Source organism: Schistocerca piceifrons, chromosome 1 (genome assembly GCF_021461385.2).
Source record: "Schistocerca piceifrons isolate TAMUIC-IGC-003096 chromosome 1, iqSchPice1.1, whole genome shotgun sequence".
In the NCBI taxonomy this organism is placed as follows: Eukaryota; Metazoa; Arthropoda; class Insecta; order Orthoptera; family Acrididae; genus Schistocerca; species Schistocerca piceifrons.
Genome location: NC_060138.1, coordinates 245,048,153 through 245,161,709, shown reverse-complemented (window position 1 = coordinate 245,161,709; position 113,557 = coordinate 245,048,153). Strand labels below are relative to the sequence as shown.

The window sequence follows — 113,557 nt, the reverse complement described above, 5'->3', positions numbered from 1 at the left end:
GCATACAATTTGTCCATAAGTGCCGTATAGATTTGGAATGAAATTAAGGTAATATTCAAGAATAATTGCCTATCGAAGTCGCAGGGTCCAAATGATACATATAGAACGTGCGATTGTAAATCAGTTATGCGATTCTAGTGGCGCGCGTTATGTTTACGGTCGTCACTACAGCAACGACAAAAGAAGAGCGTTACGAAAGCACTTGTAATTACAAAGGAGACGACTTACCTTACTCGTCATCGGTATTGTCTTCATGTGAAAGTCCATTAGGGTGGTCTGGATGGATAATTTGGAAGAGTAGAACCATATATTCCTGCTACTCGTTCGTTTTCCGCACTGTCCGCAATGAAATTGTAACGGTATTTCAGCATCGAAACTGTCCTTACGAAATTTTACACAGTTCGCAGCACTAAAGTCTACACAGTCCCGTTTTTCCTCGTCCGGTAGTACTCCATAAATGCGACAAAACGTCGAACAATTTTCTACGGTGGGAAAACATGGAATTAGATTTTTCCATTTGAGGGAATCCGCCGAACAAACGTCAAGAACACCAGACATCCCGCTCAATAACGACATAAATCGTCTGTGTTTCCCTAGAAACTCACAAATAATTCGCGTAGGTATCTAATTTAGAGCAACTAAGGGAACGACAGAAAACAGATAAAAGTGACGATCACAAATAACTGATCAAAACGCCCGCCACCGGAGTCGATTGATCGATTTACGATGCACGTTCGATATGTATCGTTTACACCCTGCAACTTCGATAGGCAATCATTCTCGGAAATTAATATGAAGCCTATAGACAAAAAAATGGTTCAAATGGCTCTGAGCACTATGGGACTCAACTGCTGAGGTCATTAGTCCCCTATAACTTAGAACTAGTTAAACCTAACTAACCTAAGGACATCACAAACATCCATGCCCGAGGCAGGATTCGAACCTGCGACCGTAGCGGTCTTGCGGGTTCAGACTGCAGCGCCTTTAACCGCACGGCCACTTCGGCCGGCGCCTATAGACAGATCTCACTCAAATGTTTCATGTATTTTTACACGTGTTACATACGTATCTTAATAAATTTGATTCGATATCAGGAATGGACTTGGATTAAAAGCTGTTAAACACTATTGCATTGCTTTTCTTTGCAAGAAATGTTTCTTCTCAGATGTCGGTTTTTTTCGGTGTAGTGAAAAAGGCGTGGTCACAGCTATTTTTAGATTTTTTACTACGTATTATGCTACTGGTGCGCCTCGGCTTTTCTAAATTATGCTGTGGCGGTATTGCCAAATCGCTTCTATTACGCCAAAGAGAAAATGGCCCAACAAACATCGAGTCTAATGTTATGACCTTCAGCATACTCTTACGATTTTGCTTCATTTACGTTTTTTATCTGTTTAATTTTCTTTCACTCTTATGGAAACTAAAATTTTAATCGTACTTGTTCACTCAGTATGTCAGCTGCACTGGTAGTCCGGCTGAGTAGGCGAATACTCAGTGGTCAGCATGAATGAGTGCAATGCGAGGATCTCAGGTACGATTCCCGGACTGGTCGAAAATTTTATCTGTTCTAGGATTAGGTGTTGTATTATCATCAACCACGCTCATGTCGCCTTAGTGGCATCAGTAGAAATGCTTGCACTAGCAGCAAACATGTGATACAACCATTTGGTTTCATATGTACTAGTACTACAGTTCCCTATTGTGACCAACTCTAAAATAAGCACAGTGGTTTGGCAGTCTCTATAATACAGAGGTAATGACTAACTGTCATATAAATATTTCATCGTCAGATAAAATTGCTCGAAAGAGTATACATTCATCATATAATTCATCATATAACAGCTGGGTCGGTCAAGCGAAATCCATTCTATAGCCTTACTGATCGCCAGCTTTGATTCAAATGGATTTTTTTTTTCTTTGGGAACATTTAAAATTCTTGATGTATTCGTCTCTCATACCTAATGTTGCTGCTCTAAGGGTGTGTATACAAAGAGGATTGACGAAATACAGAACTCAACAGGAGTTGTCAATAGCATACAGCAAAGTATAGAACACAAGCATACAGCAAAATTTAGAAGGAAGCTCAGGGGGTGCATGGAAGCAGGAGGAGCTCACTTCGAAAATTTTTGTAGATGAAAACTTGTTTGGTAAATGTATTATTTTTTACCATGGATAATAAACCGTTTCATACACATAAATGTGTTTGGTAAATGTGTCATCTTTGTGCCATGAATAATAAACCCTTTCATACCTCCCTAATCAAGGATTTTCTGATATATGCTGCTACGAGCATTTAGTAACGTTTCGATGTCAAGCATTAATCACTAAGGTTTCTGACATATGTTTTTATAAACTCTTGGCATCCATGTCCACTGAGTTTGGGTTAGCTCTGCGTAGATCCATCATAGTGTAGGTGTTTTGACAGAACTCACCTGCAAGAGGTTAGTGGAGTCTGCAGATGTCCACAGTCACACAAAGTCTGTTTTTCCAAGAGGACCCATCTCCAAGCGTATTCTTCCGACTTTGCAACTTAGGAAGCACTGTCGGTTGAGGGGCTTCCAGGTCGCCGACTCCTCCAGAAGGAGCTCTTCTGTGAATGGTAGTCAATCACTGAGGTGTACGATTTATTATAACTGTGGGTGCAGTCTTGTGTGCTGTGATGTATAAATAAGGCTGTGTGGGTACATAGAAAACGTTTCCTAGATTTAAGCCAAGCCACTGATGGACTGTCAGGTGGCCATATAGCTCATAGCTTTCTTATCGCCGAGGTTCGTGGCTTTTTTGTCTCATTTCTGGTCACCACTCCTCAGTTGATGTCCGGTAGCTACATTATGATACTTCTGTATCCAGAAGTTACATATCAGTGTCACGTGTGTGTCATGACAGCGACATTTCTAAGTTTAGCTAAAATGGCTATGCCTGTTCGAAAAGATGAGAGTGAAATTTCTTTACCGAATTAAACTGTGTACCAGCTCGTTACTCACAGCTGGAATTTTGCATTTCGTGATAGTGCTCTTACTGACATGGCTATGCAGCCACACTGCATGGCCCGTCCCCCTAGCTTCAGTCCTGACAGACCTCTCTTCTACTTCCTAAATTTCAGAGAGACATTACTACATAACTTGCTGGACTAGAAACTTACTATGAGGGGGTAGTGAGTCTTTTCTGGATGTTTGCGTCGCTAAGAGCATTTCACATGGAAGACCTGGTGTCAGTTCAATTTCCAGTCCATGATACAGTTTCAAACTCTCATACATTTTCACAACAGCGTGCAATTCGCTCCAGAATAAAATTTCATTAAAGATGGGAGTGACAACTGCGGAAGCACGAAAACAGAAGATACCTGTAACAGTTGAAACTGGTCATGATTGCGTGAAGCTTCCCATAGCTATAATTAAAACAAATAACTTGTTATAATTCATCAAAAGTTGGTGTGCCTATTTTAAGACATATCCTTAGAAAAGGTGTTCCAAAAAGGTCCATCCGATCTCATAACACTGTATCTTCTACAAGAACGAAGATAGAAATGTGTGATACATTTTTACCTAACCATGGAAACTGAAAATTTGCCATGGCCCCAGTTGTAAGCAGGCACTTCATGTGGTTGCCGTTAGGGGTCTCTGTGGTGCAGTTATCTCTGTCATTTATTATCCATACTGTGTTGCATCGATAGGGAGATACTCATCAACAACAGGCAGAGTTCAGTAACAACTGCGCAGCGAAATCTCCATCCTGAGTGGAAACGGTAGGTCTCCTCCTTATGCTCGTTCAAGATGTAGATCGCTTTCAACGGAATTTGCGTGTTGTCTGCAGAAATCTACTCGTCACGCCAGCTGTGAGTTAGGCATTGGCTCAATTGGCGTGTTTCAGGCGATATTAATGCTTCAAACCATACAAGATTCACTTACAAGCCCTGCATAATGGTAAAAAATAACAATATATAGAGTTTTGTGAATTCATCTGGGCAATGAGATGAGTAGCATGGCTATAGTGACTCCAAAGTACTTTGTTTTATTTGTGACGTCTCTTGCGCAAGTTAGTACCGTTTCCATGATGTCATAATCTACACCCCCTTCCTACGATCGACTGAGATGGCGGAATGATTATTGCACTGAATTAGCATTCAGGAGGATTGTGGTTCTGTTGGAGTAGCCAGAAGAACATCTGTGAATGCACAGTGAAACGCAGCATTATTCTGTGGCGACGATCCCTCGGACAATTTACTTTATTCTTTGATCTTTGTTAGCATTCTTTTTATTGGCTTAGATTTTTCAGTTGATTGGTTGCCGAGCTTAAGTAAATAAAAAGTTATTGCCGACTACTTGGTTGTATCTCTCTAACAGATGGAGATAAGCTATAGTTGTCTGAAGCTCAAATCTATGCCGGATCATCAGATTTAGGTTTTCTGTGATGCCCCTAAATAAGGTCCAGGCAGATTACTGGGACGATAACTCTCAAGGTGCACAACCAATTTCCTGTCCCATTCTTGAACATTCTGAGCTTGTGCTCAAATTCTAATGAGTTTGATATCTACAAGATGTTAAACCCTAATTTTTCTTCTTATTTCTCTTTCTATGACGTCATCATGCATGCGAGGGGGAGAGATGGTATGTCAGCAGCAACTTGATCACAGTATCATCAGCAAAAATTTATGCTCATAAGTTTCATCTCTCTTTCACACATACATACACATATTTTGCTCTCACAGTCACAGCCCAGCATTTTAGCAGACATTATAATGAAACAGCCAATCACAGTCCAATGTTGCACTAGCCATTGAAACGAATTAGCCACCCCATATCTCCAATGTCAGTAAGCATAGTTCGATCACTGAACCACAGTTTGTACAAGGCACAATGGCTATTTAAAACGAATGTGTTATTTATCAAAATACACTTAGCTCACCCATTGGTACCTGTCAACAAATATATTTCAATCATTGTACCACACTTGGTGTAATGCACAATGGAAATACAAATTAAATATTTCCAAATTAAATTGTCTGCATTCTACAACTGTATACAACTTACAGTATTTCCACTTCTAAAATTCCTGTCATAAATACGAAAACACACGAACACACACACAAGTTTTATGAGAAAGTTATTTCCACATCTGAAATATGTAAAGGTATTGGCAATAGTGTTGTAACTTACAGTATTTTTTGTCTAAAGCGTCTGTATTACTTATCAAACGTACATAAGCACACCCACAATGATTGTGTCAGTATCATTACAATGCCTGAATTGCTTCTGTTACTGTTCTTTATAAAACATGTTATCTAAAATAATTTGTCAGCCACTGGATGAGCTCAGTTACTGTGTACCTTACTTGATGCCTAAAACATGACTGTGGACTCTCAAATTGAGTGCCACAATGCTGTTTCCATGCCTAAACTCTCCTGTAACAGCAAAAAAACACATTTCGATAAAATATCATACTGCAGTAATAATGCACATGGGTAGCCATGCATGTTAAAATGCTGCTTCCAGGATGTAGAAATGAGCTGGCCCAGGATCGAATTTGCCTGGTACATTAATGACAAGTATCATGTGTCCATCAATCTGAATGTGGTTTATAGGTGATTCTCCACATACCACAAGGTAAGTGCTGGGCCCTTCCACTTCAGCTACGTCAGTAACAAGCGTTGATAAAACTTCTGCTCAATTTCACATTGTAACATATATGCAATCAATATGTAACGTAGTTACAGCCAATATTACCTATGTTCTATAGTCAATAATGTCTATGTTTATCTTTGAAAATGGACTCGATAAGCAACCTGAGCTACCAGCAAACTGAATCTAACCTGTGTAACACTGTGTGGATGTTGTATGAGTGTAAGTTTCACTGTCATTTAAGCCCTCAACAGACCGTTACATGAAAACTTAAAACTAACATGACTGCGTATTTGAATATGAAAAACTACAGCAACAAATGAACTTGTAACAATGAGTACCTAAGCTATATAACTGCGTTTTTTAATATGAATTTACAAGTGATACAGAATCTGACTTATGCAACGGAATTTACTGGATTAGAGTACATCACATATTGTGGTATGTGAGTGCCTCTGTTCTGGCCCTATGTTTTGCGCTCACATCTTTAGATGACTTCCTTTTTCCATGTTGTTTACAGCAATTTGCAGCAGCTGAAGCTTACTGCTGCTAACAATGAATTTAATAAGAAACAGTTCGCCAGACTCCTGTTAACTACTAAATAACTTGTGAGAAGGGATTTCATCGATTAAGTCTGTTTAAAACTTCAGATTCATCATAACCCAAAAACAATAAAAGACGATGACAATTACAATGACACAGGTATCAACAACAGTTGACTGCCAGATTAACACATTATTTCAATTTCAAAATTACATTAACAGTCAATAACTACAGCATTTACTTATTAATGGATGTGAAGATTTCTGCAACTGACAAGTAAAATATGGGATTAGTGCAAACTCGATCTAACATTCACAAGCGTAACTCTGCAATTGTTTTTGCGCTATGCTTTGCTTCGACTTCCATATTCAAGCATAGTTATGCCATCTAAATGTCTCTTGGCTATATAAATGAAATCAGTTCTTGAGTGTGGTAAGACCTGCCATCACCGATATGAGGAGAGAAGTCTTCCGAAGTAACAGTGATTTCAGGTGTGCCTCAGGGGAGTGTCGAAGGACTGTTGCTATTCACAATATACATAAATGACCTTGTGGATGACATCGGAAGTTCACTGAGGCTTTTTGCAGATGGTGCTGTGGTGTATCGAGAGGTTGTAACAATGTAAAATTGTACTGAAATGCAGGAGGATCTGCAGCGAATTGACGCATGGTGCAGGGAATGGCAATTGAATCTCAATGTAGACAAGTGTAATGTGCTGCGAATACATAGAAAGATAGATCCCTTATCATTTAGCTACAAAATAGCAAGTCAGCAACTGGAAGCAGTTAATTCCACAAATTATCTGGGAGTACGCATTAGGAGTGATTTAAAATGCAATGATCATATAAAACTGATCGTCGGTAAAGCAGATGCCACACTGAGATTCATTGGAAGAATCCTAAGGAAATGCAATCCGAAAACAAAGGAAGTAGGTTACAGTACGCTTGTTCGCCCACTGCTTGAATACTGCTCAGCAGTGTGGGATCCGTACTAGATAGGGTTGATAGAAGAGATAGAGAAGATCCAACGGGGAGCAGCACGCTTCGTTACAGGATCATTTAGTAATCGCGAAAGCGTTACGGAGATGATAGATAAACTCCAGTGAAAGACTGTGCAGGAGAGATGCTCAGTAGCTTGGTACGGGCTTTTTTTAAAGTTTCGAGAACATTCCTTCACTGAAGAGTCAAGCAGTATATTGCTCCCTCCTATGTAGATCTCACGAAGAGACCATGAGGATAAAATCAGAGAGATTAGAGCCCACACAGAAGCATACCGACAATCCTTCTTTCCACGAACAATACGAGACTGGAATAGAAGGGAAAACCGATAGAGGTACTCAAGGTACCGTCCGCCACACACCGTCAGGTGGCTTGCGGAGTATGGATGTAGATGTAGAGGGCAGAGTGACACATCACAGCCAGACCTCATCTCACAACAATGCTTAGAATCGCGCTCCCATGTTCGCCCTCAGATTGCCATTATCCACATCTCAGTGCTTACACAATGCAAAGAATAACATTAAGTTGGATATATTGTTTTCAATGCAATGGAGAGTTCTGACACACTCCTTACAACATGAATAACAGTACACACACACACACACACACACACACACACACACACACACACACACACACACACACACATACACATATACGCACACATGCAGCTGCGGAACACATATTCGGTCCTGGAGGGTAACAAGGTGGTAACAGGAAGAACATCTGACCAGCCATTCAGTTAACCATTTGAAGTGCAATCATAACCATGCCATATGTGGCAAAGGTATACTTTTATTACTTTTAATCTTGAACTTTCTCGTGGTAGCATGTTTGGCAACCGATGACACATTTTCAGACATGCTGTCACAACAAACAACATTAAAATTTTTATGTTTTGGCCAGGTCTATAATGTTCTGTATCACGTAGATTGCAAATTTTTTAATATGCCAGCATAATGCTGGAATACACAAAATAAGATTTGTAAACAAAATGTAATCAAAGACAATGTTGAACCAGCTTCCACCAGAACAGTATTCGATCTCTCGAAAAATCGATTCTTGTACCAAAATAAAATGTTTTTCAAAATACATAAAGACCAAGTACAAAATACATTAACATCCTTATCATAATATACAAGATAACAACATATCTCAGATCACAAATGAAAATAGAATCTTTGCAGCTACACAAAACTGTCTGTATTGTTTATCAAAATATGTAAACATTTCTACTATAACTGTACAGAAGACACATGGTGCTAGTGTCGTAGCTTAATTATTGTGTATCAGTAAAAAGAAATACACGTGAGTTGCATATTGGCAGTGCTGCTCTAATTTATAGGGTAAGCCACATTTGTCAACAAGAATAGAGCAAAGTTTGTATCACACCTTAAAGGAAACAAAAATTTTCAGTATTATTTATGAGAATCCTTAAAATTTGTTTTATAACATCACAAAAACACAAGGAACTACTGCTGATCTAACTTACACTTTGAAGTACACTTGTCAATGAGAATAATTTGATCTCTGTACCACCTTTAACGAATTCAAAAACACACATGGATTCCTTATTGATACTACTGATATAACGTACAGGCTCAAGAACGTTTGTTGCTTACTGACTTCTGCTGACATACAGTGGAAACCACATGATACCTCACTTGAATACTCTACTGAATAGCAGTAATAAATAAGTACGAAACGTTCACCCTCTATCAGTAAGGCCAACTTACACTATCACACAGTGCAGACTACATGACACTTCACTCTATGCATCGACCTGTGCAGCAAAATTGAAACAAATAGCCCTGTACATTCTACAGAAAAATTTTAACAAATAGCCCCATTTTATATTCAGTTAACAGATAAGCATCAAATGAAATTGTAGCAAACTGCTCCATATAGTAGCATGTTACAGCGAAATCGTAACAAATTGTCCTGTACATCACCATGTTACAGCGAAATTGTAAGAATTTGCCCTATACAATAACAGTTAGAGATAATCATCACACAGAATTGTAAGAAATTGCCCCATATATAATTATTTTATATTCGAATAGTTATTTTTCTGCATCTTCAACTTCAGTTTTTCTTAGCTTTGTTATTGTGACGCTATACAAATCTTCGATAATTTAAAAATGGATTGTATTTTGGTGATGATGGCCAGCTGATGTGGCGATTGCCATTATCTCCTCTTATGGTGAATCATATTACCCTAAGTGCATGATTCATCATGCACATGCAGCTCCCCTTCTACACCTCCCTCATCCTTCTTTACTGCATCTCCAAGCTTGCCATATTTTCTTAAGCTGACATAAATGCATGTGCACCATCTCAAACAAGCTGAGACTTCTTGACATCAGCACATGTACATTCAAAGTGATACAATTCGGTTGTGGAAGATTTTGAAAAATAATGCAGACAGTTATTGGTTTCTTTAAATCTGCCTACACACTTGCCAGCTTCTAGTGATAAAATACAGTTTTAAGATCCAGTAGTTTACACCTACTGTCAGGTTAGGACATGAACATTCTCAGTTTCTGGTGTTACAACATTATGTGGACTCTTACTGCTGACACCAACCGTCAGTAAATAATTTTTTAATTATTGTGTAAAATCATGCATTAAGGATGTCAATATTCATTATGATCAAGATAATAGCAGTCACCATGTCAGCTGATCATCATTGTTCCAGAAGTAGCAATTTTTTATCACTGAAGATTTTCTATTGTATTACAGCAACTAAGTTAAGAGAAATCGCGTTTTAACTGCAGAAAAAGGTAATTTTAATATAAAATGGCAAGGAATAGGAGAATTTGCTACAATTTTATTTCATAATTATCTGTAGCTGGCTATGTGCAATGCAGTTTTTTACGATTTTGCTGTAACATTATGATGTATGGAGGACTTTGTTACAATTTTGTTTGATGCTTATGTGTAACAAAATATAAAGTGGGTACATTTGCAACAATTTTGCTGCAACATTGTGATGTATGGGGCATTTCTTTACAGTTTTGTATTGAAATATCAATAGATGGGGGAAGTATCACATGGTAACCTCTGTGTGTTATTGCAACCTAGCATTATCAGCAGTAGATGACAAACATTTTGTACTGCAAGACAAAGTTAGTATCCTAGTGTAGAGTGACTATTTGGCGTTTGGGTGGCTTCGAAAAGTAATCTAAATAGCTTAGATGCAAGCACAGAAAGCCTCATTTCTTACCTATGTATATTACCACTCTTCAGTATGCTATTTTATCTAAGTTTCATATAGTCCCCAGTGTCTGTCAGCAGAAGTCAGTAGCTGGCAAATGCACTGTAATTTGTAAATCAGATCAGTAGTAGAAATAAACAACAATGTTTATTTCTTTTTTACTGTTGTAGTGTCATTTCCTCTCGGTTACGTACTTCTCAAATAGCCAAGAGATCTAGACAGATTATCTGGCTGCCAATTTTGTTGCCTTCTTAGCACCACCCAGGGGTCACATGTGGGGCAAATTTCAGGTTTACACCCATGGACATGAAGCTACATTGACCCCCCAGGACTAGACATTTGTCTGTGAATGTATGTAATGTTATGTAATGTAGAATAATGTGACCTAATACTGAAATGTACTTAAATACTATGCGCTAAATAAACTGTTGTAGAACAGTTAAACAACATCAGTAGTGCCACATGCGTTTTTTACTATTGTAAAAGAAACCTTGAAGTATTTTGATAAATGAGATAGTCACATCTTTTCTAGTAAAAACTGATTTTTCGAGAGATCGAACTTTCCTCTGTGTAGAAGCTTGTCCATCATGGTCTTTGAACATATTGTGTCTACATATCGTATTTTGGTGCATTTAGAAGTTACACTTGATATTATGGAAATTTGCTGTTTAAGTGAGACAACACATTAAATATCTCATCAAAACTCACCGTTTTTGACACAGTTTGTTATGCTAAAGTATCTGAAAATGTGATCTCCATGGCTAAACTTTCCACCAAAGGTAATTTCAAGATAAAAAGAAATAAAAAAGTATATTAGTCAGTCAATAATATTAATTCTATGTTTCTTGATGCATTGTCTTTTACTCCTCAGCTTAAATGATGCTTTGTCAGTTCATTTTTGTAACAAAGCCTAATTTAGGCTTAAAAGATGAAGTGTCGATTATTAAAGCAGAAAAATAATTAGCCACATATGCTTTGTAGTGATAAGCAACAATTTATACATGGTAATAGTATTGTGGCACTTATTTTGAGAGTCCACAGTCATTGCCGTGTGGGGTAGCTGAGCGGTCTGAGGCCATGTCATGGTCCACATGGCTCCCCCTGCTAGGTGTTCGAGTCCTCCCTTGGGCATGGGTGTGTGTGTTTTGTCCATAGCATAAGTTAGTTTAAGTTAGATTAAATAGTGTATAAGCCAAGGGACCGATGACCACAGCAGTTTGGTCCCGTAAGATCTTACCAAAAATTTCCAATTTTTCCAGTCTTTTTTAGGCACAAAGTGTAAGTTGCACAATAACTGCACTCTCCCACTATATGACAAATTATTGTAGTTAATATGTGTTTTATAGAGCCAAAAACCGATTTAAATGTGGAAATATCATGTAGTAGTTAATTTGTTATTCCACAATCGGGTTTAGGTATCAAGTATAAGTTACACATTAATTCTCTCTTGTAGTAGTTGACAAATTATTTTAGCTAACATGTGTTTTATAGAACAATAATACTGACAATTTAGATGTGCTAATTACAAGAGCAGTTCAATAAGTAATGCAACACATTTTTTTTTCTCGGCCAATTTTGGTTGAAAAAACCGGAAATTTCTTGTGGAATATTTTCAAACATTCCCGCTTCGTCTCGTATAGTTTCATTGACTTCCGAAAGGTGGCAGCGCTGTACAGAGCTGTTAAAATGGCGTCTGTAACGCATGTGCATTGCAAACAACGGGCAGTGATCGAGTTTCTTTTGGCGGAAAACCAGGGCATCTCAGATATTCATAGGCGCTTGCAGAATGTCTACGGTGATCTGGCAGTGGACAAAAGCACGGTGAGTCGTTGGGCAAAGCGTGTGTCATCATCGCCGCAAGGTCAAGCAAGACTGTCTGATCTCCCGCGTGCGGGCTGGCCGTGCACAGCTGTGACTCCTGCAATGGCGGAGCGTGCGAACACACTCGTTCGAGATGATCGACGGATCACCATCAAACAACTCAGTGCTCAACTTGACATCTCTGTTGGTAGTGCTGTCACAATTGTTCACCAGTTGGGATATTCAAAGGTTTGTTCCCGCTGGGTCCCTCGTTGTCTAACCGAACACCATAAAGAGCAAAGGAGAACCATCTGTGCGGAATTGCTTGCTCGTCATGTAGCTGAGGGTGACAATTTCTTGTCAAAGTTTGTTACAGGCGATGAAACATGGGTTCATCACTTCGAACCTGAAACAAAACGGCAATCAATGGAGTGGCGCCACACCCACTCCCCTACCAAGAAAAAGTTTAAAGCCATACCCTCAGCCGGTAAAGTCATGGTTACAGTCTTCTGGGACGCTGAAGGGGTTATTCTGTTCGATGTCCTTCCCCATGGTCAAACGATCAGCTCTGAAGTGTATTGTGCTACTCTTCAGAAATTGAAGAAGCGACTTCAGCGTGTTCGTAGGCACAAAAATCTGAACGAACTTCTCCTTCTTCATGACAACACAAGACCTCACACAAGTCTTCGCACCCGAGAGGAGCTCACAAAACTTCAGTGGACTGTTCTTCCTCATGCACCCTACAGCCCCGATCTCGCACCGTCGGATTCCCATATGTTTGGCCCAATGAAGGACGCAATCCGTGGTAGGCACTACGCGGATGATGAAGAAGTTATTGATGCAGTACGACGTTGGCTCCGACATCGACCAGTGGAATGGTACCGTGCAGGCACACAGGCCCTCATTTCAAGGTGGCATAAGGCCGTAGCATTGAATGGAGATTACGTTGAAAAATAGTGTTGTGTAGCTAAAAGATTGGGGAATAACCTGGTGTATTTCAATGCTGAATAAAACAACCCCTGTTTCAGAAAAAAATGTGTTGCATTACTTATTGAACTGCCCTCGTAAATTGACATATCACTGTATCTACACTTACATATTTTTGATAAATAATTCCAACATCCTACTGTTAATATCTGTACATGTTTCAAATGGGGAAATAACATTGTTTGTGCTTTCGTATTGTTGGTAAATAATACAAATGTGGGAATATCACTGTATCTACACTTACATATTTTTGATAAATAATTCCAACATCCTACTGTTAATATCTGTACATGTTTCAAAGGGGGAAATAACATTGTTTGTGCTTTCGTATTGTTGGTAAATAATACAAATGTGGGAGTACTGTAATTTACCACAGGATTGTCAAAATTGTTATGTATTTTTGACAGATATTTTAGATGTAGTAATAACTTCATGACGTTTGACAGGCATATTAATTTAGCTAACATGTATTTTGTAGTGTTACCAAACAGTAATACAGTGAATTTATATTTAGAAATTTTTAATTTGGGGTAGCATGATGCCTTATAGAAAGTGTGGCACAACGATCGAATTATGCTTCTTGACAAGTGCACTTTCACCTGTAATTTAGATCATTACTCACAGGCTACGTCACTGTTGTCAACATCTTTCTGTACTTACTGTCAATGATGGAGTATTTTAGAACATGACACCAATTTATAAAATAGTACAGATTGTTCAGATTCGTTTTTGCAGGACCAAGACAGACACTACATACTGATGGCCTATTTCATTTTTATAGCCAGTAAAATACTGGGCTGTAATTGGATGTCTCGCTTTAATGGCCAGTATAAGGCCACCATAACCTCATGGATTGCACCCTCTTTGACTCTTACAGCTTTCTCCTCCGTGAATTATACAACATAAGCATGTATACTGATGAGCCAAAACGTTATAAACCTTGTTTAATATTGTATTGTTCCATTTCTCAATCACAGTACGGAACAGGTTCTGCTTGGCATGGATTCTACAAATCCTTGATAGGATTCCAGAAGTATGTGGCACCAGATGTCTACAGATGAGTCAAGAATTTTCCTGCAGGTTATGGAATGGTAGTTTATGGGCCTGCAGCTGGCGACTGATATGCGTCACAGTGGGTAAAGACAGGCACATTTGCTGCCCCAGACATCGATGTATGTTCACTACAATGCCCCTCAAACCATTGTAGCACTAATCCAACTGTGCAACATGAACAGTTAGCCTACTGGAAGACGTCATAGCTGGAGGGGGAGACTTTAAGCATGAAGCAATGCAGACAGTCAGCTATAACGTTCATGTAGTTCACTGCTGTCATGATGACTTCGATTACCATCACAGATCCCATGGAAGCTCAGCTTACTGTACCCACAGCATAATTCTGCCCTCACCATCTTGCAACTGTGGCATGGTGCATGTTTCGTGCAACCTTTCACCTGGATGACCACATGTAAGGTCCCAGCCATCGACCTGGTGTCACAAGAAGTGCAATTCATTCGACAGGTGATACATTTCTATAGATACACAGTGAAAACTTGGTGAATCTGTGCCCACAGCAATCACACTGACGATGTCACTGGGTCAACACAGGACTGCATAGTTGTTGATTGATAGGGAGCCCCAGGTTTAACATTGGCCTTTGATCAGTGTGCTGCAAAACACTTGTGCATGCACCAGCACTGGACTCTGTTGTCATATCTGTCACAGATCACTGCCTATCCTGGATTACACAGTGGGGAATTCTCCAACCTCTACGTTTTGTGATGAGATGTGGACATCCAGTACCATACAGTCTACTCGTTATTTTAGCATACTTTGACCACTTTCCACAGGTGATCTCGACAGTATATCTCCAACAGCCGACCAGCTTCGCTGATTCAGAGATTCTCGTTTCCAGTTGTAGCACCACAACGATGTGTCCTTTGGGAAAACCGCTTAATCAGTCGATTCCGTACTTGCGGTCCATGCCTTCGCTATAATGACTGTCCATTCGTCTCTCTTCCACTTATATTCTTTCCTTCCTGCATCAAGTGCATGCAACAGCATCAGGGGGCATTCAGCCTCGCAGTGGGCAATGGTCATAATGTTTTGGTTCATGAGTGTATATGGTAGGAAGCTGCACAAGTGACGTCATAAATGTTGACAAAGTGGGTCAGAAACTTCATAGTTATACTACTCAAATCGAACATAACAATTTTGCTTCATATTTAGGTGACGTCTGGTTTGTGGGGAGCTCAACTGCATGGTCACCAGTGCCCCTACAAATTTTTACACAGTCCAGTTTTTTTACACAGTCCAATCTAGCCACTGTCACAAATGATGATGATGATTAAATGACGAGGACAACATCAACACCCAGTCCCTGGGCAAAGAAAATCCCCGACCCGGCCGGGAATCGAACCCGGGACCCCATGATCCAGAGGCAGCAACACTAGCCACTAGGACACGGGCTGCGGACTTCATGTTTAGTGTTCAGTCATGAGGTTCCACTCCACTTACACAGGGAGTCAACAGCCATGACATAAGCAAATGAGGGACGCAGCAGCCATGTCTGCTACTCGAGTACCTGAGAAGTTTTTCAAAGCTCCTTAAGATTTTCATCAAGCTCGGTGGCATCTGGCCTTAAGCTGGCAGCGACTTCTTGTCAACAGCAGGCATCAGTGGTTGTTCTGGATGAGTGGATGGTGACTGGCGCTTTGACTCCAAAGAAAGTAATTCTCATGTGACCCAAGCAGATATTAGCTGTGGTTTGTGGTGTTGTACAGCAGTGTATGGGAAAAGAGTGGGGCCAGTTTTGCTTGGTAGAAAACTTTGGTTGGGCAGAGGGCTGTGTCTGGCTATGTTTCCGCTTAAAGTGTGTTAGATATTATATTGCCAGAATTGTGGGGCTGCTCCAAATCCTACTGTTGTTTTCTGAAATAAATTTTCGTTGGGGAAGATTCAGTGTGAATTAGATCCTAGAGGTTCATCTTATTTTATTTTCTATTTGCTTAAATGATTTACCTTTCTCTCTTCCAATTTTCTAGCATTGTTTTAATTTCTGGTCTGTTTTATTTTGTCCTTTCACCAGCATTGTCTCGCTTGGTCCTGTGGGCTTTAATTATCTAATCACTATTATCTCTTGTTGTTTAACTGTAACTGTATTAGTTTTGGGGCTCCGGTCTGTCAGCTGACATACCAGAGCTCCAAAACTGTGAGCTTTCTGTCCTGAGTTAGAATCTTGTTGTTTTATGTTTCTTGTCATTTCTTCCAGTTGTATAATTATTAGTGGTTTGCCTAGATATCATTTTGTGTCTTCCTTGTTGTGGTAACGTTATAATTATTTTGAAGGGCAGGAATTTCACCATCTGCTATATACGCTAAATATTGAGTTCATGCATATTTTTGGGTTAAGTGCTGGTCATTTTCCTTGTGTTTTACCTTGCTCGTGCACTCTGATTTATTGAATTCTGTAGTTATTAAATGTGTTTATGAGTTGTTAAGTATTTGTGCTCTCACAACCCCTATTTATATTTCCACTCCCACTATATCCTGCACCACATCATTTTCAATAAACCTCTCTCCCAAAATTAGCAAGAGTCCTATTACATCCCTCATGTTTGTATTCCATCTAAATCCAAATTGCTCCTCTCTACCACTTTACCATATTTAAAAAAAACGTTTTTGAGTATGGAACATTTAATCACTCAATCCTATTTGTGCAATGATAGAATCTGATGATATAGATTTTTATTATGTCCATACCAACAACCAATCAGGTGTTTAGTGAAAGGTATGTGTTGCCAACGTATGATAAAGGAAGATTTCATCTAGATGCGACAAAACCATCCCACCAACACATATGGAAGTGCAACAGTTGAGACAGAGCAAAGCTGTATGTTTCGTCTTACAGCCTCCTCCATGAGGAGTTTGTAGATGAGATCATCATGCCACACAAAGTCAAACATACTGGAGACATCTTGGAGTGCTGGTCCAATGTACGAAGTGTGTTACAGAAATAATGATATCTCTGTAACTGAACTGTATTCATTTTAGACGTTAATGTAATCCCCTTCAAAATACGTCCTTTCAGTGACTACACAGTGACAGAGACGTTTCCAATTTTTGTCACAGTTCTGGAAGGCTTCGGCTGTAATACCCTTCACTTTATCTGATACACTGTCTGTCCCTGGTAGCTGAGTGGTCAGACCAACAGACTGTCAATCCGAAAGGCCCGAGTTCGATTCCCAGCTGGGTCGGACATTTTGTCCACTTAGGGACAAGGTGTTGTGCTGTTCTAATCATCATCAATTCAACACCATGTACTCACAAGTCGCCGAAGTGGCGTCAAATCGAAAGACTTGCACCTGGCTAATGGTCTACCCAAGGGGAGGCCCTAGTCATATGACATTTACATTTACGTCTCATACACTCTTCTAAATACTATTCCAAGAATAAAATTACTCTCTTACAAGTAGTTTTAGGCTATCGGAAGAAGCCACAGAGACTCAGATCTGGCAAATAGTGAGGCTGAAAATCCAGGGGAATGTTATTTATAGCTAAAAAAAACATTGTAGAAGGTCCGCTGTGCCTTTTCCTGGGTCTTTCAAGGACTTCCAAATAACAATATTGATTGACAGTTTGTCCTGAAGGTAGAAATATTTGGTGGACGATCCCCTGACTGATCAAAAAAACTAAACGTAGATTTTATTTGAGTTCTCCCAGTCTCACTTTGTGGGTGGGGGGGAGAGTTTGTTGTGTGCCACTCTTGGCGTTGGTGTTTTATCTCTGCATCATATTACAAAGTTATTTTCGTCACACTTCTCATGTGTCCAAATCCTATGTTGAAATTTGGTGGATGCTAAACATGTTCCACTTTAACTCGCAATTGATCATTCCAACAGTCAGTCGACAGTGTGCTCTCACAAGATAAACAACTTTTTCCACGTTGTAATCAATTCTTGCAGCTGAATGTTTTGCAGCATGATATTCTTCTTATACATTATCTCACCCTGCTTAAAACGACTTGTACCATCTGAAGACATGTGATCTAGACAGAGAACGCCCTTCATAAGCCCTTCGTAACATTCAGTAAATCATAGAAGTAGTGGCACAGCATTGTTCGTGATTTTGTCCGTCTCTGTTCATAACGCACTTGACAAATACGACTTCACTTCAAATGCTCTCAACACTCGTGTTACAACAGTAATGAACTCATACTGGTTCTGTGTAAAGGACGCAATTCAACCTGACAGCCACGCAAAGGGGAAGATAATGGCATTGTTGGTTCATGTTCAGTGTTATCAGCCTCATACTTTTCCAACACACCTCGTATTTCCACTTTGTTAATAGACTTTCTCAGGACAGTTTACGTCTATCTTCAATAGTCTTCCAGTTCAGTTCCTTCAGTGTCCCTGTGACACTCTCCCAAAGATTAAACAAACCAGAGACCGTTTGTGCTGTGCTTCTCTGTAAATTTGCAATGTCCTCTATTACTCCTATCTGGTACGGGTCCCACACACTAGAGCAATATTCTAGAGCCGTTCAGATAAGTGATTTTTAAGCAATCCCCTTTGTAAACTAACTGCACTTCCCCAGTATCTACCAACGAACCAAAGTCTACCACCAGCTTTACCCATGACTGAACTATGAGCTTATTCCATTTCATATCCCTACAAAGTGTTACACCCAGGTATTTGTGTGAGTGACAATGACTCATTCAAATTATAGTCAATGGATACTATGTTTTCTAGTTTTTGTACTGCACAGTTTTAATTCTCTGAACATTTAGAGCAACTTATCAGTCTCTGCACCATGTCGAAATCTTATCAAGATCTGATAGAATAATTATGCAACATCTTGCAGATAGTACTTCATTATAGATAACTGCATTGTGTCCAAAGCATGATTTTGCTATTAATGTATTGTCTTAGGTCATTAATATACAACATGAACAGCATGGATTCCATCATACACCTGTACACACCAAAAGTTACTTCTATGTCTGATGATTCTCCTGGATCCTGTGTCCTCCCTATCAAAAAGACCTCAATCCACTCACGAATTTCACTTTATACCCCATATGATTGTACTTTTAACAATAAATGTAGCTATGGTACCGAGTTAAACGCTTTTCTGAAACTGAGAAGTATTGCATCTATCTGGTTGCCTTGGTCCAAAGCTTTCAGAATGACATTTGAGAGAAGTGCGACCTTAGTTTCACATAATAGATGTTTTCGAAACCTATGCTGGTTTGTATTGCTGAGGGCACTCTGTTCAAGATAACTCTTTATATTTGAGCTCAGAATATGTTATAGGATTCTACAATGCATTGATGTCAAGGATACTGAACGGTAGTTTTGTGGAGCACTTATACTACGCTTCTTGTAGACAGGTGTGACCTGTGCCTTTTTTGAAGAACTAGGCATGTTTTTTCTGTTCAAAGGATCTACGATAGATTAAAATTAGAAGAGGGACTAACTCAATCACAAATTCAGTGTAGAATCTAACATGGATTTCATTGGGGCATGGAGTTTTGTTCAATTTTAACGATTTCAGCTGTCCCTCAATACCAGTGACACTAATATTTCATTCATCTTTTCAGTGTTACGAGGATTAAATAGGGATGATTCTCGTCGGTTTTCCTTTGTAAAGTAACATTTTAAAATGGAGTTAAGGATTTCAGCTTTTGTTATGCCACCCTCAGTTTCAGTTCTTGTCTCATTTGCTAGCGACTGGACACTAACTTTGGTGTCACTGACAGCCTTTACATATGACCAAAATCTTTTTGGGTTCTTTGAAAGACCACCTGATAATATTCTGCTATGGTAGCCATTGAAGGCATACCGCATTGCTCTCTTGACAGCCAAATGTGTTTCATTCAAGCATCTCTCTGTCTATAGCACTATATTTCGTTTTACACCTATTATGCGGTAACCTCTGTTTCTTTAGAAGTTTCTTCACATTATCTGTGTACCATGGAGGTTCCCTCAAATTATGAACTGTTCTACGGGGTACATATCTATCTATGGTCAACTAATCTTTTATGCTTGAGCCAGAACTCCCCTACATGCTACTGCCCTGAGCTGGAAGTTTCAAGTTCCTCATTGAGATACCACACTACTGATTTTTTATCTAGTTTACTGAACATTTATATCTTTCTGCTTGTTTCAGTTGTCGTTTGTACTTCAGTAATCATTGTTGCCATAAACACATCATGGACACTGATACCAGTTTCGATGTGGACATCCTCAGAGAGGTCTGGTCTATTTGTTGTCATTAGATCCCATGTATTTCCACCATGAGTGGGGTTCCTAACTATCTACGCTAAGTAGGTTTCAGAGAAGGCATTCAGTAAAGTTTCACAGGCTGTCGTATCATGACCACCACTACTAAAACGATAATTTTCGCTATTGATTATTGGATGATTAAGGTCTCCACCAATGTTTATAGTAAGACTGAGGAACTTATGCACAAGTCAACTGAGGTTTTCTCTAAAGTTTTCCATTACATCAGGCGATTGGTGGGCGATAAATGGATGGAATTATCATCATATGCCCACCACTGATACTGAGTCTTGCCCAAACAATATCACATGCTGCTTCAATTTCTATCTCAGTGAATCTGAGTTTCTTGTCTACTGCGAGAAGACACCACCTCCATTTCCCATCTGGCTAGCCGTTCGAGATACTCTTAAATATTCCCCAAAAATATCATTGCAATCAATTTCAGGTTTCAACCAGCTATCTATGTCTGGTATTGTGCGACACACACTGCTTTCATGAACACATCAAACTCTGACACTTTGTTGCGAATGCTTTGGAAGTTTACCATTAGGATTTTAATACTCTCACCCGTGGGAGGCATTTCTTTCGATCTTACACTGATACTTCTGGGTTTCCTACAGCTGTCGTTATCTGGATTGGATGGAAAGCCACCTGATCTGAAAAACCCTTGTGTGCGCCCTACACACATCAGCTACCTGAGCTATCATCTGCCTCTGATGTGTAGTCCACACTTGGCCTATTAAGGGGGACACTACAATTCTCAACCATATGTCACAAGTCCAGAAGGTCACAGACTAAATTATCACAGAACCTTCAAGGTTTCTGGTTCATTCGTTCCACTCAAATCAAAGCCAAAGGGCCATGATCAGTTCTGGGGACAATGCTGCAAATCGTGAGATTCGTTGAAACTCCATGCACAAGACTGGTTTTCTCAAGCTTCTCCACCAGTTGCTGAAATGGCCAAAAAATGACCTCAGAGCCCAGATGACAGTCGTCATTTTTTCCAGTCTGTGCCACAATCTGGAGTTGGTTTCACCCCATTCCCTCAATGGCTGTTGGAATAACCTCTTCGAATTTTGAATGAGCCTACCAGGCATGCACATTAATAGAACACAGTGTCCTTTCCTGTCCTCGCTGCCATTTCCCTAAGGGATACCATCATTTGGTGTATGTTTGTTCTGCCAACCATTAATAGATCCCTACCCTTTTGCGTTTGCCTCCTCTTTATACATACAAAACATATTTTCCCAAAACAGAAGACATGAGTTCCAGTGGTTCACTACCAGTTTCAGTGAAAGCAATGAAAGACAAGATCTCAAACTTATTGATTAGGGAGATCAGTACAACATTCTGAGTTCTCCCTGGTCCCTGTCCACCCTGTACAGGAAACCTAGATTTACCGTTGAAACACCACTCAGAGCCAACTGGACAGGTAATGAGAGATACTGTACTTTCTGCAGAGGAGTCAGGATCCACAGGAGAGGATAGCACTTGAGGTACCTCTGGTACAGATATAACAGGTACGCGGCTCTCAGGAGCTCTTCCATCACACCAATTCGCAGCAGTTGCAAATCGTTTGACAGTAGGCAAGGCGATTTCCAGCTACTTTAGAACGTCAGCCGACTCATCCTTTGTTTGAGAACAGCATTTACAGTGGGATAGTATTTTGGCTGATGTGATGTATTACAAGGCAATGAACCAGGAACTTTAAATTAAGTCCACTGATTAGTTTATAATGCGTAAAGCTAAAAAGTTGCTAATTCGCTATAAGAACTGAAGCAAATACACAAATCGAGATTTCCAGTAAGGCAATAAAAAAAACTGCAGTAACAATCACTAGTTTCCTAGAACGTTTTGATGTCAATTACAGTTGTTAGCATACTCGAAAACAGAATTAATTACGATTAATGCAGACAATGTATTTTTATACTCCTCTTCAAGGGAAAACTAAATTTAACACAATATTTTAGGTACAAAATTTGCTACAGCAGCTAAATCATAAACGCTGGTTATCTACAAATTGCTAGTAGATTATGCAAAGGACAACGGAGGCTTCTGAAAATTCTCAAAAACGTACGTTTATTTGCATTGATATTCAATGAAATTCGGGAGTGGTGTATTCTTTGGTTGAACTATGAACCACAAACGCTGATTTGCTACAAATTAAATGCATATCGAAAACAATCGCACCGGTAAGTTATGAAAATATACTTTTATAAGCATCCGAAAATACTCAAACTTATCTGTTTCTCACGTTATTGTACAATGAAATTAGAGGATGATTATTTTGAACTAGGATAGGATAGCTGTTCCCAAATTTAGTAAAAGCCTACGATTAATGTACGAGTTTTTCGCGGCACTCGCGAATGTTCGAAACTTCACAGTACATCACAATACAAATGGGTATTGATACAATCAATGAAAGATTAGTCAGAAGCGATGCGAACAGTAAAATATGCGAATTGATGACAGCAATAGAGCACCCTGCTGCTTGGATATAGATGCCATGTCAGGATATCATCGACCTGGGATGGGTTCTTTAAATTTCTAAAACTGGTTGAAGTCGTAGGGACTCACGTCTGGCGAGTACGAAAAATGTTCCAAGAACTACCAATGCCACAACTGCAGTAAGAGTTTGACACTGTTTGAAACATTAAAATTTTCAAATATGTGAATTTCTAAGGGACCAAACTGCTTAGATCATCGGTCCCTAGACTTACACACTACTTAAACTAACTTAACCTGACTTATGCTGAGAACAACAACACACACCCATGGCCGAGGGAGGACACGAACTTTCAGTGGAAGGGGCCGTGCAGTCTGTGACATGGCACCTCAAACCACATGGCTTGCAACATGAAAATGTTTGTTGTCATGCACTTGTCTCACAATAAACGTAGAAGTTTGCACCACATAGATGGAAACTGATGTACTTAAGAAATCGGGAATACTAATCAGCGTTGACAATTTATTCTCTCAAGCATAGTATGCATAACACCCTCTTAGCCACATGCCACAGTCAACTATAGCTTCACCTGACTGGGTGTCTCTCGAAATTTCTGTGGATGTGACGAACCTGGGTGACGCCATTCATTCTATTGATGCATTAATTCAGGCTCATAGGCTCATATCCACATGTCACCGATGGTGAAGATATGCTCCAGAAATATGTCTCCTTCGTTGCAGTATCTGTCCAGGAGGATGCCAGCCAAAACATACCGGTGCCATGTCCGTTGGTAAGTCAATGTGGAATCCAATAGGACAGTATTTTTCTCATGTTAAGACGTTTCTTCAGCATGCGCCATAGCACTTGATGACTGAGACCAACCTTTACAGATAATTACGGACAGTCCATCGATGAAAACGAGACCACTCGCGATACCAATTTGGTCTTGAGAAATGTAAAGCCGATCTGTGCAGTAAAAATCCTCAGTCGCAGTCTGACTCGTCGTATGACCGTCCTATATGGTAATGCGTTCTCGCAACAGGCTCCACGTAATCCTCGATAACATTCTGATGCATTTTTCTCAGGGGCAGCCTCGATTTTAATCCACGAACGTTGATCATCTTTTGAAAATATGCTTTAGAGTGGTGAAATCGACACTCTTCTCTTCGGCGCCACACACTGACAACACTCCCAACCGCATGCCCTTCAAACGCACAACACAAATCGATAACAGCGCCACCTGACCGCTTCCATACCCTATTTGCGCATTCCCGATATCTTGCGAGCGTCTGGACCACAGTCTAACTTTGGTCTGGAGCACGTTGTCACTACTTCATGTACATTGATCGTATGAACACATTGAGAACACGTTTCAGAAAAGGTGAATACTGCGGAGATGTAGTCTTTTCTGTGCCCAACAAAATGGACAAGACTATCCTTGTACTATTCTATGTATTTATAATTGTCCTAAAGTAAGAGAGTGTACCTGTGTTGTATCGATTACACAGATCAGCGATTTACAAGGTAGTACTAAGATATTTACAGCAAGCTGTATCACTAGTGATCTCTATAGGCGCGACTAGCTTTGGAAGGTTGTAGTGTCTTTCATAACATGTTTGACATGTTTACGGTTTTGTGTATACAACAATCGCGCTATGGCTACAGTATTTGTTAAATCATTTTTCTTAGTCAGGTGAATTATTTTGCAAACTGAAGTTATAGGCTTTTTAATTTTTATTTTAAGGCTTCTTAGATCGTTTGCGAAGCTCATGTTGAGAGCTATATAAATATATAGTGGAAAATAATAGTTGATATACGTTGGTAGTATAGCTTATTGTAGTAGTCGTCCTCAACATGTAATATGTATGGTTCTATTGTATTTCCTTATTTGAGTCACTAGAAAGGATCGTCAACAAACTTTTATATATTTGTGTTCGGATATTCCGAAGTAGCAGTTGAGATACATAGAACCACTTTCGTTTTCATTGTATGAACCACCTAGTTACTGAGATTTTTTTTTTTTGTTTCACGTGTAATTCAAAACACTGGATTTGTTTCTTTCTTTCCAGTCACTTAATTTGGAATGACATATTAGGAGACTAGAACCAACACCGTTATGTCATTGTGGGAACATCTTGTTTTTGATTTATTTATTGTTAATTATCTACTGTGGCCATAGTCCACCCTGATATCAAGTGGCATTTAGATTATCATTTGTTTTTGTATAAAATTTTTCATTCCCCCTTGTATGTTCAGTACAGTATAACATTACAGGCAAAAACAGAATTTTATTTAGTATGAAGAAATTAATTCCTACCCACAGTAGATTTCCATAGTAGCAAAGTGCCTTTACTTGAGACATGTTAAGATAAAGCGTTCCTTGACATTGGTTAAATTTCTTATGTATGTGGAATGATATACTGTCAACATTTGTGAATGTAATACAAAGATTAATGGTAAATCTCCAAGAATGTTGGACTCAAAATTTTATGTACTTATTTTATAGCATAAGAGGATCACTTCTTCACAAGCCCATGTGGAAAAATATAAGTAGTATGCCCACAATTGTCCGTTTTCAAACAAAAGTGACAGATCTTCACTTGTGTCATCAGTGTAGATCATTATATGCTACAAGCTGGCTTCGAAAAAAGAGAAGATCAGCGGAAGAGAAAGTAAGTTTTACTGTCACACAAATTAAAATTCCCTTATATAATAGACTTGTTGTCTGATATATATTTTTATTTTTAACAGAAAGCGCCAAGGATTATTCAATACACCCCAAAAAGTAATGCTCCAACTATAGAAATATGGAAAAACATGACAGTTGAAGAACTAGGCAATGCCATAGGAAAAGGCATTGGTAAGCTTCATATTCCTTTTAAAGTTAAAGGAGATATTGGGAAAGATGCTATATATATGACAAATCTTGTAAAGCATTAAAATATTATTCGCCAGTGTTCAATGTACGTATATTTTAATTGGCATAAGATCTCTGACAGTTACAGTGAGCTGGGTATGACAGCTTCACCTGTTTACCTCACCCAGTCACATGTTGCAGTTTTGTAAACGTCTCTACAGTAACATCTCAGTGTTGTCATAGCTCTGTAGAACATATTCAGAACTCAAACATAATGAGGTATTTTGAACAGAATGACCTCCTCAGTGACAACCAGCATGGATTTTGAAAACATCAATAATGTGAAACCCAACGCACACTTTTCTCAAATGACATAGGCCTACTGAAAGCTTTGGATCAAGGCAACTATGTAGATGCAGTTTTTCTTGACATCCAAAATGCGTTTGACTCAGTACACCTTCACTTATTGTCAAAAGTTCAGTCATATGGGGTATCAAGTGAACTTTGTGTCTCTCCCAGGGAAATGTGTTGGAACCCTTGTTGATTATGTTGTACATTAATGACCTTGCAGGCAATATTAATCGAAGCTCAGACTTATTGTAGATGCTGCAACTATCTATAATGAAGTACTGTCTGAAAGAAGCTGCATAAATATTCAGACAGATCTTGATAAGATTTCAGTATGCTCCAGAGATTAGCAATGTGCTCTATGCGTTCAGAAATGTAAAATTTTGCACTTCACAGAATGAAGAAATGTAGCGTTCTATGACTATAATATGAATGAGTCACTGTTGGAATTGACGAACTCATAGAAGTACCTGGGTGTAACACTTTGTAGGGATAGGAAATGGAATGATCACATAGAGTTAATTGTGGGTAAGGCAGGTGGTAGACTACAGTTTTTTGATAGAATACTGGGGAAGTGCAATCAGTCTACAATGGAGACTAGTAGGACACCTACTGAAATTTGGGATTTTCTTTGTATGGGACAAGCCAGACAAAAAAGCCCCCCTCCAGATATGACCATCACATTACATAAATACTCCAGAAAACACAACAACATTGGTATCACTTTCTTTAATTAACACATCTATATAGTTGTACTGAATCGCAAGAAAGAACTGATGCAGGTACTGATAAGTTCACATAACCTGTAAAGCTTATAATGATAAAACATTGACATCTGCATAGAAGAAAAATACGAACTGGTGTTGATAAATTCATTTCATTCATATAGCTAAGATGAACTCCACAATAACTACAAAAATTAAATCTAAAACAAAACAAACTGTTTATGACAAGACCAATATCATCATCTACACTTTACATTTGTAGCTCAAGTGAATTCCATAATACCTATTAACTGCAAAGAAACCATGTTTACAAATAAACCAAGTAATGCTCTGGTGTGAATGTTTATGTGGTATCAGTAACTTCAGTTTACCAGTATAGCTGCAGTGAAATCACTGCAATGAAATCATTGCATACGTTCATAATAGAATCCAAAAATTCAATAAGTGAACCTTAAAAACATACTCTCCTAAAAAATGTAATTAGTGAAAATCAGACACATATCATTGAACACCATTCAAAGAACGCAAAAATTAGTAGGCTATAGATAAATAAAATACCTGTTCCTCTCTGCTTGTACTCAAACAATCTCTCCAGCTTATCTCTCTCCCTCCTGCTAAAAACCAAACTCCCCTTCCATTAACCTTAATCATTTTCCTACAACTGATACTAGACAAATTAAAATTGATTTTATAAAAGAGTAAAAGTAATACACCTTTAAAATAAACTTCTCACACTCTCCATTTCCAGCAAATCAGTAACTGAATGAATAGTTGCACGAATAAAGAATGTCACCTGTCAAGATACTTTGGACAGGTTTTTCGCCAACTCAAATGTCACAAATTGTCCACAGAAAACTGTCACTGTCATGAGATGGACCTCTTCAATCATTTTCATAGGAATTTCATGCTTTTGACGTATTCTGCCAGTACACCATACTTCTGGAGGAAGGTTATGGTGCTCAGCACGTCACACGCCTCCACCGACATTCGTCACAAGCAAAACACAACCAACATACATAATGAACTTTTGAAAATAACAACTGACCAGTAGTATTGAAATTTATCAGAAGAGAATATCTCAAGCAACACAACTGCTCCAAAATGTCCTCTTCCCACACACCAACTTTCACATTCACTGCCCAATTAGGACATCACAAGGCCACAATACCATTACATCACTGGTAACAACTAATATTAGGAAGGAAGTTGTCTTTCATCTGAAGATGTCGTCCAAAGTCAGATTCTAGCACAGTATGTGATAAGACCTTCGTTGGGGACTCACCTTTTTTTTTTTTATTCTTCACTGTTGTGCATCCACATAGTATTGAATTACTTTACATGTGTATAAATTTATTGTTCTGAAATATAAAAGAAAATGTGTCACAATTTATTTTGTAAATTTATTTGAGACTTGGTAATTACAGAAAACTATGGGCTACATATATCTCAATACAGCAGAAAAACAACAATTTTATAATAGTTAACAGAAAGAATATGTTTTCTTCCTTTACATGAAATAAATAGTTTAAAAAAGATTTTACTTACTGGTCATTTAAGATATAATAACCTTAAAATGTCATTTAGAATCTAAATTTACTTAGAGATGAGTATGTACTCTTTAATGGAGCAACATACTATGTCCACAATGTAGAAATTTCCATTGTTTATAATTTTTGTATTGATGGGTGGTTTAATTTTCATTGTTGTTCTGTTCTGAAAGATCACATTTTTGAGGTGATGATGTTTGTGGACAATTCGGTTGACTATACGCATCCACATTCTGTTATTGACAACTGGCAAGTCATTCAAGAAGTTGTCAGGAAAAGTGGTATGAAGTACAGAGTCATAGCACCACCTGGCCAAGTTAAGGAAACTGTCGAAAAAAATAAGGATGCAGTGAAAAGGTACAAATGTTTCTCTGTGTGTAATATAGATATCAACATTTAGCATTTCTTTGTCAGACTATTTTTTTTATTTATTGGAACTTGCTAAACATTTATGTTTGTCATGATTATGATCTATTGAAAGTGACGTTGAGAACGTAATGACACACGCACACAGGCAATTAACTACAGGTATTATTTTCTTCTGCAGGCCTTTGACCTTCGCTATTTATACTAGTTTTCTGTACCTGTAATTAACTTGTCAATGGTACTTGGAACTGTAAACATCTTTTGTCTTCAGAAAAAAATTAAGAGATGAATTCTGTGATGTTGATAGGATGTGGTGAATATTTAGCTAAGACACATTGATTTCATGTGGCAACTGTGTGCACGTGCTGGTAAATGGATCAACCGAGGCCTATATGCCTAATGGACCATCTGGTGAATAGTGGCACCTCAACGATCTCAGCACAGAGACTAGCCGTGGGGCTGGTCCGTTAGGCACCTGAGGCAAGCCTTATTTCCTGATTATGGATAACGTTATGTTCATCAGAAATGTTGGTCTTTTTGATCCATGCCCTTGCCACCCATAATCCAATAGAGAATACACAACAGCCTTATAAAACTGAAAGAGAAATATTGTGCTTTGCAAGTACATGAAGCTAAGCTACTCCTATTTGTGTATTTATGTATCTATCTATCTATCTATCAGATATGTGGGACCATGCAATCCACCACTTTATAATCATTAAAAAAGTCCCTTTACAGAAAGCTGATTAGAAAGTTTGTAAACAAAAGAACTAAGAGAAAACAAAAAAATTGTGTGAGAGTATACAAATAAATAACATATTACACAGAAAAGTTGTCATTTACTGGAAGGAACTCCTGTACAATGTAGTTAGTGCCACAAGGGAACGTTTCAACTTGGATGTGAATACTTGGGGTTTATCACCCTGTATTTCCAGTTCTGATGGAATCCTGTTGAAAATGAAACCTGTTACACACTGCAAACGTTTCTGTACTATGTTTCAGAAAGTGTTGAGGTTGTTTTTCTTCATAGTATTCACTGAGCAGTGTTGCAGTTTCTTTTAAATGTATCAACATTGTTAACATCAAATCTTATGATAGAATATGTGTACACCATGACAGAATTCTGAGACACCTGAACAACAGTCTACACAAAATTTGCAAACTGACAACACAGTTGAGTCTTACCACCCATTTCTGGGCTAAGAATGTTCTTAGTGAGTGCCCAGAGTTAGTGCAAAATACAGCACCATACAAGAGTTAACGTAAGCGAAGTAAACATTCCTTCGCGTTTCAGTGATGGAAATGTGGAGAGCATTGTTGTGAAGATGGCAGCATTCACTTTCGGTAAACGTGATACTTCCATGAAAAATGTAGTAGAAAAGTTCTGGCAGAATGTAAATAATTTAGGAGTAAAGGAGACCACTCGCCAAATTGCAGGTGTGTATATTTGTTCTCAAGCTCAACAAAGGATTTATTTGAAAGGATGGCAAGTTTTCATTCGCTTTTGTTTGTGCCTGTTAAGTTCTCACTGCTTCCGCTATTCAGTGAGTGGTCTCCTTTAGTCCTAGATTATTTGCACATTTCTAAGAAAGTCTTTCGTGTATCCTCAACTGTGAGAATTTAAAATGTTCAACTTCACTGGCAGACTACCTCGGGATACTAAAATTCTGCTTTTACAGGAGTCCCATGTTGGATACAGTATGAATTGCATTCTGTTTCAGTTAACTGTTCTCTGAACGCAATGTGCTGATTTTACAGACTACCACATTAGTTGCATCATTTATATTACGTTCTACATCTTTCACAATAACACTAGTGACAGCTGCAAGGAGAAAAATACCAGGTGTTGAAGTATGAAACTGGAATTTGGTTACAATAATTAGACATCTTTTGTTTGAAACTGATAAACAATATTTTATTCAAAATAACTCCATTGATATTTATACATTTCTTCCATCTCTGCAGCAGGCTATGAACGCCACATCAAAAAATTCTTCTTTTGAAGTGAACCAGTCAGTGAACCATTTTTGTACATTTTCATATGAATAGAAGCATTGTCCAGCGAGAGCGTATCACAGTGATGCAAATAGATAATAATCGAATGGAGCCAAGTCTGGAGAATAAGCCGCATGACCTAGTGTTTCCTAATTGATCACCTCGATCGTTTCCCTGACCCATTTTGATTTTTTGGTGGGGCGTTATCATGGAGCAATATGACTTTGTGTTGCCTTTATCCATATTCTGGTCATTTTTCACATAATGCTTGACTTAAACCGATCATTTGCTGTTGGTAGTGATCAATGTTAATGGTTAATGGCTTCACCGGTTTTTAGCAGCTCATAATAGATGACACTCTTCTGATGCCCCCAAACACAGAGCATTGTCTTCCAAAGTGGCTTGGTCTTGCAGTGGATGCCCATGATTTACTGTGCTTAGGATTCTCAAAATATATCCATTTTTCAGCACCTGCCACTATTCAATGGAGAAACAACTTTCTTTTGCATCTGGCGAGCAGCATTTCCCAAGTGGTCTTTTGATTTGCTGGCTATCTTTCATTCAGTTCATACAGAACCCATTTTCCAACTTTCTGCAGCTTTCCCTTAGCTTTAAACAAAAGGGAAAGGGCTTTCTATATCACAATCAATTGTTCCATGAGTTCCTGTTGAGTTTGAGTATCATCTTCATTCAATAAAGCCTGCAATTTCTTCTCTTCAAACTTTTTCGGTGGTTTCCCAAACTCATTGTTTTCCCCATCAAAATCAACACTTTTGAATTTTTTGAACCACTCAAAACACTGTTTTCCCAAGAGAATGTTCACCAAAAACTTCAACAAGCATTCGAAATGATTCTGTTGCAGTTTTCGTCAAATGATAACAGAAAACCTATGCTGCCCACAAATCATAGTCTGTAGGCACTAAACTTGACATGTTTATGGGTTTGTAACAGACCGATATATGGAACTTGGGTTACTGTGTGTTGACATTTGTCATCAGCTGTTACAGGAAGCAGATGGCGTTGCAGATGCGGTCTCACGAGCTGTACACTGATGGCTTGCACCATCTATAGGGAAATTCTGGTTTGATACTTCTACACCTGGTATATAAAAATAACAAACTCAGAACAGAACTCTGTAACATCCCCCGCTTTACATCGTCCAAGTCAGCTCCAAATCATTACTCTATTTGTTGACTGGCTGTCCGCCTTCTGCCTCCTACTTTCCAGCTAAGAAGTGAGTCATTGTTGAGTATTTTCCTAATGCCATGATGTTGCAACGTATGCAGAACTATTGCATTCCACACAATCAAATGCTTTTGCCAATTTTCTTGACACATTCAAAAACACTGGTAGGGAAGAAATTTTCTGGTAATTGTCTACATTATCCCTTTCACCCATTTTATAAAGTGGTTTCATTAATGAGAATTTGTCTGTCAGGAAACAGACCACACGGGAAAGACAACATTACAGTGGTGACTGAGTGCAGAATGTCTGTCCCTTATGTGTGCTAAACATGTCAGCTTGAAATCAAATAAGAATAGGGTTGCTCTAATTCTCTTCCACTGTCCACTGGGACAGAAGGATATTAGCAATTAAATATAATGCACTTTTGATGAAATAAGTGATACAAATATATTTGACGTAGTTTTAATGTGAAATACTTTGTGATAAATTACAATTTAGATTTTATTATACCTATTGTACCTTTGTGATGAATGTACAGGGTCGAGGTATTTCAAGAGTTTGTCGTGGGGGATGGATGTATAGAAAAGGAATTCTGTGTCGTGTTCACTTTGATCTGTTTCATTGAAGGAAATTCTCTGGTGTGTTCATCTCTAAATGCTGTTTCCCATTTTGTTGACATGGCCTTAAAAATGTTAGATATTGATAACAATGATCATTTACCAGAATATCAGACTGAATGTGATGGATTCCCACAGGCTCTTCTTAAAATATAGAACATTGAACAAGATTCTTTCCAATATTCCAATGGAATGGAAAGAGGTAGCACCAGAAGCATATAGAAAGTATCGATAATGCAATTGATAATATATGAGTCTCGACAATTATAATTGATTGTAGTTTGAAGAGATTGGGGAGGTGTTTAAACTGTATTTCCTTGCCATCTATGTAAAGGGATTATTTTTTAAAACTCTGGGACTTCTGCTCAGCCAGTTGGGATATTATTTACACCACTCAAATCTGGACAATCAAAGTTTTCTGGGACATATGGCAATCCTGCATAAGAGCCATCAGATATCTCGCCCATTCTCCCGCATTTGGAACACTGTCACTCATTTTCAAAGAAGGTGGACTAAGTAAAGGTTGTGAATAATGCTGTGTTGGTGGATGAGCCAAATGTTGTGGACTTGTCCACAAATAAAGAGCACTATACTGGGACTCTTCTGTCGACATAATACTGTTAATGATGGCAGAGAAGAAGGTGATACTTGACACCTGTGTGGAAAATGTTTTTTCTACTTAACCCCGTCTGACAGGACTTACAAGTAAATATCTGAAATAATGCTGATGCGAGGCAGGAAAAACTATAAAAACATTAGTTGATGTCCTCATAAGCCTCATTGATGAAGATACCTGACGACATTATGGCTGCAAGTAAATATGTGCAAATTCTGGAAGCAGTTGTTACATGTACTGTTATTGGATTCTCATAAAGTCATTGCCAGTGTATACACTCCCTCTTTTGTGTTTACTGTTCTCATTAATGTGATACAAAAAATTCTGTCTCAAAACTTGTGTAACAGAAGTAATCAACGCCTTGCAGCTACAAAAAATTCCATTTTTATTACTGCTGTAGATGGAGAGATGTCACACACACTTTCTGAGTTTGTTGACTTTAGACGTTATTTCTGTAATAAGGAATCTCATTGAAGATATTTACAAAGGAGTCTGACTAATCTGTTTTCATAATGTTATAGTCCGTATTGACAACTAAATGAAAGGCATTTCTTTTTTGCTGTGTGTATGTCACTTCTTTTATTTGTGAAGCATCTTCAGCGACCTGTTTCATATTTGTTTTATGTATATAAAAGTGTTGTATATTAGTTACAAGTATGTTACTATTACTACATCTTCTTTTCTTATTCTCTTGTTTTTCGGGTTGGGAACAACTTCTGCAATGAAAGTTTCTTGAGGTTAAATTATTATTTGGTGTTACTTGCCATTTCCAAAGTTGTTAATCCATGTGTGTTGTCATGGAGATGTATTTCTCGGTTCCCATGCCCAAAATAGGCGATTTTTGATGTTTTTTTGACCACATTTACTTGAGCACTTCACTTCCAATTTTCACTATGTATTGAATGTGTGTGTTTTCAGTGTGTAGTGTTATCAACTGTTAGCATGCATTTATTCTTCATCGTCTGTTGGTATTGTGGTGTATGTTTAATATTTGTTTTGTGTGTGTGTGTTTTGCTTTAATGATAAAGTACAAGTATGTAAATATGTATTTATCTTTCAGGAGACTCTGTAATCTGATGTGTGTGTTAATTTCACAGTCCTCCACCAGACCCATCAGTTTTAGTGAAACGACCACCTGTAGTGACTGTAATGGGTCATGTTGACCATGGTAAAACAACATTGCTGGATGCCTTGCGTCATACGTCAGTAGTTGAGTCTGAATTCGGAGGCATCACACAACATATTGGAGCCTTTTCAGGTATTTTGTATCCTTAATAGCTGTTTACATTTGTAACCGCTTTTTGTTATTTTAATTTTTGTTTTATATTATCTGTATTATTTCTGTAACTGCTTGATGCATCTGCATTCATTATTGCACATTTGGCAATATTGTAACCCTTTCTGACATGAATTTGGTGCAATTTCATGGGATCGGAAGACCAAGCATTATTACTTGAATGCTATTTTCTGAAAACATATCATTCATTGTATATCACTGGACTTCTGTTTGAAAGAAGAAGTGGGGTTCAAATCCTCCCCCACCCATCCAGATTTTGCATTTTGTGTTTCCCTAAACTGATAACATGAATGCTGGGAATTTTCTTCTCTATCCTCACTTTGTGTGTGTGTGTGTGTGTGTGTGTGTGTGTGTGTGTGTGTGTGTGTGTGTGTGTGTGTGTGTGTGTGTGTGTGTGTGTGTGGAGGAGGGAGAGAGAGAGAGAGAGAGAGAGAGAGAGCGCTAGGAGTGTGTGTATGGATGCAGGCAACTAACAGAAAATTTAAAATTTTGCTAGAGCTTTGAATCGAGAGGCATGCAATTAAAAAGAATGAAACAGAATAAAAACTGAGGAATATGCAAATACATATCTGTCTTCAAAAAGTGTTTAGAAGAGTAACATAGAATAAATCAAGAATTTAGTTGAAATTAAAATTGTGAAGTTGTAGAGCAGCTGCAAGTTGCACATAACCTTTTTTGTATTTTTGTTTGTTCCATACAACCAGCACTAGCATCTTCAGATTTCAACTTACAAGATGATAAATTAAATTATGTAGCTGAGGGCCTATATTACAAATATTGGGCTGTATATGACACTGCTGTCATGCATAAAATGGAAAAAGTTGGTTGGATACATTCTAAGATTAAACAGCAGTACATATCATTTTAGTTAACATTTTGTATTATTTTCTTTTATATATGTTTTTAAACAAATACATTATTTGTAGTACCATTATTGTTTACAATGTATGGTAATTTTTATACCTCATTAATACTGCTAGCAATTTGGAATCAGTAAGTGATCATTCCAGTACATTCTTAATATGACTTAAATTTGTCTAGGTGTCTGTTACAGTGAAATACTGTAAAATGTTACTTAATAGCTATAATTATAGACTGATAATTAGTACAGTAAACCAGGTGGGAGTGGGGGGCCATAAATAAAATGTTCTTTAATGATGAGTGAGGTGAAACAGATCACAACTTGGAATTTCAAAACCACACTGTGTTAGTAGACATTACCCTGATTATGGTAGTCCATCTCTCCTTTCTTACAGCCTCTGTTTAGGATATCTTTCCAAATATCAAAATCTAATGTTTTGCATGAGGGTTGACTCATGACAGAATTTAGATTGCATTATAAAACAGAGACAAAATTTCTAGCCGGTACTTACCTTCAGGAGGTGACATGTTTAGTGCTGCCAATAGATGCTTTTAAAAGAGCGTGGAGCTATTCTAGCTTTCAGAATTATTAGTTCCTTAAGATGAGTAGTAAATTTGTTTCCCAGGTGTTATGGCGTTGTTGCTCAATTTGCACCCTTACTTTTCCAATTTAGTGACACTGCCAAGTGGAGACACCATTACATTCCTTGACACACCAGGACATGCTGCTTTTTCTGCGATGCGGGCAAGAGGAGCGGAAGTTACTGATATAGTGGTACTGGTTGTGGCAGCCGACGATGGTGTGATGGAGCAGACTGTTGAATCAATTCGTATGGCAAAGGAGGCTAACGGTAAATGTCTTGGTAGAAAATTTAAAAGATTATTATAATGATGGTGGATAAATGTCTGTGTCTCATAACTTATCATTTTGTTTTTCTTTCTCACAGTACCCATAATTGTTGCCATTAACAAGATTGACAAACCTGAAGCTGACATAGTAGGTAAACATTAACTTTCTCTGGTTTATTTGAGTGGTAAAGGCTATTCTTACTATAGTAATTTGAAACATTCAATTGACTTATGTCAGTAGCAGTTACTCTTGATACTTTGCAGTGCTGTCACAAGCATTCACATGACATTGTTCATGGCAGATGTGATTTGTCATTCTTACCTACATGGGTGAACACAAAGTAGCAGCTCTAATTGTGCAGCATTAACACTGAAATAAGGATTTTACCATGATTTATTATTACAGAATTTGTTTATCCTGTGACCAGCACATAAGCTTATATTATATAGCATGCAAGTTTGTAGTACTCTAATTTTTAATGGTTTATAGAAAAAAATGTGTTATGAAGTTTGCTTTGTGGACAGTTATTCAGAGAGTCTACTCATAAACTGCTGTTTTATTGATATTTGTAGTCTAAAAGCAGTATTTGAACTTCCTTTCTATTTGCTCATACTGTACAAAAGTTTGTTTCTACTGTCCTATTGTAAAAATGTAGTCTGAAACTTGAATCTGGAGAAACAGAAAATAATGAATCATTTATTTTGTGCATTATTGGCCTTCAGGAGTGTGAAAGTGATTTATTCGATTTAGGAACGCTCAAAAAGAATGTTGCTGCAACACGGAATACAAGTAGAAGATGAAGGTGGAGATGTACAAGTGGTTCCAATATCAGCCCTCCATGGAACAAACTTGGATGTCCTAGCAGAAGCAATAGTTCTACAGGCTGAGTTGATGGATTTAAAAGGAGATCCTAAAGGGATGATAGAGGGTGTTGTTATTGAGTCTAAAACTGATATGCTGAGAGGGTTTGTATATTTCTAAGTTCTTATTACAAGTTGTTTTAAACTTTCTGTGTTCCATTTTTAGTTCACGAGGAGAATTAACTGAGCTTAAATGCTGATCTGCTATAAAACTGCTTTAGTATTATTGTAAACATTTATGTAGACCTACCGTATTTACTTGAATCTAAGCCGCACTTTTTTTCCGGTTTTTGTAATCCAAAAAACCGCCTGCAGCTTAGAATCGAGTGCAAAGCAAGCGGAAGTTCTGAAAAATGTTGGTAGGTGCCGCCACAGCTAACTTCTGCCGTCGAATATATGTAGCGCTACACAGGCATGCTTTGTAGGCACAAAGATAAATACTGGCGCCAAAACCTCTGCATCAGTAAATAAATTTTTTTTTCAAAAAAGAAAGGTGGAAGACGAGCTTTTTTTCTCCGCCCCGAGTTTCGACCACTGCATTTTCATACATTATTCAACGAAGTAAATACAAATTCCGTATTGTTCATCTTCGAATGTAGCAGAATTTCAATGTAATACGAAAATCCGACTGGCAAGACTGTTTGGGATGTTTGTCAATATGGCCAACTCTCCGTTCTGAATTTTTTCCTACCTGTGAGAAGAGATGGTTGCTAATAGGAACCTGATGAAATGTGAATCACATGCGGTATTCTCTTCACTATAAGAATAATACGAATATAAACATTTTGCCATGTATTCTTTCGTGTTTGCTGCTATCTCATTTAAATCCTGTCTGCCTAATAAACTACGAAACTAGAGTGAGACAACAGCAAACGCGGAAGAATATACGTATCGTTTCATGATTATATTCGTATTATTCTTATGCCTAATAGTGACACAGGCAGAATTTGATGTATTAAAGAAGCGGCCGCAAAGATTTTCAAACGGAGAAAAATTTTCGACTAACTCTCGTTCAGAACTATGTTCTATCATACGCAGTCTATTATTTGGTTCTTGTTGATCATTATCAAAGAAAGCAGCAGTGTAAGTAACAACAAATAGCAGTCTCTTGCCGTTGTTTCGGTTATGAGACAATTCCTCTCTTTTTTATTATTGTAAGCGGCGGTAGCGCGCACAAAAGCAAGCCATGCCGCGAGCGGCGACAGGCCGTAAACATGAACTATCAGAATGCGACAAACAATGCATGACGCAGTACAGTAATGCATTTTCAGCTTAGAGTGACGTAAACACCTATAACAAAGAAAACGGCACTTATCAGATCAAAGCAAAATAAGCAATCGATTCAAACCAGACGAAGCGCGTGAAAAAGGAAGGGTACCCGTATAAATACGGATGGAGCGCCTGACGCATAGCAATGGCTGCCTGGTAAAGCTTAACTGCTAAGCTTACGACTCGAACCAAACTACTGTAGCTGCATCGTCATTCATTCGACCTAAATTGTGTCTCATATTACAATGGACCAACTTTGTTTCAATTTGGAGGTGCGGCCTAAAACTTTTTTCTCCCCTTGAATTTCGAGTCTCAGATTTCAGGTGCGGCTTAGATTCGAGCAAATACGGTATCATTAACTGCTACAACAGCAGCACTCAGTTCTAATTCTCAAAGAATAATCTCCACAAAACATAAAAGAGTGGTCACAAGGCAGCCTACATATGCCAAATGCCTTTCCATACCAAATGTCCTTCCAGTGTCTGTCAGTTCATATTAGAACACACACAATGTTTGATTTACCCAAATCTGAATGTCCTCAAGTAATTTTCAGATATTAGAATCCCATAGATTACACCACTACATAAGCTCCACAGTTAATGTCAAGAAAATAGTGTTGGGCCCGAATACTGATTCAATTATGTAATGCTACCATTCTGTTAAAACAAATTGTCCAATTCCTTTCTAATTTGTAATAAATGATAATAATAATCTCCCTCTATATTAATAATAATAATAATAATAATCATCATCATCATCATCTCCCCCCCTCCCCTCATGAACCAAGAATCTTGTCATGATGGGATACATATGTGCCTCAGTGATACAGATGAATTTACCATGTGTGCAACTGCATTACAGGAATATCAATTGCTACTGTGAACAGCTGAAAGCAAGGGGAAACTACAGTCTTTGTGTTTCCTTAGGACATGCAGCTCTGCTATATTGAGCAATGACGTTTGCTGCTGATTTGGTTGAGAGGTCTGTCTATGTGGCACATCTACATGGTGTGATCTCAGATCTCAGGAATATCAATTGCTACTGTGAACAGCTGAAAGCAAGGGGAAACTACAGCCTTTGTGTTTCCTTAGGACATGCAGCTCTGCTATATTGAGCAATGATGTTTGCTGCTGATTTGGTTGAGAGGTCTGTCTATGTGGCACGTCTACATGGTGTGATCTCAGATCTCAGTTAGTTTGGCATAAGTGGCCATCCCCACAGACTGTCCTAGTGCTTTGAGTATGCTCAAGACTCTGCCCCAAGCATTATTTAGTTTGGAAACTGCTGTCTTTATTTATCAACTAATCATGTGGCCAGATCTCTACATATTTTTTAAAAAAATGCAATCTCAGAATGTGTTTGGCTGTTTTAACAACTTGGTGCCATTATAATTCATGTGATATCATGTGAAGTTTCAGTGCTCTGTGACAGCTGCCTTTGTTGGTTGTTCTGTATGTGTTGGATGCTTGTGCTTCATGTATGTTTCATGTCCCATCCGGATGGTCAGACCTACGTACATTTTCCCCACGGTGGCATGGGATGCGGTAGACTCCTGGTTTCCGGAGTCTTAGGTCATCCTTAATAGACTTCAATAAGGCTTTTTTCTTGGGATGCAGGGGTTATGGGTTTGGAGAATTTTTCCAGTTTTCTCAGATTTATTATTGATGTGAGGATGCTTAGGGTGTCTTCTCATTGTGAAGGAGTGTGGCAGCTGAAAGCATGCAAGTACAAGAGGTGTTCAATAAATGTAACACATTTTTGTCTCAGCCAGTTGTAGTTAAAAAAAAGTTGTATTTTGTTTGCAACATCCTTAGTCATTCCTGTATCATGTCTTATATTTTCAGCAACTCCCAGTAGATGACAACACTGTGACCATCACAAATATTCACAAGCATTTAAGGAATGTCTATGGGCATTGGGCAGTAGATAAAAACTTAGTAAGGCTCTGGCAAAACGTCTCTAATCAGCAGATTAATGAGATGGAAATCTGCGTGGTCTTCCACAGACAGGCTAGCTGCACGCAGGTGTGACGTCTGCATTGAAACATGCAGACACACTTATTCAAGGTGATCAACAAATAAAAATCAAATAACTTAGTGCTCAGTGGGACATCTTTCTTGGTAGTGCTCACACTGTTAGTATATTCAAAGGGTTGCACCCACTGCGTTTGGAAACACCTAACTGAAGAGCATTAATGGGAAAAAGGACAATTTATGCCAAATTGCTTGCTGATTATCAGACTGATGGTGACAATTTTTTGTTAAAAATTGTCACAGGCAATGAAACAGGATTAATTACTTGGAGCCTGAAACAAAACAGCAACAATCCATATAGTGTTAGGACACAGTGTCTCCTTTAAAGAAGTAGTTCAAAGCTCTACCCTCACCTGATAAAGCCATGGCTACAGTCTTGTGGGATTCTGAAGGGGATTTTAAGTTTGATGTTATCCCTTATCCTCAAACAACCAACTCCAAAGTCTGTTGTGAGACCCTCAGAAAATTGAAGAAAGGGGTTCACTGTTTTTGTGGCCACCAAAATGCTAAGGCACATCCTCTCCATGATAACATGGGAAGCACTACAGCGTGGGAAGCACTACAGCGATTGTGGATACGTCTTTAGGCAGCAGGAATGTGGGTGAGATGCAGATCAGAAGAGTGGCATCATGTCTGCACTCAAGAGGGTCACATTAAGAGTTAAAAGGACATTAAGGTGAAAGATTATGTTTTATAGCCAAAGATTTAGTGAACTGTATGATGAATTTAAATTGTGAATCAAAGCTTCCTGCTTTGTGAAAAAAAAATGTGTTGCATTCCTTATTGAATTACCCTTGTGTATACACTGAGGTGACAAAAGTCATGGGACAGCGATATGCACACACAGATAGTGGTAGTAATGTGTAAACATGGTATAAAAGGCCACTGCATTGGCAGAGCTGTCATTTGTATTCAGGTGATTTATGTGAAAAGGTTTCTGACATAATTATGGCCTCATGATGGGAGTTAACAGACTCTTGAATGTGGAATGGTAGTTGGAGCTAGATGCATGGGACATTCCATTTCAGAAATCAGTAGGGAATTCAGTATTCTGTGATCCAAAATGTCAAGAGTGTGCCAAGAATACCAAATTTCAGACATTATTTCTCACTAAGGACAACGCAGTGGCCTATGGCCTATGGCCTTCTCTTAAGGACTGAGAGCAGTAACAATTACGTAGAGTTGTCAGTGCTAACAGGCAAGCAACACTGTGAGAAACAACTGCAGAAATCAATGTGAAATGTACAGCGAACATTTCCACTGGGATAGTGCCGCAGAATTTGGCATTTAGATGACTGTATAATTGTGGGCTGGTCAGATGAGCCCCAATTTCAATTGATAAGAGCTGATGGCGGGGTTCGAATGTGGTGCAGACCCCATGAAGCCCATGTTGTCAGCAAGGAACTGTGAAAGCTGGTGGTGGCTCCATAATGGTGTGGGCTGTGTTTATATGGAATGGACTGGGTTATCTGCATGGTTGGCTACATGGAGACCATTTGCAGCCATTCATGGACATCATGTTCCCAAACAGTGATAGACTTTTTATGGTTGACATTGTGCCATGTCAGCAGGCCATAAGCACACATGACTTGCATTCGGGAGGATGACAGTTCAATCCCGCATCCGGCCATCCTGATTTAAGTTTTCCGTGATTTCCCTAAATCGCTCCACGCAAATGCCGGGATGGTTCCTTTGAAAGGGCACGGCCGACTTCCCTCCCCGTCCTTCCCTAATCCAATGAGACCAATGACCTCGCTGTTTGGTCTCTTCTCCCAAACAACCCAACCCTTACAAGCAACCACATAGAATGAATAGCAGGCCATAATTATTCTTAGTTGCTTTGGAGAACATTCTGGACAATTCAAGCAAATGATTTGGCCACTACTATCACCTGACATGAATCCCATCGAACATTTATGGGACATAATGAAGAGGTCAGTTCTTGCATAAAATCCTGCCCTGGCAACACTTTCACAATTATGAGCGGGTTTACAGGCAAGATGGCTCAATATTTCTACTGGGGACTTCCAACAATTTGTTGACTCCATGTAGCATCAAGTTGCTGCACTAAGTCAGTGAAAGGAGATTTGACAAGATATTAGGAGGTATAACCTGACTTCTGTCACCTCATGGTACAGTATCTATAATGAGCTGGCTTACAGTATATGCTGTGTACACTTACACAGTTTCATCTAAAGAGCTGAGATGATGTAGACACGTCTCCTTTGCATTACAGACAACCTTGCTGTGGCAGTATAGAAACTAAGAACAGCGACTCATCTTATGACGATGCACTTTGTTCTCCATTTCATGAGGAGAGCCACACACAAGTACTGCAGTCTTGGGGCAGGAGAGAGAAGGTACAGAAGATGACACCCAGTGCAAGGTGGTCAGTCATCAGGATCACCTGAAGATGGAATAAGCAAACTTCCCAAAATACTGTACCATTTGGACGAGGCTGCCCGGCTGAATACACAAGAACATTTCGAAAAGTAACTGATTTTCATCACAACAGATGAACTATAAAATTCAGATAGGCAGTGGCATGAAAAGCTCTTTTAAAAAACAGCAATATGTTATGTTGTGCTACAGAAAAATGCTGAAGAGTAGGTAGATAAATCGGATACCTAATGGGAAAAAGTATTGAATTGAGTATCGGCAAAAGAAATTTATGGCACAGTTTGGCTAAAAGAAGGGATAGTCCTTTGACAGAAGACTATGACAACAGATAGCAATAACAACAACAGCAACAAAAGTAATATTGCTCAGTCCAGTAAGTGATGAATGTGCAGTTCAGATAGAAACACAAGAGATGAATGATGAGTGTGAATCATGTTATATCCCTGGCCACGCAGTTAGTTCTGCTAATGTACTGCAATATTGCCCAACCATGAGCTGCGTACCTCGTGTATCCATTGCTTCTACTGCATCCTCATTGATGTCCATATTTCACCTTTTTCTGTATTCTTCCATCTTTATCTAAATCCATGAATCTCATAAACAATAATCTTACTGGTCTTAGGTCTGAATATCTTATTGTCTAAATAATACTCCCTGTTAAGTGGTTTGAGATGTTGCATGACACATGTGGTAAACTGTGAAGGGGTTCCCATCATTGTGTAAATACATTGCGTTTTGTATGGCCAAAAAATTATTCTATGGAAAATCCACGATGGAATGTAACCATACCAGAGAAGGAAAGTTGCTACTCATCATTCTTGTTATTTCTCTCCTTTCCGCTACTTACCCCTTCCCCCCTCCGCACCTTCTCTCCTGCCCTCTGTCCAAACTGAAACACTTCACTGTCCGCCACTCCCACCATACTATCCCTCCCCCTCCCCGCCCCAACCTCCTCCTTACCCCCACCCAGCCGCTACTCCCATCATGCACTGGTGCTGCTGCTCGCAGTGTAGTTTCAGCTCTCTGAGACTGCAGATGTGTGTGCAAGTTACATTTGTACACACACGCGCGCGCGCGCGCGTGTGTGTGTGTGTGTGTGTGTGTGTGTGTGTGTGTGTGTGTGTGTGTGTGTCTACTGCTGACAAAGGCATTAAAATGGCCGAAAGCTATGATTGTGTGAATCTTTTTATTGTGCCTATCGCGACTCAGCATTTCCGCTATATGGTGAGTAGCAACTTTCCTTCTCTGGTATTGTTGCAAAAGATTATTCTCTGTTTCAATATATTTTCTACACATAACAATGACTGGGGGAGAGCTGTTATTAAATATTCGAGATAAGAGGAGTTATGGACATGTTATTGATAGAAAAGTGTAGTCGGTTAAAATGCTTCAATTGTACCATTTAGGTTGTTATATGATGTATCTTACGTGTATTATTTTTATTGTACGCCATATAAATGTGGTTTCATCAGTAAAGGGAAGCACACTGTGGTCAGTCTTTGGACAGTGGCAAATTCAAGTCCCACAATACTCATTCCATTTTACAGATGTTGCACACACTGTACTGAAATCATTACAAGATTTCTGTTAATAATGTCCGCTATAGACCCATTCATCGAACACTGTTGTTGTTGTTGTTGTTGTTGTGGTCTTCAGTCCTGAGACTGGTTTGATGCAGCTCTCCATGCTACTCTATCCTGTGCAAGTTTCTTCATCTCCCAGTACCTACTGCAGCCTACATCCTTCTGAATCTGCTTAGTGTATTCATCCCTTGGTCTCCCTCTACGATTTTTACCCTCCACGCTGCCCTCCAATACTAAATTGGTGATCCCTCAATGTCTCAGAACACGTCCTACCAACCGATCCCTTCTTCTAGTCAAGTTGTGCCACAAACTCCTCTTCTCCCCAATTCTATTCAATACCTCCTCATGAGTTATGTGATCTACCCATCTAATCTTCAGCATTCTTCTGTAGCACCACATTTTGAAAGCTTCTATTCTCTTCCTGTCTAAACTATTTATCGTCCATGTTTCACTTCCATACATGGCTACACTCCATACAAATACTTTCAGAAACGACTTCCTGACACTTAAATCGATACTCGATGTTAACAAATTTCTCTTCTTCAGGAACGTTTTCCTTGCCATTGCCAGTCTACATTTTATATCCTCTCTATTTTGACCATCATCACTTATTTTGCTCCCCAAATAGCAAAACTCCTTTACTACTTTAAGTGTCTCATGTCCTAATCTAATTCCCTCAGCATCACTAGATTTAATTCGACTACATTCCATTATCCTCGTTTTGCTTTTGTTGATGTTCATCTTATACCCTCTTTTCAAGACACTGTCCATTCCGTTCAACTGCTTTTCCAAGTCCTTTGCTGTCTCTGACAGAATTATAATGTCATCGGCAAACCTCAAAGTTTTTATTTCTTCTCCATGGATTTTAATACCTACTCCGAACTTTTCTTTTGTTTCCTTTACTGCTTGCTCAATATACAGATTGAATAGCTTCGGGGAGAGGCTACAACCCTGTCTCACTCCCTTCCCAACCACTGCTTCCCTTTCATGTCCCTCGACTCTTATAACTGCCATCTGGTTTCTGTACAAATTGTAAATAGCCTTTCGCTCCCTGTATTTTACCCCTGCCACCTTCAGAATTTGAAAGAGAGTATTCGAGTCAACATTGTCAAAAGCTTTCTCTAAGTCTACAAATGCTAGAATTGTAGGTTTGCCTTTCCTTTCATCGAACATCAGGATGTACAAAAGCAGTCATGTGCTAATGGTTGGCCATGTGGCAGTGTGTTGCTGTTCCTGTTCATTTTGTTGGAATTTTCTCATAAGAAGCGTGTAGTTCGCTTCTTGCTGGTTTTTTTCATTTTTTTTTCATTTTCCTTTTTTTTTCATCCATTGTGTTAAAATGCATATTAAAGGGGGAAAAAAAACAAATAATAACCAACAATTTAATGTTTTACAAAGTGCTGATGGTATTCTTCAGTGGCAGCAGGAGCAATACCATTACACAGTCTATAAATATTCATCGTGTCTACATTTACATCAGCACTCCACAAGCCACCTTGCAGTATGTGACGGGGGCTGCTTTGTGTACCACTGTCGCTTCCCCCTTCTCTGTTCGAGTTGCAAATGGTTCGCAGGAAGAATGATTGCTGGTAACCCCCCCATGTGGCCCGAATCTCTGTAATTTTATCTTCATTGTCCTTTTGCGATGTACAGGGTGTATCAAAAAGAATCATCTGATTTGGCTTATCTGTATTTCTGAAACTAATAAACATACGCAGTGAGTTTTGTGTTTTGATGAATGAGAAACTCAATTTTTTTTTTTTTTTTTTTTTTTTCCCCCCCCCCCCCCCCCCCCCCATACATCTTCATAGGCGTTCAATATGCCCCCTTCAGAGGCGCATCGTATGTCAATGCGATATTCAAATTGTTCTCATACTGCAGTGAGCATGTCTTGAGTTACAGCTTCCACAGGTGCTGTTATGCGATATCACAGTTCATTCATTGTTGTTGCTAATGGAGACACATAAACAGAGTCTCTAATAAATCCCCACAAGAGATAATCAGATAGCCAGGTCCGGTGACCTTGGAGGCCAGTAATGTAAGGCTGAATCATTTGGTCCAATGTGACCGATCCTTTGATTTAAAAATTCCTGCAGTTCCAGATGCCAGTGTGGCGACGCCCCATCCTGTTGGTTGATGAAATTATTCAAATCAGTTTCCAACTGTGGGAAAGGAAAGTTCTCAAGCATACTGAAATATGTGCTTCCTGTAATAGTGTTCTTGGCATACACCTTTTCATGTGAAACTGCACTAAACACATTAAATTTTGGAGAGTCCCTCTCATGTTGTACAACTTCATGTGGTTGTTCCGTACCCCATGTTCTCACATTATGACCGTTCATCTTTTCATTTAAATGGAATGTTGCCTCATCACTAAACACTTAAGCGTGGAAGAAAAGTGTCTTTCTCCATCTTGTGAAGAACAAAATTACAAAACTCCACACGTTGTCGTTAGTCATCTTCACGAGGAGCTTGCAGTAGCTGAATTTTGTACGGTATGTGTTAACTTTGACACAACACATGCCAGACGGACATCAGGGGCATGTTGAGCTGTTGAGCTGCACGGTGAATGGTTTTCTGGGGCACGGTGAATGGTTTTCTGGGGACTCCTTGGGAAACTGTGGTGGATGCGTTCAACATCTGTGTGAGACACTCAGAGACGGCCTGGCGATTTGCCTGTACACAAACAACCGGTTTCTTGGAATTGTTTATGCCATTGTCTAATGCTCTGTGCAGTAGCAGGATCCACACCATACCTAGTACAAAAGTCATGATGAACAATTATTGCTGACCTGCACTACACAAAATGTAGAACACAGACTGCTTCCTGTTGTCCTCCATGACGCCATTTTTACTAGAACTGAAATGGGTGTGCACTGCTACTACTGAGAGGGAACCATGTAAAGTTTGAGGGTTTGCTCTTTCCAACAGTGTGTTGTTCACACATATATCTCAAATAACATAATAGTTATGACTTTTTAAAATCGGATGATTCTTTTTGATACACCCTATATACAAAGGAGGGAGCAATATATTGGTGGATGCTTCTAGAAACATATGCTCTAGGGACTTTGGTTAACCACACTGTGCTGCAGGATACGTCTCTTGTAGTGTCTATCACTAAAGTTTGCTGAGCATCTCTGCGATGCTTAGTAAATGAACATGTAGAAATGTCCTACTCTTCTTTGGATTTTCCATATTTCCTCTATCAATCCAATCTGACACGGGTACCAGGCTGATTAGCAATATTCAGTTTACTGTAAACATGACGTGTTGCAAGACCCCTTGTACTATGGAAATGTTACGTGATAATGTCACAGTATCTCGAGATCATACAATTGCAATAAACAATGGATGAAATATTTTTATCTTGAACACAACACATAATGTAGCACACACCTATGAAATCCTTTGCTTCAAATAAATATTTCTTTCATCTTAACATTTCCTTTTATGATACCCGCTGTGTGCATCTGTTTTCATTATTTTCCCGTCTCTCAAGTCACAGTTTGTTAACACATGGAAACACAATGAGATGGAACCAGTGTGTAGCTGGTACTAGTATATGATAAAGGGAGTTTTTACTCCCAGAGTTTTGATGACAGGGGGGAACTGCCAGGCATGGACTAAATAGCAAACCTTTTTGTGATGCCCTATGAAACAAGAGTAATCTGTCCATTGGATGGGATTGTTACATTTGGTAGGATCCTTGTAGCTATTCAAGATATTAGGTTCTTTGTGCTGGCATTCTGTTCCCTCTCCAACCTCCATAATTTAGAAAGTTGTACAATTGACAAATAGATATCATAGACAACTGAACAATCCAATTACATGTTAGACTCATGCTCATATTTTGTTCAAAGGGTACCACTGTATATGAAGTAAGGAAACCTGTGCAAATTGAATAGCTGAAATACCTCTCATGTTGTCTTTGTGAATAGTGTCTTCTGAACTTTCCTTTAAGGGTACTATAACAGCACTACTTAGCTGAATTATTATGGAAAGCAATGAAGTCAAGTTTATCTGTTTTTCTGCATGCACTTACACAATACATTCGAACAGAAATATGGTGCAGGAAATAGCAGTATCATCTGGAGTCTTAACAGAGAAAATGTAGGCAGCTGTGACTAGAAATTAAGATTGTATTCATATATAAAAAACTAATCATTATCATCCTCCTCAGCCCCATCCTCCTAGTTGATCTACATGCCTGTACGTGAGAACAATCATAATTACTTTGTTCTTCATCTCAGTATGGTTGGGATGCAACAAACTGGAACCCCCCTCCCATTTTAAAAATGTACAGTTAACAAACACACTAAGTTCTACTACCATCCCATCCCTGACTATTTAGCATTCATTACACTGTGAATACAATTCCCACTTTATTTTCCTAAAAAACTCCCTAACATTGAGTCACGGTCATGGAGCAGGTGTCATTTTTGATCGTTTGTATGTGAATTGTAACCCTCATAATTTCCTAATGAAATAAACTCTGCTGAAAGTCAGTACTGTGGCGGCTAAGCTCGGCCTTTAATGTGTGACAAGGTATCTTGGAAATGTTTTCGTTATTGTTATGGAAAAATAAGTAAGGAGGGATACAGACCGTGGTTTGCAAACATGTAAACAGCAGACACAAAATGTTTGCCTCTCACTAAACCACAACAGTGTACTGTCAAATACTGGGTGGTTGTAGGAGGGCTTTACAACTTTGGAAATTCATGTAAACATATTCATACTACTTGAAAACTAGTTTTGGTGTCATTTTTTAATAAACTGTATAAAGTGTTCGCTTTGTAGTTAAACACATTGAAAGTGATTTCGCTTGGATATGTGGCACAAATCCCATCCGAAGTTGATTTCTTGCCAAATTTGATGTTGCATGTCAGATGTGACTTATTCAGTTGCATCATAGATTCTTGCTCTGAGCTGTGCTAGAGATGCGAGTAAGGGTGACAGACACATGAAATCATTGGTGAATCCCCTCAAGAAAAAATCTGGAGGTGTCAGATAGAGCACTGCAAAGATGTGCCCAATTGCATGGAGTCCATTTGGCTACGGTATGTCTGAGAGAGGACGAATACGCTTTGCACATTGTGGTGGATGTTGCAGAAGATGACTGACAGTACCTCGCCTAATGACACAGCCATTTGAGCAGCTTTGCAAGCCCCTCAGATGCCCATAGGCTGCAAAGTTGCAGCGTGCAAAGGCTCATGCTGCATTGCGATATAGCTAACCACCATGTTTCCTTAGCCACATTTAATGGGGCACACACCTGTTTGGTCACATTAGGGATGTGCGTGCACACTGAAAGCGAATGGTGCTATATTGCACGGATAGTAGTGATCCACATGGATGCAGCATTCTAGTATTATGTGAACGTTGGGGTGATGCAACTGGTACACATCATCTAGACCATTTATCTGGAAAGTGGTCAGTTGTGATGAAATCGTGGAGATCAGTGAAGTAGCGCTACAGTTTGCCATCTTCCATGAAATTTAAGCTGCCTTCTTGGTCAGCCTTGTCACTCAGCTGGATTACAAGTTTTTCAGAATTTCTAAGTACACTATTCGATGGATTGTTTTCCCTTGGAAAAAGAAAAGACCACAAACTTTGCTCTTGCTCAGTGCTCAAAAGATATTAACTTTTGGGTTGTCACAACAGTGTTCCAAAATTCTTTGCATATTTTCACTGCTTAAAGTACTAGAGTTGTTGTTAATTTCTGACATAGGCAGCATGGAGACAAGCGATCTTCTTTTCTTCTTCTCGTTTCATAACAGCCTTTCATGGGTCTTAGCCTCTTCAACAAGTTTCTTCCCTTCTGCCCTCTTCTGTACAGTTTTCTGCCATCCTCTGATTCTTAGAGATTTTATATCATCTTCCACATTGTCTATCTACCACTTTCGTGGCCTTCCTCTCTGTCTTCTTCCATTCAAAAACGTTTTTAGTTGTCTTTCCAGTATCCGTCCTAAGGACATGTCCAAGCCAGCTTATCCTCTTATGTTTTATTATTCTTAGAATGTCAGCTCCTTGTGTGAGGCGATACAGGCCAATGTTCATTCTAGATCTCTAGAAACTGTTGTTATCCTGAGCTACTTGCAGATCTTGCACAGAACACTGTTGTTCAGATATCTTGAGCTGCTGCTCTTCAGTACTGGTTAGTGTCCACATTTCACATCCCTAGTTTACTACTGGCCTGACAAATTTGCAGATTCAGCTGTCTATTTAATGACCTAGAGGCCAACAATTTCCTAAATGTATGGAAGCATCTATTACCACTTAATATGCACACTTTTATTTCAGTTGATTTACAGTTTGTCCAGTTAACATTATATTCGAGACATTCAAAGTTACACACATGTTCAAAATTGAAACCTACTGCCTTCCTGGTGAAATCATGTACTTAGTCTTCATTTCATTAACAGCAACACCTCTAGGCAATGTGGCTTTGTACAGTCCACCTACTATTCTCTATTTAAACTCTTCTTCTATTAATAGTTGCTGCATCATCAGCATACACACACATCTGGGTTTACTTTGTGCCTATGTAGCTACCTATCAATTTGTGTTTATTTGTCAGAAAATTTCTCTCTTTGTCCTTATATGTTGTTTTCAGTCTATTTTGAGTACCTTCTTTGGTAGCACTCTCATCTCCACTATTTTTCTCGTTATGCCTTTCCCTGTTTCCTAATATCCATGCTGTCTCTATTCTCTTTTCATTATGTAATGCCGGTTTTGATCTTGTGTTTTGCTGTAAGCACTTTAGTCCTGCTTCTTTTTCTGTTGCACTGGCTGTCTACATTCATCATCGTACCAGTCTTTATTTCCAGGTGCCCCTGTTTCCTCCAGTATTTCATGTGCTGTTGTGAAAATGCCATTTTAAATAGAGTTCCATTGTTTGTCTGTATGGTCTTCACCGTCGTTTGTTTATAACTCCTGTCTCAGCCTGTTCTGATAGTCATGAGCAGTAGACCTATCTTACAACCATTCTATCTTCCATTTCTTTACTCTGGTACTACGTTCTATGGCAGCCATCACAAGTTTCTGCATAATTTTGGCTTCTATTAGATAATGGTCAGACTTGGAATTAACTCATAGAAAAGTGCGCACAGTTTCTGTATCAGATGCCCACTTCTTCAATACCAATATATTGTCTATTTGGTTTTGCTACATTTGATCATAATATTTTCCAGATCCCTTTATAGATATTTTTCCTTGGGGAACATCTACATCTACATCTACATGGATCCTTTGCAAATCACATTTAAGTGCCTGGCAGGTACTTACTTATTCACAGAAGCAAATTGGGCAACCCTCACACCATTATTACTAGTTTCATTATGCAGATTTTCCGTACCAAACATGCTTCTGAAAGTCTTTTCTTTGCCTGTTTGGCATGATAGTCACTAAGAACTATTTTTTAATCATATCTAGGTATTGTATCACAAACCTCATGTAGCAGATCATAGAAACCATGTGGGGTGAAAGCGATAACACATCTGCTGATACCATTGAAGACCATAAATCCAACTTCATGCTCCCCCTTGTTTTTTATGTTTTGCTGGATAATGTATCAAAAATTTACTGTTGTGAATCTCATTTCTTCCATTCCACCTGATTTCCTGAAGTGGAGCAACTGCCTTACCATACCTTAGTGTCTCTTCCACAATGCTATTTGTAGCACCTATCTACAGCAGTGTATGCACATTTCGTGCTCCAAATTTTTGAGCATCGGTATATCCATATTCATGTTCCTTGGTGCAGTTCATCTTCATAAAGAAAGTCAGCATTCCGTGTGAAATTACTTGTAATGATAGGTTTTTACAAGGCAGGGACATTGACTGTGCACTCAACTCTCAACCTGTAGGACTAGGCTTTCATTTTGGAGTGAGCTCGACTAGTAGGGTTGACAGCCTAGTTTATAGAGCCCCACCTATCCTACAGTGTGAGGCGGGCTTTGTCTGACACCTCTGCTGGGACCCTCTGCTGGTACCATTCCGGCTTGTGTGACCTTGCAGTAGCTATGTTACAGCTAGCATAGCCCCCAGCTTCTTCAGAGCTCATCAGCCTCCCTATCCAGCACAGAAAGTGCCATCAGCAAGGCAGTATCCGCTGTGGATGGAGACAAGTGATCTAATATTTTACAAAAATAAAAATAAAAATTCTTTCTTACTTGTGGGCCTGCAAAAGCATGCTTAGACGCTTAGTCTAAATGGGACCACATGCTACTGGACACACTAGCATTTCTGTTCATAATGTTTTGGTTGATTTTTGGCTTGGTGTATGCAGTCGTATGTTCTATTGTGTATTGATGTCGTATATTTACTTCTTAGGTCTTTATCTCAGTGGTATATGCCATTATTTTATGAGATCTGGCTCTTGCAAGAGCATCCACTGTAATGTAATTGTGTCTTAGGCTCATTTTACAAGCAGATGTTATGCATGTTTTTATAATTGGTAGATATTTAACTTCTTCCCTGTATCATTAAGGAGTCTGTAATCCCTTCTTGTACCTTATGTTACAGCAATTTTCTGTTATTATTTCAGATCTGAAGATGATTGTATAATCAGCTGAAGTAGTCATCACTTAATGTTTTTTTACCTGTGATCTTGACTGTTAGAAATTTTTATTAAGAAATTTTTTAAAATTTTTCCCATGATTGTGTTGATTAACTTTATTGCTTAAACTTTTCCACTCCATTATGCAGACACAGCCATCTCTATGCATTCTTATTTAAATAGCCACGGCCTGAATGGCGAGCAACAGAGAATAGTACAAGTCTCTGTGGAAACAGTGAGGTAATGGATCAAAAATTAGGGTATACATTAAAACAAAATGTGCACTTTCATTCAAATATACTTACATTAGCATTATCATCCAACACTTTTGATCCTGTAATATTTTTTGAAATAGGATAGAGAGCTGTTTTCATAGTCATTTCCATTTGAATTGTTTCCAAATGAATCACTGTCATCTTCACAATTGTGTTTTCTCTCATTTTCACTTTGAGGTTGCTCTAAGATCTGTACATTCTCTTCCCTAGAAAGTTCATGAAGAACTAGCCATTTCAGGCCTACTAACTGGAACATGATGATTACAACCTTTCTCTCTGCACAACTGCTACAGCTTGACACAAAGTTAACACAGGTTTCCCTAGATGATAATAATATTCATCATAGATGCCTAGTACAGTCAGATTTGAGAATGGAACATGAGAGAACTAAGAAAAATAATGTCGAATGAGGCTCAACATTGTTTTGGAAAACAAAATTCACAGTGCCTAGTGCCACGTGTCACAGGAGTGGAAAGGGTTAAGTAACAAATTGGCTCATCAGTAAAGATAACGTTTCCAATGAAATCTTCATCTTTGTTCTGTTGATGTAACATTTCTCTACAAAAATTTGGATGAACAAGCCTATCGTTGTCTCTTAGTTCACACTCCATTGTTACTTCGAGTATGTTGAGATGCAAATATTTTCTTAATACACACCAGACAACTGTACACACAACACCCAGCTCACGAGATGCATCCAGATCATTTTTGTATATCTGTTACAGCTTTGCCTCTTTTATTCTACAACATAATCAGCCACAAGCAATTGACCTGAAGACTTTTTGTGGGTTACTGAGTGTCTACATCTACATCAGTATACTGCAAGCCACTTGACAGTGTGGGATGGAGGGTACTTTTGGTGCCATTAACTGTTCCCCCCTTCCATGTTCCACCCACGAATGGCACAGGGGAAGAGTGATCATTAATATCTGTACCAGCTCTAATTTCTTGAATCTTCTCGTTGTATGTGGGGGAGGGATGTTATATGTTGTCCAACTCTTCCCAGAAAGTACTCTCTCGAAATTTCGAAAGAAAACTTCTCTGTGATACACAACACCTCTCTCACATTGTCCGCCACTGGAGTTTGTTGAGCATCTGTGTAATGCTCTCGCACTGACTAAATGATCCTATAAGAAAATGTACCATCTCCATTGGATCTCTCTCTCTCTCTCTCTCTCTCTCTCTCTCTCTCTCTCTCTCTCTCTTTTATCAGTTCTACCTGGTAAGGGTCCCTACCTGGTAAGGGTCCCAGATTGATGAACAATACTCCAAAATTGCATAGCAGAGATGCTGAGTCGCAGATGGGCACAACGAAAAGACTGTCACAAATAAAACTTTTGGCTGGTAAGGCCTTCATCAAAAATAGACAACACACACCCACACACTCATGCAAACACAACTCACATACACAAGACTGTAGTCTCAGGCCACTAAAGCCATATGTCGAGCAGCAGCACCAGTGCATGTTGGGAGTGGTGACTGGGTGGGGGTAAGGAGGGAGGGAGGGAGGGACAATAGGGTAGAGGTGGTGGACAGTGAAGTGCAGCTGGGGAGTGCACAGGGATGAGTTAGAGAGAGGAGAGGGCAACTATGTGCAGTCAGAATTTAGATGTTGGGCAGTAGAGAGGTGGGGAGAGGGAGGGGATAGTGGAAAAGGAGAGTAGTAAAAAAGACTGCCTGGAGCCCATCTCTGTACTCACCCCTACCACTCCCAGCATTCCTACCTTCTATGTGCTTCCTGAAGTCCATAAACCCAACCACCCAGGACACTCCATTGTGGCTCTCGTAGATTAACACCTTCACCCTGTTACCCTGAACCTACCCTCCTATATAAAAGATACCAACCATTTCCTCCACTGACTCTCCACTTTTCCTGTCCCTTTACCACGCAGTACCCTTCATCACTATTGGCACCATCTCCCTTTACACTAACATCCTTAATGCCCATGGCCTTACCGTTATTGCACACTACCTTTACCAGTGCCTGATGAATTCCAAACCAACAACCTCCTCCCTAGTCACCATGACCAACTATATCTTCACCCACAATTACTTTTCCTTTCAAGACATTACCTACAAAAAAAATCCAGTGTATGGCTATGGGCACCAGCATGGCACCATACTATGCCAACCTCTTCATGGGCCATCTAGAGGAATCCTTCCTAAACACCCAGAATCCTAAACTCCTCACCTGATTCAGATTTGTTGATGACATCTTTGCAATCTGGATCGAGGTGAGGACATCCTATCCACATTCCTCCAGAACCTCAACAACTTCTCTGACTTTTGCTTCACCTGGTCCTACTCAACCCAACAAGCCACCTTCCTAGATGGTGACCTCCACCTCAGAGATGGTTACATCAGTACCTCCGTCCATATCAGATCTCCTAACCATCCCCAATACCTCCGGTTCGACAACTACCACCCATTCCATACCAAGAAGTCCCTTCCATACAGCCTAGCCATCCGTGGTTGTTGCATCTGCAGTGACAAGCGGTCCCTCTCAAAATATACCCTCCCATCGTGCACTGGTGCTGCTGCTTGCAGTGTGCCTTCAGTTGCCTGAGACTGCAGTCATATGTGTGTGTGTGTGTGTGTGTGTGTGTGGTGTCTATTTTTGATGAAGGTCTTACTGGCCAAAAACTTTATTTGTGACAGGCTTTTTGTTGTGCGTATCTGCGACTCAGCATCTTTGCTCTATAGTGAGTAGCAACTTTCCTTTTCATAATATTGTTACATTCCATCCTGGATTTTCCAATGTTAGATACTCAAGAATCGGTCAAACAAGTGCCTTGTAAGCCGCTTGCTTTATGGATGAGTTACATTTCCTTAAGGTTCTTCCTGTGAATCTCAGTCTGACCTCTGCTTTCCTTAATATTTGTGTTACGTGGTATTTCTATTTGAGGTGGCTCTGTATAATTACTCCTAGATATTTAATGGTAGACACTGTTTCCAGCAGTTTGTCATCAATAGCTAAGTTGGACAGTAGTGGATTAAGCAGTACTGTCTTCTAGCACTGCTACTTTCTTACAGATAACTGCATCATCTGCTAACAGTCCTAAAGAGCTTCCGATGCTTTCTACTAGATCATTTATATACATTGTAAACAGTGATGGTCCTATCACACTTCCTTGGTGTGTTCCAGATATTACCTTTACATCTGTCAATTTTGTTCCATTAAGAGTGATATGTTGAGTGCTGTCTGCGAGGAAATCTTGTATCCAGTGATAAATGTGGTCAGATACTCGGTAAGCTCATATCTTTTTCACTAAACAGCAGTGTGGAACAGTGTCAGATACTTGCCGAAAGTCGAGGAACCTGGCATCGACCTGAGCACCATTGTGTACAGTGCTGTGGATCTCATGGAGGAACAGATCGAACTGAGTTTCACACGATCTTTATATGCGGAATCCATTTTTTATAGAGGAGAATTCTACTCTGTTAAAACATCATAATTTTTTATCATAAAACATGTTACATAATTATATGACAGATTGATGTCAACAATATAGGCATATAATATTGTGCATCTGTCCTGTGTCTCTTCTTGAAAACGAGAATGACCTATGCTTTTTTCCGGTCTCTGGGTACACTTTTCTGCTCCAGCAAATTATGATAAACTGCTGCTAGAAGGGGAGAAAGTTCTTTCTCGTAGTCTTTGTATAATCGTACAGATATCTCTTCTTGTCCTGATGCCTTTCCGCTACTTATGGACTGTAGTTGCTTTCCTGTTCCACAGTCAGCTGTCTCAATATTTGATTCATATGATGGTTGAAAGGAGGGACTGTATTATGGTCTTCCATGGTGAAACTGTTTCAGAAGACTGAATTCAGTATTTTGATCTTCTTTTGGTTATCTTCCATTTCAATGCCTGTATAGTCAATGTGTGACTGAATAGATGATTTTGAACCCTGTACTGATTCTAAGTAAGATCAAACCTTTTAGGATTGTGTCAGATCGGTTTAGAAAGTTTTACATTCAAAGTTATTGAACACTACTCTCATTGCTCTCCTACAGTCATTTGTGCTTCATTCAGCTTTTGTTTCTCTGCTAATTTTGACTCCTCTTGAATCTGTGATGAAGCTCTCTTTGTTTATGTAGCAATTTTGTAACACGCCTATTAACCACAGTAGGTCCCTTGAGACCTTGCTCAGAACATAATTGCCTAAGGCATATTGAATTATACTTTTGAATTTTGTACGCTTCTACGTCTTCGGCATTGAGTATTTGATGTTGACTACCCAGATACTCCGCACTTTACACCCTGTTACTCTTGCTAAGCAAAAATATTTTTCTTCCTTTCTTAACATTCCTTGTAATACAAGTAGTCATACTTGCTACCACAGCCTTATGATCATTGACACCTTCCGCTTCATTAACTGATCCAATAAATTGATGTCCATTTGTTGCCAGGAGCTCCAAGACTTCACCTTCTCAAGTTGGTTCTCTAATTATGTGCTTGAAGTAATTTTTGGACAAGACATTCAGAATAATGTTTCTGGCACCATTTTTGATAGCCTGCCTCTTCCAATCTATATCTGGCAGGTTCAAGTCATCCCTTATTACAATAGCATGATCAGGAAAGTTACTAACAATATTTTGGAAGTTCTCTCTGAAGCACTGTACCACTACAGCTCCTGACCCAGGTGGGCTATAAAGGCATCCAATTACCATCCTTTGATCCTTAACTTCACCCAGATTAATTCACATTCAGAAGCTGTGGTGACCTCACTAGATGTTACTGAATTCTTTACTGCAAGAAATACGCCACTGCCATTGGTGAATAAGCTATCCTTATGATAAATACTCCGGACGAACTTAGGATTTCATTGCTATTCACTTGTGGTTTCAACCAACTTTCTGTTCCTAATACTATCTGTGTATTATAACCTTTAATAAGCAGTTTTAATTCTGGGACCTTTCCTTGGCACTCCAGCAGGTTACTAATATCATATTAATCTTTTTTATTTCTGATCCGCAAGGCCAAGTATTCTCTGAGAATTTGTGGCTTATGTATCTTTGATTTTGGCAGGCACTTACTCCTCAACCCTAGTAGCCGCTTGTTGGATGTAGTACACGACTGACCTAATAAGGGGAACCTTATGGTTCTCCACTCAGTAACGGAGGTTGAGAAATTCACATCCAGTACCATCAGAGGATCATCTGAGCCTCTTGCTTAGATCTGCCACTGAACCCCAAACCAGAGGACCGACGTCAACCTTGGGTTGAGGTAGGGTGCTACAAATAGTGAGATTCGCCTGAACCCTGTGTGTGATGCTAGTTGCTTTCATTAATGCAGCCATCTGCTAAAATGAACTGAGAATGGCCTCAGAACCTAAATAGAACCACAGGCGTCATTAATGCCTACATATGTGACTATTTTACAGCCAGTTGCACCGATTGCACTCGCTAGCCACCTGCAGGGCTTCCTCCACATCTTGGACGAGATCCCTAGCAAATATACCGACAGCATTACCTGCCTACTGTTGGAGCTCTCAAGTACTATCATACCCACCCACTGAATTTGTCTAGACTGGGCAGGAAAATTGGCCGCCGGCACAATGGAAAGGCATCCCATGCTGGCTCAGAAATATTACCAACACTGGATGTGATGTATGAACCCATCATTGTGTTCCATTCACATTCAAGTGAAGATGGACTGATCAGTTGTCGTGCATCAAAAGGTGCAGTGACAATCAGATCATCAAGGGGTTCCAGTGGCATCAAGGTGTCACAGTTCTTGTCACTTGTGCCCCAGTGTCACCACAGCTTTGAGCAATAACAAGAAGCCTATCGACCATGGCCAGAGCACTTTTCAACTGTTTATAGACAGCAGCCAATTCTCCTTGTGTCTGCTCACTTCTAGCACAGTCCCTATCCATATTGGACTGCATAAAAATAAAATAACAATAAACTTAATAAAATCTCAAGAAATACAAACAAAGCAATCAGGAGTAACCAAGAAAGTATAGACTCCCACAAAAGAAAAGCGACTTTGGCGCTACAGAGGATGGTATTTATGCAAAATATGAAAGGTTCTTATCTATGCAAAATATAAACAAGGAGAATAAAGAAACACTAAAATTTGCTCTGCAGCCTTCTCACTATAGCCTAAGATCACTAGATCTGCAAGCACATAAAACGGAAATAAATTCATCTACTGAAATGGATGTATCAACAGTTACTTTTTACTAGAAACTTTACTTAACACAAAAGCTGCTGCAAGAAATAAATATGCAAACTCTTTCACACTGATCCAAACTATACACTGTCCTTAGCATGAGATTTAAATGGAGTCACCTTATTCGGCACTTCAGACAGCAGAGAGCTACCCGAGGCAGTCATCTCTACTAAGACTGTCATTACTGCTTGCAGTGGTGTTATTTGGTACTAATGGATTACATCAGTCAATTTTTTTCCATTTTCCAATAAAATTACTCTTTGACTAAGAGTGTAAGATGTAAGAATAAGTTTGTATTACTGCTCAAGGTTATTAAGTCCATTTAGAAACAAGCTGTTCTTTCCTCTGTCACAGTTGGTGAGGTCACCATCGGTGTATTTATTTACACTTCACATTCCGTATGACCAAACTGAGGAACAAATCTCCAAGGTCATGGAACTTGTCAGTATGTGAAATTACAACATAAAAGCAATAACAGATAATAATAAAATGTTTGTGAACCCAAAAATGCCAAGCCATAAGTTTCAGTAAACACAGTCAACCATATAATGTAAGAATCAGCTTAATTTTTCAAGAAACTCCTCAACAGAATAGAAGGAGTGACCCATGAGAAAACTCTTAAATTTCAATTTGAAAGCACGTGGATTACTGCTAAGATGTATGAATTCTTGTGGTAGCTTATTGAAAATGGTTGCAGCAGTGAACTGCACACCTTTCTGCGCAAGAGTGACGGAAGTCTGATCCAAATCCAGGTTGGATTTATGCCAAGCATTAACTGAGTGAATGTTGCTTATTCTTGGGAATGAGCTGATATTGTTAACAAGAAATGACAGTAAAGAATATATATATATTGAGGAGACCAGTGTCAAAATACCCAGGGTAGTGAACGGGGTTGACAAGAGGTTCGTGATCTTAACACCACTAATTGCCCGAACCACCCGTTTCCGAGCCAAAAATATCCTTTTAAAATTGGAAGAGTTACCCCAAAATATAATACCATACAATACAAGCAAAGAGAAAAAAAGGCAAAGTAGACTAATTTTCGTGTCAAACGATCACTTACTTCAGATGCCATTTGAATAGTAAAAATGGCAGCATTAAGTCTTCGAACAAGGTCCTGAACATGGGTGTTCCATGACAGTTTACTGTCTACTGAACACCTATAAATTTGAACTTTTCAGTTTCACTAATCGTGTGCCCATCCTGTGAAATTAAAACATCGGGTTTTGTTGAATTATGTGTTAGAAACTTTAAAAACTGAGTCTTACTGTGGTTTAGCGTTAGTTTATTTTTTACAAGCCATGAAACCAAGCCAGTGTTGCACATAACATCCTTTACTACCAAGCTAGTGCCATCACCAAACAGGAATATTTTGGAGTTACCCATAATACTAGAGGACATGTCATATATAAATGAGGAACAGGAGTGGCCCCAACACTGATCCCTGGGGCACACCCCATTTGACCGTACTCCACTCATACCCCACATCACAGCCATTCTCAACACTGTCTGTTATTAATGTAAGAGGGGAGCCAATTGTGAGCTACTCCCCCCATATTCTGTAATGGTCCAACTTCTGGAGCAATATTTTGTGATCAACACAATCAAACACCTTAGTTAAATAAAAAAAATATGCCTATTGTTTGAAACCTTTTCTTTAAACCATCCAGTACCTCATAGAAGAGAATATAGCATTTTCAGTCGTTAAACAATGTCAAAATCCAACCTGTACATTCGTTAGCAAATTATGTGATACAAAATGATTAACTATGCTTATATACACAGCCTATTCAATAACTGTAGCAAACACTGATGGCATAGAAATAGGTCTAAAATTGTGTACATTATCTCCCTCTCCCATTTTATAAAGTGACCTTTCTACTGAGTGCTTTAATCGTTCAGGAAACTGACCATTAAAGATGTGACTAAGTACAGGCCTAACATATGGAGCACAGTACTTTAATATTCCACTAGTCACTCCATCATATCCATGCGAGTCCTTAGTCTTCAGTGATTTAATTATTGACTCAATCTCCCCCTTGTCAGTATCACAGAGGAGTATTTCAAACATCAGTCTCGAAAAGGCATTTTCCAAGAGAGTTATATGATTCCCTGTAAAAACTAAATTTTTATTTAATTCTCCAGCAATGCTCAGAAAATAATTGTTAAATACTGTACATATATTTGATTTATCAGTAACAGAAATATTTTTACTACAAACTGACTTTATATCATCAACCTTGTGCTGCTGACCAGACACTTCCTTCACAACTGACCATATGGTTTTAATTTTATCGTGTGAATTAGATTCTCTATTTGCACACCACATACACTCTGCCTTCCTAATAACATTTTAAGCACCTTACAATACTGTTTGTAATGGACAACTGTAGCTTGGTTGTGACTAATACTAACATTTTGATATAATTCCCACTTTGTTCTACATGATATCTTTACCCCATGAGTCAGCCACCCAGGCTGCCTTTTACTGCTGGTACCCTGTTTAGAATGTTCTAATGGAAAGCAACTCTCAAAGAGTATGAGAAATATGTTAAGGAAAGCATTATATTTGTCATCTATGTTATCGGCAGTATAAACATCCTCCTACTTTTGTTCCTTGACGAGTTTAAAAAAAAATCCTTTATTGCCGTTGGATTAACTTTCCTACAAGTTTGTAATTACATGTGACATTTGTTTGAGTAAAAAAGGCTTTTTGTGTTAGTTAGTGCAAACAACAATTAGAAGTTTAGTTTCATTACATTCAACTGCTCCTGCACAACATTTAGATATCTGTTCGGTGCAGTGCCGTGATACGTCTGTGCTGGTTTTTTACGAACATGGATACTCTGCCACCCCGAAAGGAACTCCTTGAAAAACAGCCATCTAATCTGTATCCTGGTAAAGGAAGCCTCTGAATTGTCAAATTATTTAAGTGGTGCTCCGATATACCAATAATTTCAGAGCCAACATCCATAAGCAGGGAATCAGCGATCATAAAGCGGTTATTGCATTGATGATTTCAGCCGTATATAGAAATATTAAAAAAGGTAGGAAGATTTTTCTGTTTAGCAAAAGTGATAAAAAGCAGATTTCAGAGTACCTAACAGCTCAACACAAAAGTTTTGTCTCAAGTACAGATAGTGTTGAGGATCAGTGGACAAAGTTCAAAACCATCGTACAATACATGTTAGATGAGTATGTGCGAAGCAAGGTCGTAAGAGATGGAAAAGAGCCACCATGGTACAACCTTAGTTAAATAAAAAAAATATGCCTATTGTTTGAAACCTTTTCTTTAAACCATCCAGTACCTCATAGAAGAGAATATAGCATTTTCAGTCGTTAAACAATGTCAAAATCCAACCTGTACATTCGTTAGCAAATTATGTGATACAAAATGATTAACTATGCTTATATACACAGCCTATTCAATAACTGTAGCAAACACTGATGGCATAGAAATAGGTCTAAAATTGTGTACATTATCTCCCTCTCCCATTTTATAAAGTGACCTTTCTACTGAGTGCTTTAATCGTTCAGGAAACTGACCATTAAAGATGTGACTAAGTACAGGCCTAACATATGGAGCACAGTACTTTAATATTCCACTAGTCACTCCATCATATCCATGCGAGTCCTTAGTCTTCAGTGATTTAATTATTGACTCAATCTCCCCCTTGTCAGTATCACAGAGGAGTATTTCAAACATCAGTCTCGAAAAGGCATTTTCCAAGAGAGTTATATGATTCCCTGTAAAAACTAAATTTTTATTTAATTCTCCAGCAATGCTCAGAAAATAATTGTTAAATACTGTACATATATTTGATTTATCAGTAACAGAAATATTTTTACTACAAACTGACTTTATATCATCAACCTTGTGCTGCTGACCAGACACTTCCTTCACAACTGACCATATGGTTTTAATTTTATCGTGTGAATTAGATTCTCTATTTGCACACCACATACACTCTGCCTTCCTAATAACATTTTAAGCACCTTACAATACTGTTTGTAATGGACAACTGTAGCTTGGTTGTGACTAATACTAACATTTTGATATAATTCCCACTTTGTTCTACATGATATCTTTACCCCATGAGTCAGCCACCCAGGCTGCCTTTTACTGCTGGTACCCTGTTTAGAATGTTCTAATGGAAAGCAACTCTCAAAGAGTATGAGAAATATGTTAAGGAAAGCATTATATTTGTCATCTATGTTATCGGCAGTATAAACATCCTCCTACTTTTGTTCCTTGACGAGTTTAAAAAAAAATCCTTTATTGCCGTTGGATTAACTTTCCTACAAGTTTGTAATTACATGTGACATTTGTTTGAGTAAAAAAGGCTTTTTGTGTTAGTTAGTGCAAACAACAATTAGAAGTTTAGTTTCATTACATTCAACTGCTCCTGCACAACATTTAGATATCTGTTCGGTGCAGTGCCGTGATACGTCTGTGCTGGTTTTTTACGAACATGGATACTCTGCCACCCCGAAAGGAACTCCTTGAAAAACAGCCATCTAATCTGTATCCTGGTAAAGGAAGCCTCTGAATTGTCAAATTATTTAAGTGGTGCTCCGATATACCAATAATTTCAGAGCCAACATCCATAAGCAGGGAATCAGCGATCATAAAGCGGTTATTGCATTGATGATTTCAGCCGTATATAGAAATATTAAAAAAGGTAGGAAGATTTTTCTGTTTAGCAAAAGTGATAAAAAGCAGATTTCAGAGTACCTAACAGCTCAACACAAAAGTTTTGTCTCAAGTACAGATAGTGTTGAGGATCAGTGGACAAAGTTCAAAACCATCGTACAATACATGTTAGATGAGTATGTGCGAAGCAAGGTCGTAAGAGATGGAAAAGAGCCACCATGGTACAACAACTGAGTTAGGAAACTGCTGCAGAAGCAAAGGGAACTTCACAACAAACATAAACACAGCCAAAGCTTGCAGACAAACAAAAATTACGCGAAGCGAAATGTAGTGTAAGGGGGGGCTATGCGATAGGCGTTCAATGAATTCGAAAGTAAAGTTCTATGTACTGACTTGGCAGAAAATCCTAAGAAATTTTGGTCTTATGTCAGAGTGGTAGGTGGATCAAAACAAAATGTCCAGACACTCTGTGACCAAAATGGTACTTAAACAGAGGATGACAGACTAAAGGCTTTTTCCAAAGTTGTTTCACAGAGGAAGACTGCACTGAAGTTCCTTCTCTAGATTGTCGCACAGATGACAAAATGGTAGATATTGAAATAGACGACAGAGGGATAGAGAAACAATTAAAATCGCTCAAAAGAGGAAAGGCCGCTGGACCTGATGGGATAACAGTTCGATTTTACACAGAGTACGCGAAGGAACTTGCCCCCCTTCTTGCAGCGGTGTACTGTAGGTCTCTAGAAGAGCGTAGCGTTCCAAAGGATTGGAAAAGGGCACAGGTCATCCCCGTTTTCAAGAAGGGACGTCGAACAGATGCGCAGAACTATAGACCTATATCTCTAATGTCGATCAGTTGTAGAATTTTGGAACACGCATTATGTTCGAGAATAATGACTTTCTGGAGACTAGAAATCTACTCTGTAGGAATCAGCATGGGTTTCGAAAAAGACAATCATGTGAAACCCAGCTCGCGCTATTCATCCACGAGACTCAGAGGGCCATACACACAGGTTCCCAGGTAGATACCGTGTTTCTTGACTTCCACAAGGCATTCGATACAGTTCCCCACAGTCGTGTAATGAACAAAGTAAGAGCATATGGACTATCAGACCAATTGTGTGATTGGATTGAAGAGTTCCTAGATAACAGAATGCAGCATGTCATTCTCAATGGAGAGAAGTCTTCCGAAGTAAGAGTGATTTCAGGTGTGCCGCAGGGGAGTGTCGTAGGACCGTTGCTATTCACAATATACATAAATGACCTTGTGGATGACATCGGAAGTTCACTGAGGCTTTTTGCGGATGATGCTGTGGTATGTTGTAACAATGGAAAATTGTACTGAAATGCAGGAGGATCTGCAGGGAATTGACGCATGGTGCAGGGAATGGCAATTGGATCTCAATGTAGACAAGTGTAATGTGCTGCGAATACATAGAGAGAAAGATCCCTTATCATTTAGCTACAATATAGCAGGTCAGCAACTGGAAGCAGTTAATTCCATAAATTATCTGGGAGTAGGCATTAGGAGTGATTTAAAATGGAATGATCATATAAAGTTGATCGTCGGTAAAGCAGATGCCAGACTGAAATTCATTGGAAGAATCCTAAGGAAATGCAATCCGAAAACAAAGGAAGTAGGATACAGTACGCTTGTTCGCCCACTGCTAGAATACTGCTCAGCAGTGTGGGATCCATACCAGATAGGGTTGATAGAAGAGATAGAGAAGATCCAACGGAGAGCAGCGCGCTTCGTTACAGGATCATTTAGTAATCGCGAAAGCATTACGGAGATGATAGATAAACTCCAGTGGAAGACTGTGCAGGAGAGACACTCAGTAGTTCGGTACGGGCTTTTGTTGAAGTTTCGAGAACATACGTTCACTGAGGAGTCAAGTAGTATATTGCTCCCTCCTACGTATATCTCGCGAAGACACCATGAGGATGAAATCAGAGAGAGTAGAGCCCACACAGAGGCAAACCAACAATCCTTCTTTCCACGAACAATACGAGACTGGAATAGAAGGGAGAACCGATAGAGGTACTCAAGGTACCCTCCGCCACACACCGTCAGGTGGTTTTCGGAGTATGGATGTAGATGTAGATGTAGAAGCAGTTCACTTTCTTTATATCTAATACCCCTTATATTTGTATGAAATGTGCTAATTCCTTCTCTACTTGGAAACATGATGTCCTCTGAAGGTGATTCCTTAGTTATAAGGACTTCCTTTAAGCAGGTATACATATCAATTGACTTCAGCCTAATAAAAGGTGCAGCTCTAACACCAACTGCTACAGGAATTTTTCCATGAGTGACCCCCCACCCCACTACATTGTCACCTATAACTTTGCCAGCCTCCCCTTCACATACCTATTGAAATGCCGACCGTGCCCAGTGAAACCCTATCTACTGATAGACTCAACTGGCACCACTGCAATGTGACCCATGCCCTCTGCCATCAGTGCCTTCTCCAGCCCCATGTTAACACATGTAATAGCCTCATTAAGATGAATTCCATCATGACACTGAAACAGTTGCATGAAATGAACATCACTGCCACCAGTTTGAGTAGCTATCTTTACCAGGTCATCACCTACATCATATTCCCCATCTCTATCAAGGCTATTCCCTGCTCCTACCCACTATCACTACCTGATCTTCATTCGTAAAATTCCTTCATACCTCCCCTACCGTATTTAATCGAATCTAAGCTGCACTTTTTTTCCGGTTTTTGTAATCCAAAAAACCGCCAGCGGCTTAGAATCGAGTGCAAAGCAAGTGGAAGTTCTTAAAAATGTCGGTGGGTGCCGACACAACTTAGTTCTGCCGTCGAATATATGTAGCGCTACACAGGCATGCTTTGTAGGCACAAAGATAAATACTGGCGCCAAAACCTCTGCGTCAGTAAATAAATTAAAAAAAAAAAAAAAGAGGTGGAAGACAAGCTTTTTTTTCTTCGTGCCGAGTTTCGACCACTGCATTTTCATATATTATCCAACGAAGTAAATACAAATTCCGTATTGTTCATCTTCGAATGTAGCAGCATTTCAATGTACTACGAAAACCCGACTGGCAAGAATGTTTAGAATGTTTGTCAATAGGGCCAACTCTACGTTCTGAATTTTTTCCTATCTGTGAGAAGAGATGGTTGCTAATAGGAACTTTTATAAATTGTGAATCACATGCAGTATTCTTGTCACCATAAGAATAATACGAATATAAACATTTTGCCATGTATTGTTTCGTGTTTCCTGCTATCTCATTTAAATCCTGTCTGCGTAATAAACCACAAACCTAGAGTGAGACAACAGCAAACGCGGAAGAATATACATATCATGTCATGTTTATATTCGTATTATTCTTATGCTAAACAGTGATACAGTCAGAAATGAAGGGAGGCAATTGACTAGATTTTTAAATCTAAGATGACTCTAATTTCTGTGCAGAATGTAATGTACTAAAGAGGCGCCTGCAAAGATTTTCAAACGGAGAAAAATTTTCGCTAAACTCTCGTTCAGAACATCTTCTATCATACGCAGTCTATTATTTGGTTCTTGTTGATCATTATCAAAGAAAGCAGCAGTGTAAGTAACAACAAGTAGCAGTCTCTTGCCATTGTTTCGCTAGTGAGACGATTCCTCTCTCTCTCTCTCTTTTTTTTTGTAAGCGGCGGTAGCGCGCACAAAAGCAAGCCACGCCGCGATCGGCGACAGGCCGTAAACACGCAGTATCAGAGTACGACAAACAATGCATGACACAGTACAGTAATGCATTTTCAGCGTAGAGTGACGTAAACACCTATAACAAAGAAAACTGCGCTTATCAGATCAAAGAAAAATAAGCAATCAATTCAAACCAGATGAAGCACGTGAAAAAGGAAGGGTACCCGTATAAATACGGACGGAGCGCCTGACGCATAGCAATGGCTACCTGGTAAAGCTTAACTGCTGTAGCTGTATCGTCATTCATTCGACCTAAATTGTCAGTGGACCAACTTTGTTTCGATTTGGAGATGCGGCCTAAAACTTTTCTCTCCCCTTGAATTTCGAATCTCAAATTTAGACTCGAGTAAATACGGTATGCTGTCAGTCACCTGAGCCAACGCTGCACTAGGCTTCACAATGCTGATGATCTGGTATTCACTCCCCAACACTTCCTGCAACTGCTGGCCCACACCTCTACTGTCTGAACTACCTAGCAGCAGAACCTTCTTCTTTCTGTTCGACTTTGCAACTGACTTAGGCTTCCTAACTGCTGAGAACTGCTGCATGTTTCCTACACCTACAAGAGGCTCCTCTCCACTAAACTCCAACGGTTGGTCAAACCTATTGCATATACACAAAGTACAACTATCTGAATACCTCTTCCTCCTAGCTGCCTTCTTGCCAACTGCCAGTTCCCATTCCCCAGCACCCTTCACCCTCCTCAACTTATCTAGTTCCTCCTTTGTGTATTGAAACTGTACCTGAAGGGCACAGATCTTATTCTCCTGCTCCTCTATCAACTTATTTCTACTACAGATTCTGTATTCCCAGGAAAGGATCTCACTAGAGTGCCCACTGGCTTCCCCACTGCATTCCCCTCAATAAAATACTTTGAACAAATCCCACACCGTAACCCACTACTCACAAACCTATGACAGCGTCGACACTTCTTACCCATGGTAAAATTTTACAATTACTGAAAAAAACTAAATGCCTATGTTACCTAAGTTCAGTTACACTAGTAGAACTATTTATAGAACTGACAATAGCAGTCTCTAAATTATCTCTCTAGTAAGACAGCAACAACTTCTATTAAACTACTAAACCACAATTAATACCAACATCAGCAAAACTTCACAAAATGTACTAGCTAAAACCAAAAATTCAAGCTGCCACTGGAACAATCAACAAAGTTAAAACAGTGAATGAAAATTTTACTGAAATATTTCACCAGAAACAATAAGAAACATCAGCTGAAAACTAGAGAATGAATTTTCTAAATGACTTCAACACACAGAAAACTCTAAAAAAACACAGTAAGCGGACATTTTCAAAAGTTTATTAAATCGTTATTTCATCACAAACAGCACAAAACACTGTTGAAAATTATTAAATTTAATAATTGTATAACAGTGCACAAACAACTTTGTCAGTTCTTAGCAGTTATGGTGATAAATACTATTTACATTGAATGTTAGCAAGCGGACATGGAGAGATGTACAAGTATGTGTGTGAATATCACACAAAACAGTTTTAAATAGTGTATTATGTAAATTAGATGACATTTTATTATGTATAGTTTTAGTTAAATTTTTCTATACTTTTAATCAAGCTTGTCATGACATTTGGCAAGTTCTGCTTTTTGTATGGTAAGCCCTCCATAGAGTTATCACATGTAATTGTTCTCTTGTTTCCAAAGGTATTTTCAATTGGAAAACATGTTCACAGGAAATCAGTCCAGTATGCTCATGGCATTTCCCATTATGATGCCCACCTATGAGTAATGAGATTCTTTTCTTCTGGTGTTTGGGCAGATATTTGCGATATCTTTTTTGCAAAGTCTAGCTGGAGTCAGCCCAATCAAATATTACTCATCACAAGCCCATTGTTGATGGAAAGCATTGATTTCTTTCCATTTATGAAAAAAAATATATATATATTTTTAAAGCAGAATTTCACATACCCAATCAGTAGACCAGTCTCGGGTTAGTCTAGTATGATGTTCATTTTATCAGCATCTATTAACAGCAGTTCTAAAACACGAAGAATAAACAGTAATCCAGCAGCGACTGATCAGCATGCTGGCCCATGTTGACTGCTACTGCCATGCAGCGGCATTGCCCAATCACTGCTGGAGTACTGTTTTTGCTTTTTATTTTAAAATCCCTGTTAATACATATTGGTAAAATGAATAATTCACTAGTCTAATTTGGGACCGCTCTGTGAAATGGGCATGTAAAATTCCGGTTTAAAAATAAATTTGTTCATAATGCTAAACAGACCAACACTTTCTTTCGACACTGGGCGTCACATGAAAGACATAATGAACAGTTGCAGTATTTATTTGGGGTGAATCCAGGTACACATTACAAAAACAAAATTGCAGCCATCTGCCGAAACACTAGAGAAAATGTGTGTGATGACTCTCAGGGGGAACACTCTGTGTGTGTCTGTGTCTGTGTGTGTGTGTGTGTGTGTGTGTGTGTGTGTGTGTGTGTTATGTATTTTGGTCTTGACCATCAATTGCTTAGACTATTCCACCAAGCTAATTTGAGTTGCTCTCTCCATTGGTCATGTAAAATTACAATTTGTACAGCATTTTTTGTATAATGAGAACAAAAATTACATTTACTGTTGATGTTGGATTCCATATAAAACATGACTCTTGACAACTCTCAGGAGGGACTTCAGTACATAGCTCCGAATTTTATCTGAAATATACAGGGTGATTCAAAAAGAATACCACAACTTTAAAAATGTGTATTTAATGAAAGAAACATAATATAACCTTCTGTTATACATCATTACAAAGAGTACTTAAAAAGGTTTTTTTTTTCACTAAAAAACAAGTCCAGAGATGTTCAATATGCCCCCTCCAGACACTGGAGCAATATCAACCCGATACTCCAACTCGTTTCACACTCTCTGTAGCATATCAGGCGTAACAGTTCGGATAGCTGTTGTTATTTCTCGTTTCAAATCATCAATGGTGGCTGGGAGAGGTGGCCAAAACACCATATCCTTAACATACCCCCATAAGAAAAAATTGCAGGGGGTAAGGTCAGGGCTTCTTGGAGGCCAGTGATGAAGTGCTCTGTCACGGGCTGCCTGGCGGCCGATCCATCGCCTCGGGTAGTTGACTTTCAGGTTTCATAACTAACCTTTTTCGTAGGACTCTCCATACAGTTGATTGTGGAATTTGCAGCTCTCTGCTAGCTCTGCGAGTCGATTTTCCTGGGCTGCGAACAAATGCTTGCTGGATGCGTGCTACATTTTCATCACTCGTTCTCGGCCGTCCAGAACTTTTCCCTTTGCACAAACACCCATTCTCTGTAAACTGTTTATACCAACGTTTAATACACCACCTATCGGGAGGTTTAACACCATACTTCGTTCGAAATGCACGCTGAACAACTGTCATCGATTCACTTCTGCCGTACTCAGTAACACAAAAAGCTTTCTGTTGAGCGGTCGCCATCTTAGCATCAACTGACGCTGACACCTAGTCAACAGCGCCTCAAGCGAACAAATGTACAACTAAATGAAACTTTATAGCTCTCTTAATTCGCCGACAGATAGTGCTTAGCTCTGCCTTTTGCCGTTGCAGAGTTTTAAATTCCTAAAGTTGTGGTATTCTTTTTGAATCACCCTGTACTATGTGCAGAAAGATGAGAACCTTTGTATCATAAATAAGTTTAAGGTAAAGGTTTTGAAAGCTAGTTTCTAATCTGCTTTACATTCAACAGAAAACTTTCAACAGCAATTGTGAAGAGAGGAACTTTGAGGAAGGGAACAGTTTTAGTGGCTGGTACAGCATGGGCTAAAGTAAGAGCTATGTTTGATGACCAGGGAAAGCCAGTGCATGAAGCGCCACCATCAGCACCAGTAGAAGTCTTGGGCTGGAGGGAACTTCCATCAGCTGGGGATGAAATTCTTGAAGTTGAGTCTGAGGTAAATATTTTATTCATGGTGTCATTGAATATTTGTACCAAAAGTTCTAGTCGGTGTATCTAATTGCTTAAAGCCTTCTACAAATATGAAGGCACAGAAGATGTAGAGTATCAATTGCTTCACATCACACGGATAATATTTATCAGAGATACAACTCACTGTGACTGTAATTTGACAACTCTTTATACTAGTAAAACATGAGATTTCAGTTAACTCTCACCTTTCTTCAAAAGATAATCACTAGGGAACAGATATTTAAAGAAAACGTCTGTGACAGAGTATAAGTCAGTGAAATATTATTAAGAATTAATTATTCAACCACAGATAACAAGACAGAATTTACACTAAATTTTAGTACTACGTGGTAAAGTAGTATTCTGTTTCTAAAAATTCATCTTTACTATACTTGTCCATTTTTATTTGTATTTCTTAGAACCATTGTAGTTTCTGGAAGCAAAAAGCATTCAACTCTGTGAAAGTGTCATTATTAAATCTAGAACAGGACTGCAAAATCATTTGCTGAGGAGTGAGACAGATAACAGTTTCATGTGAGACCAGAATGAAAGATAATAGATTCTCTTTTTTTGTTGTGAGTTACTATTAACATTCAGCCTCGAAAGACTCTTGGCATTAAAGTTGATGACTGTAGGCGTTCTGATAGAACTCTGAACATGATATATTACTTCAGACCAATATTTAGGTGTTTTCAATTGCTGCCAATCTTAATCTTCGCTACCTTGTGCTGATACACTGACATATTATGTCCATGCTAATGTCACCCTGTGACTATGGTGATATACGGGGGACAACCACTTACCAGTATTTGTAACTAATTTGATTTATGAACTTGTAGACACACTGAACACAGTGTCGTCCACTAGCTGAAGTTAGATGTGTGAAAAAGCGTTCAGTAACAACTGAGGCCATTTGGTTTCAATTTATACTCCTACGCTGTCAACCACTGTGCTATGTACTCTTTCATGTAATATTATTGACCATTTATTGAGGACTTTTAATTATATGTTGCTCTCGTAATCTTTGTTCAGGAACTTAAATAAATCCAGTTATCTTCAGGCTCCTCCACCCACTCCCCCCTCCGAATTACTTTGTGTCTTTCAAAATTTCATCCAACTGTTACATCATGCATCTGTCATCTGCTACACAAACACCTTTCCTCAAATTCTTCCACTAGCACACCTTTGGCCTGAAGACGTTAGGGCGTGCCCTGCACACATAAATCAGCTTGTCCTTATCCTCTGGCAAGTTTTTAATGAAGTATTAAGTCTTGTAATTCATCTTTCGGGGGATGAAGCTCTCAGTTTAATGTAACATCACTGGAATTATTTGTGCATTCGACATTTTGATTTGTTTTTGCGGAAGAGTGTAAGGGCATAATTGTCTTACTCAAGGGAGCTCACAATTCATTTATAATCCAGTGTTTCCAACTTCAAATTGTTGTGGCTGTGTAACTAGATTCCCAGGTGTCTAAAATTCAGTCTACTATCTAATTTGAGTTCCCAATTGTGGTAATGATTTCTGCACAGGTTGTCTGGATATTATCATCACTTTAATCTTTGTTACTGAATTGAAGCAGGTAGTCAAAGATTTTATTGTATATTCTTCACTTTCCTCCACCTCCTCCTCCTCCTCCTCCTCCTCCTCTCTTCCTCTCTGCCACCCCTAAAAATAGGGAAAAAAACTTGAAATACGTAAAGTAAGGGAAAGGCAACCATTCCCCTATAGCTGACTAGAACACAGAGGGGGTGGGGGAAGGTGCTGTATTCACAGTAGCTTTTGAGCTCTGCCTTTTTTCTAGTAAAAATACACACACACACACACACACACACACACACACACACAAATGTACACTCCCACGGCTGTGGTGTGACTGATTATTGGTTATCAATTACAGAAAGCAGTTACCTGGACTGATGAAGATTTAGCCTTTGAAAGTGGAGTGAGTGTGGGCCGGATGTGGTTGGCTAGGAAAATTAGGAAAGAGATGGTGGGTTTGGTATCAGGAGGACACTGGAGAAGGTAGTGTTCCATGGGCATGGGAGGATATTGGTGTACAATGACGTTGCATCCACAGTGACCAACAAGGAATTTGGTGGTAATGAGATAGGAACTGTGGAGTGGCAGTGACGGAAGTGAGCTTTGTCGTCAGTGTAGGATGGTAGGTTATGGTCATTAGTATAGAGGTGTTGGACAATGAAGGCAGAGGTTCATTCTGTGGGAGCATTATACCCAACCCCAATGGAACATCCAGCATGGTGACCTATGGGATTTCATTTTTGGAGGATAAGGAGTAGGTAAAAGGTAGAAGTGTAGAGTTAGTGGTGTAAGGAGGGAGGTGAATTCAGGTGTCAGGATTTGGGATGGATCTAAGACCTAGAGGTGCTGTTGGAGGTCATGTTTCGACTTTCAGGATGGGATCATGGTTGTAAGATTTATATACAGAGGTGTTGGAAAGTTGGCAGAGACCCTTGGCCAAATAGTCACTGCGATTCATGACCACTGTGGTGGAGCCTTTGACTGTGGGGTGGATTGATTCTCAGAATATGGATAACTGTTTTTTCCATAGGAGCAATGTTGGTCTCACTGGGGAGGGATTTAGGAAAGGAAGGCAATCCCATGTCAGAAGTGAGGAATTCCTGAAAGATTACCAGGGGAGATGAGTGGTTGGAGGAGAAGGAGATTGGAACTGTTTTAAATGTGGTCCTGTGTAGGAGTTTGATTGCCTGTTGTAAGTGGGATACGTGGCAAAATAATGTTTCCACACCAGAGAAGTAATAAAGGAAAGTAGGTTCTTTAAAAGTCCAGCATTGTTGAACTAAGTTTCGGGCCAAAGATCTGGTATTTAGAAAGGACTGAGACTTGTACAGGGGTCTGAGTTTTGGCAGAAAGGTTGACAGCATTGTTACGGTGTGGGTGTTCAGGAGCATGTGTTTCATGGAGAGTGGAGGAAGTTTGGGTGATGTGGAAGGCAGAATAGGGCAACAAGACATTGTCAGGAAGTTGTGAGGGGTTGAAGAGAGGGGAGGAGGGTTCAGATGAGAATGGTAGTCTCTTTCTTGGCAATATGTAACACAAAGCAGGCGTAAGACACAAATAGCTGTGACAGCTTGCTCAGCTGGTTGTGGGAATGCTGTTCCAGCTGTTGAAGGACAAGAGTTTCTATTGCAGTGGTGGCCTTCAGGAAGTTTGGTCACATAGTAAAAGGACTTTTCAAAAGAAGTAGAGGCTGTCAAGTAAGATTTGATCTCGGATTGTGTGATAACAAAGGACCAGACTGGTGAGGATGAGGGACTGAACAGACCTTCAAGTTGTGGTAGGACGGGTGACGGTCTTAGGTGCCAATTTTAATGGTAACGCAGTAAGGTGGAAGGGATACCATGTGCCAGATGAGACTTTGGAAAGGGGATGTGTGAAAGGTGTTTTCTTAAGAGACTAGACTGAAAGGAAGAAAACTTCTACAGTTGACTTGTCAGTCGTTACTTATTTTTCCACAACCCATACTCATGATATCCATTAGCTTGTTGAATATATTGTACCAATTAAGCAAGAAGCTTTTTACCACATTCACTTTGTCTGTACAAATGCTAGATCCCCATACCGTATACAGATTGATTTACGTAAAGACCCAAAGAATGGATATTGATTTATTTTTTTTTTAGCACGATACTTAGGTGTGCTTTGTCCCTCCTATTGCAAGTGATCCATCTTAACCATTTATGTGCACAGTTGCCTTACTGTCACCAGTGAACCCCACCACTCATCAATAAACAACAGAGACCTATTGTCAGTAAACTTAATCACATCTTAAAGAGGCAAACCTGGTCATACATAGTGAGGTAAGGGACTGGAGTTCCATGCTGCCTCCCAGATTTTGGTTTCTCATAGTTTCCCAAAATCACTTATGACAAAGACTGAAATGATACTTTTTGAAAAGATCATAGATTATTTCTCATCTTGCTTCCAAGCTGTACTATCTCTGATGGTCTCACCACAGACAGAACTTGTCCTTATTTCTCCAACTGTGCTCTAATATTCTTTGTGTTCGTGGTTAGTCTGTAAAGAAACATTATTTTCGTAACATCCACATGACAGTAAACCACTTGTTATAGAAGGATTTGAGTTTATTTTCATGTTTCATGTTTTATTTACAAACAATTAGACTTGTATTTTAAGGCCACCAGACCACAGATTGGTACAGTTTCGCAGTGACACCGTTACTGTGTAGTTGGATGATGATTCTCAATCTTCCATTCAATTTTTTTCTCATTTATCCACCAAAAATTGATCTGCATTGAGATGCGTCATATTTTTCCACATTAATGTGCTCCTCATCAAGGATTGTCTTAAGACGTCTGTTGTAACACCCCAGTGATTTAATTTTGGTAATATATATATATATATATATATATATATATATATATATATATGATATGAATATAATAGAGGGAAATATTCCACGTGGGAAAAATATATCTAAAAAGAAGGATGATGATGAAACTTACCAAACAAAAGCGCTGGCAGGTCGATAGACACACAAACAAACACAAACATACACACAAAATTCTAGCTTTCGCAACCAATGGTTGCCTCGTCAGGAAAGAGGGAAGGAGAAGGAAAGACAAAAGGATATGGGTTTTAAGGGAGAGGGTAAGGAGTCATTCCAATCCCGGGAGCGGAAAGACTTACCTTAGGGGGAAAAAAGGACAGGTATACACTCGCACACACACACACATATCCATCCACACATACACAGACACAAGCAGACATTTGTAAAGGCAAAGAGTCTTTGCCTTTACAAATGTCTGCTTGTGTCTGTGTATGTGTGGATGGATATGTGTGTGTGTGTGCGAGTGTATACCTGTCCTTTTTTCCCCCTAAGGTAAGTCTTTCCGCTCCCGGGATTGGAATGACTCCTTACCCTCTCCCTTAAAACCCATATCCTTTTGTCTTTCCTTCTCCTTCCCTCTTTCCTGACGAGGCAACCATTGGTTGCGAAAGCTAGAATTTTGTGTGTATGTTTGTGTTTGTTTGTGTGTCTATCGACCTGCCAGCGCTTTTGTTTGGTAAGTTTCATCATCTTTCTTTTTAGATATATATATATATATATATTTTTTCCACATGGGAAAAATATATCTAAAAACAAAGATGATGTGACTTACCAAACGAAAGTGCTGGCAGGTCGATAGACACACAAACAAACACAATCATACATACAAAACTCAAGCTTTCGCAACAAATTGTTGCTTCATCAGGAAAGAGGGAAGGAGAGGGAAAGACAAAAGGATGTGGGTTTTAAGGGAGAGGGTAAGGAGTCATTCCAATCCCGGGAGCGGAAAGACTTACCTTAGGGCGAAAAAGGGACAGGTATCCACTCGCGCGCACACACACATATATCCATCCACACATACACAGACACAAGAAGACATTTGTAAAGACAAAGAGTTTGGGCAGAGATATCAGTCGAGGCGGAAGTACAGAGGCAAAGATGTTGTTGAAAGACAGGTGAGGTATGAGCGGCGGAAAATTGAAATTAGTGGAGATTGAGGCCTCGCGGATAACGAGAAGAGAGGATATACAGAAGGCCAAGTTCCCATCTCCGTAGTTCGGACGGGTTGGTGTCAGTGAGAAGTATCCAGATAACCCGGACGGTGTAACACTGTGCCAAGATGTGCTGGCCGTGCACCAAGGCATGTTTAGCCACAGGGTGATCCTCATTACCAACAAACACTGTCTGCCTGTGTCCATTCATGGGAATGGACAGTTTGTTGCTGGTCATTCCCACATAGAAAGCTTCACAGTGTAGGCAGGTCAGTTGGTAAATCACGTGGGTGCTTTCACACGTGGCTCTGCCTACTGGAGTAGGTGGTGGTGGGAGGGTGCATGGGACAGGTTTTACACCGGTTACAAGGGTAGGAGCCAGAGGGTAGGGAAGGTGGTTTGGGGATTTCATAGGGATGAACTAAGAGGTTACGAAGGTTAGGTGGACGGCAGAAAGACACTCTTGGTGGAGTGGGGAGGATTACATGAAGGATGGATCTCATTTCAGGGCAGGATTTGAGGAAGTCGTATCCCTGCTGGAGAGCCACATTCTGAGTCTGGTCCAGTCCCGGAAAGTATCCTGTCACAAGTGGGGCACTTTTGTGGTTCTTCTGTGGGAGGTTCTGGGTTTGAGGGGATGAGGAAGTGGCTCTGGTTATTTGCTTCTGTACCAGGTCGGGAGGGTAGTTGCGGGATGCGAAAGCTGTTTTCAGGTTGTTGATGTAATTGTTCAGGGATTCTGGACTGGAGCAGATTTGTTTGCCACGAAGACCTAGGCTGTAGGGAAGGGACCGTTTGATGTGGAATGGGTGGCAGCTGTCATAATGGAGGCACTGTTGCTTGTTGGTGGGTTTGATGTGGACAGACGTGTGAAGCTGGCCATTGGACAGATGGAGGTAAACGTCAAGGAAAGTGGAATGGGATTTGGAGTAGGACCAGGTGAATCTGATGGAACCAAAGGAGTTGAGGTTGGAGAGGAAATTCTGGAGTTCTTCTTCACTGTTAGTCCAGGTCATTAAGATGTCAACAATAAATCTGTACCAAACTTTGGGTTGGCAGGCCTGGGTAACCAAGAAGGCTTCCTCTAAGTGACCCATGAATAGGTTGGCATATGAGGGAGCCATCCTGGTACCCATGGCTGTTCCCTTTAATTGTTGGTATATCTGGCCTTCAAACGTGAAGAAGTTGTGGGTCAGGATGAAGCTGGCTAAGGTAATGAGGAAAGAGGTTTTAGGTAGGGTGGCAGGTGATCGGCGTGAAAGGAAGTGCTCCATCGCAGCGAGGCCCTGGACGTGCGGAATATTTGTGTATAAGGAACTGGTATCAATGATTACAAGGATGGTTTCTGGGAGTAACAGATTGGGTAAGGATTCCAGGCGTTTGAGAAAGTGGTTGGTGTCTTTGATGAAGGATGGGAGACTGCATGTAATGGGTTGAAGGTGTTGATCTACGTAGGCAGAAATACGTTCTGTGGGTGCTTGGTAACCAGCTACAATGGGGCGGCCAGGATGATTGGGTTTGTGAATTGTAGGAAGAAGGTAGAAGGTAGGGGTGCGAGATGTCGGTGGGGTCAGGAGGTTGATGGAGTCAGGTGAAAGGTTTTGTAGGGGGCCTAAGGTTCTGAGGATTCCTTGAAGCTCTGCCTGGACATGAGGAATGGGATTACCTTGGCAAACTTTGTATGTCTTTCAACTCCCGGGATTGGAATGACTACTTACCCTCTCCCTTAAAACCCACGTCCTTTCGTCTTTCCCTCTCCTTCCCTCTTTCCTGATGAAGCAACCGTTGGTTGCGAAAGCTTGAATTTTGTGTGTATGTTTGTGTTTGTTTATGTGTCTATCTACCTGCCAGCGCTTTCGTTTGGTAAGTCACATCATCTTTGTTTTTAGATATCTTTTTCCCACATGGAATGTTTCCCTATATATAGGTGTGGATGGATACGTGTGTGTGTGCGAGTGTATACCTGTCCTTTTTTCCCCCTAAGGTAAGTCTTTCCGCTCCCGGGATTGGAATGACTCCTTACCCTCTCCCTTAAAACCCATATCCTTTTGTCTTTCCTTCTCCTTCCCTCTTTCCTGACGAGGCAACCATTGGTTGCGAAAGCTAGAATTTTGTGTGTATGTTTGTGTTTGTTTGTGTGTCTATCGACCTGCCAGCGCTTTTGTTTGGTAAGTTTCATCATCTTTCTTTTTAGATATATATATATATATATATATATATATATATATATACACACACACACACACACACACACACACACACACACACACACAAGGTGACTTACCGAACAAAAGCGCTGGCAGGTCGATAGACCAAATATGTCTGCTTGTGTCTGTATGTGTGGATGGATATGTGTGTGTGTGCGAGTGTATACCTGTCCTTTTTTCCCCCTAAGGTAAGTCTTTCCACTCCCGGGATTGGAATGACTCCTTACCCTCACCCTTAAAACCCACTTCCTTTCGTCTTTCCCTCTCCTTCCCTCTTTCCTGATGAGGCAACAGTTTGTTGCGAAAGCTTGAATTTTGTGTGTATGTTTGTGTTTGTTTGTGTGTCTATCGACCTGCCAGCGCTTTCGTTCGGTAAGTCACCTCATCTTTGTTTTTATATATATAGACACACACATCCTCGCGCGCGCGCCCACACACACACACACACACACACACACACACACACACACACACCTGTCAAGTTATCAGACTGTTCTTTGAAGTGTTACAATTGCTGCTGATACATAGTGGACAAGCTCTTGCTATCACAAAGCTGTTGCTCGAAAATAAAAATGCTAAGGTGGACAGGAAAGTGAACTGAAAACCAAACTTTCTAATGACTAAACCTGTTGGCATGTTGTTGCCATGTGACACAATAGAAATATTGCTCACACAATGATTTTCAACTGCAACAATAAACTGAGAATAAGAAATTTTAAAAATCTTAATCATACATGCTCACAAAATTGAGTAAATTTCATAGTGACATTAATGAATTGGTGTGTTATTGATTCCTGCTCCTAAAAGTTTATAAAATGAAATATTTTAAAGTAATAGAATTTGTAACAGGTATCTGCAGTGACACCAATAAGATCATTATTCTGACAATTCTTGTCATCACATTTATGAACAGGGAACAGGTTGAATTTCGATAATACTGTAAAAGTTACTATTTATGCTTATAAGCCACTAATTGAAGTACATTCCAGAATTCTGTGTTACACTGTATATTACAACTGGAGTCTTCGGTTAGGTTAGGTTAGGCATTTTTCTTACATAATCTCTCATTTTCTCATTGGTGTTTCATCTCTCACAAAGCTGAAGTGTTATTCCGTTGTTGGATCCATTTTTTTGAGTGCAAATCTAAAACAAAGTTATGGTAGCAATTTCTGTTATGAGAAGAGAAAACGGAAAAGACATCATTGCAGTACAAGATGCTCATTTGTCGTGATCACAACTGCTACAGATACGCCTTACTGGTTACATTCTATTGTTGCCAACTTAATAATATGCTTTCCTGTCACAAACTGCCTCATCCTGTGAAACATTTTGGCATTTCCTCCTGACATCTACTCTTCAAAGCAGCACAGCCTAGTTGTTAGTAATCTTTACTCTATCACTCCCTTTTTTATCTGTTTTCTTTTCTTTTTTTTTTTTTTTTTTTTTTTTGCATTCCATGTTGTTTGCTTCTTTCTCTGTTTCTTCAGCTTTTTTTTTATCACCTTAGTATACAAGTTCTTAACTTCTGAGCCATCCAGGTTTTGTGGCTGTGACTTGAGTTTCTACCCTGATGATGTGGTAAATCGTCTCTGTGCCCCAAGAGGAAGTTTTCTTTCTTTTACACCTTTGATATCTCCTATTGAGGAAATTCTGAAACATTGGCATTTCTCATTATTTTATGCTATTATTTACTACATTTTCATAGTTTTTGTAATCTTTATCAATCTTATTAATAGTAATAAATATTAGTAACTTAGTGGAGCAAGGAAGTAACTATATAAGCCAAACAGTTGGCTGTGTCCTTAAAATCAGCCGTATCACTAGAATGAAAACCAGGAAATACAGAAACAAAAGAAAAAGTTAAATGAAGTTGGCTAACGAATAAGATGAGAATCATGACAAAGATGATGGCATGTTCTTAAGCCAGTACTTACATTCAGGTCCTCAGGAGACAAAATTGCAAATACAATCAATAGAAAAACTGTTTGTAGCTTTCATTACTTCGGTGTTTCATACTAGAGACACAGAGAAAGACACCTCTGTGGCTACGTTGTGCCAGCACAGTCGCTCACCTCTTCATCCTCGTACAAACATACTTATCATTTAAACACATCCATACCTCTTCTTAGCATCAATCTATGCATCTCCTTTTTGCGTAATAAACATGCATTCCAATTTAAAGTGACATTTTTACTGTTTACTTTTGTCTCAGTCTTATATGGTTAACAACTTTTATATTTCCTGGCCAGAAACGTGCACATGAAGTTGTGAAATGGAGAGAACTGCAGCAGATGCAGCAGAAGATGGAGGCCGATAAAGAAGTAGTTGAAGAAAAGACAGAACAATATCGTAAGGTAACTAAGAATATATCTTCATTTTGTTCTACACTTTTTGCTTTGTAACACAAATAACATATGAAAACACAGAAAATTATATTTAATGTTCTTTTCCATGTATTGTTTCTTTGGTTTCAGTTATGTTTGGTTTACACATTCATTTTCAGAAACTGTAAGAGAGAAAAACATCAAGTAATAACCTTCTTCCATCAGTATGTTCTAGTTGTACCAACAGGGGCAACTCGTGAAAAATTTTACCAATGTGCTACAATATTAGAAAAATAAACAGATTGTGTTCTACTATGTCGTCATGATAGGCGCAGTTTAATATTGGTGTAATATTAGCTTTACCTAATACACTAAGATCAAATACATTGTGTGCTTATGATTTCCACCATGGTTTATTATTATTATTGTTATTATTATTATTATTATTGCATTAAGATGTTTAGGTCTCATCCTGTATCCCATGCATCACTTTTACCAAATAACAAACATGAAAAGCAAAAACTGCATTTTGAACATCACATCTGCAGAGCCAACTCTTGTCAACGTGCTTTCAAGCAAATTTCCTCGTATACCTGCTTTTTTTAACACCACCTTTAGTCTTTCGACTTATGAGGGTAGTTATCATGACTAAATTGAATACAGTGTACTCCCAATTATTCAGGGGAATGTGCAGGGGAAGATCCACAAATAATCTAAAAACACAAATAATTAAGATTTTTTAAACATACATTCTTTGTTCAAAAGTTTATCCAAGTACTGTGCATAATTATTGTAGGCCTGTTTGTTCCTTAAAATTTTTTCGCACTGCATTTCAAACTGTTTTGTGGCAATAATATCATTGTAGAGAAACCCCTGTGGCCTATATATTCCAGAAGAGTATTAACACATTGCAGTGCAGCACAAAGTCACCGTTCTTAACCCCCCCCCCCATTCACATTTGTATTTACTATCCTCTCCCTTGTTGTTTCGTGAAGCAGCGGGCACAATGTCGGTGTCACTTGTGTAGTGGAAGCTGGGTTTATATGCATCAGTCTGTAGCCACTTATTGTAAGTTTTCTTCATTGACATCTTCAAAACCTTTTAAACTCATTGCCAGATTCATTGTTTGTGCAGTTGTATTTCTTCATCACTTAAACCTTGAAAATCACTTCTATATGTGGAAGAATTTTCCTCCATGATGAAATGTGTGTATGTGGGTTGACTTCCTGTCAGACATCAGAAATCATGTGTATGCCGTATAGAATTGTCAACTTTTTCCAGAATGCCACCAAATAATCCTCATCAACTAGCATTCTCAATAGACCAGCCCAGAAGTGCTGTTTTACCTATGCAATTATGCCTTGGACCAGTGGCTGTATAATGACAGTCACGTTAGAAGGTGAAAACTTAGTCGCAGTAAGACCATCGTCATATACAAGAGACCAAACAGTAGAACAGCCTTGTGTGCCAATCCTTTCTCTTCTAGAAATTGCTGAACTTGTGGTACAAAATATGTGTGGAACCAGTTTTTGAAAATTTGATTACCCCCCCCCCCCCAAATACTCCTTTTTGTGTACAATAATGCACAGGGAGAGCCTTAGCTGTGATATCTATGGATGCTCAGCAGGATTGATTCCCCCCCCCCCCCCCCCCCCCGTAATGCGTTCTTTAGATTACTTGAAAGCAAGAATTCTGTTTGGTATACATTTCAAATGCAGACCACTTTTGTCTGCGTTATAAATTTGGTCTGGTGTGAAATTCTCTGCTTCCACAAATTTCTTTAACTCTTCCTGGAAAGAATCAGCTACCGCAACATTTGAACTAGGCAGTTCTCCTTTAACAGTAAGTTTTTGTATACCGTGAAATTGTTTGAATCTGGTTAGCCATCCGGGTAGGGCATTAAATTCTCCCTGTAACACTACAACTTCATGAAAAAATTTAGCTTTTTTGGCATACATCACACCCGCTTATTTTTGGCTAAACCATTGCAAAAGAGCAGCATCTAGTTCATAAAATATAGATCTCTTCATGCTTTTGTGTGCAGATGGTCCAGAACTATAATTGCATGTCCTGGCAAGAGTCTGTATTTTTTGCTTATCCTTTTGAATGCCCTGGAAATTCTGCATTTCAGTACCAGGGTGGCGATTCTTCTGGGAAACCTGGCATTCTCAGGGAATTATATTTTACCTGAAAAAAAAAAAAAAATCGGCAAATCTCAGGGAATTTCATAATATATCAAGGAATTCTGGATTCTACCTAGCATTGGACTTTAATTTTGTTGACTTTCATAAATCACAAATTTTAAAATACTTAATACTTCAAAGTCTATTAATTATTTGAATATTATTGCATATAAATTATTGACAGGAAAGGAAAGCCATTATTGTGTGGTATGATAACCTCCTCCCCTCCCCTCCACTCCCCACTCGCCAATAATTTATCAGGAGTTTCTTGACACCATCTTGGTCATGACACCTGGAATTCTCAGGGACTTTTTTTCCAAGTTTGAATAGCCACCATGAAAACCAAAACCAGCACTTAGTTTTGCGGCAGTTTCCCCTTCTCAGATCTTTCACCTAATTCTAATTTTTGTTTTAATGTCAACACATGTGTCTTTCGTATTTCTGTCATTCTTTTACAGATTTCTTGTAACTTGTTTTGTTGACACTTAAAAGCCAATTAACATCAGTTTTCATTTTACTCGGAACAAACTGGCCAATAACAATGGAAACCGTATTCTGTTGATATGTGGCAGTCATTGAAACAATGGGAATGGCACTTATTGTCACATGGGGGGGGGGGGGGGGTTTGTTTATTGCTGTTTGCTAGAAAAAATATTTCACAGCATCCTCCTTCTCCCCCCCCCCCCCCCCCCTCCCTCCAGATGCACAAATAACCCGCAAACCAGATAATTCACACACAAATAGTCGGGATTACACTGTATATTAATTTTACATATATAAATTGAACTCCTTACATATATTTAAATTTTATAATTTATAATTATTGGTTTAACATAATGAGGAATTAAATAAAATGGAAAAAAGAGGGAAAATGATGATAGCAGCAGGAATCATACCCGAGTCGATGAATTGCGTCAGTGTGCTTGACCATTGTGCCATGGCACCATATGACAACTGCTGTTCAAAAGTTCCTCATAGTCTGCATATTAAACCTTAGATAGCATTTTACCTTTTCCTGCAACCTACTCAGGTGCAATATTTTGGGAACTTGAAAGAGGTATCTACCTGCATGCACTCAACTAATTTGAGCCAAATCAGTGAGTCCTGTCCCATGCCCTCCTCTTGCTAGATTAAATTTTGGAATAGATCTGCCTAACTATTTAACTCTCACTGCCTACTCTAAAGATCTATTGGAAAGGGCTCTTCAGCAAATCATCTACAGAATTTGCCATATTGCATGCACAATACTTAACGCACACTTTCAAAGAAAAATACTTACCAGTACTGTGTGCAATGTAGCATCCATAGTGCCAGAAGGGATAACGCCACATCAGAGCATACACAGTCGAAAACAGATAGCTGTGTCTCTTCTTTGAGTTGATTTTAGCATGGGTGACTATCATTTCAGCACTCGACACTGGTTTCTACATAGTTGTCATGGAGAGAATGCTACAAAACATGTTTTTGTCCTTTTTATTTCCACACTAGCACACATTCAAAGAGGAAGATGTGCTTATAATGTGATTTCTAGCTCTCATTTGAAGAGAAATGGAATAATTTAAACGGGATATTTACAGTGTGCTGTAGCGCATTAGCACATGATCACTGGCCGCTACTGCGTGCCATGCAATTTCATCAGTTAATGGTATAGCTGGAATTATAAAACAACTGTATCAGTAGAGGACATTTATGAGCATTTACATTGATGTAGAAGCAAACATGACTCGAGTTCCTGGGGGGAAAAAAAAGTGCTGCTTTGATTCAGAAGTAACAGTGTGTCAAGACGGAATAGATGAAGATTGTTGTGGGAAGGAAGAAGGCTATTTCTCATAGCTTCAATTCTGCAGTCTGCTACTAATGGCAACATTGTCTCTGTTTATCATGCCATGAAATAGAACTAAAAATCATAGAATTACAGAAAGGAAGATTGATGAGAAAAGGGAGTAAAACAAACACTACACGTAGTGCAGTAGTAACAGTATGTTACACTGGACTATTACAGAGAGAACAGATCCAGACACAGTTGGTATGATTATCAAGGTTGCATCAAACAATGAATGAATGCAGACACAATTGGTTTGACTCTCAAGATTGCATTAAAAAATGAATGCTTGAGGGTTAGTATCTGAAACTCAATGAAGATGAAGACATGCTTTCATAGGAATAAAAATTGTTGAGCATGGCACAGAGTCAGATATGAGATTCAGACAATACAAACAAATGTAATAGAGTACAGGGTTATTACAAATGATTGAAGCGATTTCACAGCTCTACAATAACTTTATTATTTGAGATATTTTCACAATGCTTTGCACACACATACAAAAACTCAAAAAGTTTTTTTAGGCATTCACAAATGTTCGATATGTGCCCCTTTAGTGATTCGGCAGACATCAAGCCGATAATCAAGTTCCTCCCACACTCGGCGCAGCATGTCCCCGTCAATGAGTTTGAAAGCATCGTTGATGCGAGCTCGCAGTTCTGGCACGTTTCCTGGTAGAGGAGGTTTAAACACTGAATCTTTCACATAACCCCACAGAAAGAAATCGCATGGGGTTAAGTCGGGAGAGCGTGGAGGCCATGACATGAATTGTTGATCATGATCTCCACCACGACCGATCCATCGGTTTTCCAATCTCCTGTTTAAGAAATGCTTCTGCTTTAACCTTTTCCGTAAGATTTTCCAAACCGTCGGCTGTGGTACGTTTAGCTCCCTGCTTGCTTTATTCGTCGACTTCCGCGGCTACGCAGCCCGCATCTCGTGGTCGTGCGGTAGCGTTCTCGCTTCCCACGCCCGGGTTCCCGGGTTCGATTCCCGGCGGGGTCAGGGATTTTCCCTGCCTCGTGATGGCTGGGTGTTGTGTGATGTCCTTAGGTTAGTTAGGTTTAAGTAGTTCTAAGTTCTAGGGGACTGATGACCATAGATGTTAAGTCCCATAGTGCTCAGAGCCATTTGAACCATTTTCCACGGCTACGCCTGAAACTTGCCCGCACGCGTTCAACCGTTTCTTCGCTCACTGCAGGCCGACCCGTTGATTTCTCCTTACAGAGGCATCCAGAAGCTTTAAACTGGCCATACCATCGCCGAATGGAGTTCGCAGTTGGTGGATCTTTGTTGAACTTCGTCCTGAAGTGTCGTTGCACTGTTATGACTGACTGATGTGAGTGCATTTCAAGCACGACATACGCTTTCTCGGCTCCTGTCGCCATTTTGTCTCACTGCGCTCTCAAGCGCTCTGGCGGCAGAAACCTGAAGTGCGGCTTCAGCCGAACAAAACTTTATGAGTTTTTCTACGTATCTGTAGTGTGTCGTGACCATATGTCAATGAATGGAGCTACAATGAATTTATGAAATCGCTTCAATCATTTGTAATAGCCCTGTATAAAATAGACACAAGAAAGGGAAATGAATAGTAAGCTGGATGAAGATCTATAATTGACAACAAACAAAGCATTAGTAAATAGAAAATAGGTAGAAAATTGCTCTGTATTAGAATGACTGATCATAAGAAAGTTAATGCCAGTGTACGCAAATTCGAAGGGGAAAGAACAGGAGTAAAACATCAAACCTGGATGTAAAAAGAAAGAATGGAAAGGCCATGCAGGGAGGTTGTGCTGATCATTAAGAAAAATGAATGGTGCTCTGGTCATAAAATTTAGCTGACAGAGATACTGAACAATAAACCTTTCACGCCAAAAATATTATTAGTTTTATAGCAGGTGAGATATGAAACCATCAGGCTTATCGGTACCTCATAATAAAATTTCTCATATCACAAATAGTCCTACACTTCTTTGTTAGTGTCTGTGTGCTCACTAAGATCATAAATCAGAAGCCATAAACAGTCTTGTAGCCTTTGATGGTGTCATACCCACATATAGCATGTTGTTTTGTTCTGTAATCCTCAAATACATATTCTGATAACTTGGGACTGACTGCATGGTGCGCAAAACACAAAATGTGAAAGTTGTAGAATTAAAAATATTGTTTAATTGTTGGTGTCATTTTTGTTGAAAATCATTATAGTCCAATACAAAACATTAATTTTTTTTGTAAAATATATATAATCTCAACAGCATAAAATCAAACAATGGAAAATCCAGGATGGAATGTTTCAGTTGCCTGAGATTGCCTGATACTGCAGTCGTGTGAGATGTTGTGTGTGTGTGTGTGTGTGTGTGTGTGTGTGTGTGTGTGTGTGTGTGTGTGTGTGTGTGTGTGTGCGCGCGCTCGCACACACCCATGCGTACGTATGTGTGTGTATTGTTGACGAAGGCCTATGCCTAAAAGCTTTAATAATGAGAGTCTTTTTGTTATGCCTATCTATGACTCAGCATCTCTGCTATATGGTCAGTGTCAACAGTATAAAAAATAGACTTAACAATAAACTTTTGCAATATTAAACAAAGTTTGTAGACAGGCACTATTAAAGCTTTTGGCCATAGGCCTTTGTCAACACACACACGCACACACACACACATACACACACACACACACACACACACACACCTCACACGACTGCAGTCTCAGGCAACTGAAACATTCCATCCTGGATTTTTCGTTGTTTGATTTTATGCTGTTGAGATATTTTTAGCTTCAATGGTTATTGTTTGTTACATGAAAATACATACATATTTCTCATGGTTTGAATCTAAACTTTTTTTTTTTTTTTTTTTTTTTTTTTTTTTTTTTTTTTTTTTTTTTTTTTTTTTAAAAAAAAAGTTGATGCTCTGCACCGGCCAAAACAAAGAAGCCAATGATTTGTCAGATAAACAGGGACTGTAAGATAATTCATATATTGTACAGAGAACTTTATCATGTTTTATTGCATCAGACCATATTAGGAAACATAAATTAGTGAAATGCTGCATTGCTTTCACATTTTTCTGCTTTCTAAAGAAAACAAGTTTTATTCCCATTCAAAGGCATCACTAAAATAGAAAATAGATGTCTTATGATTGTTCGTAGCTTCATTCTCTCTCTCTCTCTCTCTCTCTCTCTCTCTCTCTGTCACTCTGCTAGTCGTAGTCGTGTCTCGTAAGAGTTATCAGGGGCATTTATTCTGCTTTTTCAGTTGATATTTGCAGTTTATTTTTTGCATTGTGTAGGTGGAGTCAGGCGAAATAATTACTGTTCTTATGTGCCCATTCAACAGAGCGCTCCCAAATTAATCTAGTCCAATATTTGTTTTATCAATATGTATTAACAGGGGCAGTAAAATGTAGGTAATAAACAGCAGTCCAGCAGTGGCTCATTTAGTGCTGCATGCTTGGCAGTAGCAGTCAGTGCAGGCCATGATTGTGCTGCAACTGCTGCAGTAGTGATGGTTATTCTTCAGGTGTCACTGTCCCTAATAATACATATCAATGAAACAGATATCACAATAGACTAATTTGGGCCCACTCTGTCAAATGGGCACATAAAATTCCACTTTAAAAACCATTTTGTTGTAATGGGAAGCAAACTGATCTTTCCATCGACAGTAGGGGTCTTGAAATTCATGATGAGCTCTATTTGTTTGGATTGATTCCAGCTGCACAATGCAATAAACAAATTACAAAAATCTGCCAAAACACCAGAGAAAATTTGCCTGGTGACTCTTAGGAGATGAATAAAACAAGAGGTTCCAATATTGTGACCTTCCTTGGGGTGGTTCTGAAATTTAGACTTCTTAAAACATTATTTTAACACTTTTATGAGCATTTTGAAAGTGTGATGATAATGTTTATGTGGGTAAAAAATAAAACTCCCCCGTGCACCTACAATTTTTTCTTGCATGATTTATTGATGGTGTTTATATTTCAGTTTACAATTTGGTACAAAAAAGAAATTACAATAATGCTGAACACATACAAGTTTGTACTATAACCTGTTGAAAAAGGGAAGAAATTTAAATGTTTTAATTAATGGTTTATAAAACAGTACATAGCTTTGAAAGGTTGTCACTGTATGCCTCTTGTCTCTGAACTGACTGAAGGGATATATGGCAGTTCGCAGTAGTGGAGCACCTGCAGAGCTGTGGAGCGGGCAGGAAGAGGATTATCACACAACTGGGCACAGCCATCTCCAACTGCTTGCCACTGCATATGTTTTAGATCAGTTATAGTCTAGTTTCGAACCATGTGTGCACAATTTTCCATCACTTCAACTGCAGCAAAAGTTGTGTTGTACTGCATCTCAAAACTATGTTTTTGACTTTTTGTCAGAGGTACTGGTGTGTACCATCACAAATCCAGCAAGTGTGTGTGTGTGTGTGTGTGTGTGTGTGTGTGTGTGTGTGTGTGTGTGTGTGTGTGTGTGTGTGTGTGTGTGTGTGTGTGTAAGGGGGGGGGGTAGACTAATCGGAGAAACTACTGTAAGGATTTTGATCCAATTTTGACTAATGGGTAGATTGATTCACGAGGAAAGTTTTTGTTTTTAATTTATACATGTTTCATGGAAATTTGCTGAACCATGATGAATTTAAGTCTGCTGCTGTGAAAACGATGGCAATACTAATCATCTGATTTGTATTTCTTTTTTATAAACTTCTAGAACAAATAAACAACAATAATTTTATTTATTTTACAAGTAACATTATTGTGTTTATTTGAATTCTTAAGAGTAGAGAAATTCATCTTACGTTCATGCTGTGTCACAATGGTATCAGACGGATGATAAAATGGAACATGAATGATATATGGTTACAATCCAAGGGACTACAGATAAATGTGCCATTGCTTTTTCGTACAGTATTCACGAAATTTGGCTATTTTTGATAGGTCACAGTTGTAGTGTAAGTGACTGACAACAAGGGGGAGGTTGAAAATACTGTGATGAACCATTTATTATATGAAGGAAATCCTTTCTAATCACTGTGAATTGTCAAGATTATGCAACACTATTAAATTAGTTTTTTCTTCTTCTTTTGTGTAACTGGGTAGCAAGTAAAAAAATAATAATAGAAACAAAAATAATAAACGAAATTGATAACTGTAACAATTGCACTTCTGTTTTGAAAACAACTGTTCACATCATTTCTAGCTTTAAATTACGAGGTGTGTCCACAAAGTAAGTTCTGTTTGCTTATATAAAACAAATGTGTACAGATTCAGAAAAAAATATTTGTTGTACAAAAATCTACAGCTGTTAAACTACTTTTCTACATAGCTACCGAAATTTTGTAGGCACTTGTCATAGTGTGGCACAAGCTTTTGTATGCCTTCTTCATAGAAGTTGCCACCTGTGTATTCAACCATGTGGTAACATGTTCTTTCAGCTCATCATCGTCGTTGAAGTGTTGACCAGATTTTAGGTCTAGGAATAGATGAAAGTCACTAGGAGCAAGGTCTGGGTTGTACGGAGGATGATCAAACGTGTCGCAGTGAAATTCCTGTAAGAGTTATTTGGTCATATTCACCGTGGAGGTCGGGCATTATTGTAGAAAAAACAGCACCTTTTGACAGTAATCCTCGGCGCTTGTTCTGTATTGCGTGGCGCAATTTCTTAATGGTCTCGCAGTAACCATGTGCATTGACTGTTTGGCCTCATGGTAAGAAATCAGTCAGCAAAAGGCCTTTTCTGTCCCAAAAAATGGCGCACATGATATTTCAAGGAGTCATGATTTGCTTAGGCTTAATCTTCATTGGGGATGAAGTGTGCCTCCATTCCATTGATTGCCATTTTGTATCTGGGGTGTGGTACGATACCCAAGTTTCATCTCCTGTGACTATCCAAGAAAGAAAACCATCGCCTTCTTCATTGTAGTGTGTCAAAAACTGAAGTGCACTGCCATCCGTTGTTTTTTGTGTTGTTCAGTAAGAATTTTGGGTACTCAATGTGAGCAAAGTTTTTGAAAGTTCAGTTTTTCAGTAACAATTTTATGAATTAGTGATTGTAAGATTTGCGGAACTTGCGTAGCAAGGGCACTAATGTGTGCTTAATCTTCTCTTCAGTTGTGTGAACCAGTTCATCAGTAACCACAGATGGGCATCCACTTCGTTCTTCATCGTGCGCTGGATCATGTCCTTCATTGAACAGTCTGACCCATCTTCTAAACATTGAATCACTAATAGCATTTTGTCCATAAACCACATAGATTTGCTGATGAATTTCCTTTGGTTTAACTTTCTTTGCATTTAGAAAATAAATCACAGATGTGATTTCGCACGCGGCAGCATTTTCAATTACAGCTGACATTATAAAGAAGCACTACAAAGCACACTTCGGCAGCAGCGATCATAAAATGGGGTACATGTCTTCTCCTTGAGTCAGAGCAACTGCCGAGCATGCTCGGAACTCCAATCGTAGCGCTGCCACGGATAGAAATAGAAACGGAACTTACTTTTTGGACGACCCTCTTTTTTTCACAAGAAGAGTGTCTCAACAGATGCATTCAAATATTCAACATATTAAGTGAGATTGTGAAAATTAAGTGTTAGCAAAACTTAAAATACTGTTCAGCAAACCAACTCGTAGTCTAGAAATCATATTTTTCAGATGTATCATGATTGTACAGTTGTCACAAATAGCCTGTCAAACACTATAGAGGATGTCACTGTAGAATGAAAAAAGTGACTGTCTCAATACTTTAGCTGTTCTATATGACACATAGTATGTCCATTGTTCTTGTTATTGTTTTGATAGCCCACTGTAACTTTCATTTTTTTTGCTGACCTCTTGATCACAGAGAAGCAACCAACATTGTCAGTTATTTGTTGGATGTATTCCAGGCTCCTTCTAACAGATACCAAGGAAGTTATTCCCTGATATCTACTTCTATGCTTATACTCCGCAAACCATCATGAATTGCATGGCAGAGGATATGCCCCATTGCTCCAGTTACTGGGTTTCTTCCCATCCCCTTCATGTATGGAGTGTGGGAAGAATGATTGTTTGATTGCCTCTGTAATTGTGATCTTGCAGGCAACATTGTAGGTGTGGCGATCACAGCTATGAGTACTCATCTTGGGTATTAGTAACCACTTCGGCTGCATTTGGTCCTTTATTACTGAATCATTACCAGTTTTGTGCCACTAAAAGCTGTATCTTCAGGTGAACATGTGATTAAACATTAGAGAAGAAAAGCTCGGAATCATTTTCCCCAACATTTGTTGTCCGTCAAAACAAAACACTGCCAAAAGATGGTATGTCATGGATTACAAACTGCCAGATTCCAATATAGTGGATGGGTCCAGACCAAATCGCACCATAATGATTGCTTCTCTGATCTATATGGAACCAATTACAGGGAACGCAGTTCCATATAGACTGCCACAGGTCCCGTGTAAGTGCAGAGGAATGCCTCCCATAGCATGATACTGTTGCCACCAGCCTTAATCTGTGGTACGCTGCACATCTCGAGTTGCCGTTCACCTCAGTGATTGCATTTGTGGAGATAACCATTGAGCTGTTACAGCAAAAATGTGGTTCACCCAAAGAGCCAACATGTTTCCATTGATCGACTGTCAAATCCTGATGTTCTTGCAGCCACTGCAGTCGTAACTGTGTGTTAACACATAGGGATGGTCTGCTTTGGGGCTGCATGTTCAACAATGTATGATGAACAGTGTGCTCCGAAACGTGTGCGTGCACCAACATTGTGCTCTTTCAGCAGGGATGCAACAGATCACCCTCTATCCTACTTTACAGATAAGCTTCCAAACCCCACGATCTGTGAAGAGTTGTTGGTGTGCAACCATTTAGCGCCTAGTGGTAGTTTCACGTCCTTCTACCTCTGTCTGTAGATGCTCACAACAGTAGCGTGTGAACATCTGACTAGCTTCACCATTTTCAAGATACTCATTCGCAGGCTGTGTATAATAATTATCTGCCCTTTGTCAAAGTCACTTATCTCAATGGATTTCTCCATTTGCAGCCCACATCTTCACTAAGATAATTCCCAGTCTGTGTCTGCTCTACATACATATTTTTGTTATTGTGTCACTTGTTGGCAATGTTACCAGGTGGCACCCAACATAACAGTGGGCAACGGTCGTAATGTTTTGGCTTATCAGTGTATTTGTTGCCATTAGATCCAATATATTTCCATCATGAATCGGGTTCCGAACTATCTGTTCTAGGTAATTTTTGGGGAAGGCTTTTAATAATGCTTCACAGACTGTCTTATTGTGCCCACTACTAACAGAACTGTAGTTTTCCCAATTTATTGTTGGTTGATTAGAGTCTCCACCAATGATTACAGTATGATTGGGGAACTTGCAAGTGAACTGAGGTTTCCTCTAAAGCTTTTGGATACATCAAGAAATGAGTGTGGTGGGCAGTAGAAGGATCCAATTATCATTTTATACTCACCCCTGTACTAAGTCTTGGCCAAACAATTTCAATGCAGCTTCAGTTTCTACCTCATTGGATTTGAGTTTCTTGTCTACTGCGACAAATAAACCACTTCCATTTCCTGTTTGCCTATCCTTTTGATATAGACTTAAATTTTCCCCAAAAATCTCACTACTATTAATTTCAGGTTTCAACCACCTTTCTGTACCTGGTATTATGAGAGACTCGCTGCTTTTCAGGAGTGCTTCAAAGTCTGACACTTCGGCAGTTAACCATTAGGATTTTAGTACTCTAACCTGTGGGATGCATTTCTTTCAATCTTACACTGATACTTCTGGCTTTTCTACAGTTATCATTATCTAGATCCGATGAAGAGTTGCTTAATCTAAAAAAACCTTGTGTACACCTCACACACAGTCAACTACCTGAGTAGCAGCCTATGATGTGTAGGGCACACCTGACCCATTTAAGGGGACCTTGTTGTACTCAACCCTATGGCATAAGTCCAGAAAGTCACAGCCTAGCTTGTCACAGAACCTTCGAAGTCTCAGGTTTAGTCTGTCCACTTGACTCAGAACCAAAAGTCCACAATCAGTTCTGGGGAATGCTGCAAATTGTGAGCTTCAGTGGAATTCCACGTGCAAAGCTGGTCTTCTCAACCTTGGCTGCCAGTCACTGGAATGATCCAAGTACAACCTCGGAGCCCAGGCGACAGACTCCATTTGTCCCAACGTGTGCCACAATCTGCAGTTGGTTGCACCCTGTTCTCCCATTGGCTGCTGGAATAGCCTCTTCAGCCTGTTGAATGAGGCCCCCAGGCATACACACTGAGTGCACCTAGTATCCCTTCCTGCAGGGGTACCATCATTCACTGTATGTTTGAACTGCCAATGATTAATAGATCCCAATCCTTTTGTGTTTGCCTTCTCTTGGTACTGCACAAAACAGGTTTACCGAAAACAAGCTGGACAGCACCTCAAACTTATTGATTAGAAGGATCAGTATAACATCCTGAGTCCTCCCTGGTCCCCATCCACCCTGTACAGGATACCTAGATCTACCATTGATGTGCCACTCACAGACAAGTGGACAAGTAATGACAGATTCTGTACTTTCTGCAGAGGAGACAGGATCCACAGGAGAGGACAGTGCTTGAGGTACTCCCGGTATAAGTATCACGTGTACACGACTCTTGGGAGCTCTTCCAGCACACCAATGCACAGTAGCTGCCAATCGTTTGACAGCAGTCAGAGGGATTTCCAGCTGCTCATGTTATCTTATATATCTTAATGTATGTCTAACAATGGAAAATCCAGGTAGGAATATCAAAAATGCAGGTAAAGACAAATTGCTACATACTGTAAAGAAGACAAGTCAGGTTGCACCTTCAGCTATACCGTAATTACTCGAATCTAAGCCACACTCAAATCTAAGCCGCTCCTGAAAAATGAGACTCGAAATCAAGGAAAAAAAAATTCCCGAATCTAAGTCGCACCGGAAATTTGAGACTCTAATTCAAGGGGAGAAAACAGTTTTAGGCCGCACCTCCAAATCGAAACAAAGTTGGTCCATTGTAATATGAGACACAATTTAGGTCGAATGAATGACGATGCAGCTACAGTAGTTTGGTTCGAGTCGTAAGCTTAGCAGTTAAGCTTTACGAGGTAGCCATTGCTATGCGCCAGGTGCTCTGTCCGTATTTATGCGAGTGCCCTTCCTTTTTCGCGTACTTCGTCTGGTTTGAACTGATTGCTTATTTTTCTGTGATCTGATAAGTGCCGTTCTCTTTGTTATAGATGTTTACGTCACTCTAAGCTGAAAATGCATTACTGTACTGTGTCATGCATTGTTTGTTGCATTCTGATAATGAGTGTTTACGACCTGTCGCCACTCGTGGCATGGCTTGCTTTTGTGCACGCTACCGCCGCTTACAATTAAAAAAAGAGAGAGGAATCGTCTCATTAGCGAAACAATGGCAAGAGACTGCTATTTGTTGTTACTTACACTGCTGCTTTCTTTGATAGTGATCAACAAGAACCAAATAATAGACAGCGTATGATAGATGTTCTGAACGAGAGTTTAGCGAAAATTTTTCTCCGTTTGAAAATCTTTGCAGACGCCTCTTTAGCACATTACATTCTGCGCTGAAATTAGAGTCATCTTAGATTTAAAAATCTAGTCAATTGCCATGCTTCATTTCTGACTGTATCACTATTAGGCATAAGAATAATAGGAATATAAACATGACATGATATGTATATTCTTCCGCGTTTGCTGTTGCCTCACTGTAGTTTCATAGTTTATTAGGCAGACAGGATTTAAATGAGTTAGACAGGATTTAAATGAGATAGCAGCAAACACGAAAGAATACATGGCAAAATGTTTATATTCGTATTATTCTTATGGTGAAGAGAATACTGCCTGCAATTCACAATTCGTAAAAGTTCCTATAAGGAACCATCTCTTCTCACAGGTAGGAAAAAATTCAAAACGTAGAGTTGGCCATATTGACAAACATCCCAAACAGTCTTGCCAGTCGGATTTTAGTAGTACATTGAAATGCTGCTACATTTGAAGATAGACAATACGGAATTTGTATTTACTTCATTGGATAATGTATGAAAATGCAGTGGTTGAAACTCGTGGCGGATAAAAAAGCTCGTCTATCACCTTTTTTTTATTTTATTTTATTTACTGACGCAGAGGGTTTGGCACCAGTATTTATCTTTGTGCCTCCAAAGCATGCCTGTGTAGCGCTATATATATTCGACGGCAGAAGTTATTTGTGGCGGCACCTACCAACATTTTTCAGAACTTCCGCTTACTTTGAACTCGATTCTAAGCCACAGGCAGTTTTTTGGATTACAAAAACCGGAAAAAAAAGTGCAGCTTAGATTCGAGTAAATACGGTAGCCTTCATCAGTAAAAGACACACAAGCAAGCACACTCCTCACACACACAACCACCAGCTCCAGCCAGCTGGGGTTGTGGTCACGTGTGCTAGAGGTGTGCTTGCTTGTGTGTGTGAATAATATGTGCCTCTCTTTTACTGATGAAAGCTGTGGCTGAAAGCTTTATGTAAGTGTCTTTTAATTGTGCCTGTCTGTAATTTGACATGTCATCTTTACGGTAAGTAGCAATCTGTCTTTTTCTACATTGTGAATACATGCCTTATATACCTTAATACATGTCCTATCATCTTGTACCTTCTTCTTGTCAGTGTATTCCATAATGCCTTTCCTCTCCAATTCTACAAAGTAAACATTGCAAAAAATATGAATTTACAAACTTGACATAACAAATAAAGGATCAGTGGATATGTTGAAATATTTCCAATCTTTATACCAAATTCAGGAGTTGTTCATAAAAATTATGAAAAGCTATCTTTGATTGACGCCAAGAGAAGTCTAAATGCACATTCAGAGTTCAGTGATCTTCATCACTTGTCAGATCACCTACAATGTTTTGCAATACTGTTATTATGTCCAGCAGTGTTTTGTTATGAGTCAAATTTTATCATGCTGATTAGTTCTAGTTCTGGTCAAATACAGGAGGTTCAGATTACAGTAGAGTGACATTCAGTTATAAATTCATGACCATGTGTACTATTAAATTTAAAAAAGTCTTTATAATTTTCTACAATACTGCAGCTTCTGTAGTAACGCATGTACAGTATTAACCCATATTTGTGAATTTAATTCCTTTCCTTAAGAAAAGGGACATAATTTCACACTTGTTATTGTGAAAAATAAAAATTAAAACAGAATACCTGCTTGGTTGTAGCATTTTATTTTTGTTGCTTTTTTGTGAACAGGCCTACAGAGAACAACTAGAGAAGAAAAGGTTAATGGGTAGGTTCAGATTAAAACCGTCTGGCCCAAGACCAAAGGAAATACAGAGTGAAGATGAAGGACCTAGAGTTAGCATCATCATTAAAGGTAAAAGTTGATGTGTATTACATTTGTCTCAGTAGTATAGTTTAAATTTTTCAATTTAATTACAGTAATCTGTGTTTCAGGAGACGTTGATGGGTCAGTTGAAGCCATCCTTGATGTTCTGGAAACATATCACTCAAATTCACAATGCAAACTTGATTTAGTACACTATGGTGTAGGTGGTGTCACAGAGACTGACATAGAACTGGCTGAAGTTTTTGGTGGTGAGTTGTGATAAATATCACTAACCTACTTATTGTTAGAACAATGTACACTGAGGTGACAAAAGTCATCGGATACCTCCTAATACCATATCGGACCTCCTTTTGGCCAGCGTAGTGCAGTAACATGACGTAATATGGACTCAGCAAGACGTTGGAAGTCCCTGCAGAAATATTGACTCATGTGCCTCAACAGACACCCATAACTGCAAAAGTGTTGCTGGTGCAGAATTTTTTGCACGAATTGACATCTCGATTATGTCCCATAAATGTTTGATGGGATTCGTATTGGGCGATCTGGATTGCCAAATTATTTGCTCAAACTGCCCAGAATGTTTTTCAAACAAATTGCGAACAATTGTGGCCCAGAGACATGTTTAGGAATATGAAATCCATGAGTAGCTGCAGATGGTCTCCAAGTAGCCAAACATAACCTTTCTGGTCAATGATCCATTCCATGTAAACACAGCCCGTACCATTATGGAGCCACCTCCAGATTGCACAATGCCTTGTTGACAACTTGGGTCCATGGCTTCGTGGGGTCTGTGCCACACTCGAACCATACCATCAGCTTTTAATACCTAAAAACAGGACTCATCTGTACAGGCCACAGTTTTCCAGTCGTATAGGGTACAACCGATATGATCACGAGCCCAGAAGAGGCACTGTAGGTGATGTCGTGCACACCTCTCCGTCATGAGGTGAAGGCCAGCAACTACTTTATTGTCCATGGTAAGAGGGAATACCTGAAATATTGTGTTCCTGGCACACACTTGACACCATTGGTCTCTGAAAAATTTAATTCTCTAATGATTTTTGAAATGGAATGTCCTGCGTGTGATGCTTCAATTGCCATTCTGCTTTTAAAGTCTGTTAATTCCCTTTGTGCGACCATAATCACATAGGAACTTTTTCACATGAATCACATGAGTACAGTTGACAGCTCCACCAATGAACTGTCATTTTTTGCCTTGTGTATGTACGAGGTTTGTCCGAAAATACGTATAAAAGTTGAATAATGTCTTTATGTTACAAGCTGTAGTCACTGCCAGATGGGACTAATGCTGTAATCAATCCCATCAACACTCAGTTCGAGTCAGAGCACTCTGCGTGAAGGTGGGAGTGTGTGGCAGCTTGTTGACAGTTCCCCTTTTTCACCTGCCGTCGGCATGGAGCTCTCTCTGATTGAGGAACAGCGCGTCAACATCAAGTTTCTTGCAAAGCTAGACAAGAATGACCGTGAGATTTTTGAGTGTTTGAAACAGGTTTATGGAGACAATTCTCTGAAGGAACCAACCGTGAACAAGTGGTTAAAAAGGTTCCGGGATGGCCGAGAAGTGAACGATGACCCTCGCCCAGGACACCCGTCGACATTGAGTTCCGGTGCAAAAGTTGAACGAATTCGGGCTTGTGTTCTTAAAGACCGTAGATTGACAGTCAGAATGATTGCTGATGAGCTGTATCAATCCTGACACAAAAACTTGAAATGAAGAAATTGTGTGCGAAAATTGTATCGAAGCTCTTGACGCCAGAACAGAAAGCAAAGAGGGTTGAGTGCTGTGAGGATTGGATGGAAGCAGAGGAACAAGGGGACTTTCTCAACCGAGTCATCACTGGAGACGAGTCCTGGTTTTACGAATTCGATGTGGAGCTCAAATCTCAAAGCAAGGAATGGAAACTAGCAGGAGAAACGAGAACAAAAAAGTCGCGAAAATCAAAGTCCAATGTGAAGACAATGTTGATTGTTTTCTTTGATTCTAGGGGCATTGTTCACAAGGGATTTGTACCTCCCGGCCAGAGAGTGAACGGAAATTTTTACGTTGAAGTTCTGACATGTCAGAGCTTGTGTGGCCCGAGGTCGACCGGAGTTGGCAAAAGGGGGCAGGTGAATCCTTCATCATGACAATGCGCCCACTCACACGTCGCTCATTGTGCGCGAGTTTTTGGCCCGAAGCTCAATCACCATGACAGACCACCCACCTTATTCACCCAATTTAGCCCCGTGTTACTTCTTCATGTTCCCGAAATGCAAAATGGTGCTTCGGGGGCGGCACTTGAGAGATGTGGAAGCCATCAAGGCGGAAACGACACGGCAACTGAACATCATCACAACTGAAGACTTTCAGCAATGTTATCAACAGTGGAAACGGCGTTGGCAGAAGTGTATCGCGTCTCAGGACAAGTACTTTGAAGGAGACCATATTGTAATACCTGAGTAATTGTAAAATAAAGCTATTATCAAACTTTTATACGTATTTTCCGGACAAACCTCGTATGTGTCACTACCACCATCTGTGATTCATGGTTGCAATAGCAACTCTGAAATGAGCTGAACAGCAGGTAGCACACCAGTAATTGGACACACCGAGGAGACCTGAGAGATGACAACTCTTAATGTCCCTTTAAAATTCATTATATTTATTCAACTAACTTGGTCTAATCACAAACAAAAATCTTATTTTTTGTGTAATGATTGGGCACAAAACTGGCATTAACGTTATATTCACCATGTTGTAAGTCGTCATCATTTTCTTGTGCCCGTGTCCCACTTCAACACGGGATCGGCCTCGTTACTATTGATTTGGCATTGTTAGTGTCAGAGGGTGGCTGGATGCCCTTCCTGTCATCACCCTGTACCCCCTGGGATGGAATTAGTGTACCCCAGCTGTCTGTGTCTAGTCTAATCCATTTAATAGTGCGAACGTGTTCAGATGTCTGCAAGTCGTGTAACTGAGCTGGGATGTTGGGACCAGCCCAGTATTCACCTAGCGGGATGTGGAAAACTGCCTAAAAACCACATTGAGGCTGGTTGACACACCGGCCCTCATCAGTAATCCGCCGGGCTGATTCGATCCAGGGCCGGCACGCCTACCCAAGTCCAGGAAGCAGCGCATTAGCGCTCTCGGCTAACCTGGCGGGTACCATATTGTATGTCATAAATAACTTAAATCAGTACAAGCATTTGTAATGTGAATGTTCATTTGTTAAATCTGTGTTTTTGGACCTTGCAAGTATTCTTAAAAAATACTTTTATGAAATGCGTTATTCAAAATAACATTCTTTTTTTCTTGTTGCTCAGTCCACATGTAACTTTTATCTGTATGAAATTGACAGTTCTTCATTGTGGCCAGCAAAATGCCATATCAAATAAATTTGATGTGGTTCTATTTGCAGATCGAACTCTTCTAAAAAGGAAAATATATATAGCCCCCTGTTTATCAAAGCAGCTGATTTGAAATAGACACCACTTATCCGTATATAATTATACATTCCTCAATACTTTACCAAATTGTGTGTGCACAGTCATGTAGAAATTGCCGACACACAGCGTTAATGACTAACATAAGCCTAAATTTATTATATTAGCTAGAAAATAACAGTAATGAAGTGTAATTCCCACAGTTTTATGAAGTTTTTGCTTAATATAATACAGTGAAGATACTCCTGCTGAATTTTGCTATACACCATGACTGCAGTGCTCCAAGTGGACATCTGAGTATGATACCAAATGAGTGTGAATAGTATCGTTTATATTGATTTGTAACGTAGTTACTACAACAGAGAGCATAAATAGTGCCATTAAGAATTGGCACTAACTAAAAATGACACAACATTTGTCTTTAAAGTTCTCTAAGGATCCTGTTATGTATGAAAGAAGGTATTACAAGACAGTTTATTAATGATTCTTTTGTAAGCTACAGAAACTGGCTGAAGAATATCATTTCCTTTAAGACACAAAGAAATGGTTCACAAAGAGAAGCCTCACCTTCTGCAGAAAGATGATGTATATCTATTCAACCTTTTGGAGTTTTCTTAACTGCATTTACAGTTAAATCAGTGAATGAAGAATGTAGGAAACTTGTATGGAATGCAGTACCTGTGTTATTTAATGAACCAAATAAGCCACCACAACTGTAGACGAATGGAAAACCACACAAACATTATGATCAAATGTCAAAAGTAATAAAACTATTTCCCAGAGCAGAAGAGACCAATCCTGCAGTTGTCACTGCATTTGAGCCATAAACACAGAAAGAAAAATAATTACAGTTACAAACAAATATTCATGCATTAGAAAGTTGACTGAAGTGTAAATCATGAGACACTGCACAAAATTATTAGGTATGAAGGAAAGTGCCTGTCATAATAAGAAAACACAACAGAAATACATGATTCTCATAAATGAAATATGGCTTTATATTTTCTTGGCTTTCGGCAGAGTAAGCTGCTGCTATACATATATTCGAAAGTTTTTCTTGAGGAAAAGTTGTAGCTTATGCCACTGAATCATTGAGATTCAGCTGTTTTCACATTGTTTCATAGACAGTCATGTCTCTTGATAATTTACTAAAGCTTGGAACAAGTAGAAGAATAATTACAAAAACATTAATTTTACAGGTGGCTTTCTTGCCTCTAGGGGAGCTAGTATTGTTCCAACTGTGAGATGATGATAACTATTTAGCCTTGAGTATCGTTTGTGTATGTTAGACTGTGGCTTTGTCACTTGTCGGACTTCTCTTGATTATTTATTTAACACAAAAAATACATACACGTGTTTACAATAAGTGTATTAGTGGGATCATTATGTGAATACGCTTGATACATTTGTTTTGGAAACCATGTAATATTTTTACTTCATGTAAGTAAGCAGTCCTTTCTATGAAATTGTAGGTATTTTTACTAGATGTTAAAACTTAAAATCAACCAAATTTTGGAAAGTATTTGTGAATTTTCATATTACTTGTCATTTTAATTCACATTTAGTATGAACACAAATAACTGTATTTCTAATAAATTACAGCAATTATATATGGCTTTAATGTGAGTACATTAAAGAAGGCACAAGAAATGGCTAACAGCAAGAAGATTTCAATCCGTCACCATAATGTCATATATAAACTTATTGATGATTTAAAGAAAGAAATTAGTACAAAACTACCAGAAAAAGAGGTTGAACAAACGCTAGGTAAGCATAATAAAATTACTAAGAAAGTCTTAACATAATTTAGGTTGTTGCTGGCTTCCAGAAATATGTTCACCTAGATTTTATACGATGGTACAGCAATGAAAGTTATTACCCATTTTCAGGTTTGTGTTAAGTTACAATCACAATGTGTGTTCTAGGTGAAGCAAATGTCCTTCAGGAATTTATCATTAACGAGGGCCGGAAGAAGATCCCAGTAGCAGGATGCAGATGCACAAAAGGAATTTTGAAGAAGAATGCATTATATAGGCTTGTCCGAGGAGAAGAAATTTTATATGAAGGTGAGAGCAAGAAATGTGCATTGAACACATACGTTTCCTATGTCCTACATGATAATCGGGAGTTGGTACAGTGTTAGGATACTAGACTTGTGTGTAAGGAAGTGCTGTTTAGGTTTCTCATGATTTACCTAAATCGCTTAAGGTTAATACTGGGACAGTTCTTATTAAGAATAACAATTTAACATCATACAATAGTGAGGCACATCTATACATAACGAGAAGGCTAATTAATGATTCCAGAATACAATGTTTTAAGAATAAGTGCAAAAGAGGTGGAATTGGTTAATGTATAAATGGAAAATATGCTAATGTGAAATTCAGAAATTCACTGTATATCATTATAAATTTGTGTCCAGATTTGAAACTACCTTGCCAAAAAAAAAGAGACTAAGAGCCATAAAATCATTGGATAACTAGAAGTATTAAAATATTTTGTAAAAGTGAAGAAAATTTTATATAGTTTTTTAGAAAAAATGAAGGACTTCCTGTACTGTAAGACTTCCTGCAATTATGAAGAAAAGTTATTAAAATGTCCTGAAGTTTGCACATCATGACAAAAACTAATGAAACTGGCAATGTAATTAAAACCATTTGAAATATTTTTCTAAATATAGCTGATTAACTAAAATAAAATAATTAAGTTAACGCAATGCACGTCACTAAAATTAATATTATTATAAAGTTCTCAAAAACGAAAGCTTATAGAATGTAGATGGAATTTTGAACAGAATTTTGAGAAGTTGTTCTGTATTAAGAAATCATATTTTAAATTATGTATGCCATGCATGCACCACAAGTACAGGGAATTTTTTCACAGATTATGCCATTGTAAATCTCTTTTTAGAACAGGTGACAAGAAAAATGAAAGTAATTATCATTGATCCTTTTTTTGACATCCTTCTCTAAATTACTCAAGAAAGTAATGTATTCAAGGGTATTGTCACACTTAAATAGATGCAATTTACATAGTAAAGCATATATTGGGTTCCAGAAGGAATGCTTAATTGAGAATGCCATTTACACATTCAGTCACCAGCTATCATGAAACATAAATAACAAAATATCACAAGGTGATATTGTTTGTGACCTGTCTAACATATTTACATAGATTATAACACTCATTTAGAGAACCTTAAGTTCTATGGAGTTAATAGTGTTTCTATCGACTGGATAGAATGATATTTAACAAAAATAATACTAAAAATGGTGGTGAGTGGTTTCTGAAGTGGAAAAAAGTTAGTCACTGGGAAGAAATTGTGAATGGAGTCTATCAGGGTTCAATTTTTGTTTTTGTTGTGTACTTTAAATAAGTGAATAACCTTTCACTTGCCACCCATGTAGTAGAATCTTCCTTATTTTTTGGAAAATAGAGTTTAGTCAGTTCAGTATAAGAAATGTAACACCACCAGCAATTAGCAAACATTTGTAAGAGCTAAGTATTATTTACAGAGAGGTCCAGAAAAGTGTAGACACTCTTTGATAGTCACTGTTAAGAGAACGTAAAAACACACCATTACAATTCTTGCAAGGGGGGAACGTTACTTTATATGTTTCAAGTGACTCCCATTAACAGCCAAATGGAATTGATGCCACTGAACTGTTCACCGAACTATGGCTGTCAGTGTTGCCGGTGTGATAGCAGTGCAGGACACCTCATTCAGTATAGCTGGGTTCTGTTGATAAACTCCCTTTTCAAGGTCCCCCACAGGTCGAAATAGAGAAGTGCAAGGTCTGGAGATGGTAGTGCGTACACGAGAGCTCCTCTTCAATGTATCCATCGTCCAGGTAGTTTTCACTCAAGTAGGCTCTGACACCTCTGTGGTAGTGAGGCGGAGCGCCATCTTATTATAGGTAAAAGTCTTTAATTTTTGAATACGTCTTGGATGGCGGGTAAAATCGATGATTGCAGCATATGAAGCTACACCTCACCAGTTACAGTACCTTCAAAGAAGAATGTGCCAATCAAACATCACGATGACAAATGACACCACACATTAACACCCGGTAGCTTAACATATTTGTCCATGTGAATGTGAGGATTTTCAGGAGCCCAGTATACACAGTTGTGGTGGTTTACAGTACCATTCAGTTTGAATTGCACCTCATCAGACCATATAAACATCCCTGCAAACCATTCATCCTCATGAAGCATGCCTTCAGACTACTAGCGGTACTCCATCATTCAATTTGGGTCATCCTCATTCGTATGCGCAGTGATATTGGGAATACATTTTCCACTTTGCAGTCTTTGTCATACACTTTGTTGGCTTAGCCCACTTTTGCTTGTAGCCTGCTTCTCAGATTTATGAGGTGTCCTTGTAAAATGTTGCAACACAGCAGCACTGGAAGCTTGACCTGTTGATGTTTTTCAGCAGCCAGATCTTTCCGTATGCACATCCTGAACAGTAATGTCAGCTTCAAATTTATCCATAATATGATAAATTGTTGGTCACTCTTTTCCGTATACACTACACCATTGCTGTTGTACCTCTGTCATGTTTTCGTACTTCCAGTACCACTTCAGTATGGCCTTGGCAAATGACAATCTTACTTCATTGCTGCACTGTTGTCTGCAGGAAAACGTGTGCCGAGATCTCTTGAGAAAACAATGGACTTCCGTACTGCACCAAATTGCCACAATAAGTCATTTTGTTCCAAAGATATTAACTTTCAAAGAGTGTCTACATTTTCCTGGACGCCTCTGAAGTATGCTCAGATGTTTTTGGTGGGCATGATAATGAAAATTTGAGATGGAAGAAACATGTAATTGAGCCTCTCCAATATCTGTAGCTCAACAATTTTTGCCCTTCGCAAAATTACCATCTTTGGAAACAAACAAATCAATAGCTTAATAAATATTGCATATTTTCAAACAGTAAAGTTTTGTAAAAAAAAAAAAAAAAAAAAAAAAAAAACGCAATGATAATAATGTTTGGTATTCATCCACAGTCAACAAGCCACAATACCCAGTGTTAATGAGTAGCATCAGTTTGTTTCCTGTTAAAAGCAATTTGAGTTTTAAAGTGGAATTTTACATGCCCATTTGATAGTGTGGTCTCAAATTAATCTGGTGTTATATTTGGTTCATCATGATGAATTGGTAGGGACAGTAAAACAGGAATAAACTCATGGTCTAGTAGCTAGCATTGCTGCATCTGGATCACACAGTCCTGGGTTTGATTCCCAGCCGGGTTGTGGATTTTCTCTGACCGGGGACTGGGTGTTTGTGTTGTCCTCATCATTTCCTCATCATCATCATCATTCGTGACAGTGCCTAGATTAGACTGTGTGAAAAAATTGGACTGTGTCAAAATTGGGACTTCGTATGGGCGCTGATGACCGTGCAGTTGAGTGCCCCACAAACCACACATTGTCAGTAAAACAGGAAAAATAACTGGTTCACCAGCAGTGACTGAGTAACACTGCGACATGGTAGTAGCAGACAACATGGGAGAGGGCATCGCACAAATCACTTCTTGTGTACTGTTTTTTTTCAGATTTATTATCCATATAAGTACATATTGATACACCAGATATCATACTACATTAATTTGAGGTTGCCATATCGAGTGGAAATCAAAAACTGCACTTAAAAAATAATTTTCTTTGCAATGGCAAATATACCAATGCTTTCTGATGACACTGGGTGGCATGTCATGCAACATCTGATTAGCAGTATTTGTTTGGACTGACTCTGTCTACAAACTGAAAAAATGAAATGACAAATATTTTCTGAAACACCAGAGAAAATGCTCCATAAACAGTTTCATCATGATATATAAACTCAAGTTTATATATTTCTGAACATCACAAAATGGTATAAAACATGTCAATGAAGTAAACTTCATGTTACCACATGTAAACGACATTCAGTAACTAAGGAAAATTCATCTCAATAAAAAATAATACAACTTCTCAGACACTAACAGGCATACATCTGGAGTACACAGGGAACAAACATAGTGGGACATGAAGATCATGCCACTGATAATCCCTTAAGAAGCTGGCATAGTTGGCTGATATGTATGTCTCAAGATATCACTGGAAAGTAATAGGCCCCATTGCAGTGGCTTCTGACTGGGCTGTGATTGATGGATTGCTGAAAGCCAGTGCATGAATTGGCCCAGAACTCTAGAGGAGTGAACTGACATCACCCTGTATAGCTGGGCTGTGGAGGAATTTATGCTGATCCAGTTCCACATACATGACATGGTGAGGAAAATAGGTCCCTGGTATGGAGGACCTCTGGTGCCGCTTGTCCTGCTGTCTGTCGGCCTTGTGATTGACACAGTCCGGGAAGGCGATGCCTTATACACATCCAAACCCGTGATGCTTCGTTGTTTTGAGGGCTTGTCAATCCCTTTAGGGGTACTGCAAGTACATGGCAATATGTACCCTGTAAATTGACTTGTTCCACATCAGTTCAATAGAAATTATGCAGATGGTGTAGGAAACATTTAACTAAATATGAAAAAGACACAATTGATGTTTTTCCACCTTTGATCATTGTCAGCTTGTGCTTGTTTTCATTGCTTTAATTTCTTCCTGCATATCACTCGTCTTCAGACAAACTCTTATTAATGTATTTTACTAACAGTTTCCTTCTGCAAAGTGAGTTTTATAGACAGGATAATAGTTAACCCAACATAAGTTAGTGTTAAAAGATGCAACAACATTACTTGTCGAAACAAATGAAAAATTGATCATTGTTCTTCTGTGGTTTGTTGCAGGTTCACTAGAATCTATGAGACATGTAAAAAATGAGGTAGATAGTATCAAAAAAGATGTAGAATGTGGACTACGTCTTTCTGATCCAAGTATTCGCTTTCAGCCAGGTGATAATTTAGTGTGTTATGAAGTTATCAAGGAGCCTCAAGAAACAGATTGGGACCCTGGATTTTGATTATTCTAATTTATATGCTACACTGTGTATAATTTCTTGTAGATAAAAAAATTTGTCGTTACTCAGATTTATTTATTTCTGGCTGACATGTATACCTGCTGATACATTTTAATATTCTGTTAATCGATACTAATTAAATAATTTTGTGTATTGAATCCCATTTGAGTGCAGCATTATTGTCTATCAAAATTCAAATAATTTAGGTGGTTTTATATTAAGCTCTAACATTGTTCCTTGTTTGTTTTTCCTGTATTTGATACATCGAGTGAATCTTTGAGTCATTCTTCCACCAACAAGGGTAGCAGCACTAGCTTGTATTTAAGGCTTTATTAACATTGAGAAGTGTAGCATATGAAGGAAAATTGAAAAGTAGCTCGATAGAAAAAGCATGACAACTAAAGAAATTACTATCAGTGTGACACTGTGCTGTCTAACATCGTCAGCAGTCGCACAAAAGTATTTTCTTCAGGTTGTACTGTCAAATAGAATACACAGGTCTAATAACAGTGCACAATCCCTCACCAAAACTCATTCTCGCATTAAGTGCAAGGTGTTATCTCTACGTATGAGTGAGAGTTGTTGACTAAAACATTGAATGGTAAAATAATCAGTCAATTGAAGACAAAGATCACCCACTTGCTGCATGTTCTGCAGATTGTCATCCCCAAACAGAAAGAAGTTCAGAGGTAAAATTTCATCCTCACCACAGTCACTACAGGTGGATGTGTTGTCTGTAAGTTGTGTCACTGATTTAGTTCACCAGAGGTGTTTAGGCTGGATACAAACCAGGTTGGCCAGGCGTAATAAGCCTTCATACATTTTTCTGCCACTACTGACAAGAAGTGATGGATGAACAACTACACAATGACTGGCATCTAATTTTGGAGCAGCATCGAGACAACATGGTATTACTGAAGCTTCTGTTGACAACTGAAACAAATAACCAGAAACATGATTACACTCTCCCCTGTAAAAGGATAAAGTAGGAACTTGGTTACTGGGACACTGAGTCGGTGCCAGATTGTGCTCTTCTCAACCACATCAGAATTTCACTTTCTGCCTCATTCATTATGGACTGGACACTAACTTTGGTGCCACTGTCTTCACGTATGACCAGAATTACTTTGGGTTTTGTGAAAGATCATCTGCCAATATTCTACTATAGTAATCACTGAAGGCTTCACACATTGCTCTATTGACAGCTCTGCTATCCTTTGCTCAAAACCAAGCAGATTTGCCCCAATTTAATTCTCATACAACTGAAAAGATGAGTGAAATTAGTATTAGTGTCAGTGGTGTTGTGAAACAGCTGAAATTGTTAAAACTGAACAAAGCTCCAGGTCCTGATGGAGTCCTTGTCAGCTTATATACTGAGTTTGTGGCTGAGTTGCTCCTCCTCTAACTATAATCTATTGTAGATCTCTTGAACAAAAATCCATGCCCAGTAGTTGTAAGAAAGCACAGGTCACACCTGTCTACAAGAAGGGTAAGTAGAACTGATACAAAAAACTGCTGTCCAGTATCCTTGACATTGATTTATTGTAGAATCCTAGAATGTATTCTATGCTTAAAAATAACAAGGTATTGAACTGAATGGCCTCCTCCATGACAACCAGCATGGATTCCGAAAACATTAGTCATGTGAAACAGATCTCGCACTTTTTTCACATGACATACTGAAAGCCTTGGATCAAGGCAGTCAGGTAGATGCATTTTTTTCCTGATTTCCAAAAACAGTTGACTCAGTACCACACCTACATTTATTGTAAACAGTTCAGTCATAAGGGGTATCAAGCAAAATTTGTGACTGAATTGAGGATTTTTTGGTAGCAAGGATGCAGAAAGACATACACTCCTGGAAATGGAAAAAAGAACACATTGACACCGGTGTGTCAGACCCACCATACTTGCTCCGGACACTGCGAGAGGGCTGTACAAGCAATGATCACACGCACGGCACAGCGGACGCACCAGGAACCGCAGTGTTGGCTGTCGAATGGCGCTAGCTGCGCAGCATTTGTGCACCGCCGCCGTCAGTGTCAGCCAGTTTGCCGTGGCATACGGAGCTCCATCGCAGTCTTTAACACTGGTAGCATGCTGCGACAGCATGGACGTGAACCGTATGTGCAGTTGACGGACTTTGAGCAAGGGCGTATAGTGGGCATGCGGGAGGCCGGGTGGATGTACCGCCGAATTGCTCAACACGTGGGGCGTGAGGTCTCCGCAGTACATCGATGTTGTCGCCAGTGGTCGGCGGAAGGTGCACGTGCCCGTCGACCTGGGACCGGACCGCAGCGACGCACGGATGCACGCCAAGACCGTAGGATCCTACGCAGTGCCGTAGGGGGCCGCACCGCCACTTCCCAGCAAATTAGGGACACTGTTGCTCCTGGGGTATCGGCGAGGACCATTCACAACCGTCTCCATGAAGCTGGGCTACGGTCCCGCACACCATTAGGCCGTCTTCCGCTCATGCCCCAACATCGTGCAGCCCGCCTCCAGTGGTGTCGCGACAGGCGTGAATGGAGGGACGAATGGAGACGTGTCGTCTTCAGCAATGAGAGCCGCTTCTGCCTTGGTGCCAATGATGGTCGTATGCGTGTTTGGCGCCGTGCAGGTGAGCGCCACAATCAGGACTGCATACGACCGAGGCACACAGGGCCAACACCCGGCATCATGGTGTGGGGAGCGATCTCCTACACTGGCCGTACACCACTGGTGATCGTCGAGGGGACACTGAATAGTGCACGGTACATCCAAACCGTCATCGAACCCATCGTTCTACCATTCCTAGACCGGCAAGGGAACTTGCTGTTCCGGCCAGCAAGATCTCCGGATCTGTCCCCCATTGAGCATGTTTGGGACTGGATGAAGCGTCGTCTCACGCGGTCTGCACGTCCAGCACGAACGCTGGTCCAACTGAGGCGCCAGGTGGAAATGGCATGGCAAGCCATTCCACAGGACTACATCCAGCATCTCTACGATCGTCTCCATGGGAGAATAGCAGCCTGCATTGCTGCGAAAGGTGGATATACACTGTACTAGTGCCGACATTGTGCATGCTCTGTTGCCTGTGTCTATGTGCCTGTGGTTCTGTCAGTGAGATCATGTGATGTATCTGACCCCAGGAATGTGTCAATAAAGTTTCCCCTTCCTGGGACAATGAATTCACGGTGTTCTTATTTCAATTTCCAGGAGTGTATTTGATGGAATCATAAATAGATGTAGAAGTAACTTCGGGTGTGTCCCCAGGGGAACCAGTGTTTTGGGACCCTAGTTGTTCGTGTTTTATGTTAATGATCTTGCAGACAATATTAATAGTAACCTCAGACTTATTGCAGATGATGCTCTTATCCATAATGAAGTACTGTCTGAAAGAAGCTGCATAAATATTCATTCTTGTCTTGATATGACTTCAAAGTGGTGCAGAGATTGGCAACGTGCTTTGAATATTCAAAATTTAAAACTATGCCCTTCCTCAGTTGTGGGTAAAGCTGGGGGTAGATGTCGGTTTATTGGTAGAATACTGGGTAGTGCAATCAAGCCTACAAAGGAGATTGTATACAAAATACTTGTACCACCAGTTCTAGAATATTACTCAACTGTGTGGGACCCACACCAAATGCGAATAACAGGGTATATTAAACTTACACAGAGAAGGGCACCATGAATTGTGACAGCTTCGTTTGATCTATGGGAGGGTGTTACAGTGATGCTGAAGAAACTGAACTGGCAAACTTTTGAAGGTGGACATAAACTATCCTGAGAAAGTCTACTAACAAAGTTTCAAGAACCAGATTTAAATGGTAACTCTGGGAATACGCAACAATCCCAACATATTGGTCGTATAAGGATCATGAAGACAAGATTAAAATAATTACAATTTGCACAGAAACATTCATACAATCATTCTTCTCATGCACCATACATAAATGGAAAGTAATGAAACCCTAATAACTGGTACAATGGGTTGTACCTTCTGCAATGCACTTTGTAGTGGTTCACAGAGTATGGTTAGTTTGTTGACTTGGGGGGAGTCAACCAAACAGTGAGGTCATCAGTCCCATCAGATTATGGAAGGATGGGGAAGCAAGTCGGCCGTGCCCTATCAAAGGAACCATCCCGCCATTTACCTGAAGCAGTTTAGGGAAATTACAGAAAACCTAAACCTGGGTGGCCAGATGCAGCTTTGAAAAAGAAGGTAGAAAAGAGGCAGCCACGTACAACAGATAAGCTACTGGAATTAATAAAATGATGTTGAAAATGAACAGGTAAAATGTAGATCACTTGGAAATGAAATCATCCAGAAATATAGAAAAGCCAAAGAAGAATGCATGGAGGAATGATGGCAGGAGATACGGACACAATTGAAAAAGGGTGACATTCAAGCCATGCACTTCTAATAAGCAATTACTTTAAGAAGCACAGAGAAAAGAGCAGAATGATTATACAGGGTGCGGCATTAAAACTGTTTGTTGGAGTATTTGCAAAATACACACAGATTAAAAAAAAAAGTGGCAATAAACGTTGTTCACCTTGAAGAGGGACATCCATTAACGAAACGCTCGACCCCCAGGGCAGGAGGGAGGACGGGGGGGGGGGTAAATAGGAACCACTATAGGAACCACTATTTCTTTTGTTCCATAATATATGGCACTGTAATAGGAAAACATGGAAATGAGGTGACAATTGTTGCAAAATGGTACTATCTCAAACAAATGCACATCTGATTAAGACAATCGAAGTACTTTTTGGATATTTTCGAAAATGCTATCATGTGACACTTCCCACAATTGAATGAAGCAAGTCTGTGATCATGTGCTCAGACTGTGCATGTTACTTCAGTGATTTGGACTTATACATCTTGTTGCAGTTGTTCCACAATGTTAATGACTGCAGAGAGGGTCGATATCATTGCCACATACTTTGAGGCTCATAGAAATGTTGACGAAGCTCATCAAAGGTATGCTACTCTGTTCCCCAATAGGAATGTTCCATCTGCAATGACGTTTTGCAGTATTGTCCACCTGTTTACTGAAATGGGAAGTGTTAAACCTTTAGAAA

The 113,557-nt window shown here is 39.3% G+C and overlaps 1 protein-coding gene across 2 annotated transcripts; it reads left to right on the top strand.

The window, feature by feature from the left end:
* The first annotated feature begins 24,477 nt into the window (after positions 1–24,477).
* LOC124788057 (translation initiation factor IF-2, mitochondrial) lies at positions 24,478–108,594 on the top strand. Of its 2 annotated transcripts, XM_047255139.1 has the most exons (15): positions 24,478–24,582; positions 25,396–25,561; positions 25,641–25,749; positions 28,540–28,723; positions 34,243–34,403; positions 35,978–36,154; positions 36,251–36,300; positions 36,904–37,118; positions 71,419–71,623; positions 81,636–81,740; positions 97,984–98,107; positions 98,188–98,328; positions 103,127–103,291; positions 103,450–103,590; positions 108,321–108,594. In XM_047255139.1, exons 1-15 carry the CDS (start codon positions 24,545–24,547, stop codon positions 108,491–108,493), a joined length of 2,154 nt encoding a protein of 717 aa, XP_047111095.1. In that variant the 5' UTR covers positions 24,478–24,544; the 3' UTR covers positions 108,494–108,594. The 2 variants fall into 2 exon arrangements, with proteins under 2 accessions (XP_047111095.1, XP_047111106.1); XM_047255150.1 differs by lacking the exon at positions 24,478–24,582 and having other exon boundaries at positions 25,431–25,565.
* Positions 108,595–113,557: the final 4,963 nt, after the last annotated feature.

Coding starts and splice junctions, on each gene's coding strand:
- LOC124788057 (XM_047255139.1), top strand. CDS start 24,545: ATGGCTACAGTATTTGTTAAATCATTTTTCTTAGTCAG. Junction 25,562..25,640: donor GAAGATCAGCGGAAGAGAAA/GTAAGTTTTACT, acceptor TATTTTTAACAG/AAAGCGCCAAGGATTATTCA. Junction 81,741..97,983: donor AGACAGAACAATATCGTAAG/GTAACTAAGAAT, acceptor TTTTGTGAACAG/GCCTACAGAGAACAACTAGA.